Below are 144,179 nucleotides of genomic sequence, written 5' to 3' on the forward strand. Positions count from 1 at the left end.
GAAGAATTGCCTATCAGGCAGCACACAACCACCACGCCCTTCTAAAGAACCAGGGAGGACAACAGAAACCACAGAACAAAACACCCACCAAGACCAGATATCAGCACCTAGAATTACAGTCGCTCAAATCCAGAAGCCTAGACACCAGAATTAAAAACACAATCACTGACAACCATGATGATATGCCTGCACTAGAGCCCATAAACGCTACTATAATGGGCCCTGAGAATTGTGACAGCTGAAACACAGGACAAAGTCCTTAAAATAGCCTTTATGAATATGATTGATGTCCTTAAAGAGGAAATAAATAAATCCCACAAGAAATCTGTGAAAATAAAAGTGATGGAAGGGAAAGGATGAAACAATTTCATGAGCTGAAAGTAAAACTAGAATCAATAAAGAAAATCAAACTAAGGGAACTCTGGAAATGAAAAAGTTAGAAACCAGAACAGGATCCTCAGAGGCAAGCATCACTGATAGACACTGAAGACACTGTAGAAGAAACGAATACCTTTGTCAAAGAAAATGTAAATCTAAAAACTAAACAAACAAAAAGCTCCTGGCACAAAACAATAATAGGAATAGGAATAGAATAATAGGAATAAATGAAGGAGAAGAACCCCAGGTTAAGGGTACAGAAGCTATTTTCACAAATTGTAGAAGAAAGTTTTCCTAACCTAAGGAAGGAGATGTCTATCAAGGCACAAGAAACATACAAGAGAATGATGGCTATCGTGTACTAGACGAGAGATTCCCTCAACACTGAATAGTCAAAATGCTAAATATACAGAAGAAAGAATATTAAAAGCTACCAGGGGAAAAGACCAAGTGCTATATAAAGACAGACCTGTTAGAATAATACTCCACTTGTCAGTGGCAATTAGTCTCCAGCCACACTGAGGATGATTCGTGGAGCCAAGATCCACCCTTTCAGTCTGAGGTAGAGGTAAGAGCTAGTGGCTGGCTGCTTTGCTTTTATGATCTTAACTTGAATCACAATATCTATCTCTGGGTTTTTATTATTTGTGCTACAACTACCACCACAGCAGCAGCAGCAACAACAACAACAAAAGCAGAAATGAACAGACACTGTTTGTTGATATTCCTCAATATCAATGGTCTCAAGTTCCCAATAAAAATGAAAATACAAATAGAACAAATGTGAAAAGAGGGTCAATCCTTGCTTCATCCAAGAGACACATATTAGTATCAAAGGTAGACATCACCACTGGGCAAAAACCGATGGAAAAGGCATTCCATGCAAATAAACATAAGAAGCATGCCAGTGTAGCCATTTTATTATCCGACAAGAGATTTCAAACCAAATGAATCAGAGGAGACAGGAAAGGACATTATAAAGGAAAAACCAGGAGAACATTGCAATTCTTAACATATATGCACCAAGCATAAGGACACCCAAGTTTGCAAAGGAAACATTATTACAGCTTTGATCACATATTGACCCTCACACACTATAATCAGAGATTCCAGTACCCTACATCTATCAATAAACATGTCATCTAGACAAAAACTAAACAAAAATCCTGGTACTGACTGCAGTTATAAACCAAATGAACCCCTCAAATTACTCCATAAAATAGAAATAGGAATATTTCTCTGTTGGGGAAGTCCTGTTATTTGTCAATAAAGTACTGTTGAGCCAATAAGAATCTAGATAGGTGGGACTAGGAGTCCAGGAGGATTCTGGAAAGGAGAAACACAGGAATTCAAGATGTAACCGCCATGGGGTAGGAAGCCCGGAATGTCTCCGGTAAGAGAAATACATAGATTAACAATTATGGGGTAAATACTTTAGTCAGAGCTAGCCAGTAAGAAACAAGCAAGGCAAACAGCTTCATAATTAGCACAGAGTCTTGTGTGTTTATTTGGGGACTACAATGCAGCAGAGCCCAGGCGGCTGGCGGGGGATAAACCAAAGCGGCTAGCAAGGAAAAAGCTTCTCTTAACATTTCTCAATTCATTTTATGAGACTTCACTTACCCTGATATCCAAACCACATAAAGACCAAAAATGTTAGAAGAATTTAAGATCAATTTCCCATATGAACATAGATGCAAATTTTTCATAAAATACTTGCAAACCAAATCTGAGAACATATCAAAAAGCTCATCCACCGTGACCATGATCAAGTAGGTTTCATCCTAGAGATGCAGGAATGGTTCAATATACATAAATCAGTAAATGTAATTCATCATATGAACAGAATGAAAGTCAGAAACCATGTAATAATCTCATTACATGCAGAAAATGCCTTTGAAAAGTCACATAATAAGGGTAGTTTACAGCAAGCCCATAGCCAATAGCCAATATCAGCTTAAATGGAGAGAAACCAAAACCAATGCTACTAAAATCAGGAACAAGACAAGGTTGTCTAGTCTCTCCATACACCTATTCAATACAGAACTTGAGGTCTTAGCTAGAGCTACAAGGCAACTGAAGGAGATCAAGGGTATATATATTTAAAAGGAAGAAGTAAAAGTATCTTTATTTACAGATGATATGACAGTATGCATAAGTAATCCTAAAAATTGCACAGGCATCTCCTACAGTTGATAAACACTTTCAGGGGAGTGACTGAATACAAAATACAAAATAAACTTTAAAAAATCAGTAGCCCTGCTATATACAAAGAACAAAGGAACTGAAAAAGAAAGTATGGAAACATCTTTTACAATAGTCTCAAATAATATAAAATATCTTTTGATAGCTATAACTGGGCAAGTGAAAGACTTACATGATAAACATTTTAAAACATTTAAGAAAGAAATTGAAGAAGATATCAGAAGATAGAAAGATCTCCCATACTCACTGATAGGCACAATTAATATAACAAAAATGGCCATCCTACCAAAAGTAATCTATAGATTCAACACAATCTCCATTAAAATTCCAACATGATTATTCACAGGTCTTGAAAGGACAGATTTAATCTTTATAGAGAAACATAAAAAAACTCAGGATAGCTAAACCAATCCTGAATAATAAAAGAAATACTGGAGGTATCACCATCCCCAATTTCAAGTTGTACTACACAGCTATAATAATAAAACCAGCAGGGTATTCAGGGTATACCAACACATTGATAAATGGAATTGAAAAGAAGATCAAGACATAAATTCACACACCTATGAATACCTGACTTTTATAAACAAGTCAGAAATACATACTGGAAAAAGACAGCATCATCAAAAGTAGGCTTGGTTAAACTGGATGTCTACATGTAGAAGGATTCAAATAGATCCATAAAACTATTTGCACAAAACTCAATTTCAAATGGATCGAAGACCACAAATCAAAACAGATACACTGATCCTGATTGGCCAGAAGGTAAATAATGATTTTTTTTACTCAATGGTACAAGAAAAGATGTTCTGTAGAGACCACTGTTAGCAAAGACACTAAAATCAAGAATTCATAAATGGGACCTCAAGAAATTGAGAAGGTTCTATACAGCAAAGGACACTATCACTCCAGCAAAGTGTCAGCTTACAGAACAGGAAATTTTTTTTACCAACAACACATCTGATAGAGGGTTAATATCTAATGCATATTAAGAGCTCAACAAACTATATATCAAGAAAACAATTCAATTTTAAGAAATGGGGTATAGGTCTATACAGAGAATTCTCAAAGGGGAAAGTCAAATGGCTGAGAAACACTTAAAGGAATGTTCAACATCCTAAGCAATTGGTGAAATGCAAATCAAAACTATTTTGAGACTTCATCTTGCACCTCTCAGAATGACTACGATCAATAAAACAAATAACAGCTCATGCTGGTGAGGCTGTGGAGTAAAGGGAACACTTATCCATCGCTAGTGGAAGTACAGACTCATATAACCACTATGGAAATCAGTGTAGCAGTTCCTCAGGAAGCTGGGAATCAATCTATCTCAAGATAAAGCTATACTACTCCTAAGAATAAACCCAAAGGACACTATTACAGAGACAGGCTCAACCAAGTTCACTGCTACTTTATTCAAAATAGCCAGGGATTAGAAACAACCTAGACACCCTTCAACAGATGAATAGATATACAAAATGTGGTACATTCACACAGTAGAATATTGTTCAACCATTAAAAAACAAAATTCACTTTAAGTGGATGGAACTAAAGATAAAATCTTCTTGAGTGAGATAATCCATACCCAAAAGGAAAATATGGTATGTATTCACTTAGATGTGGATATTAGCTGTTAAGTCACTGATAACCAAGCTATAATCAACAGAACCACAGAATCACAGATTAGGTACAGAGTAAGGGACAGGGGATTAGATAGATCTCCCCAAGAAAGAGAAATAGAATATCTAGTTATGATGACTGGTGACTAAAATGGGAGGATCAAGTAGGGAGGGGGAAAAGATAGGGACATGAAGGAGAAAATGTGAGGAGAGACAGATAAAATTAAGGACCATTAGAGTGGTAGTATAGAAACCTAATAGAGTAGAAACTTCCTAAATATATGTACACATACGAAGGCACTCTAAATGAAATTACCAAATAATGGGGACGTCTCTTGTCACCAAATGAAGCTTCCAATACCAGGATTGGGATACATCTAATTGAGTAGCTGGGTAAAGGGATCCAATGGGAACCCTCACATGACCCAAGCTGTTGCCAAGACTATCGTTGCACTCCAGAAACTGATGGCAAGTTTGTTGAAGACAACACCAACACAACTCACTGAATATGGGAAGTCAATGTGTTGCCTACATTAAGACTTCATCCCTCTGTTGTAGAATTTTTGGTACAGGAAGTTACTGTGCACACTATTAAAAGAGAAATGTAAGAACTAACCTAGCTACAAACTCCTTGTTCTACCTGTAAGATATGCTAGTGCAATGGTGACAGAAAACTTGTAGGAGTAATTAACCAACACCTGATTTTACCTTAAGACCCACTCCATGAGGTGGAACCCACACATGACACTGCCTAACTGGATAACCTAAGCAACTGAATACATAGAATACATAGAAATAAAATGACTAGTAAAGATATTCTGCTATACTCATACATCAGTGATTTGCTCAGCCATCATCAGAGAAGCTTCCTCCTGCAGCCAATCTGAACAAATACAGAGACCCACAACCAGACATTATGCAGAGAATGAGTGACACTGCAACATTCAGTCTTAAATGGTATGTCTCCATCAAATTCCTCATCTCAGGGGTCAGGGTACCTCATGGAAGTAGAGACAGAGTTTTAAGAGCCAGGGGCGATAAAGGATACCAAGAATCCAAAGCCTTCTACATCAACATGATCAATACACATATGGACTCACACAGTGGGGGCAGTATGTAACCCTATGCATGGGTTTTTTCCACCACATGTTTTGGCTTCCAGTATAGGTTTCTATGCAATTCATGAGAGTTTCATGGGTTTCTGTGTTGGTATCTATTTCTTGTGCCTTTTCTTGAGTTCATTTCCTTCTGTTTTGTCTTATTCTAGTGTGTTATTTTTTTGTCTTCGATATTTTTATTTCTTCAGGAGTGACTGAAATACAAAATATAATTGAGTCCCATCATTATTGTCATTATGTAAATGGCTTTAAGAGAAAACTGGTCAGATGAATATTATTGTTTCTCACTTTTTAATTGGTAAATAGTTGCCATTGATAAAACAGACAAGCCCAGAGAATCTGTCCAGAATGTTCAAGATATGGTGTATTATACAGCAGGCCTGCTCTTGGGGAGACACCTAAGACATAATTATGTGTACTTCTTGATCTCATCGTACAAGACAAGCACAAAGGCACCACCCATGCCCCTGAGAATGTTGGACCATGCACCCTTGAAAAAAGCCTTGCTTCCTTCATCACAAGCAATCTTCCTCCAGCAGTCAATTGTGCCTGAATACATGATATCAGTTCCTTTGCGTTCAGACTGCATCATCATACAACGAACCGTGTCAAAGGGATAGGAAGTCAGGCCCCAACAGCAGTGACGGACTGTGCAATCATCCAGCTGATGAAGATATGGGTATTCTTGGGATCTGGAAGCATCCCCTTTGCAGTGTCATAGATACCAAAGTAGGAAGCTAGGTAGATGATAATGCCCTGTAATGACACATTAAAGCCTTGGTACGGGCCCCTAATCCCATATGATTTGTAGATCTTAAAACCAGGCAGTCACCAAGTCCTTTGATTTCCCTTTCAGCTCCAGCTTTGCCCACATCAGCTGCTAGACGGGTATGGGCAAAATCAAGAGGATACACAAAGCACAAGGATGTGGCCCCAGCGGCACCATCTGATGCCAGGTTCCCCGTAAAGTAGCGCCAAAACTGGGTCCTCTTGTCCACACCACCCAAAAAGATCTGCTTGTATTTATCTTTGAAGGCAAAGTTGAGAGCCTGGGTGGGGAAGTATCTGATGACATTGGCCAGGTTACCACGCCAGAAGGACAGGACTCCCTGTTCCTTGGGGATACGAACCACGCAGTCTATAATGCCCTCGTGGCTTATCTGCCGTGATTTGCTTGCTGGCATGCTGCACCTGCAGCGGCAGCTTGACCCGCTCGATGGGCGCTACCGCTGTTTTGGAGATGGCCGCAGCCACTCCACCTGCCAAGAAGTCCTTGGCAAAGGACACAGCGGCATGTGTCATGTTGAAAGAAAGAGAAAAGGCAGAGGAGCGCGGGACAGGACTGGGCTGACAACCAGCTTTGACTCCTGGACTCTGGGGTAGTGTGTTATTTTTAATTCACGTTATATTATTACATTTCTATCCATTAGAAGCCTGTTTGCTTTTTAATGAGAGACATAAAGGGACAGGAACAAATGAGAGGGAAGATAAGGAGAACCTGAGAAAAAGAGGGAGGGGAAACCATAATCAAGAAATATTATGTGAGAAAAAAATCTATTTTCAGTCAAGGGGGGAGAGAAGGAAGCACAATGAAACTGTGGGTTGATTGCACTTTCCAGAAAAAATTTTAAAATGCTTTTACATGTATAGAAATTAGAGAAATTTTAGGAAGGCTTCAGTTTAGCCTACATACCCCAGCATGAATTCAATTTTGCTTTTTAGCTGATAAATCCTCAGACGAAAGGTAGTTCTAAATTTGCACTTGCGTATTCATGCCAGACTTGTAAAGTGTTCTGACAGTTTGGAAGTTAGCTTCTGGTTTCCTTTCTGTTTGTGTTTGAGACAGGTTCTCACTCTGTAGGTCATGCTGTTCTGGAACTCTCTATGAAGCCCGATGAGGATGATTTGATTGAGTTAATGTTTTTGCTGCATCTATAGCCAAGAATCACACGTGCTACACTCTACTTCTGTAAGCCAACTTACTCCTTGTGTCTACGAAAACCCCTTCTATTTGTACAAACAAACACTTGCAAAACAGACATTTTAACCTTATCTCCTCCATTCTGTAAACATACATACTCCAGAAATTTCCTTCTGTGTTCCTCAGTTTTGCAAGCTAGAATGCAAACTCACAAAATAACAGAGATGACTAAAGTTTCAGCCTGAAAGTGATGTAAGAAACCGCAGATCCAAGCACAGTTCCTGAAGTATTCACGGCTAGGTCCACGGGCATAACGAACCTGCATTCTCCAACTCTCTGAGTGGTGCTTAATTTCTCAAAGGCCTGATTTCTGCAACAAGCCCAGATGGGGCATTGAACTCACAGTAATCCTCCTGCCTCACTTGCTCCAGAGCTGGAATGACAGGCATGAGCTGCTATGCCTACCTTGGAGGTAAACTTCTAAAACTCATCATTTATCTCTAAGACCCTTCCCATTTGTTGCACTGGTGACAGGAGGAAAAAGACTCATGTTGGTTGTTGCTTTTAATTATAAAAGAGAGAATACCACTATAAAATATGTAAAATAAAAACTATAAAACATGTAAAATAAAAGTTATGGGTTGAGGCAATAGCTCGGTTAGCAAATTGCTTTTCCGCAAGCATGAGGGGCTGAGTTTGACCCTGAGAGTCCACGTTAAAAAACAGGAGGACACACTTGTGATCCCATGCTGGGAAAGCAGAGACAGGCAGGTCCCTGGAGACTGTCTGGCCAGCCAGCCTAGCTAATGTGTGAGACGAGGACCTACAGGGAGAGACTCTGTCTCAAAATCCGCGGATGGCATTAAAAGAATGACACTTGAAGCTGTCCTCTGCCCTCTACTGCATGCATGTGCACCCCCACACAGCACATGCACAAACCCAGACACAGAAGACTTCTCTCCTTCTGCTTCTATTTCTTGATCACAGCCTCCCTTTGATAGTTTTGTGTATCTTTTGATATGTCTTTACACATACACACACACACACACACACACTTTTTTAAACGAAGGGATCACATCATACAAGATGCTCTTTAGCCTTTTTTTTTCACCTAAGTTCTCTCCATTGACATCTGCCCATCGGAAGTTTACTATGATATTTTTGTTTATACAGTCAATACTGAAATCTACTGTTTTATATGTATGTATCTCAACTTTTTGCCCCTAAATGGATGAGCATTTATATAAAACACAAAATGAAACTCTGGGTGAAAACAGTCTAATGAACACTTTCTCTCTTTTCCTCTCTCCATCCCATTTTTCCGTCTCCTTCCTTGCCCCCTTCCTCCCTTGTCTTTTCTTTCTTTCCTTCCTCTTTCTTTCTCAGTGCTAGATATCAAACCCAGGATTTTCATCCTGTTAGGCAGCCATACCCCTGCTTCGGGTCTAAGTAGCAGATGTGGAATGATTGAAAAGGCAATTCATTTCTCTGTTCACTGAATACCAAACCTGAAACTGTAAACAAAAGGATAGCCCTCTGCAAGGCTGTGTGTCAGGCAACCCCACAGGATTATAACAGAGCCAGCAATTCCTACCCACCTAGTGACCCCATAGATGAAGGACAGACAAAATAAATGGAAGGGGCTGCAGAGGAAAAAGAAGAGATCCCAAGAAACCCCACAGTAAATGGCTTAGCTGAAACTTGTATGGAATTCAACAAGTTCTTTACAAAGTCTGACAATGTCTGAGCTGATGAAGTGGCTCAGAAGGAAGAAGTTTGCTGTGATGACCTGTATTGGATCCACAGAATTCTCAATGGAAGGAGACAAGCAACTCCTTCAAGTTGTCCTCTGCCCCCCACACTCGTGTTGTGGTGTGCGTGCTTGCACCTGCGCGTACGAGCACACAAACACACGCGCATAGAGGCACAGTAATTACAAATTGAGAGGAGCGACTGTGAACCTTGACATTGAAAGAGTTGCATTAATAAAGGTAAAAAATACCTGCTTACAGGGAAAGGTGTAATGAAGAGAGGCAAGCACACCAACATGGACCTGCTCCTGAAAAGTAGGTCCTGCAGGGAGGGACCCTCGGCGTTAGCTCCCTGTGCCTCTGCCCCAGAAGACCTTCCAGGGAGGCAGACTGTGGGATGGAGGACATCATTAGGATCCTCCAGACACATGGAAGTCTAGACAATGTGTGTGTTCGTGTCTTGGTTTTTAACCAAAAAGTTCAAAAATAAAAATAAACCTTAAAAAAATCAGCATGAATAAAGACTTAAGGAAGGCATCTTCATGCACCTAGCAATGCACCTGTATTTCAAGCTGTTACAGAAGAGTCCAAAAGTTAGAAATGTCAGTTTCACAGAGGAGCTGCCATAAACCACAGCTCATGTACTAGTGAAAGGAGAACTTACTTTAGTACGTTTGGTGTGGTCTGGATGTGTGGTGACAGCCTCTACAACATCCAGCTAGCCCTGTACCTCCACCTTTGCTCTGCTCACCGGCTGGCTTACCCAGAGCCACTCTGCTCCTGAAAGACTCACTCATGTGACGTGCCCTAGAAAAAAAGAGTCATAATAATACCTTTTATACTGTACCTTTATTGTGCTTTCCCCAACGTTTAGATAGTTTTAGATGCACAAATGTTTGTCACTGTCTTTTCATGGCCTAGAGTACCCATCACAGTAGCACTTCTGTAGAGGTAGGCAGCCTAGGAAGAGCCCAGGAGCCCACATAACGAAGGTGTGTGCTGTAACCAAACCATCTAGGTTTGTTCAGGGACACTTAATAATTACCACACAATAAAACTGCCTAGACAATGCCTCTTTAGAGAACATGTGCCCGTTGCTAAACATCATGACTCTACTTTTTCCTAAATGTCTATGTTTTAGCATACCTCACTCTATTAACCCCCTATTGATTCATATTGCTGCAATTAAAAGTTTTGAAATTAAAATGTAATTGCTTCACTCCCTCCCCTCCCTACTGTCCCTCCAACCCTTCCCATATCCCCTCCTTCCAGCCCCACCTAGATTCCTCCACACTCTCTTTAAAATTGATCAGTCTGGGAATCCAGCATGGGACTGATCAAGACCCCGTGAATGGGGGTGTCAGTGAGGAGGCCTAGGCAATCTATTGAGCCTTGGGCAGTAGATCAGTACTCATCCTGAGTATACACATGGATTTTGGACTCCCATCCAACAATGTGAGATGCACTCTCACCCTGAACTCTTGGGGGAGGGTCTAGGCCCTGCCCTGGATGAAATGACAGACTATGGACACCCCCATGGAGGGCCTCACCCTCCCTGGGGAAATGGGGGATAATGGGGGGGGGTTGGGAGGAGGGCATGGGAGGAGGGGAGGGAAAGGGAGAGGGACCTGGAACTGATTTGTGAAGCAACCTTGCTTCTAATCTAAATTTAAACTTAAAAATAAATAATAAAAAAAGAAAAAACAAACAAACAAAAATGTCGACTACCTGGTGTGTGACACTTCCACTAGAGTTGTTGGTAAAAAAAAATTGATGGCATATTTTTGATTATTATTTCTAGATATATGCAAATGTATAAATAATATAAGTAATAACCTGCTGAGTCTATTTAAGGTGTTTTGTGTATATATGATTTCAAGGCAGACCACTTGGTCCTGATAACTAATTAGAGGACTCATCTCTGAAAGAGACTAATTGTCTCTTTACCAGCAGTCATTGCTTGCTTGAAGTTCTTTGTCTGGAGTGAAAACCTATGACATGTCCTTCTTCCACATTAGTATATCTATTGAGATTTTTGTTTAGGTATCAGGATGAATATCATAGCAGACTTTCTAGTCTTATAATCTTTTTCCCCCTCTTCAAAACTGCACCTGAGCCTCAGTTGCAGGAATCATGTTGTAGATGTAACCAGGGTGGTTGGACTTCACATGGTCTGTTGGTCACTAACTTAGGACCTACTGTTGTTTTCTGTATTGGTCTCCATTGGCTGTAAAGAAGCTTCTTTGATGAGGTCTTGAGTCACAATTATTTGTGGGTGTAAGGATAATTTAAAGAATTCAGTTAGGAACTATACTTTTTAGTAGGTTCTTGTCTAAGATCCATGACCGCACTAGCCCCAGGTAGTTAGGCTTCTAGTACCACACAAGATTTACCATTTGTTGAGTTGGCCTTAAGTCCAATTAGAAAGCTGTTAGTTGCTGTCAAAATATGAGTCCCACTATTTAGGAACATCCTTTCATACTGGCCATTGTCACAGTTTAAACCAGATAGGATTATCGACTGCTTTCCTCACGTGGCAGCTTACATATTAATTACTCTCGGGTATGAAAACTAGACCTCAACAAAGAGGTTTGCAGATTCATCCATATTATTAAGGTCAGGCTTTTTAAAAGTTATATAAAGTTTTTATATATAAATTAACTATAAAAGTCTGGGAAATTTTTCTCAGGTCATCTCCAAGTAAATCATAGGAGTTAATTGAGCAACCACCTAACCACTTAGTGAGTTTTAAAATCCTGACTTGTCCAAATTAAATATTTGTTTGGAGTAGACAAGCAAGGAAAAGCACATTTTGCTTAGAATAAGCAGTAATTTTGTGCATCCCACTCTTTTTTTTTGGGAGAGGGCTTTTTTTCTTTCGACACAGGGTTTCTCTGTATAACTGTCCTGGCTGTCCTGGAACTCACTTTGTAGATCAAGCTTGTCTTGAACTCATAGAGATCCTCCTGCTTCTGCCTTCTGCATGCTTGGATTAAAGGCATGTAGCACCACTGTGCTGCATTTACTTTCTGTCTCTGTCTCTCTGTCTCTCTGTCTCTCTCTCTCTCTCACACACACACACACACACCTTTTTATACAATTCAAACATGACACTTATTTCCTTAATTTCTCCTCCCCAAAGTGACTTTCCAAGGTGAGATCATACCTTCATAATATACCAAGTGTTACTTTTAGCTCTGGCAGAAGTAGAAGAGGTGGTGATTACCTCCCAATAGAAAATAATGGAAGGACGCTGAAAGTCACAATTAAATGTGATAGCAGCTTGCACACAGAGAGAGACAACAAAGTTGGTGCAAAGTTCTTCAGCGACAGTGATGATGCATCTTGGCAGGAGGTCAATGCTGGGACGTGGATGAGCAAAGAGCATCATCAGTCTTGGGAACCATGATTGCAGGTTTTAAGCCATCAATTATGTATGTTTCAGTTGAACATAAAGATAAGCACAGTGCCTGTGGAACTACTGTACAGGGAGCAACATGATTTACAATGCAATGATTCTCCTGACATTTTGTAGAGTTTGTTTAGGAAGAGAAATAAATAAATAGATAAATAAATAAATAAATATCAAGAGATTGACCTGAAACTTGGGCATTTTCTCACCCTCTTCTTAATTAGTGAAAGCTCACTATTCCTCATTTGTATCGTTCCTCTTCATTCCTGTTTCCAAAGCTCCAAGTCAAGTTGTCGTCTTTCTTTACAAAAATATTCTAGTGGTATTTTTTTCTGTCTGCTTCTGAGTTCCTCACCCCTTCCATCCATCTTCTTCACTGTTATCAGAGCTCTTTGTGACAATTCCCTGATTATTCCGAGAAAAATCCCACACTCCTCAAAATGTAAGGTGAAGCTTTCTCTGAGCAAGTTCCCACCTTCCTTTCCAGTGTCCTTTCCATGCAGCCACTCCAGGCTGGAGTACGCACTCCAACCATTACTGTCACGCCTTTGGACTTACCACACTGCTTTCTCTTCTGGAGTTGTACACACATTTCTTCTTTTTGGATTCAGTTAACTTCCCACTTTTTTTTTACTTGATTTTATCCCAAAGTCAATCTTGTGTGCCTTTGACATGCGATCTTATGCCTTTGACTATAACTCCTTTCTTTCACCATTGTTATCCAGTATCTTACAAGAAGTAACCTAAGGGAGAAAGAGTCTATTATGGATCATGGTTTAAGGGCATATGGTCCATCGTGGCAGGGAAGTCACAGTGATTGGAGGAGGAGGCAGCTTGTTACCTGTGGTGTTACATCCATAGTCAGGAAGCAGAGGTATTGGAATTCTGGCACTTAGCTGATTTTTTCCTTGTTGCTTTTACATTCAGCTTAGGTTACCAGACCATGGAATTATGCTGCCCATATTCATCAAGAGTTTTTACACCTCTATTAATCCTCTCTGGAAACACCTCACTCTAAACACACAAAGGTGTTCTTTACTAATTTCTTAATCCAATCAAATTGACAATGAAGACTGATCATTGTGCCCTTAAAGAACATAGTGACCCTTACCTTATATCAGCATTATGTGTACTTATTAAGGCATACTTCATAATGTACTTGTATATGTAAATGATTTGCTTTATGAAAATGTCCAAATCATTATACCACAGCATGTATGAGGGAAAATCCAGATATTTGATGTAAATACACTCTAGATTAATGAACGAAACTGATTTTTGTTTTGCTACAAGGTGGTTTCCTTTGGAATGGGGATGTGGTTAGACTTGAGGAATGATTATACTTATATACTAACCTTTTTTTACTATTAGGCTTTAAAGCAATCCATATTTTATGAGTGTCAAGTAAGCATTGAGCACTAAGTAAGTAGACTTGTGTTCAAGCCATGGTGCAGCATTGTTATGTGATGTTGAACAGGCAATTAGCTTCATTCATAAATTAAGTATTGAGGGGATAAGGAAGACCTTACATAGACATTCTGCAAGCATTTGCCAATAGCCTTAAAAGCTAAATAAAGTGTCCAAAATGATATCTGGTCTGCTCAAATCCACATTAACTCTATTTATCATACCAGTATTTGTTTCTAGACCAGCAGTCACAGAGTGAGCAGTGATCTCTAGTCTCGAAGTCTATGAAAAGGCTATTGTAAGAGAACATATCATTGGATTTAAAGTTTGTTTTGAAAAATGAGTGTGTCAATATTTTCTCATGTTCCAAAAGAGATGTGTAAAAGGGTATTCCTAGAGATCCTTAATGGTATAATTTAAACTGTACTCTATTTTACCAACATTGTGGCCTAATTAGGATCTACACATCAGTATAAATGATTGCTTGTTTACAAAGTCAGCTGTATGTGTGCACCGAATTAAGACAGCCAGATATTTATAAGCATTTGGGAATTTAAACCACCAAATCATCTTATTATTTAATAAAACAGATATAATGCAATTATCAACAATGACCACATCTTTCTTACTCTAAATCGTAATCACAAGCAGAAAAAAACCCTGTTGAAAGAAAGTTGAGTGAAAGAAGTTGAGTTTTGTTGTATAAACTAATGGAAAGTGGCTGTATTTAATCCCGTAGAAACTGAAGACTAAGTTATTTTCACAGTAAGTTGAAGGATATATCTTGCCTGTGTTTCCTGTTATGAGCTTGTTCTTCCTTGCTCCAATAATTGGTGCTAACATGTGATCAAGAGATTTGGTGAATATCGAATATATGCAAGACTAGGGAAGCTACCACTGCTATTTTTATTAGTATGAAATACTCAAAGCCAGGTTACAAAAACATATGACAACAATTAGAACTTTAAGAATGAGGTCAGTAGATGTTGGGATTTAACTCAAGATGGATACTCTCAGTGGACCGGCACACAATGCTAATGTACCAAATACAATGTAGCTAAAAGTGGTAGCATTTGGTCTGTATGTCTGGAAATGAAGGATGACATATGCAAGTAAACTGCAAGGAAAATGGATTGAATCCTAACCCAACACTTTCCAAATTCTTATGTGCAAGCCAAACCAACAACTTTTGAATGTTGTTGGCTTGCAGAATGAAGTTTAGCAGGCTTCTGCTACACATCCCGAGGTCTCAGCTATTCTATATCCAATGATGTCAAGGACAGATCAGATTGAGTGGTCAGGCGCCAACCAAGGCCTGACTCAGGACCATGGACAGCGGAAAACAGTTTGCTACAGCTGTGTTACCCAGTTAGTTCTCTATTTTCTGTGAACAGAATCTCATCACAAAATACATTATCAGGATTTCTTTTAGCTACTTGGGTTGTTGCTGGCCATCTGGAGGTTGTCTAGTTCATACAGGTACATATCTGTCTAGAAGAAAGAACTGGAAAATTCTTACTATTGGGCTTTAAAGCAATCCATATTTTGTGAGTGAAGGGTGTTTTTGCGTCCTCAGACCAAAAGAATGTATAAAATGTCTAACTACCAGCATGGTGTTGACATTATAAAGCATATACCTGAAAGGAAGTAGCCCTCTCAATTGCATGTTTGTTGAATGCTAGTCACATTTGCTGCTGCTAATCCCTCTGAATGAGAGTCAATGAGACATGGTGAAAAACAACAACAACAACCAAAAGAAGAAGAAGAAGGAAGAAGAAGAAGAAGAAGAAGAAGAAGAAGAAGAAGAAGAAGAAGAAGAAGAAGAAGAAGAAGAAGAAGAAGAAGAAGAAGAAGAAGAAGAAGAAGAAGAAGAAGAAGTATCAAGGGATCAAGGGAAATGGAACAAACGCAATCTATTAAGGTGTATATCCCCACTACCGTTTTCTTTCTCCTGTGTTCCCTCTACTTACATCTTTATTTTAAAGATAAAATCAGAAAGGTCATTTTCTCATTTGACTTTATTTTTCTGTGCCCTGCTTTGAAATGTAACCATGGCTGCCAGTGGTATAGACCAGGGGCGTTTAGGCCTATTAAACAGTTTGATCAAGGCAGTTCAGTCAAAAGCCTAGAAAATAATTTTCTCTCCATTGGTGCTTTCATTTTCATTTTCTCCTCTTAGGTCTGAGGATAGTATGGTTGGCATTTGTGGCAAAAACAGTTAATTTCATCCAGTCTGCCTAATGATTTTTCTCTTAGCCTTGTACCTGATCTACTTAGAACTACCCTTGAATAGTTGGAGAGATAGCTCAGTGGTTAAGAGCACTTGGTGCTTTTCCACAGGACCCATTTTGGGCATCTTATAAAATACTTTGTAATTCTAGCTCCAACAATCTGGCCTCCTCTTTTGGCTTCCATGGGCACCTGTACACAATGGCATAAACACATACAGGCTCACACATACACATAAATATTTTTATCTTAAAATTCCAGTGGTCATGCTTTTCCATTCTAATATTTGTTTCCAATTAAATATTTAATATTTCCATTAAAAATTTCTTCTCATTCATCAGGCTGTATGCTTATAATGTACTGAGTAAAACTGCTGACCTTTATAGATAGACATTTTTTTCTAGTTACTTCTTGGTATCAGAGAAAGTTCTCTTTTCTTTTGTTACCATACCATTAAACACCTTTGGTGAGTGGGTGTGTATTCAATTAAATATACTGAGCATTTAACAAGTCAGAAGAATCTAAATCTAATACATATTAACCTATCTCATAACAGCATCAGGTATTTTTTCTATTTGAGGAACAAGGGAAATGATATTCAAAAGTCCTTCAGGTAGTCAAACTTCAATTAGAGAAAGCACTGCTTTCTCTCTACTCTGGACCATGTGATCTTTTAGGATGGACTTGTTCTAATGGAAACTCATACATCTCAGAACACCACACTCACAAAAATAATTATGTGAAACACCAGCAGCAGCTTTTACACCAAGAAGTGGGGAGTAGTTGATTCCCATCCATTATAACAAAGTGGATATAAAGCTGCTTAGTACAAAATCCATTACTGACATGGTATGCTCACTGGGCCCTTTTCAGATGGAAAATATTGGCCATTAGCAAAGATTAAATAATTTACCTGAGCTTGCCTGGAGCACTAAGTGCCAGGGAGGAGTTGATGATTATGTCTTGGGGGTTGCTTAGACTTCTGAACTTCAGATAATCCTAATTTTACAGGGCAATTTATTACTGAATTTTCCTAATAGTAATTATTTAAAAGATGCATTTAGAACATTTAATGTTGATGACCTCACTTAGTCTTTCCTATTCTTTTTATTCTTTGACTGAATAATTGGAAAATAAATTCAGATAGATAATTATGATCAGTGGTGAATGGGATTTGATCTTCTTCCATGGTCTTTCTTTATCGATCTCTGAGTCATTTGGTGTCTAAAATGTCTGGATTGCCATTTGAAAGGTTTCATTGTACGTTTTAGATAGTGTGTCACATTAAATGTGCTCCCTGGATGGGCATGAACCTGTTACTCATTCCCAGGGAAGTCAGGAAGGATTACGGGGAAGTGGCCACTCTTGGGAGCTTTAAGGAGAAGGAAAGATTCAGGGCACTCTTTTACAACAGGTAGAAGCTTAGTAGGCTCACACTCTTAACAGGGTTCCTTGACAAATAAATGTATTAGAAGGGACTGTGGCTTTGGGCCACAAACTACTAGTCGAAGGTGGGAGAAAAAGAAAATCACAGATGGTTTGCAAGGTGACTCATTTCTCCAACCCCCATTCCATCTTCTTTAATTTTTAAAAAGCATTTTGGTCATAAACTTTCACAAAACGTATTTAACCACCAGATTGTTTAGTTGACGCAAGAAGATTTTTACTTCATTGCCCATTTTTACAGCCTCTCTTCATTGCCATAGGAAGTCGCCTTAATGACCTGTCCGGGATCTTAGAGGCTGCATTACATTCATTTGTCTTTGAATGCAGATTTTTTTTTTTTGGTCGTGGAATCCTCTCTGAGAAAGACCAGTAGATGACTCATGGCAATAACAACATGCCACAGCAGAATATTTGCCTCTTGCCTATGAGTTTAAAATATCCAAAGAACTCATAGCCCAGCTAAGGTTGGTGCGCTCCAGTGCGGTAGTTGGACTATGAAGCCTTATTTACTGAATTGACCTTCAGCCAGAGTCTTCGCTTTGGTCTCTTGCAGAATTGCAGGTAACTATTATTTTCACCCTATGGATAAGACACGGTTTCCACTCACTGATAATTTTGGGTAACTTGAATCTTTTATTGGATTTGCTATCTGGAGCTGAATCTCAGACTCTCTAATTCTTAGGATATAATTCCGTCCTGTTCCCCCAGATCTCACGCCCAGAACCTTCCCCAACTAATCCGGCTCTACTGGATCTAACTTTCTGGATCCTAAAGTAGTTTAATCCCGGGGGAGCTCAAGGCAAACAATATCCCTGCGTGGGGCAGGGGGTGCGGTGGGGGGGGGTATGATTCTGTTAGCACAGCACCCGAACAGCCACCAGGGGGACCCCGACCCGCCTAGGATGCTTCTGATAAGAAAGCATCCGAGGGGCGTGGAGCCGAGGGTCCTGTGGCTTCTGCTTCCAGAAAACACCGAGTGGGCCCGGGACCCCCCAGTTCTTATTGGGACAGGAGAGGCGGGGATCTCTCGTTCTAAAACCCGGGTTCGGCGGTGGTGAGAAGCGAGTGGGTGTGTCCGCTTCCGCCCGCTGGCCGTCAGCCGGAGCAAGAGCAGAGCGCCTGGAAGCGATACTTTGTTCCCGAGATGGGTTTTGTGTGCGCGCCCTCCTGGCTCTAGAAGTACAACTTTGCAGCCAGGGCGGGGGGCAGCCGGGTTGAGGTCCTGGCGGAGAGGGGCGGATCCTGCAGGCAGCTCCAGGCACAGCGGGGCGGCAGGGCCGGCGGAGTTCCCACGGGTCGTGGGCGGCGGTGAGATTCGCACCGTCTGGGTCCCTGGCTGGCGGCGACGCTCCGGGAAGCCCGTCCCCGCCCTCGCCCCGGATCCTCCTCTTGAGGGTGGGGGGGGAGCATTCGGGGGCTGGAATCCGTCGGGAACCGAGCCCCAAACTTTCCGAGCCCCGCGTTCCTTTTGTCCTTCTTGGCAGCGGCGGGGACGCCTTAGTTGCGATCCCCTCGTCCCGGCCTCGTTCGCCGCGTCCCACCGGTACCCTGGGAGGGCAAGGGCGCTAGGACTCCACGCGTGCGATGGCCACGGCCGCGTCCCCCAGATGCGCGAGTCAGGGAGCCGGCACCCCGGCCTGACTCATCCTTCTCCCGCGGTGACCGCGCGGCGTCCTCAGCCTGAGCCCCGCGGGGATGGGGAGTGAGACCGAGGCTGTCCGCTGTTGCCCGGATTCCGCCTGACGCCCCCGACCCCGCCGCCTCCCACGCTGGTCCCGGGAGGCGCACGCCGTCGCAACAGCTGCGGGAGCGAAGAACCCCGAGAGGCCACCGAAGCCCCGAGACACGGCGCTCAGGACAGGTGAGGGGATCACCAGGGCGCCGAGGGACTTGCAGAGGTGGGTGGGCGAACCCCGCAGCGGTATTCCCGGCTTCTGAAGCCTCCTCTCCTCCCTTCCGCTTTAGCCTGCAGAGTTAGGGGAAACGCTGACTCCCAAAGTTTGGGGAATGAACCAAGTCCGCCATCAGTTCCAGACTTCTTGGTCGCTAGAGCACAGGAGAGGTGGTGCGGGCAGCCTAGGAGCGCCTGGCTCCGTGTGTCTTCTTCGAGCTACACCCTCCTTTGTCTAGGTTCCAGAGTCAGCATTCTTTGTGAGCATGTCTATGGCGTTAATCTACGGTAGAACAAAGTGTGGGCAGGGGTTCTTAGAACAGTATTTCGGTGTGTGGTCTTGCCTACATAAGAAAAACGAAGAGCAGAAGCAGTTATCCCTGGGATTCAGCAAGACTCCTCCCCAGAGTCTGCCTTAAGTGAAAGGACTCTCCAAGGTTCGCTTAATTGATTGTTTTGCAATAATTAATTATTCAGGCCTGCACTGTGCGTTATGAAGGCTCCGGCATTCTGTATTTGCTGCTTAACAAAAAAATTTTTGAGGTGTGTGTGCGTGCGTGAGTGTGCATGTGTGATAACAAAACGATTCATTGTTCACTACTAGGCAATGAGAATGTCAGAGAGAAAGGCAGATACGTAGATACAATTAAGTAACTTGAATAGGTAGATTTAATTGAGTAATAAGGTTCAGTCACTGTACACCTTAGTCTGGCGTGTTTCCAAACTAAATATGCCTGGCTTACCTTTGCCTTCTTACCGTCTTTTTTTCTGAAGACCTTCCGTGGTTGACAGCAGAAACCATTTCAGGAATCGGTAAATGTAATTTGTATCGAACTATTTCCTTTTTGCTGTTAAACCAAGTTTCACAGTTTTGTGCATAGATGTTATCAGTGGGAGCCAAAGCTGTTTCTTTTAATGGTGTGTCATTTGATGCATGATGAAAACACATAAAATGACCTTTTGTTTCCGACTTGATCATTGATACTGGGGCATCCTACCAGTTTACTGAAGGGCAGAATGTTACCTTGAAACTTTTAAAGGCTCACTTTATTTCCACGCTGCTGGTTGCCCATGTTGAAGCATATGCTGGTACCTCCCTGCCTGTCAAACAGCTCAGGTGAGGAACAGGCACTCTTCTAAAAGAAATACCAGTGCTTCCATTAAGTGGAAACTGTCCCTCAATACTTTAGCAATTTAATGTTGCACTTTGAATTTTAAAAGTGGATACTGGGGTGTTCATAACTTTTCTTTAACAGCCCTACCAGATATCTCATAATTATGAGATAATTTGTAACCAGGGCTATAATTATCTTTGTATCCAGGCTGGGGAAGCCTTTGGTAGGGAGAGAGCTGGTGCGTAGGAAGGCTCTGAATGTTAGTTCCAGAGGCTGGCACAGAGTAACTTAACCTGTTGCTTCTGAGGCTGGCCTAGGCAAATACAAAGTATTCATGGACACTTGGAACCAAAAGGAGCTGGAATCTCGGGAGCCCTTGGTGAGAAGGGATTGTTGTCCTTGTCGTTTTCAGGTAGTGCAATATGTAGACATGCCTTTGAATGTGCCAAGAATCGAATTGCTACATTTAGACTTCCGTAGTTTCCAGATTTTGACAATGGTTCATTAAATGTAGAAAGAAAACTTCCAACATCAGGAGGAATGAATCTGAAATGATAACTAATTCTTGCCAGAATCCAATAAAAAAAGAAGCTCATGTCTTGCCTGTGAAAATAAGAACAAAAAACAAGCAAATGTACACTTTTTGCATTTCTTTTAAAAATGAGATGAATGAAAGAAGTGTTCATAGGAAGTCAAAAGTTCTCACACTGTTTATCAACCAGAATGTAGAATTCCAAAGATGAGGCAATTAAAAAATATATTCCATGTAGTGTTTCTCTCACTAAATAGGAGATAGCATAGGCAGCAGTTATCAAGCAAAGTGTATTTGGAAAAAGAACTTGTATAAGGGGAAGAAAAACAAAGCTAAAATGAGATGAACCATTGATGTTATCCAGGAACGTGAGACTTGCAGTCTTATGAGGTTTGTCCTCTTGGCCCCGCACTGAAGGTAGGCTTTGTCTGCTAGTGTCTGAGCACTCGTGAGAGGTCGTGCAGCAGAGAATACCCTGCTGGAGAGGAGTCCAGTAAACATAGCCCAGACTTTGAAGCTTTGTGGAGTGTCAGAGTGTCTGTGGACACCAGGAGACTGGTGCAGACTTGAGAGCAGTTACGGCAGATCCCAATCGGCACTTCTTGGGAAGTTGTCATCTTGACTTAGATACTTGATTGTGCAGCCTTGGATAAGTTGTTTGGCCTTTCTGCTCTGTGATGTCCTCATCTGCAGAGTGACCTCGGATTGAAGACCTGTATATTGTCTTATGAAATAATGTTACATGATGAGTTCTGCTGGAATTAAGGATACAGAAAAAATCTGAATGTGAGGGATGTGTGGCTGTAGTGTTAGGGCTGGAGAGGGGCAGGATGTAAGATGCCTGGGGGTGGGGAGAGGATAATGCCTGACAGCTGGAAATGAAAGCAGTCTAGCTTGGGGCATGTGGTCCATCATGGTGATCCCAGCTGACAGCAAAATCAAATAGCAAATACCAGCTTCCACTCAGTGTTTGATGGTTTTCCACGAGTTTTCACAAATAATAGCAATTGATTTTCCTAACAACCTCCAGAGGTAATTAGAGCAGAAAGGTGATGGAGGCCAGGCTGGTGCTACAAAACATGTTGGCAAAGTGCACTCGCTTGCCTCTCTGCAGAACTGACAGAGACAGAAGAGAAGCTGAGCATGCCTTGGAAACCCTAAAGGGGGAGAGGGAGGTAAGCCTGATGTCTGACGTTAGTGGAGGGTTGAATTTTTTAGTGAAAACAAAAGTAAGACAAAATGTGTAATTATGAGTTTGAGAACATCTGGAATTCCTTGGATTTGACTATTAGTGTTTAGTCTGGTTGTTCCTATTTCATGCTTTCTCCTCAGCTTCACCCCATTTTCCCATTCCCCTTTCCCGAATGGGGATTTGCTTATCACTGGGTCCTTGATAAGACTATTCCAAGAGCTCTGAGTGCACTGTAAAAAAGGAAATACCTACAAACTATACAAAGGTGAGGATCTTTGAACCAAGGCACTGTTGGTAGGATATGCAGGAACAAGTCATTCTTTAGAAACTTTATCACCAGAGGGAAAATTATACAGAAAAACAAAACAGACAACAACAAAATTAGGAATGTAGCAGAGTAAGAAGATGGGGAAACTGTAGATCCCTTCCTGCTGTATCTGCTCCCCTCTTCTGAACATCCTGTTGCAGAGGATGACCCAGTCCCTCTGCCATCACTCCTCTCAGGAGTTCTGTGAGTTGGTCAAGCATTCATTTGATTATATGTGCATGCCACTACACTAGGACAAAAAGGATTTTCTGGTCAATGTGGATGGAAAGTCTAAACGTGGATCTTGTTTCAGCTGCTGGTGGAACCCAAGGTGCACATGACTTTGGATTCTTTCTCTCCTCTTTTCTTAGCTCCATTTTTACTTTTGAGTTGAGATCCGAAAGAAAGAGAGATCCTGTCTCTTCCTGGTCCCATTTGTATGTGTTTGGAAGGATTCTGAGATGCTGGGCTTCAACAGCCACAGCATTAGTCCCTGCGTATGGTAGAGGGTTTTCAGTGGTAGCCTGGGATAGGATCTGTGCTAGGCTCTTTCTGTGTGTGGCTTTTGGTAGCAGTGGGATGGGAAGGAGAAGGCTGCTTCTTGATTGACAATTCCATGATGGTCACAGAGAAGTGGTACATAAAGCAAATGATGCTTCAGACAAAAACAATGCATTTTTCACTATGTGAAATTGTTCTTGCCTACACAGTGGTGAGTACGCTGCACATAGGCAAGTCTGGTGTGCAAGTCTGCAAAGTGTGTGGAGGCCAGACGTGGACACTGGGTTTTCTTCAGTTACTTTCTCCAGCTTAATTTTAGACAGAGTCTCCCACTGAATCTGTGTTTCACCAATTGTCTAGACTGACTGGTGAGGGAACTTCAAGATCTGCCTGTCTCTGCCCCTCTTCTGACTCCAGCATAGACCCCCAGATCCATGTTACTACATCCAACTTTTTACAGAGGTGCTGGAGAACCAAATCCTAGTCCTCATAAATGCACAGCAAACATTTATTTAACAAACCCATCTCTTTAGGTCCTAAAATACTGGCATCGCAAGTCCCATGGGCATTTTTAAGTCGTTATTTTATTGAAGCTTCTCAAGAGCCTTCTAAAGTGAGACAACCAAAAGCTGGGGAAGGCAAATTACCAAGTTAAGATTTTGTGAGCACCAATAGCCACAGTCTGTGCTGTAACCAAGGTGGCAATATCATTTCTCAAGACCACTGTCAAGATACATTGTAAAGGGCCAGAATGAATGGCAGGGTCAGTAGACTTTCTAACACGCAATTGAAGCACCAGACATCAGTGCACTTCAGAGAGCACAGAACAGGGATTGTTTATGCAAACTTGCAGAGCATGCATGCTTGCAGACATGTCAGACAAGATGGATGCCGAGGGGAAGCCCCACCAAAGTATTCACGTGCATAGATTCTTGGTATGGGACTTGGCCTAACACCAAGAGTCAGGTATGGGGGCAGGACCAGAAGAATGAACAGGTGGGCAGATCAATAGAACAGGTACAGTTTGATTGTTGATCTGAGAACAGGAATTGACCATATGGCTCCGCTTTAAACATCTTCCTGAGGTGAATCAATAGAATATGGAATGGATATCGCCTCAGACGGAGGGGGATTCTACTAGATGTCAGCCATCACGTGCAAAGAGAAACTGACATTTGTAGTGTACCTGCCATGCACCTTAGATACAGGTCATCTCAGTAAATCTTCACTACAGTCCTGGAAAGATAGGTAGAATCTACATCCCACTTTTGGAGCCAAGGCACGAGGCTCAGAGAGGTTAATCCTATTCGCCTGAATTCCTGGAGCCAGACAACTATCCAAAGGAGCTGACTCAGAATCCCAGATCTGTCAGGATCTGGAATTCATCCTGGCTCTTCAGGGAGTCACTCTGGTCCTAGCAGGGCAAGGTCAACTTCAAGTCTGAATGAGAAGCTGGGTGTCCTGCAGACATCTGGTTGGGAAAGAAGACAGTGAGGTGACTTTCGGGCTCGTGAGTATGAGGTCACAGCAGACCATGTGAAGACTGGATCAGCAGGGTTGTTTAGCTTTGTCAAAACACAGTTATGTAGTAGGGCCTTCCCTCCAGGACAGACTTCCTATTGCCATGCAGGGTGAATACAGCAGCAGGTTAGATGCTTGAGAGGGTAGTTTTAGTCACTGCTTTCAGTAACAGAGAAGAAAACCTCTGCCAATGGCCATGGCAAGTAAGAAATACACACACAGGAAAGAGACTGAGAGGGAAAATCGACCAAGACATGCTGAGTATTATAGATACATAGGATATTCCAGTTATATGTCTTAAGGTCCTGATTGAAAGACCGCGCTATGAAAAATGAATGGCATAATGCCATTCTGCAACAAATGTAGAGAAAGTTTTTATCGATTTAGATGCATGACTAGATGTGTGTGCATCACTCTGTGTGTGTGCATGCATGCATAAGGGTAACGAGATATAAGTAAAGTTATTTGTGAAAATCTCATAGTCTATTTCAGAAAGTAAGGCTCAAGTTATTTTTCAGAGTAACAGAGAGCACAGAGCTAGCTAGTGTTATGAAACATACAGTCACAACAGCTGAGCACAAATGCTATGATGACAGAAAGGACTAGGATCTCTGAAATGCAGGCCAGACACTAGAGGCTTCCAGCAGGAGGGAAGCACCAGACTGGGCATGAGCAGAGAAGAAAAAAGAGCAGCAGGAGAAGAAAGAGGGCATTCAGTGCTCTGCAGGCAGAAATCACCAGGAACTTCCCTGGGGTTGAACCAATTATTTATTGCTCATTAAAAAGAGGGAGAATGTGTACAGGAGAATGAGAGGTCTCGGTGTGAGAGAGTTGGGTATTGCTGATATGATTTTGGCCAGCGTTCAGTGATTCGGGAATGGGGATTTCAGTGGGGCAATCCTGCGACTCTGTATCTCCATAAAGCTTATCCAGAAGGAGGCAGGGCTAGAGAAGGGAACACTGGAGTTGTTAAAGAAGCAGTGGTTGGGGCTGGGGCGGTGACTCAGTCAGTGAAGACTGATTCATAAGCATGGGGACCTTAGCTTGGGTCACCATCATGCCTGCAATGCCAGCATGGGGCCAGAAGGATCCCAAGGTTTGCTATGGCCAACCAGGTACACCGAATTGGTGATCTCTGGTTCAGTGACAGATCTTGTTTCAAAAAAAAAGTAATGTGGGGCCGGGTGGTGGTGGTGCATGCCTTTAGTGCATCCCACTACCTCGGGAGGCAGAGGCAGACGGATCTCTGTATCCGACAGCCTCCAAAACAATACAGAGAAACCCTGTCTCGTAAAACCAAAAATAAATAAATAAATAAATAAATAAATAAATAAATAAATAATGTGTAAGGAAATTGAGGACACTTGACATCAACCTGTGCCCTAGATACACACACACACACACACACACATACACACACACACACACACACACACACAGAGAGAGAGAGAGAGAGAGAGAGAGAGAGAGAGAGAGAAAGAATCATTACAGTCATTCAATAATGTTCATGTTTTTCTCCCATTGGATTAAAAGGTCTTTGAGGTAAGGCACTGAGTCCCATAACATAGTAAGAGAGTCACATATAAATAATGATTGCAGCACATTGAACTAAAGCTGTGAGTGAGAAGAATATTGGAATTTTATGAAACCAAAATAATACAAGGTTTTGGTTTGGGCTTTGTTTTTACTAAGAGTGAACTAATTCCAGAGGTGCTGAGAAGAAAACATTTCCTTTTTTAAAATCAACATCTTTAGGCTGAGATGTGGCATGAATTACACAACCCTCACTATTCCATCTAGGCAGACATTAGTGTCAAAGAGACACATTTTGCTTTTCCTAGTAATGGGAGTCAGATGGGCCAGAGAACATATACATGTGCACATATTTATACCACAGTGGTTATTCAGTACTTCTGAGGAATTATTTTTGTTTCTAATTGCAAAGCAAAGCATACTCTCAATTAAAATTTTGGAAAATGCTTTTAGGATTAAAAATCTAGGGAGAAATCTTAACTATAATCCTATAACCCACAGGCACCCATAACATTTGGCATTTCCTTCTCCTCATTTTAATGAGTTTTTTTCATACTTAATATTACAACCTGTTCTGTTTGCGTAACCTTATGCATTAAATACTTTCCAAATTCTAGGCAACTTTAATAATGTCTGTGTAATATTGGGTTACATGGTGTGTGTCATGGTTTATTAATCATACCCTTAAACTTGGACCTCAAGGCTATTTCCAAACATTTGGCATTATAAATAGTTCTTTGATGAAAACTTTGTTCAAACAAGAGAATTTTTTTCTCTTTGAGACAGTGTCTAAACTGTGTAACCCTGGCTGGTCTGGAACTCACTATGTAGACAAGATGTCCACCGGCCTTTGCCTCCCAAGTTTAGGGATTAAAGGCATGAGTCATCAGACTTCGCTATTTCCTTAGTTAAAGAAATGTTACACATTAGTTTGCATTCCAATAGATATAGATTCTGTGTGTGCAAGTGTGTTTGAACATGAATGCCATGGTTTTTACATGGAGGTCAGGGGACAAATTTAGAGTCAATTCTCTCATGCCACCTTAGGATAGCCAGGGATCAAACTCAGGCCCTGAGGTTTAAGTACAAACACTCACTGAGCCATCTTATTGGTACAAACATGCACAAACACACACACACACACACACACACACAGGCATGCGCATACCTATGCACACTAATAAATCTAAAACTATTTTAACAGTTTATTTCTTTAATAAAATATGTGGAGAGACAGATAATACCAAGGAAGGCTATAAATTTATGACTCTTGATAGTCATAGAAAGTATAGTTGTGAATCATGTAACAGGGACATGCCCTCCACCATGCCTTCCTTACATTGACTTTTGTTTGTGTTTTAATGATATATATGTGTGTGCTAGTGTGTATATAATATATATGTGTATATATTATATATGAATATAATATAAACATGTTGATATTTTGCCTGGTGTATGTCTGTGCACCACACATGTGTGGTACCTGAGGAGGATAGGAGAGGGCATCGGATTGGATCCCCTAAAAATGGAGTTACAGATGGTTGTGAGCCACCATGTAGGTGCTGGAAACTGAACCTGAGTCCTCTGGAAGAGCATTAAGTGCTCATCACCACCAAGCCACCTCTCCAGCCCCTTGTTCGTTGCTTTTTAAACAAAAGAACCCTTGACTTAAAGGTGGCTGACAGCTTGTGTCAATTGCAGATTTCTTTCTTTTATTACCAAGCACACTCTTCTGGAATATAGATTGATAAAATACTATGGTGAGACACTCATTGTACTAAAAATGCTACAAGTAATCCTGACCAAGAAGGCAGGGACACATTACTGAGAAATAAACGAGTGGGAGAACAAATCTTTGAACCTGAATAATATCACCATCTTTGTGATAAGGGTATGGAGGGTGAGGGTTCCACTTCTAGAACCTGCTCTCTGTAGCATTGGTGTTGAGGTCCAGGACAATGGGTTATTCTGACCATGCCCTGTGTGCTGGTGTCCTTTCTGTTGCTGCAATAAAACACCCTGACTAAAAGTAACTTATAGGAGGAAAGCGTTTATTTCAGCTTAGAGGCTGTGGTCCATCCCTGAGGGACATCAGGGTAGGAACACAAGCAGGAACTTGAAGCCAGACCAACTTCCTATTCCACACAGCATTACCTCTAACTGAGGACCCCACAGCCAAGGAAGCACAGCAGAAATCATGATGGACGCTGCCTAAGGAATGGTGATAACCACATTGGGCTTGGTCCAGTGGTGACGACCAGTGAGCTTAACTCTTCTACCTCATTAACTATCAAAATACCCTCCCACAGACATAGAGTTCCTCAACTGAGGCTCTCGGATGACTCTAGGATGTGTCATGTTGCCACAGTTAAAGCTAACCAGGAGATCCTGCATTGTGCTCATGACCACACAATTTCATAAAGCTGATGCAAAAGAGTTCTTTATTCCCAACCAAGTGTCCTGCAAATCACTGGGGCAAGACTGTCCGGGAAAGCAGGATGTGAAACCACCCAGGATTTCCTAGAAGACTGTTTCTGCTCACTGATTTCCCCCAAGAAAAAGTAAATGATGAATCTGAGTTTTGAAGATTCTGATTCTGTACAGTAACCAAGAAAAACTATGATATAGTTTTGAATTTTCAGACATGAATTTTGGGTTTATCATAAGAAGGGGTGATTTGGAATATACTTATACCTCCATAGATGTTTTTGTTCTCTTGATACATTGCATAAGATTACACATAGCAACTACTAAGCTTCCTGCGCCCACCATTCTGAGGTGGAATTTAAATGCCAATCTCATCTTGACAACAGCTACAATTTCTCCATTAAAAATAATCTGCAACTGAAATGAAAATTATTTTAGTTTTCTTACAAAGGAAAATATCATAACTTTTTATAGGCTTCAATCAACTGTTTTTTTGTTTCTTTCTTTGGGAGGGGGAGGAGGTTCAAGATGGGATTTCTCTGTGGCTTTGGAGGTTATCCTGGAACAAGGCTGGTCTCGAACTCACAGAGATCTGCCTGCCTCTGCCTCCTGAGTGCTGGGATTAAAGGCATGTGCCATTACCACACAGCCAGCTTCAATCAACTTTAGACAAAATCATTTATGTTTATTTGAGAAATAAGTACCTAAAGAACAGTATTCAACCGATGCCATTTTGTCGAATGTGAGTCGTCTTACTGTGCCTGTGTGTGTTGTTCATGTGTTCACGTGTTTCATGAGTGTACCCCTAAAGCCAGAAATCAACCTTGGGTGTCTTTCTCAATCATTATCCATCTAGTATTTTGATGGAAGGCTTCTCACTGAACCCTGAGCTTACGGATACCAGTCTCGTGGTCAGTCAGCACGAGGCATCTTGCTGCCTCTACCTCTGCACGATTACAATTGCAGCAGGTACCACTGTGCCCAGTTTTGTTTTGTTTTGTTTGTTTTAGTGTGGGTTCTGGGACTCATGCTCAGCCCCTCATCCTTGAATAGCAATTTCTTTACCAAGTAATTCATCTCCCAGTTTGAGATATCTTCTTATACACTGTTGACACAGGAGACTGTGTAGAAAGGCATGTCCTATATATTTTTCTCTTAGTGACAAGACCTGACGGTTCGATAGCATACAAAAAACATTATATATGAACTCAAGACAAAGTTCATTAACTAGAAAGTGAGTCAATAAATGATGTATGTTGCCAACTGCAGATGGGGAAGGGAGCTAAATAAAAGTGGTGACTGAACTTCTCTTCGACATGGAGGAAGCAGTGGCCACAAATAGGCAAAGTCGTTTCAGGTAGCAGGGAGGGCTTGAGGAAGGATCTACTGTCACTGAGTCGGGGTCAGGACAGACAGCTGGATCACCTAAGCTGAGACCTATGAGACAATGAGGGGCCAGTCCCCCGCATCTGAGAAGAGGGCACATATCTTATAGAAGACCATTTCGAAGCCAGGATAAGGCTGTGCTTTGAGACATGATGTGGAGCAATGAATTGAGGAAAAGAAGACAAAACTGTACCTCACTGTGATCATGGCTATTGGGATAGGAACAAAAGCAACATTTATTTAGGAGGTCTTTCTATAATTGCTAGTTATGCTTAGGATGTTCTGGCATCACTCTGTGGTGGAGACATTACATATGCAATGTTCACCTTCCAAGTTAAGTACAGACAGAATATACAAATTAGCATAAGTGAATAGGTATGCATATTTAATATATATATAAATGAAGTTTCAGTATACTGTACATAAACAGTTTATTTTTTATTCATCTATTTATTTTACATCCTGGCTGCAGCCGCCTTCTCCCCATCATCCCCTCCCAGTCTCTCTCCCCCATTGACACTCCATCCCCAACCCTCTCCTCTTCTGTCTCCATCCAGGAAAGGGCAGTTCTCCTATGAGTATCAATAAAATATGACATATCAAGTTGCAGTAAGACTAAGCACCTACCATGTACTAAGGCTGGGCAGGGTAACCCAGTATGAGAAGTGGGGTCCCAAAAGCCAGTAAAAGAGTTGGAGACAGTCCCTGTCCCTACTGTTAGGAGTCCCATAAGAGGACCAAGCTACACGACTGTAACATATATGCAGACTGCCTAGGTCAGTCTCAAACAGAATACCTCGTTGTCAGTTCAATCTCTACGAGGTGATGTCTTTGACCCCTGTGGCTCCTACACTCCTTTCTCCTCCTATGCTGGATTCCTAGACTCTGCCTAATATTTGCCTGTGGGTCTGCATCTGTTCTATCAGTTGCTGGATGATGTCTCTCTGATGACAATTGGGCCAGGCACCAATATGGTCATAGGAGGAGGCCAGTTCGGCTATTTTTTTTTGAGACAGGGCTTCTCTGTATTGTTTTGGAGGCTGTCCTGGAACTTGCTCTGTAGACCAGGCTGGCCTCAAACTCATAGAGGTCTGCCTGCCTCTGCCTCCCAAGTGCTGGGGTTAAAGGCGTGTGCTACCAACGCCTGCCTTGCGCCACCAAAGCCCAGCTCAGTTCGGCTATTTATCCACTATTTCTAGGGGTCTAAGTTGGGGTCCTTCCCATGGACTCCTGGGAGATCCCCCGTGCCAGGCTTCTGCCTGACCCCAAAGTGTCCCCCACTATTGAAGTCCCTCTCAGCACTCTTCCACCTCTATGCCCCCCCCATTCCTACCTGTCACTCACAAAATCTATTTCCCCTTCCCAGGGAGATCTGGGTGTCCCCCCATGAACTCTCCTAGTCTCTCTGGGCCTGTGGATTGTAGCATAGTTATCCTTTATTTTACAGCTAATATCCACTTATGAATGAGTATATACGTTTGTCTTTATCGGTCTGTGTTACCTACCTCATTCAGGATGGCTTTTTCCTAGTTCCATCCATTTGCCTTCAAATTTCCCGGTGCCTTTGTTTTTAACAGCTGAGTAATACTCCATTGTGTAAATATACCACATTGTTTTTATCCATTCTTTGGTTGAGGGATGTTTGGTCTAGGTTGTTTCCAGGTTCTGGCTACTATAAATAAAGCTACTGTGAACACAGTTGAGCAAGTGTCCTTGTGGTATGATTGACAACCTCTGGGTATATGCCCAAGAGTGATATAGCTGAGGCTTGTGGTAGATTGATTTCCAGTTTTCTGAGGAACAGCCACACTGAATTCCAAAGTGGCTGTACAAGTTTGCACTCCCACCAGCAATGGAGAAGTGTTTCCCTTGCCTGTATTCCACAAAATCGGAAAATCTAAAAGAAATGGATAAATTTCTTGATAGATACCACTTACCTAAGTTAAGTCAAGATCAGATAAATAATTTAAATAGACTGATAACCCTTAAGGAAATAATTCAGTCATTAAAAGTTTTCCAACCATTGGGTGTTGGTGGCATATGCCTTTAATCCCAGCACTCAGGAGGCAGAGGCAGGTGGATCTCTGTGAGTTTGGGGCCAGCCTGGTCTACAAAGCAAGTTCCAGGACAGCATCCAAAACAATACAGAGAAACACTGTCTCAAAAAAAAAACCCAAAAACGAAACAAAACAAAACAAAAAAAAAGTTTTCCAACCAAGAAAAAGCCCAGGGCCAGACAGTTTCAGTGCAGAATTCTACCAAAATTTCCAAGAAGAGCTAACATCAATATTCTTCAGATTATTCCACAAAATAGAAACAGAGGAACATTGCCAAATTTTTTCTATGAGGCCACAGTCACCTTGATACCCAAACTACACAAAGACCCAATTAAGAAAGAGAATTACAGACCAGTTCCACTCATGAACATTGATACAGAAACACCAATAAAATACTAGCAAATTGAATACATGAACATATCAGAAATATCATCCACCACGACCAAGTAGGTTCTACATAATGAGTTCCAGGACAACCATGGATATACAGAGAAACCATATCTCAAGAAACAGACAACAACAAAAAACCCGAAGACAAACAAAAATAAAACACAAAAAAGTTTTCATTTGCATCATGTATGTCATATCTTTCCCAACATGTAGAAATTACTCACCTCTGAGTCTCCCAATCCTACAACTGACCTTTAGTAAAAATGTCGCTGCTAACACCTGCATAGCTTAATGGTAAAGGATAGTACTGTATAATCAGTGATGTTTGTTAATGAATCTTTAGTTCAATGTCTTTCAGGAGATGTTTTAAAATAGACTTATGCTGTACCCACTATTTGTTGAGAAAACACTAAGTGTCTCCCACTGTGCTTGTACTGGAAGATTAAGAGGTTTCTATCAAAGGAACTCAGAGTCTCAAGAACCATCAGGTGAGACTGTGTCTTCAGCAAGTCTGAGGCTTAAAACAAGATGCTACGCAGGACTCCTCAAGTGTAAGTCTGAAAAGGAGGCGTGGTGGACAGAAGTGGTGGCTTAATTCACAGCTGCTGCAATTTGGAATCGGCTAACTGATCTCAGAATAGGCATCTAACAGAAGACATGTGAAAAGGGCGGTGCACGGCAACCTTGTCTGCCTAGCAACGCCACCTGTGTCCAGATCCTCTGTTCTGAAGGTATTACCCTGGGGAATCCCCTACTGCAGCTGCCAGAGGTTGGGCTGCTCCTTTGACAGGAGAGGCAGCGGCTGGCATGCTTGGCAGGCCCAGGGACTCATGCTATTCACAAGCCTGCGAGCCTAGCCCCTTTTCATCTTCCTTGTTCAGGCTCTACCTTGGATCCCTGTATGGGGACAGCAGCATAACAGCTCCTGAGGGCTCCCCAACCCGCTGCTCTTCATACCCTCTTTAACTTTAGAATCGAGGTTTCAACTCTGCTTGGTTGTCAGTTTCTGTCAGAGGGTCACTCATTCATTCTTTTACTCGTTCATTGGGGGTGTTTACCATTTACTCTCCTATGCCCTGGAAATGGTATAGGAAACAAAGTTCTCTGTATCTCTTCTCTTCTAGCTGGGGGATACAGCACAGATGTATTTCATTATGATAGCAGGGGAGGGATAAAGCAGGGTCTAGGGACAGAAAGCTCTGTGATGGGAATAGTGTAGCCCATGAAGGGAGAAAGCCGTGAGGTCTGACATGCAACAGAGACCTGAAGAAGCGAGGAAGAAATCGTTAGCATATATTGGGGAGGAATATTCCAGATAGTGGGGCAGGGAGTGCAGAAGCCCTGGGTATGCGATGTCAGAGGGCAGCTGGCTTAGAATGCTGAAGTCCTTGGTGGCCAGGGCAACTGAAAGGTGTAGGAGTTCACAGAGGCTGCTGTAGCACTTAGGAAACAACAGGTTTTCTCCTGAGGAACACACCTGGAATCTTCACCTAGAGCAGAAGTCCTTCTGGTCTCCATCCTCACAGTTCGTACCAGTCTCAGAAGGAACCAAGCATCAAGAGGAAGCCTGTGTCTTCTGTCTTCCCCCTCACCGGTGGCACTAGCCTCAGAAGGAACCACACATGCTGAGGAAGCCTGTGTCTTCTGTCTTCCCCCTCACCGGTGGCACTAGCCTCAGAAGGAACCACACATGCTGAGGAAGCCTGTGTCTTCTGTCTTCACCCTCACCGTTGGCACTAGCCTCAGAAGGAACCGCACATGCTGAGGAAGCCTGTGTCTGCCTATAGCTTTGTTGTCCTTCCACATAGACCTCATCTCTAAACCAAGGTTCTTAGACAAAATGTCACTGAGCAACATACTGGTAAAGACTGGAAGCAAGAATTGATGACATTTTCATTTTTTTGTGAGCAAAATTTCATTGGAGATTGTAGAGAGTGTACCTTCACACGCTGAGACCGTGAGAGCTGTGCAGAGAATAAAAGCCGGAGTTTGGGGCTGCTGCTGGCTTTTCCAAAGGCCATTATCCCAACTTAAGTGTGGAGACATGCTCTGAGCACAGGCCTTTCTCCTTCTAATCATGGTTATTCAGTGAAGTGGGTGACAGGCGTGGATTAAGAAAGGAAAAAAATCCTGACATTTAGACTAAGGCCAATGAACCTTCAGAATCAAGGGATAGAAACCTTGGGGAATGCCCAGGACAACTGCTTTTGTTCAGTATTCATTTGACCAACAGACCCAGGCAGAGCTCCTGGGTCTCAGTCATGACTGTGTGTGGTGTTTGGTAAATCTGGTGGGTAGGGGGTTTATATAGTTCAGGAGTAGAGGCAAGAAAAACAAGCATCAAGTGATGTGACAAGTATCATTGCTGCCATGAGGTTGTTAGAGACTAGCTCCCTGGAAACACTTCTGAGATGGGGATGGAGACTGCGGCCTTGTCTAGAGAAGATAAGAACCAGGGCGGCTGGTGCTGGGATCTGTACAGGAAGGCTGAGGAAGGAAGGAGGTCAGTGTGTTTTAGGGAGAGAGTCCTAGATCAGAATGAGCGGAAGAGAGGGGTATAAAGGACTCATCTGGAGTCTTGACAAGGCAGTGGTGATATTTAATACTTGGTCCTAAGACCAGCATCAGGCTTTTAAAAAGGAGAAATGATGTGCATTGATATAAGGTGCATGTAATGTTTAATCTTGATCGACAGCTTGATAGTATAAAAATTAATCTGGCAAACCAACCTCTGTGCCTATCTGTGATAGTATAAAAAAATCACCTGGCAAACCAACCTCTTGTCCTATCTGTGTTAGTATAAAAAAAAAATCACCTGGCAAGCCAACCTCTGGGCTTCTCTGGGAGAGAGTTGCTGAGGTAGGAGACTTACCCTCAATGTGGGCCGCACCATTCTGTGATTTGTGTTCCTGGACTTTACAACAGGAGAAATTCATTGTTCTCTGCTTCCTGGTTGCAAATGCAGTGTTAGCAGCTCCCAGGTGATCCCTCCTCTGTGGCTTCCCTTCCTTCATCTATGCCCTCCAACCATGTGCTAAAGCAAACCCAGGATGCTTTGGTCAGGAATTGTCACGGCTATGAGAAAAGTAATTAATGCTCACCCTGGGAGTTTTGTGGTGAAAGAGCAGAGGAAAAGAATGCATGAGGGAGCTGGGCTGTGGTGGCACATGCCTTTAATCCCAGCACCCAGGAGGCAGAGGTAGTCAGATCTCTGTGGGTTCTAGGCCAGCTAGCCTACCTACAGAGTTAGTTCCAGGACAGTCAACCAGGGCTATTATACTGAGAAAACCTGTCTTGAAAAAGAAAAAAGAAATACCCGAGGGGGTCGCAACTCCTCACACTGATGGTGGTGGCAGTGTTGGAGAGAAGTGGATAGAAGGGAGAGACTTGGGAGACAGTTGACAGACACCAGTAATGGATGGCGCAGTGGTCCAGGAGACTCCAAGGTCCTGATGTAAGTAGATGGAAGGTGGGGCATGCCAGCGATGAGGAAGTCATCTAACTCTGTTTGTGGGTTCATTCTGGGACACACTACAATTAAGATGCCGATGAAGTAGCATGGAGGGAAGAGAAGATAGGTGTTTGAACAGATGAGTCTGGAGCACAAATGAGAAATTCATCATGGAGACATAAAAGTGAGTCATCAGTAGGGTGTAGTTAACAATAAAGCTGCAGAATGAGACTAGCCTGGGAGTATGTTTTAGAGCATATTTCAGGGTGGGTAGGTAGGAGAAAAGCTGGGTGTGATATCATCAGTAAAAGATACATGATAACAGTAATAAAGCTTTGTTTATACATGTTTTTTATGATTATAGGGTTCTGTTTCCCTCTCTGACTAAGTCTACATCTATAACCTACAGTGTAGTCTTCAATAGTTTGAATGAAATGGGAGAAGAAATTATTGAAAAATCTTGATTTGTTTGCTTTGTTTTAGTCCATGTGGTAGTTGTGACACCGTTAGAATGGAATAGGCGCATGGATCACACCTCCACAATGACAGAATAACACATCTGAAGGCCAGTGCCACACTTACGTGATTACTAATTCATTCCTATTGTCAACCCCATCACTTTTTTCAAAGTAGTAGAGCTGTAGTTCCTAAGCCATTTGAATACTTATTTTTAGCTCATGTATTGTTTTTGTAGTACATGCATTTTAAACCAATAACATCTTAAGTATTCCTAAGTAGAATATTGATTTTCTAAGACACTGCAAGGGGGTTGTATGATGTCAAAGAGAAAGGCTTGTATAGCTAGCAGAAGAATTATTGTGAATGCACTTGAGCTCATTAAACTAGAAAGAGAACCTGTTGTTGAAGCTTGGGCTTAGCTCTCCATTTGAGAGCTTTGCTTGGTCAACTCAGTGTGATGGTGAGCCCTAAGGGAACATCACATCCTTGTTCTCATTTTCCTGCAGGAAAAGACACAGTGAAGACCTATCAGAAGTATATGAAACTAATGTGCATAAATTGAAAGCCAGCCATGTGTGAGCACTGTCAATTAGAGGTGATTAGCTACACTTATTTTACATTTGCTCTAATGGTCTAATATAGTCTGTTCATTTTTCAAAAAGTTGAAATATTAAAATATTGAAATTCTCAAGTTAACCTAATTTATACAATGAAGTTTCAGAGCACTTAATAGGGCTTATTATATTCCTAGTACTCTCTGAAGTTATGATTTCAAAGCATAAAGTGAGACTAGGAAGATGGTTAAGTTGGTAAAGTCTGCTGTTGCAAATATGATCACTGAGTTTGGATCCCTATAAATGCTGAGCTTGGCTATTTGTGTTTGTAACCTAGCTTCTGGGGTCAGCTGTGTGAAAACAAATAGATTCCTAGAGCTTATTGGCCTGCCAGCCTAGCTGATTCCATGAGCTCCAGGTTCAGCGAGAGACTGCCTTAAAAAGGTGGAAAGCTATTGCAGAAGATACCCAATGTTGACCTGTGACCTCTACACAAGCGTTCATGCATGAGTGTGTGCGCACGCTTGAGTCTGTGAAAGTTAACTGCTCCAACTCTCCTGTTGGTCAGTTAGCCTCCGGTAGAACCATTAGCATCTTTCTTATGTGGGCACTTGGGAAAGAAACTGACTTGTGGTCTTGTATGTCTGGGCACAAATATCCACAGTTATGAAAGATCCATATGTGTGAGGCAGAAGTAGACACTGTGTGCTGTACTGGCAATCTCTATCCTTTGACTCTAACCTCCCCATATATTGCTTTTCCTCTGAAGTCTGTCCCTGTCTGTTAACCCTCCTGGAAGATGAGCCTTGAGGCAGGGAACAGAACTCTTCTAGAGCTGTGTCTGTGAAGATTAATTTCCTCTTAGAAATGTATACGAATTGCTAAAGTTAGCAATGTGTACCCATTGCTAAAGCTAGAAATGTATACCCTTTGCTAAAGTTAGGTGGAAGGTGGCCATCAGCCAGCCTTGAGCTATTCTGATTCTGCCAGAGGTGACTTTCTCCAAATATTGTGGTCTCAAGAATATGAGCCTATCTTCTGGTGCAACATTCAGAGACAATCCTTGAGTAGCCTTTCCCTATGCCAGACAATTATTTGATATTATACCTGGAAAATAGGAGCAACCTTTTTTCTTTCTGTGAAAAAGAATTATCATTTAAGTTTTTAAGTCTAAGGACCACACAGGCTTCTTTGGGTTTCATCACCGAGCTCTACTGATACCATAGTAGGATTTGGGGAATGGCTATTTGCAGCTTAATATGGAAAGGCCGCTTAGTCATTCTTCTCGACTGTCTCTGATGGGACCCCACCTCCAGTCTCCCCTCTTCCCAAACCCGCCCCCACCTGCTGCCTTACCCAGGTGACACTCCTTCAAAGATAGCTTTAAAAATACAGAGTCCACTCTTGTCTGGTTGCTTGTTTCTCAAGATCTTTGTTTACAACTAGAGTTCATTGCCAGGGACAATATGAAAGTCACCAGGGAACTTTGAGCACGATCACCTAAGAAGAAGCAAATGGCTTTACCTCACTGAACGGTTTAGCTAGTGACCTCTGGTGGCCTCTTTGGATGGACTGATGGGGAGGAGTTATAAAAGGTCATGTAAGTCAAGGGTTGCAGTGGAAGGCTTGGAGTGGATGGTTCCCTGCTCCTGGCTCTAACTGCATGTCTTCATTCACTCTGCTCTGCACACAGGCACTATGTATGGCAGCTGTTATCTCCCCTGATGGGAAATCCTCACTGAGTTAGTACTTCCTGTTCCTCTGGACCCATCTTCAATTGCAGCATTTCTCCTATGGAGTCTTTACCTACCTCTTTTGGGAGAATTGGTACTGTTCCGTGCTCTCCAGGAAGTATGCTCACATCAGTAGGACTATCTATATACGGTGACAGGGCCTTGTGTGTCTACCACAGACTTGGGAGTGTAATGAATAAAAGTAGATCCAGTTCCTTCTTTAGGACATTAGGAAGAGATGAAAGAAGTGTGCAAAAGGAAGGATTTTACTTTAATGATATCATTGGCAGTGTAGTTACTAAGTAGAGACCACTTTCACTCTATTAGCATTGAAACCAGTGATTGATTTTTGGGACAAGTGAGGGTCCCTATCCATACCTCCAGGAACTTCTTTCTCTGTCTTCTTGCTTGGCATAATTAAGTCATGCCTTTATGACTAGGCTTTCCAGACCCCCACTCTGCCTCCCTAGGGACTAGATCAGGAGGTCAGTCCCCAGAGGAATTGCCATGCTCTTCAAAGGTGGGTGTGGCATGCCTTTGTGCGCTTGCCTTCTTGTGGCCCCAAGACATTGCCTTAGGGATTACTGTATTTGTCAGATTGCTTTGCTTTAGCACAAGCTCCACAGGGTTCATGAGGTATCTGCAGCTACAGCAAAGGTAGTGCCATTTCAAGATGCAGGTCCTGTCAACCAAGAGCATTAAGTAGTTCAGAGAAAGAACAGGGAACACTGGAAATTCCCTCTTGGTGATTGTTCAGAAGTCAGCAGTACCATCCCACCTGGATGGGGATGGAGCTCTGTGAGGCAGCAAGAGCAAGGATGTGGTCTAAGTGAAAGGAGAGCCAGCAACGGTGGATAGCGAGCCCTCCAGGAGAGCCAGCAACGGTGGATAGCCAGCCCCTTTCTTGGCCTCATTGTGGGAATCTGAAGCATTCTTGAATCCACCATGGCATAACTGCAGGTGTAACACCAGGATGCCTGTGACAGCAGATCTGGCTTCCTGAGCTCAGCTGTTGGCTAGACACTGCTTCCTAAGGCCCTGTGAAAATGTTGTTCAATAAACTAGAAGCTGTTGTACTTGCAACTCCATGCTGCTTTTTTCCAGCTTTCTAATTTTTAGTTTGTGTGTGTGTGTGTGTGTGTGTGTGTGTGTGTGTGTGTTAGCACAGATGTGAATAAAATGAATATCCAGAAGTGGCGGGTACTGTCTACAAGTAGAGAAGATTATTTTTTCTTTGTAATTTTTTGATGACTCTGAAAACGATTGAAAAGAAATCCATGGGAACAATGTACCCCAACAATATGAGAAAAGAAGAAACACGTAAGTGCTTTTTTTCATATAAATTGGCTTGAGTCAGCCTTTATAAGGAATAAATTTATCCTTTATGAATACTTTTTTAGTGAATTTTAAGCACTTGTCACATTAAGGAGTTTTTTTTCATTGTGGGAGTTTTTAAAGCATGCCGCTCTAAAGCCTATATGATATTCCCCCACCTGCTGTTTTAATTAATGAAAAGGAACATTAATTCTTGTGACAACTAAAAGTTTTCATTATAAATTTCTTTGCTCCAGAAAGAAGCAACATGCTTCCTAGAAGTATTAATTATTAATTATTAAATGTATGTAATCCCTAAAATCAAGCATAACCATTGAAGTGACGATCACGTTATATTCAGTGAGTTTGACCTTCAGTGAGTTTGACTGTAGACGTGTAACTATCCTGTAAATCTTTCTGATGGAATATTTTTCTTTCCTTTCTTTTTTGGAGGGTGTATGCTTTTATGCTTCTTTTCAAAAGCTTGAAAGTGTCCATTTCTTGTTGAGTTTTGTTTCTCTTCTGACAGTGCAGCTTGCATTTGGAGTACCTTTGTGAATTACCGTTTTCTGAGAGGCTTTTTATCTGCCACCACATCTTGTCCACTTGTAAAAACTCCTGAAGATCATTCAGGGATGTTGGCTACACAGATGGAAGAAAGCCGTATGAAAACAAAGCATTGCTCCTTTAAGGAGGGAGTCGCTTTGTAACAATGTGCTTCCCACCTGTGCATTTGGGACACTGTCATTTACAAGACCATATAATAAACACTCTCAGTGGGTTAGCTCATGAGACACTGTAACCTCTGTGTTGCAGGCAAAGGTGTCAGGGATACGTACTGGGACACTGTGTTCCACAGTTGAGTGACAGCCAGGCTTCATGTCAGGGCTGCAGAGACTCAAAACCAGATAGTGGCTTTTTATAAATGTATTCTTTAGCCCGAATCTTTTTCTTCCTTTTCCTTTATTATATACATATATATATGTAATATATATATAGTATGCACACACATATAAAAACATATATATATATATATATATATATATATATATATATATATATAACATGGAACACAACCTGCTTGGTTCATCATTTAGGGTTACTCATATGTGTATGTTTTTACAGCTGAACATTGGGATTGGACAACCAGTTGAGGGGCTCAACCCCCCTGGAGAAGACTGAGTTTCCCTCTCTTGGCAATCATTAATTGTCTGTGGTTCTTCATCTAAGAGTGGGGTTTTCTGGTATCCCCCCCACACGCACTGGAATGCCAACTGGTGTCACTGTTCAGGTCTTGTTTAGTCAGCCACATTTTGTGGATACAGCTTCCCTGATCTATACAGAAGACAGAGTATCACAGCAAGTGTCCCCCGTTCTCTGGCTTTCATGTGAAGTGGTGCCAGGTCACCTGAGCTACAGAATGGCAGGATAAAGTCCCCTTGGCAGGGCAGTGTGCAGAAAGAACTGTCAGAACGTTTGAGCACTGTGCCTCTAGTCCTTCCTCCTCCATCTACCACCCCAAAGCCAAGGCCCTTACGGAAAAGCTCACTGTGTAAAGGAAAAAAATCTCCCTTGCTGCTCTGCAATCTTAAAATCACATTGTGTTCAGTTTGAAATAGAAATGGTTTTCTGACCTTGTAACCTTCGGTCCCTCATTTCATTTTCTCTTACAAACATATTCTGAGAGTCTGAGCATTGGCCACCACATAATACTATACAGTTTCTCACATCACTGTAAGTAAACGGGAAGCATTTTCCGGTGAGATTTTAAGGTCTGCCATTGGGCTTTTGGCTATGCTTTGAAATTCAAATCGGGCAGTTGAGAAATTATCCCCCTGTTGAGAAAGAAAAATCCTATTTTTCTGAAACCATGTTGTTATTCTGAAGGTGATTATTTTTGCATTTATAAAGGCATGCTTAAACTTGAAGTGTCTAGAATTTTCTGTTCTTTATTTCTCCTGTGTCTTTGTATCTGGGCATATATTAAGTTAGAAAACAACCAACATATCTTTCAAGAGGAAATGAAAGTGCCTGTGCTACTGAAAAAGATTTTTGGACTTTGCATTCAGAGGGAATAACAGACTTCTATATGAAAGATAAATGATTTCTAAACCAGAACAGCACAGGGACTTAGCATCATTGCTGACAATACAGGGAGAAGATGGGGCCACTAGGAGAGCCACTAGGTGATACCTGAATGCTTTAGCATCTTCTCTGCCAAAATGGGAGGCTGTAGAGTTGACTGGAGGCAGGATAAGAGCTGCTGTGGCCCAGCTGCTGCAGTCAAAGTGAGAGATGATGGCCCTAAAGATGTACCTTTAGAAGCTAATGGTAGAGTCACTAAAGGCAACTGTGTTATGTCAGCCATAAAGATGGGCACATGAGAATTAGGAATGTTTTAGACCAGGGGTAAGCCTCAAGAAGTCTCCCACTCACTGCACCTTCACTTTCTGTTTTTCTTTAGAAGAATGGAAAATGGCCCCAATGCTTATCTTATGCCTTCCCAACATCTCCCCTAAATTTCAGCCCAGAGCATGTTCCCCTGCAACACTTGACCAGGATCCCATTGTTGTCCATAGTACAGCAAATGCTGTGACGACATTTGTTGGGATTAATGAAGCGATACATCATACTGCTGGTTGCATTGGGTGAGCAGGAGAAGCTGGCCACAACACTGCAGAGAAATACAGAGCAATGAATACAGTTCAGTGAGTCAGTTATACTGTACACTAATAGCCTCTATGAGAGATGACCTTCCCAATATGATAGCCTGTGTTGTATAGTATGTATTAGTTTAGAACTCAAGTTGCATCTCTCAGTAAAGGAAGATGACTCACATTTGTCAATGTGTAGTCCTCATATGTTGCTAAGTACTTTGTATGTCTCCTAGTGATCCTCAGTGTATCATATGAAGTAACATTTCCTGTGAGTGTTCTGGAAGAAGGTGACTGCTTCCCAGGTAAAGTGTGTACTCCCAGAGCTTTGGCTCATTGGACACTGTGCAGCTCCTTCACCCAAACCATGATTGTATTACCCCATACAAGAAGAAACAGTTTGAGAGCAAAGGGTGACATAAACCTGAAGTGATTTATAAAGTCAAAATGAATTCCAGAACACAGTGTCCCTCCCCCAAAAAATGGCTAAGAGAAAGAATGATAGAATACTCTATAATTTTGAGATGCTATTTATTGCTTTTAGATGAAGACTTCACAGGCTAGCTTTAAAATATGCCAGCAGCCGAGTCTGACAGATTCATTCAGTTAAAAACCTCCTCAGAGCTCTGAGCAACTCTTGGAACATAAGATTTTCTCAGAAACTTCAAAACACCTCAGTTATATTTCCAGGTAAGTTACACTAAATACAGGGCTTAGTTCAAGACTCCATGAGCTCATTTCATGAAATGAATGTCTGATGTTACAGCAAGGCCTAGAATTTTTGTATAGTTCCTTGCTAATATACTTAGAAGATTGAGTGTCAATCATTTCAAAAGGTGTTACTTTCTTACACGAGGACCTGAGTCCATCCTCAGGACCCATATTTTTTAAAAAGCTGGACTACTTTCTTCACGTTTGTAATCTGAGTGCTGGAGAAGGTGAGACAGGAGGATCCCAAGGCTCACTGGCTAACCTGTCTAGTCCACTTGGTAAGTCACAGACTAATGAGGAACACTGTCTCAAAAATAAATAGATACAAACATACATATGTAGGTACATTGATAGATACACAAATTTTTGATACCTGAAGAATGACACCCTGTGTAGCATCCATATGCATGCACATATATGTCCACACAAACACATACAGTCACAAACATACAGTTAAGAAGATTGAACCGTGTCAAACGGCTTTCTTGACACTCAGGAATTACTAATAAAAGTTATTTTTGCTTACATGTTTATTAAGTACAAGATTAGCTAGACGCATGGCTTTGTTTCTGGGATATTCTGGTTAAGTGAGGATTACCATCAATGTTTATTAGCTTTCAAAAGGGCATAAAAAGTAAAATGGGCCACCCTCCCAGAAACTGAGTGCAATGGGAACTTTCCTTGATTATGATCCTACAGTCTGACAGGCCTGTTAGTCATGTGTTTTCGTTTATCTCTGTGGCTTAGATTCTGGAGACAATCTCATCACTGCCCACCCCCCCCCCCAGCTGTTGAGTTTTAGCCAAGCCTTCTGCAAGTTCTAACTTTACTTACAGACAATTGGAATGTGTCACACTTTGGTCTAATGGCCACTGCCTTTTCCTTTGTCACAGTGCTGTGACATGCAGTACGCAGGATGCTGTTATGCAGAGAGCAGAATTGTGAAAGTGACATGAGTTCAGGGTCACTCTGTGGGGTCTGAAAATAATGTCACTTAGTCTCAAGGAGACATTTCCAAATTTACAGAGCACACTCCATACTGCCTGCTTCCTAGGACTGCTGCAGTTCTAATAATGAAGGAGGGGAAAAGGCTTGGCAAGCTGTGTTGTTCTTGATACTCTTTAGGGGCAAATCCTGTCCTTTTCATGAAGATTTCTCTTCTGTAGCAAGGAGGGGAGTGCATTGCATACAGTGGTATTTATATTTAATAAACCCCGATAATAGGTTCAGACTATAAATGATACTGCCCAGGAAGGAGCAAAAGTCCACTAAAACCAGGTATCCACTCAATAGTGTCTGTTCCATTGTTTGTGAGCCTGCTCTGATCTCCCAAGGCAGCCTTAACTTTTTGTTCCCTGCTGTGGTCTCTGTCAGCTTGCCTTCACTAAGGGTTTCCCAGCCACCACACTATTGATAGTTGGCTCCCAGTAAGTCTTTGTTGTAGGGTCCTGTCCTCTGCATCATAGCATGCTTAGCTGCACTTGTGAGCTTTCCCTCCTAGATACCAACTGTACCTCACCCCAGGTTGTACAAGTCTTCTGACTTTGCCTAGTATCCTCTGGGAGCGAAATCCCAGAGACCATATATGCTGCAGGCAGTCATGGCTTTGTGATGGCAGTCTGGGTCTTCCTAGGTCCCCTTCCTACCCAACTGCCAGCCTGCAACAGATCACGGGGTATTTCTGGAATTGAATTCACAGCTCCTGCATAGTGAAATTCAAAGAATATGGAAGGAAGCCAGGCATAGTGGGCCAAAACTGTTTTCCCAGGCTTGAAGAGACAGAAGCAAGAGGATCATAAGTTCAAGGCCAGGTGGGCTAAATGGTGGGACTCAAAAATCTCACATACTGGCCTAGAGAGGTAACTAGGCAGGTGAGGTGCTTTCTTGAAAAGCTGAGACATGGGTTTGATATCCAGAACCCATATTTAAAACATGAAAGAAAAATTCAGGTGTGGTGGTGTGTACTTGTAATCCCAGAGCTAGTGAGACAGTCAGGCAGATCCCTGGAGCTACTTGACAAGCTACTCTAGCTTAATGGGAGAGCTCTAGACCAATGAGAGACTATCTCACAAAAACAAGATTGTCATCTCCTGTGAAGGAACTGCCTGCGTTGACTTTTGGCCCCCATATGTGTACATCCATGCATGCATAGTCAGCTGGGTTAAAATAAATACACATATGTATGGAGAGAGGGAAAGGATGAAATACCCCAGAAGTAATTGATTATGGAAAAAAAGTGTAATGGTCCAATTCATGCAGGGGATTTTTGTTTCCTTCTGAATTAGGTATTAATCAAAACCCCTGGTGTCCTTCCGGAAGCCATGGATGCCATATCTTGTCATATCAGATCATCTGTCCCCCTGTGTACCATTGTCAAACAGAGTTAACGCCCTGTGTTTTCTCAAAGTGGAAGGTAATCCAGGTCCGAATGCCTAAGACTTTAGTCTTCAAGGCTGAAGCTATTAGCCCAGAGTACCTTCCACATAGAACCCCAAGACTCCCTGGTATGTCTCTCTGACTTAGACGCTCCTGTGACTGCCAGAGTTATGTTTGCAGCCCATTAGAGAGCTCTTGGGTACTTCATAAGCTCAGTGCACATAAATAAACATCACCCTACCTTCTCCAGGGTTCCTTCTTCATGAGCAATTGTTGTCTAAACATAAGCTTTGATAAATTACCCACAAGCCATTTCTTAACCATATCCTCACTAGTTCTCTCTTCTGTATAAAGAATCCCTACTTTAAAACATTCTACCTGTGACTTTAACCCAAAGTGGCCAATCCTTATTCATCTCAGGTGCCATGGCTTCATGTAGGCTGAGGTTATCACAGTAGCCGTTTAGCCTGTCTTTTGTCTCTTGGTGTCTATTCTGCCTGTATTTTGTCTTGGCTGGCTAGAGGTAGTCTTTATTATGTCCTATTGATTTCACATGAACCTGAATGTATCCTTCTTTCTTCACCTGCTTCTTTCTTCACTTTTTGGTTCCACCTTCAGTAATATCCCAGGATGCCTTAGCAACTCAAATCCCACAGTGCTCGGTCCAATCATGGTTTCCTCCTTTGTATCAGTAATTCCTTCTTACTTTTTTCTTCCCTTGACATTGACTCACGTTTACTCATCTTTAAGACAGAGCACCATCATCACCTCACCCTAGAAGTAGCACCTGCCCACCCTTCACCGATCTCATCATTCGACATTGGGCCAACCCTCTCACGACATTGGCACTCACTGCCAAGTCTTTTCCATCACTCGCCATACATAACTCATGTTTTTTGAGTGTGCTTGTCTCACTAAGCTGTGTATTTCTGGCACATCATTCACTTTGGTTTCTACAATAACTAATCATAGTTGAATAAAGCCTGCATTCTATGAGACTGAACCTGGTGATATAACCTGACAAAAAGTAGAAACGAAAGAGAATTAGAATAGGTGGATTGAGTTAGACAGCAGAATTACACATTGCGATAACAATATAAACATTTGTATTGGAAAGAACAGGGGATCAGTAGGTTTATAAATAGAAGTGTGGGGCTGGGACCCAGTGAGATCAGCTATACTAGTGAATGAACTGCTGTAGAGGTAGTAGGGGGAGGAACAAGGGGATTGGGTATTAAGTCACACAGCTCCCTTTTATTAACCCCCAGTTAAAAAATTAATCTTGAGAAACAAACATCAAAAGAGGAGAAAAATAAATCCCAGCACTAGAGTGCCATTTTTTAAAGGTGTGTACCTAGTGTCAGTGGAATTGAGATTAAATAATTTTTCAACAATGGAATGACGCCATTGTTTGTAAGACAGAAATGACCAGGTAAGCATAGAACCTGTGTGCTGTGGGCAGCTGCTGTTTTATATCAGGCTTTAGGGCAACAGTGCGCCTGCATGTAAGGATGCAGGGATTGTGTTCAGCAAATGGCACTGTCTTGGATCCCATTGCCCCAGAAGTCCATGCTTTGTCATTCTCTACATATACACAGTGTTTCGACAGAGTTGCTATTTAGAACATGGCCTCAGGAGGTCTCCTCTCAGGCGGGTCATTTTTCACACTTGTCATGTAAAGCGGGGAAACAGTTTGCAGGTTTTTTGTTTTGTTTTGTTTTTTGAACACTGAGGAGATGACTGAAACATCATCTAGCTGTGCTTCTAACTTTCTGTTACGACTTCTTCAAAGAGCTATGTGGGTTTTGGTCCTGGGAACAGGTTCCACTTTGTCCACATATGTGAATATACTTGATATCCTGGGGATGCTCTTGGTGGCTAGAGCTTGCCTAGCAAGCTTGTCTAGGACACATAAAGCCAAGCATTCCATCCCTAGCAACGCACACCTGTGATCCCAGCACTCCGGAGGTGGACATTCAAGGTCGCCTATGCCATACATATTTAAGCCATCCTGGGCTACTTGAGATCCTGTCTCAAAAACCAAGTAAAATCAATGTTAAATTAAAATCTTCATGTGCGATTTATCTAGGAGATTCTCATCTGGCTTTCTGAATGAGGACTCTTCTCTCTGTCTTGATCTCCCAGGCTACTACTGCACATGGCTCTTCATTAGGTCAGAATAACAAGTGAGTTTCCCTTCCCACTGTCTGTACACTGCTTTGCTGTTGGTGTGAAATAGCAGCCACACAGAACCCTGTTTATAGTCAGTGATTCGATTAACTCTTCTTGAATCAGCCTTCTCATGAATATCATTAGGGTTTGAAATGGATGCCTGTCCATTTCTCATAAGTCTTTTGACAGTCTGAAGGATCCAGATACCCCCTCCCCAACCCCACATCCTGGCCTTGACACTGAAGCCTGGAGATGACTGTAGGAATAGATATGCAAGAAGCAGCCTTGTTCAGGACTGATAGAAGTTGCTCTTTCACAAGTGTCATATTGAAATTCCCTTCTGCTTCTTCAGAAGGGAATACTAACTTCTGCCAGCAGAATCCTGCCTGCCGGGACCTGGAAGGCAGCCCTGAAAATACTCAGCACATCAAGGTTGAGGACGCTTTCTCCTCTCCTCACTCCACTTCTGCTCTGGCAAAGGCTTGGGTAATGGCAGGGGCGCCCGCCTCCACACAGCCTGCTCCAGGAGGTGGGGGGATTCCTCTAACTTCCAATTACCAGCTTTTTTCTATGTGGGAGGACATTTTTTGGCAAAAGATTCTCCTCTTCTCTCCATGGCTGGCTGACAGCACCCTTGCTAATTTACTTTTTTGGCATCCTATTTGCATTTGTTAAGATGGCAAAGGGTACGCCACGCAAAGCATTGAAGATTGGATTCACATCTCCAGCTTGCAGGAGTCCCAAGATGTTGGAAGCTCTCTTTTGGGAATAGAGGTTACTATACAAGGTGAAGAAAGGATGGCAGCCATGCTGTACCAGCTTTCTTTCAAACGTCTCAAGGCCCTGTAGTGGTACATAGAATCCTAAGCTGGTATGATATGAGGATAAAGTTTCAGAGATCACATGATGCATTGCCTTTTTTTCCCAGCTGTGGAAATTGAGGAGCAATGGTTGAATGATTTGCCCAAGAATACACAGCTAGTCAAAGTCAGGATCCTGGTCCATTCTTCTGTGAAACTTTCCCATATCTAAAAACTTTCACAGCAGTAGGTACTATATATATATAATATATATATATATATATATATATATATATATATATATATATTACACCGAACATCTTCTCCTTTATCATACCAAAAGAGTCAGGTAAGCTACAGAGCCATGCTGTCAGACTCATTCTAATGACAACAGCCCAGAAAAGGGGGTGACTTGAGTATCTTTCTCCTTTCCCAAGTGGATAGAACCCTTAGTTGAAATGTCAGCCAGCTGAAACGTGTTAAAATCAATTTGCAATTTCTAAGGCTGTGGAAAAGCAGTTCTAATCGCCTGCCGTGGACAGTCTGTTCCATTATACAATCTGAAACATTAATAGCAGATTTGCAAAGGCAAGCTCAGGAAGAACGGATCTCACTATGGTTTCTTCAGAGGGAATGATTATGCAAACAACCAGTTTGCATGCAGGAGGTACTAAAAATATTCCATGTCCTGCTTGAGAACCTTAAGTATTCAAGTAACTTTTAAAAAGTTCTTATTAAAACTGCTATTATGAAGTAATTTTTAAAAAACAAGTAAAATGTAAAAACACAACATTGAAATTTCTACTGATAGCAATTGCTTGTATATTGGCTGACCAGATGGTGGGAGGCTTGACTGGTGATGAGTCCAGACTAGGCTCAGTCTGACTCGATTGTATTATATACCCAGGAAGGGAACCAAGCAGGATGGAAACCTCATCAAACCATAATGCAGGCATTACATTTAATGGCAGTTTGAAACACCAAGACAGTAGCGTTTTGGCCATTTGGGACAATCATGTCATGACAGTGATTTCAAAAGAGGGCCTAGCTAGACAGCCTCCTTGTCAAGGAGATGATAATAGCCAAGTCTCAGCACTCACAATTCCAGCTTTCTGTCTGGAGTAAATATGAAAATAATGAGAAAGGATATCTGGTGTTGAAATCATTTTAAAGAAAGATTAGTTGTGAATCTCTCTTTATCTAAAAGTGCCAACTAAAACTTAAATGTTTTCTTACTGACTTTTCATTTATTAAATCAGTGCTTCCTGTGTTTATGGATATGAGCTAAGTTGTATCCTGCAGGTAGTGGAGTTTCTGAAATGTTGGTAGTGACTCTAGAGATAAGACAATTTAAAAAGTCCCGCTTACAACAGTTTATATGTTTTTGTCTACTGATACTTTTACTAGAGATTTGAAAATCTTATGTTTATTTTGGATTCCAGTTAGGTTGTAAACTAAGAATATTCCAGGTTGATGAGATAAAGAGTCTGGAAGAAACAAATCAATTTTGGGTTTTTATTTCTATGAAAATAGCACCTATACTTTAAAAGTTGTGTCAGCTAATCCAGAAACATTGAAATAAATAAAAGCCAGCAGTATTTTCTGGATGCTGGTTACTTATATAGTGAGCACAGCTTTTTTCTCCTTTATTTAATTTATTTTACCACTAGTGAGGATTGAACACAGGACCTCATGCATGCCAGGCAAGTGCTTTGCCACTGAGCTATGGTCAGCATAGCTTTTTTCATATTAAAAATACAAATCTAGACATATAAAACATGTATACAAATTTACTTACAAATTAAGGATTATTATTGTCTAATGAGACATAATTCCTTTTATAGCATTTAACAAAAGGTGGGTTGATAGAGGAAAAATTCAAATGTACAAAACTACACAGGCCAAGAAGCATTCAGAATTAATTTAATGATTTCCTATATAAAATATTGTTTCTTTTAAGAAAAGAAAACAGACATGTACTGAACGTACATTACTAGGTCCTTCCTCTCATCCCATGAGTCATTTCCCTCCTCAAAAGTAACAGGTATTTTTACTTGATATGTCTGAGATATGATTATGAAGAGGACTGTCTTGCATAATTTAAATTTTACATGTGTTCCTATTCCATATACTGCTGTCTGTTTTATCACAAAATATTATTTCTTGTAAATTTGTCTGACAGATTCCTGTGTCTCTGGGTGCTAGATTGATGGAAGGTACTAGGCAATTATATCCCCTAACCTTATTGTTATAGTAAGCATCAACTGTCAGCAAACAACTAACAATTACCTGCAAGGGGAACTTCATTTGAAGGATTGTCTAGATAAGTCGGTCTATGGGCATGTTCATTGGAAGTTGACTTGATGTTAATTGATGTAGGAGGGTCCATCCCACCATATGAAGAAATATCCATAGGCAAGTGGTCCTGGGTTGTATAAGAAAGCTGAGTGAGCCTGAATGAACCAGCAAGCAGCATCCTCCTACATACACACTTCAGTCCCTTCCTGAATTTCTATCCTAACTTGCTTCAGTGATGGACTATGACCTGAAAGTATAAGCCAAGTAAACCCTTTCTTTCTTTAAGGTAATTTTGATCTGTGTGTTTTATTACAGCAGAAAGGTAACTGGAACACTAAAGACAAATAATTTGTTTCAAATTTTCTGCCTTAAATAGTAGAGCAGTGGACTTCATGCCTCCTTGCACACACATATAGAAATTCTCTCTGGCATTTACACTTCCAAGTAGAATGGTAATTTGTGGATAGAAGTTTCTGTCTCGCCCAGTCCTACAGTGATTTAGACCCAAATGAACACACAGAGGCTTATATTAATTATAAACTATTTAACCGATGGCTCAGGCTTCCTATTGGCTAGCTCTCTCTTAATTAATAACCCATTTCTATTAATCTGTGTATTTTCTCATTGTCTTTGCTTACCAGTGATGCCTGGCCTTCTTGCTCCCTTGGCATCTATATGGCATCTCCCTTGAGACTCACCCTCTGCTTCCTCTTCCCAGAATTCTCCAAGTCTAGTAGATCTGCTTATGCTTCCTACCTGACTACATCCTGCCTGCCCATTGGCCGAAACAACTTTACTCATCAATCAATAAGAGAAACATAAATTCACAGCATACCCCATCAGGAATTATTTCACATTTAGTAATTACTGTATATACAGAATTTATGCTCCCAGTATAGTCTATTTTTGCTTTTTGTTTTTGGAACCTTTCTTATTGGTTGAACACATATTTATTTCACTGTGTTATATTATAATGGGAAATTGTTTCTGTTAAGTAATTACCCTGAATAATGTCTTTTCTCGAGTTTATTTTGTATAAAGTTAGTACTAAAACTGTTATTCTTTCTCCACCTCTTAATTTTGTGTTATTCATGTTTTAAGTTTGTGCTTTTGGAAAATATGAATCTTATTTCTTTTTTTTCTTTTTTATATTTAAATTAGAAACAGCGTTGCTTCCCATGTCAGTCCCAGCTCCCTCTCCCTCCCCTCCACGCCTGCTCCCCACCCCCCCAATCCCTACTCTGTTCCCCAGGGAGGGTATGACCCTCCGTGGGGGAATCTCTAGAGTCTGTCATTTCGTTTCGGGGAGGGATGAGAGACCATCCTTCATTGTGGGATGGGCGACATGGGCTTATTTCTACCTTCATTTCATTTTCTTTTTTACTGGGCCTCTTGTATTCTGACATCATATTAGCTGCCTCTTCATAGGTTTTCATTTTTCTTTCCTTCTGGTGCTTTGAAATGTATATATATATTTTTTTAATTAATAAATAAGTAAAACTATTATTGTACTTCTATTTGAGTGGGTGTCTTTAAACATACATTTTAAACCAAGCATCCTAAGCCTGAAATCAACTGATGGGGCCATTAACTAATATTACATTTAAGTGATACACAATGATGTTATAGCAATTTAATCCTGCCTAGGCCCTCCATCTTTTCACTAGTGTTATCTAGCACTTTCCCCTTCTCTTGGTTTCATTTTCTTCAGTAATTCACCGTCCAATCACATCACCTACTTTCATAGACAATTCCTATTGCTATTTAGTGATTTGTTATCATATCAGCTTCTTGCTTCAAATAGCTCTCTAGTTAATTCTTTCTTGACGCAGTTCCCTTTTTACTGAAGTGTATCTTTCAATAGTTATTGAGGACGTGTGAGGCAAACACAGTCTGTCATTTGGCAATGTGACTTCCTCTGTCCTCTTGTCTTTCTTCTCCCTTCTTCTCTTTCTTATTTGTACTTGGGACTTCGTTTATTTTATCAGCTTGATGATGTATTTTTTTATCAGCTGTGGAAGTTTCCAGGTATAATCTCTCTGAATTCTTTCTCTCTAATTCTGCCTGTAATTCCCTCTTCTAGAACTCTCAAGAGGCTAGTTGGGGCCTTTAACTCTGTGCAATATGCTTTTTCTTACTCCCAGTGCCTTATTCTTCACATTTGACTGAGAAACATCTTCCAGTTACTCTTCCATCTCTACCAGTGAAGACAGAAGCTCCATCATGCCACTTTCATAATTTAGCACTTTCATTTCCTTCTGCAACATCTCTTTTCCAACTATCACATCACATGCTCTCTCTAGCTTTTCTTTTACTTCTTTTTAATTCAAAATTTCTTTTTAAAGTTGCCTTCCTGCTGTTCTATTATCCTTGGTCCTTGGGTTGTGAGTCCTACTATTCGGGGACTTTCCTGATTGTAGTGATCATTTAGCATCGATGCTTACTTTTCTTAGTAACCATGAGCTCATCTTTGACAGATCGTGTCCTCTAAGAGCCCTGAGTTGCAGCTATTTTGACAGGTGTTTGTGTGTATTCTACTGTGCGTTTACAGGTTTCACTAGTCCCAGAGAAGTGTTTCATTATAAGTTCCTATGACTTTTAGACCCATAAAAGACTTAATATGGTTTTTCTCTACACTGAATCTTGGAACTCTGTACAAAGATAAGCTTCTTTGTCATGGCACTGAGACAATGTTTGAAGGTTTTCTTTGGCTTTGTGTTTTGCTGCCTCTCAGCGAAGATTAACCTTTCCTTTTGTGCATGTGTGATATTTTGGGTTGTACCCAAAGTTTCGTGCATACTAAGGAAGCCCTCTTCCGCCGAGCCCGTCTCCTAGCCATCTGCACTGACGATCCCTTGGAGTCTATTTTCATTGTGTAGATTCCAAGCCCAGATCTCTGCCCAGTGTGTTTGTGTGGCTTTCCCATAATATCATCTAACCTCACAAAGATATCATAGAAAACAAAGCACAATAAATAATAAATAGTTGAATGTGGTGGTTTATACCTGTAATCTCAACACTCTGGTTCCTGAGATAGGAGGCTCACTCACCATTTCAGGCCACATTCAGCTACATAATTATTTTTGGGCCCGCCTACAAAATGAAACCAGGTCTCAACAAACAAAACCCAGTCATGAAGCAAGGTAACCTGCATACAGCTCTAAAATTCCCCTTCCACCTGCTGAAAATTTCCCTCTTGCTCTGATGCCTCTCCTTTTCTGGAGTCAGGTAGAGAGTGAGGACCTCTTTCTTCCATGAGCACTAGGCTCTATGTTATCCTCTTCTTGTTATCACTATGTATTCCCAGCAAAGAGTGTGGAGGTCCATCTTAACTCAATACTACCTCTGTATCACCTTCTTCAGTGACTTATCTAATGGACCTCTCTGTCTCTCTCTCTCTCTCTCTCTCTCTCTCTCTCTCTCTCTCTCTCTCTCTCTCTCTGTGTGTGTGTGTGTGTGTGTGTATGTGTATGTGTTTGCTAGAGACCAATAACAAAAGTCTTCCTTGATTATTGTCCACTTCTTTTGAGACAGGTCCTCAGTGAACCAGGAGTTCATTAATTGGAGCTAAACTGGCAGGCCAGTGAACTGTAGTGATCCCCTTGTCTCTGCAGGCCAGCATTGGGTTATAGCTGTGTGCTTCTGTGCCCATCTTTTACATGGGTGCTGGGGACCTGAACTCATGCCTTCACACTTGCACGATAAGCACTTTACTGCTGAACCACCTTCCAAGTCACTAGGCTCTTTTTTTGTTAATAATTATTACTTTTATTAGACTCATGGTATTCCATTATTCAACTGAACCATAATGTGCTTAATCCCAATTATAGTTCATTTATATCACTCCTAGTTTTGATTGTATTAATCAATGCTGAAAATAAGTATACTGGCACAATTTTCTTTGTATACCCTTCAAACAAATTTGTATGTTAAATGTAAAATTTGATCCAGTGGAAATAGGGGTGTATACATTTCAGAAGATCTGATGAATATGCTAAGTGTTGCAAAGTCATTCTGAAAGGCTTTCCCATTGTGTCTCCAGCCCATGGACTTCCAGCACAGTCTTGTCAGTGTCTTTCAATGCATGAATTTGGGAGGTTAAAAAATGATCTCTATAGCTTCTCTTTATTCACAAGGTATTTTGTATGTTTGCAAGCTTTAAAAATTTTCCTCTTTTGTAAAATGCCTGTTTATGAATTGATTTTTAAAAGAAACCTCCAAATAGTAGAAACAGTGTCCCTTTGCTTGCCACATGATTGTGATTTATCCCTGTTGGCTGTCTGTGTTTTAACTCTGACAGCAGTTGGTTTACTTCAGAGCAGTTTTACATTTTATGTGTTGACGGCTACATTTAAAAACATGCTTAATGGGTTTTTGTTACTATGACTAAACAAACAGACAAACAAAAAACCCAAGGTATGGAAATTATGAAGTGTCGTGATACAGGGGAAAAACAATGTCCCATCAGAATAATTCATATTTGCAATTATAATATTTTACGAAAATAATGTTTCCCAGGAAAAATCAATTAAAAAGTTTATGTACCTAGATTGATTGAAATTATGAAAACATTAAAGTGAAAGAAACAGCAACTTTCAAGGAGCAAAATTTGAACACTGTATCCAGGAGAGAGACTACAATACTATGCTTGGACATGGAGGATTAGTTGAGTATGAAATGGAAAAGAAGTGAGATTCAGCGTGTTTAAGTGTAAAAGGCATACAAACCCACAATCAAATAGTCTATCTCAGTATTTCTCAGAATTTTTCTTAACTAAATAAACCTACACATGAACGTTTTAAAGATTATACCTAGAAGAGAAAAAAATTGGATGAATTTTTTCAACCCTTTGGGACCCTAACTGTTGAGTTCACTGTTCAGTAACCTTGCACTATTTATTGTGTTTCAATAACTTGGGGTTGATAATTTTTACCTATTAGATTGATCCATGTTAAATATCTGATGTTTGACCACTTCCAACCTAAAATTTCAGCAACTTAATCTAGTTTAATCTGTGAGCATCATCGTTTATTCCTTCTCTCTCTTTGCCTCTGTCCACACCAGTAGGGGTCAAGGCTCATTTCTCAACATTCCATAATTAGAAATGATTGCTGATATAATCAGAGTATTACTGAAGGGAACAAGTGAACTGTTTAAAGCTACAGAATTCAGATGAAATGATATCAACTGATAACATGTATTTTTAAGTGGAAAAGCACAGACCCATGTGTGGGATTTTAGTAGACCCTTAGTTCAGAAACATGGGGGATTGCTCTTCTTATGTCTCCTGCAGAAGGTCTGTTTTGCTCTCTCCTTGAGTTCATTTTTGATTTGTGTTAAAGTACAACAGCCATTCTAACAGAGAGTGGCAAATTATATATATTCATACTCACAATTATTGTCATTTAACTTTCCCAAGGAACCTGTTTGCTTGGGCTGCTAAAGTAAACAGTGTGATATCACAGACTGGTGCCATAACAAGTAGTTTGCAACCAGGGCAGGGTGTGCTTTCAGTTGTAGCCTCCTCTTTGTCTTGGGTCCTATGTTGTCCCTAGATGTCCTGCTTACTTCCATTCTCAACCCAGATTACGGCTTTACAAGAGGTTACTCCTCAATGGGCAGTGACTTCCCCACATGTAATCCTTTATGATTATTCTTGGTTGGCTTTGCCTGGAAACTCCAGAAACATCATCTGCATTAACCAACATGAATTCATCTTCATCTTGGCTCATTCAGTAACTTCTGGGAAAGGATGGCCTTTTTCTTCAAAATTAGTTCATCAGGGGAGGATTCCATTAATAGTTTCTGTTCCAGGACAGGCTTCCTCAGAACCTCTGGCTTTCAGATCTTTTGTCTAGCTTTTCCTCTTAGCCATAGCTAAGCCTTTCTGTCTCATTTACATTTGGTTTAAAAAATACATAGAATGTACCAAAATACACAGAAGTAATGTAGAATATATGAACAGTCTAGAATGATCATCAAGGTTATGAAGCCCCTGTGTGCATCTCCTCTTCGCCTCCAATTTATGCCTTGACTTTTTGCTTCTCCTCCTTGCTTCTCTTTGCGGTTCGACACACATGTCCAGAAGAAGCAACCATTCGTTCATCTTACGTGCTTTTTGAGTTTAAGTGTGCTCTAGCTGCAGAGTCTTGAAAAGTAGGTTTTCACTCATCATGTGTATGTATTGTTGCTGTTGTTTTTATTTTCTGAACTTTAGATTAAACCCAGGGCCATGAACATGCTAGGCAAGCGGTCTACCACTACACTACATCCCAAACCATATGTTTTACCCTTAATTTGAGACTGCCATGTCCTCAAACTTGAGATCATCCTGTATATGACCCCAATACCACCTTACCTTCAATCTTGTTCCCCTTCCAGGTACACACTTGTGGTCTCTAGAGTTGTGTATAATGTCTTGAATTACAAAAGCAACAAACAAACAAACCCCTCTTCAGAACTGAGCAACTATCTCAACTAAAGAGCTCTCTTCTTTCTCTTAAGATTAAAATCTTAGAAATAGAGTTCTCTGTGACTGTCCCTATGTCTTAGCCACCGATAGGCCTTCTTTGATATCTCAATGACCGTATGCTTTTTAAGCTTTAGCAAAGCTCATGATGGGATATTTTCCTTATTTGGTTTTCTATTAAATCTTATAATAAGCCACAGAGTTGGGAGTCTGGTGCTCTTAATTTTGAGTACAGCATCACTTATTTTACTGTAGCACACACACACACACACACACACACACACACAAGCGTCTTTTTTTTTCTTTCCAAAAAGAGTAAAAATTCTATTGCGTACTGCAGATGATTCTTGGAATTATTATGCTCTGCAAGTCTCCAAACTCTGTGTAAATTTCTGGGGATGATGGGATAGGGAAAGGAGGAAAACTTGACTTTGCATCTAAAAACACCTGAAAGTGTTTTTAGTAACTTCTGAAACATATCAATAGAAGCAACATCAGAGGAAAGAAATCCAACTCAGTATTTCCTTTCATCTAGACATTTGGTTCAGCAATGTAGTCAAGGATCACACTTGCTAGCCAGTGGGACTAGTAAACAGCTTCTTCTTGGGGCAAGGATCTTGCTACAGCAAGATGGCTGATGGTCAGGAGCTGTATTTCATCTGCATTTTCACAACTTTAGAAGCAGGAATTAAAATAACCAAGTGATTCAGAGACCTACCTTTGTTGCCCCAGTTAACTCTCTTCATACTAATTATCTTAGCAATGTACCAGTATTTACTTGTCCCTTCACTCCTGTGCTCATATGAAGGAGCTTGCTTGTCAGTTCCATAAAGCCTCCCATGCTTAAACCATTGACAGATGCCCCAGTGAATTCACGTGCAAACAGTAAGACATGGCCTTCACGTTTTCCTCAATCTAAAGGGAGATCGACCAAGTAGAAAACCAATTTAGTCTGCAAACGAGAGGACAAGTAACATTTATGAAACAGAAAGGAAATAGGAAGGGTCATGTGTGGGGAGCTCAACTCAGCAGCTTGGAAATCTACCCTCCTCTGAAGCGGGTATAAGAGGCTGCATCTAACCTGACCTCTGGATTTCCCACCCTCAGCCCCGTTTGTGTTGATATAACTATTACATTGTTAGTGCATTGTGTTCTTTGCTGGGGACACAGCTCAGCACATGCTATAGCAGTTGCTGGTCATCAGCCTGCAGGTGCCACACCACCTGATCCACCAGCACATTCTCATGGGCCACACTGTCCCTGGAATGCCATTAGCTGGTGACAGAGCATGGTAGTAGGGTCCAACAGTTGTTCCTCAGCTGACTTTCCTAGTTGGCCAGTTGCTCACCGGTGTCTCCCTCTGTAATAATCCTCTATTTCTAATTCTGTCCTGACATCTGCTTCCCATAAGCCATAAGCTGACAGGCTCCAAAGTTTATTTTTGAATTTTAGTTAGTTCTTAGTTTTAAGCGATTGTTTCTATTTCACCCTGTAAACTAGCATGCTTCTTTTCCACACAATAAACATTTGTTTTGTTTTGTTTTTATGAAGTCAGGCATATTTTCAATATGTGACTTCCGGATATATTGGACTCCTTGGCCCTGCCAGACTTTGTGAAGATTTCTCCCTCCGTGGGATTTGTCAGGCCTCTGGGGGACAGTATGGAGGTGCCTGCTTCACTCAGTTTTCCTCAGTAATGGGTTTCTCTCTTCTGCATGGCAAAGTTGGCTGAAGTTCAAAGAGTTGATGAGCAAGTTCTTCAGACAGATTGGATTTTTCTGCCTGCCATTCTTTTAATACAAAGTATTTTTATATCTCATGACTAGCAGGTGGTTAAGCCAGTGGTCTAGCATTTCAGAGGCTGGATTTAATTACAGTGAATCTGTGTCATCTATCAGACAGTTTTCTCTATGGAAACTTTGCCTCCTCTCTCCTCCTTTCCCTCTCCCCTTTCCCTCCACATAACAACTATTAGGATAATTCTTTCCGCGTGTGTATCATATTATAGAAGTGGGATGTAAGTCTCACATACCAGGAATATATAGAAGTTAAATTTCAGTTGTTAGAAGTTCTGCCCCATTGGTTGCAGGGCATATAATAACTGTAACAGCAAATTTTGCACATCAATTTTTTTAAAACACTAGGGTGAAAACCATGTGTTTTGAAATGAAAGTAGTTATGCTTGCATGAAGTTATGGGGTCGAACTTCTGTCTTGTCTCCTGGGAAGACACTTGGGTGTTTCTGTCTTCAGAGTCTCAGTAATCTGTGTGGTCCAGATGGTAGAAAGAAGGGTGGGGAGACAGGGATGGGGAGACAGGGGCAGGAGGCCAAACTGGTTTTGGCTTCACAGCTTACTCGTCATCTTAGACATGTGAAACTCTTCAGGAAGACCAAGCTAAAAGGCCAACAAAAGCTCAAACAGATTTTAAAAATCTGTGGGATATGATGATATTACATTAATTTTTCCATTTTACATGTGTGTGTTTATGCTTTCATGTGGTATACTCATATATGTGTAGTCATGTGTAAACATGCATATGGGAACAAGTATGCAGAGGTTCATATGTGTGTATGATGTACATGAGTGTCGAGAGTCCAGGCCAATATTAGGTGGCTTCAGTGACTCTCTACCTTATTTTATTTGTGTGTGTGTGTGTGTGTGTGTGTGCATGTGTGTGTGTGTGCATGTGTGTGTGTGTGTGTGCATGTGTGTGTGTGTGTGTGTGTGTGTGTGTGTGTTGGCACGAACCAGAAAAGGGAATTCTGGAGCTGGAGTTATAGTAGTTATCAGATACCAAACATGGGTGCTGAGAGTGGAACTTGGGTCCTCTCGAAAAGCTTCAAGCTTTCTTAACCACCGAGCCATTCATTTCTCCAGCCCTAGAAATACTTTGCTCTTTGTATGTTGAGTTGGATTTATGTGGTAACAGTGATTGGACACAGGGCCTCTTGTAGAATAGGCCAGGACTCTACCACTGAGTGGCCTGTCCAGCCCAGCCCTCCACTTTATTGTTTGATATAGGATTTCTCACTAATGATGGAGTTTGCTGATTCAGGTAAACTGGCTGGCCAAGGGGCTCCTGGGATATCCTGTCTCTGCATCGCCAATGCTGGAATGATAGACACTCAGCCCTGCAGAGTCTACGTGGGCACTAGGGACTCTCAGCTCAGTGCTCAGGCTTGTCTGCTTCACTTAGTCCTTGCAACCTCACCTTTTTTAGCATAGGGGACTGTTTCACGGTGAGCATGAGCATTTGCTATTAAATTTTTGTTCAAAGAGAATACATTGCAGGTGCTTAATTACAGAGAAAAACCTCTTTTTCTGTGACACTAAGAGTCACAATAAATCTGGTTGGTGAAAGAATTTCACCAAAATGTCGCAATTTTGTAATACATAACATTTTTTACTTTCATTTGCTTTGTGTGCATGTGTATGTGGGCATTTGCATGCCAAGGTGCATGTGGGGGCATCAGAGGACAACTTTTAAAGGTTAGGCTCTTCTACCAGGTGGAGACCAGGGATCAAACTCAGCTCATTGGGCTTGGCAGCAAACGATTTTACCAACTCATCCACCTCACTGGCCCAGAATTCTGTAATGCTTAGAGTTCACACACAATCAACGCTTTACTCCTGTTGAGTAGGAAGTTCTCCCATTTAATCACAGCTAACTGGCAATCAGCCAATATGACAAGAATGATTACTTCAAAGCCCAAGAGAAGTGCTAATGAGCTTACATCCTAATTGTGATAAGATTGAATTGGGGGGTCGTGACCCTATTATTTAGTTAGAGTAAGCTATCAGTGTTTTTACAGCACAACAGACACTACAGAGCACTGTAGACAGCTGACTGCTTCAAGGGGAAGTTTTAGAAGACCAAGCTGACATCTGGCATCGACACTTGAGGTTGGTTCCGAATCAGTGGTTAGTGTGTAGGAATGAATGGATGGGCGTGCAGTGAAACCCTTACCATTTATTTAAAATGGTGTATTTATGTCATATTCCTAGGAACTTTGCAAATATGGTGAAAAAATATTTTCACTAACAGAGGAGGGTGATTTGAAAGCAATTTGCCCTTACCACTAAGGACTTTATTCTGTGTCTCTTGTGGAGACATTTTCTACTCAACTACAGCATAAGCTCCAGATTCAAGGTGTTTGCACTGGGCCTCTGCTATCAGGTAATCCTCAAATTCTGTTGGGAGTTTTTCTCTTGTCCCACTCATCGTTTATAATGAAAGCATCCAGCTTTGAGCCATTTAATAGTCATGTATTTTAACTCTCCCTAAATGTTTTCTTTATGTAGACTTCTCAAACCAAAATATCCACTTTATAGATGTCTTTTGGAGTGAGTTTCTGATGCCTTCTTGTTCTCAGATTCAGGCTGTCAATCAGGACCCTCATCGGTGTGGTGCTATGTCCTCAAGTTATTCGGTGAATAATACAATCCATGGCAGAATAACAATGCTCACTGTGATCACTTGGTTAAGAAGAGCCTGCTCCAGAAAATGTTCCTATTGGCTTCCATTTTTAATCACCACATGGTACACTGAATTTATGTAAATATCTCTTTCTTCCACATCTTCCTTCTCCTCCATTTAAAGTTATTATTGTATTGAGGGAGACAGCGCAAGTGCCACAGTGTATACGTCTAAGTCAAAGGACTATCTTGTGGTGGCAGGGTTCCTCTTCCACCTCCATACGGGGTCAGAGACTCAAACCCGGCTACCCAGACTTGCATGGCCTTTACCTCTGTGCCATCCCGGCAGCCCTTGACTTCTTTCTCCTTCTCCTCCTGTCTTCCATTTTCCCTTTATTCTTGATCTGGGCCTTTCTATTTTATACATGGAATATACACTGTGGTCTGGAATTTATATTCTTGTCCAGATCTTGTCCATGGAAGCGACTGAAAGTCATACATCTAGTATTGGTTCTTTCTTCGTCTCAGTTGTGTTAAGAAAGAGTGCTGTTGCGGAGCCTGTGAGCCATGAAGCCACAGATGTCAAACGGTACGCTCCCAGCTTCATGCTTTGTCACCAGCATCCACGTGGCATCTCCAGGTTGACATTTGAACAGCTTCTTAAACTCAGCAAGCTTACACCTGAATTTTTGTCTCCCTGCCACGGCTTTTCTTCATTGCCCCCCCAACACAAATATTCCCCCTCTATCTTCCACAATAAATGTCACAACTGCCCCTAGCCAAGCTTCCAGAAATATCCTTGATTCGCCTCTCGTCTCCTCTTTCTACTTTGTACGTGTGTGGTATGCATGTGTGTATGTGTGCTTGTAGGTGAGAAGGCACATCTGTGTGTGCACATATGTGAGCGTGTATATGTGTAAGCCTGATGTCAACGTTAAATCATCCTCCATCCCTTGTCCCCAAGACTCACCTTGTATCTCTCTGTAGACTATTTCACTGCAACATGTAACCACACCCCCTGACACAATCCTGTATCGATCATGGTTCCTTGCCTGATCTATGTCTTTCTTCCATCCACGCCACTTTGGGATCCATTATCCTCAAAGATACTAGAGAAATGCCTGCGTAGCAGATCAAATCATTGATGTGCTTCAACACACTTAACCAGCCTCAGGATTCCTACACTGTATGCAGGCAAAAGCAACCAGCCCTCTACATTACTTCAGCCTCATCTTGTGACTGCCTCGATACCAGCCACTTTGACTTTGTTTTTGAAACTGCAATAATTCAAACTTTTACAAACTAAAGCTTTTGAACATTGTCTGCTTAGGCTGTGGTTGTTATATTCTGTCTCCCAAATAGAAGCCTTGAATTTTCACATGCAGACCTACTGCTACCCAAGAAATACTATTTGGTAACTAAATTCTGTTCTCTCATAGTATGATTTGTTTTCTACTGCAGGACACTATCTGTGGAAATCAATGGGAAAACTGTTAAAGTTCATTTACTGTTAAGAAAACAACAAGGATGACCTTCTAAATAAAAGTCTCGATATAGTCAGTGTAATTATGATGCTACAATGTACAAAAGAAAAGTTGCAATATCTAGGAAGGATTTGCTATATGAAGCTCTCTGAAACTCTGGGAAGAAGGGAAATGCAGATATTACTATTACCAAGTCATTAGCAGTCTAATTTTCAAATGATTTTCTTCAATTAACTTCCACTAATAGGGTCTATAAGGCCCTGCTAGTTCCTCTTACCATAAGACTCACATCAGTTTATACATAAATGGTTGCTGTTGAATTCCTAATCTCTGGAGCTCAGAGGAGCTGAGCTTTAAGTGTAAAGTCCCCAGGTTGAGATCACATCCCTGGATTCCACTTTTACTCTGTTAATATCATTTGAATGCATACAGTGTCAGCCACTGTGCCAGGAAATTGTGAACAGCAAAAGTGTTCCTGGCATTTCTAATCTAATGAAGGAGACATGAAGTAAGTCAATAAGCCAGAAAACACATATGTGTTTTTGGAGGGATTTTTTTCTTATATGTACACGTTGTTTTTCAGAGACCTAGGACATATTGATTTTTTTGAAGTTTTCAGTGCATATGTTTAGGTATGTGCTCTTGTAGATGGATGCACATGTTCATGTTTCTCTCTTCTCTCTCTCTCTCTGTGTGTGTGTGTGTGTGTGTGTGTGTGTGACGTGTGCACATGTATCTAATGTAGAAGATGGCTTCTCAATGGCTCTCGCTCCACATTAGTTTTTGAGACAGGGCCTCTCACTGAATGTGGAGTTCACCAACTATCTAGAGCCAAAGGCCAATGAGCTGCAGACCATGTGTCCCCACCTCCGCTAGCACTGAGATTAAAAGTGAATGCCTCAGTGCCTGGCCTTTACGTGCCTACTGGGATCCAAACCCAGCTTCTCATACTTCCGTGGCAGGTCCTTTACCAAGGAACCCATCTCCCAAGCATGTATACTGGACTTCTAAACTAACACCTGGACATGAGATAGAAAATATTCTGAGATGAGCGAATCCACTCATTAATTAAAGTCATAATGAAAGCTTTTATTATTTCATAGAAAATCTGACAGAACTGAGAACCCATGCCTAACACACATTCCAAGTACATTTGAATGGAGCTAAGTGTTTGCAAGGTAGCTTGAGGAAGGTGGGGGGAATAGAGCCAGGGAGGTAGGCATGGCAGGGGAAAGTAGAAAGAAGAAAGGTTTGCCCTTATGGGGCAAGTCTGTTCCTCTACTAAGCCTATAATGATGACAAAGGCGATGAACAGAGGCAGATGGCATGGCCACTTTTCTTTGTGACCTGTCAAGACAAAAAGATCTAATTTAAACCTGAAGGAATGAGCCATCCGGCAAGTGCTCCTTAGCCTAGTGTGTTTGACCTGTCAGCAGCTGGCTTTCTTCTTCATAAACGACATCACCATTGGTGGAGAATGCTCTCTATGATGAAATGGACTGTGTATCGGCAGTGAGGTGTTGAGGGGTAGAGGAGGGATAGAGTCTCCATAACAAGATAACTCTTAAATCTTGAAAGGCCATGGAGACCTCCTTTCAACTTCACTTTTATACTTTATGAGAAAATTCCCCACCTCCTTCCTTTTTTCTACTCAGGTGTCTCAAAAACCTTTTTTAACCGGCTGCCTATAAGACAAGTCCTGGAGGGTTTCTGAGGTTGTGCACATATTTAGTACAAATATTATGATCTAAGTGTGGCTGATTAAGTGTGCTGCGGAAATATAACACCTATGTGAATCACTATTGGACATTCCTCATTTTCACAGGGGCGAGTCACTTGAAAACTAAATGAGAAAGAATTGGTAGCACAGAGGGGCTAACATTTTGATTATGTGTTTGCTTGTTTCATCTTTTGACACAAGGTCTTGTCATGTAGCGCAGGCTAGCTTCCAACTTGAGATCCTCCTGTTTAGACTCCCAAGGGCCAGGATAACAAGTATGTGTCACCAAGGCCAACCAAAATGCTTCTTATACTGCTTTTACAGATAGTGCTGTCTTCTTTTTGTATTTTAAATGTCATACATGATCACATTGATATTTACTTAAGACTTTTGTTTTGGAAGCAGTCTTATTGTTGTCTTTGCTTTGCTTTGCTTGAGGAAGATCTCACTATGTTATCTTGACTGGACTGGAGATTGACTGGACTGACTGACCTTGAACTCTTAGTTCATGGAGATTCTCCTCCTGTCTCTCCCTCCTGAGACCAGAGATATGTGCCCAACTGGAAGTAGACTTTTTGTTACTGATATTTTCTTAATAGGATAACGATTATTACATACTACACAATGCATGTTAGTGCATGCCTCTAATCCCAGCTCAAGTGAAGAAGAGAAAGCAGAATGCCTGCAAGTTTGAGACTAGCAAGTTCCAGGTCAGCCAAGGCTACATAGTGAGATCCTGTGTCAGAAACGTCTAAGCAAAGAAGGATTCCACACTAATTACCATAGCAGTGCTCCTTAAGTTACAAAGTAAACGATACTATAAGAGAACATACATTAGCTCTCAAATCATATTCATCAGTCAGCTTTTAACCTGGATAAGCAGAATCAAAGATCTTTTTTTTTTTTTTTTTTTTTTTTTTGGTATTTACGAGACAGGGTTTCTCTGTATTGTTTTGGAGGCTGTCGGTCCAGCCTGGCCTCGAACTCACAGAGATCCGCCTACCTCTGCCTCCCGAGTGCTGGGATTAAAGGCGTGTGCCACCACCACCCGGCGAATCAAAGATCTTTAAAGATTGCATTTCACTAAGAAAATCAACATGATTTTGGTTTGAAATCATCAGGGAACAAGTTTTCTTATCAGTAGCTCAGATGTTTACCCTTTGATCACAAGTTTGCTCTGAGTGTGTGTCCATGCAAACAGTCAGTTTACAGAAAGTCTCAAATAATGTGAAGACCAAAAGCATTCAAAGCCAAGCTTCCCTCATTGCTTAATTTTGTTCATATTTCAACAAACAGGCCCTTATCCATTCAGTTATTAAAGCCTTGGCATCATCATGACTACTTCCCCTATCTGACCACTCATATTTAATGTCAAGGTCTTTTTACTTTGCCTTCTAAATAGCTCCATGTTCTTTCCACCACTCTCCTTCCCCTCATGACTACCGGCCTATCTCATCCCTCATGCCTGCATTACTGCAGGGGTTTGGGAATCCTCCTTTTTAGAAGACCTTGCTCGTGTCATCCTGTCCCATACAAGAAATCTCCTCCTCCTCCTCCTCCTCCTCCTCCTCCTCCTCCTCCTCCTCCTCCTCCTCCTCCTCCTCCTCCTCCTCTTCCTTTTCCTCCTGGTTGTCTTCCTTCTCCTCCTCCATTGTTTTTCCGGACAGGGTTCTCTGTGTAGCCTTGACTGTCCTGGAACTAGCTCTATAGCACAGGCTAGCCTCAAACCCAGAGGTCTGCCCACCTCTGCCTCCTGAGTAGTGCTGGGATTAAGGAATGCACCACAACACCAGGCAAGAGCAGGATTCTTAGAAAAATGCAAATATCATGCTTCTCCAGCTATATGTAGAGCCTACTTGTGATGTTTCTGAAACAGAGTTCAAAACCCATGTTATGATCTTCGGGATCATCTCCTTACTTCCCCCCTCTCGAATCACCCAAGTCCTTGGGTTTTTCCTCACTTCTTTAGATCCAGCACTCCACCAGCTGAGTCCTGGCATGTGCTATTTGTTCCTTCTCTTCACTGTGATAGCTCATTTTAAAAGTTGACTTCCAAAGTTTCTCAGACTAACATGTCACCATGACATTTACTTTCATGTTAATACATAACACACACACACACACACAATTTTGTGATTATTTTCTCAATCTGTTTTCTCTGTTCAGTACTATGATTGGTGTAGACAGATAAAGATCTTGTCATTTTTGTCCCCAATCTTCTGGCAGATTCCTTAACCCACAGTAGGCATTCAGTAAATATTCACCACACAGATGAAAATACATAAGTGAAAGACTGATTTGAATCTCACTCAGATACTGCTGGTGTTGAATTATCCTAAAGACTGAATTAAAAAATAAAATTATGAAAGTTTGAGCCCAGATAGGTGGTGGTGTTATCAATAGTTTGTCTACATAGATTGAAGTTGATGTGTCAGTGTATTAATGCAAGAAGAATGCTTCAGCTGAAAAATTTAGTTATATCTATAGCTCTAAATCAGCAGGAAGGTACATTTAAGTGCATGTATAGAAAATGCAAACATGTAGAACAGATTCATTTATTGTATCCTTGCTACAATGTACCTCTGTTTCTGAGGTCTCTAATCACTTAAACGATAATCTTGCTCATAACTGCAGTTTCAAGTTTTATTTACTAGATGAAGCAATAGCCAGAAGTAGACATTCTAGTGCACACACACAGACATAACACACACACACATACACCTAAAATAGATGTATTTCCAAAGTGTACACCTCTACTTTGCATGCTCTTAATTTTCACATTTGCCTGATCTGACAAATACGACTTAGGGGAAAAGGTCTATTCTTGCTCACATGTCAAGCATATAACTGTATATTGTCGCAGAGGAGTCAAGACAGGAAGAGCTTGAAGTAGTTGGTCATGTTCCATCTATGATGAGGGACACAGACAGGTGAATGTATATGACTTCTCAGATCCCTTTCTCCACTTATGTGGTCCAGGATGCCCATCAGGAAACAGCCCTACCCATATAGGCAGATCTTTACACCTCAATTAACACAATTACGATAATCCCCTAGAGTAGCATCTCATAGGGACTTCTAGATTCTAGGTTTAGTAATTAACACTAACAATTGCAGAATCATTATTTGGTTATTGCCTTTCCAGGTCATGGCAAATTAGTACCTTCAAAAGAGAACTTAATAGTTAAAGGCAGCTGCATTTAATACCAGTGGTGATGTTGACCTGGTGAATTCATTATTGCTTTCTCCTGACACCTGTGACCTTTAATTGCATGAATAAACAGAACACATTAGACTGGTGGTAGAATAATAGCACTGCCTGTTCCTGTGTGTGCGCGCGCATGTGCGTGCGCGCGCGCGCACACACACACACACACACACACACACACACACTCAAGAGTGTGTGGTATGTGCATGCATGCTTGTGTGCCCACACATGCTGGGGCTGCAGACTGAACCCAGGGCCTCACTTGTGCTTAGCCCATTCTATACTTCTAAGCTCCCCCCCCAATCCCACTTCCTCTTCTTGATCACACGCTCCTTCAGAAATCTTGGAGTTGCATAAACTCTTAGGGCACTGAAGAAATTCATGTCATAGCTGATATTCAGAATCAAAGCAAGGGAAAACAACTCTGAGTCATGAAGAGAAAATTAAATTATTGTTTAATACTGTTTGAGGAGTCTGGAACAATGGATTTCATTACAAGTATTATATTTAGAAACATCTCCATTTATCCCAAAATAACCGAAGTAGAAAGGTTTTCTCCTTAGAAAGGTGAATATAAATTCATTATACCCTGACCCCCTCTCTTATCCCCACCCTTGCTAGATCCTCTCATAGTCCACCAAGTAGCACAGAGCTGAAGTTAGTAATTCTACTGGTGGGCTGTTACAAATCATTTAAACTCAACATAACTCAAGCAACCTGTGAGGAGCAGAGGTCCAAGATCCCCAGTTTACACATCAATTCCTGAAGTTATAGGCCACTTATTTCCTTGGAATCACAACTACCAAGGGTTGTGACCTACCCCTCTGGTCAATGCAGAGTATTAGTGGTATTGTGACAATTCACAGCCATTGGCACAGATTCAGGCTTACCCATTCCTTTTGGTCATGTATTGAGCCACAATGTATTTAATCTCTTAAAGTGAGGACAGTCTGTCATCGGGTGATTTAGTCACATGGCAGTATGGAAAAAAAGTGTAGAGTAGAGCCGCAAAGGGGAATCTTTGTGCATTCTTTTTGTTTTAGTTTGGTTTTGTTTTTTGCGAGACAGGGTTTCTCTGTATTGTTTTGGAGGCTGTCCTGGAACTTTCTCTGTAGACCAGGCTGGCCTCAAACTCAGAGATCCGCCTGCCTCTGCCTCCCGAGTGCTGGGATTAAAGGCAGGTGCCTCCAATGCCCGGCCTCTTTGTGCATTCTTAAAATAAATTTCCTTCATATCTTCAAGCCATGGGATCACACATTTAGCCCAGTGGCACCACTTGTCTTAGTCAAATCTTGCTGCTATATAACAAAATATCACAGACTAGGTAATTCATAAGTCATCAAAATGTATTTCTCACATTATAGAGGCTATGGAGGGCAAGATGAAGATGCTGGGAGATTTTGTGTGCAGTAAAAAATCAGTCCCTAAATCTCAGTGATCTTAAATAACCAAAACTTTTTCTCACTTCTTCATGATCATTATAGTTTAGCTAATAGCTTGTCTGTACTTTCCTAACACAAGAACTAGGGGTGGGTGGATTTTGGCCATTCACTGTGTTGTTGGTCACCATGGCAGCAGGAAAGGATAGTGAGAAATCATATACTTATTCTTAGAAGTTTTTCCAAGAAAGGTGACATCTTTCCCACACAATCACTGCCTAAAGCAAACCAACCCTCTTAGACTGATTCCACAGGTCTAGGAGGCTATAATCAAATGACAGACCTATGGGCTAGAGCAGACAGGGCTGAAACAAGACAGAAGTAGCATTGTCACTGACTGGTTAATAATTGATTCGTTATATTTTGCCACAAGGTCTTTGAATATGTTAGTTTCAGTTAGTTGCGGTTAGAGGATAACTTACAGGAGTCAGTTTTCTCCACTGTGGGGGCCTGGAGATAGAATTTAGGTAATCAGAACTGGCAGAAAGCCCCTTTATCTATTAGGATCCCTTATCGGCTCTTATTTTTCATTTAAAATTTCTTTATTGTTTCCTTTTAGGGGGAGGTATATACATATATGTATGCATACATATATATCCAATACATACATAGGAGAAAATATAAATGTACACTGGGTATATACACAATACATGTGTATAATTATATATGTTCATCTCCCCAAATGTGTGTGTGTGTGTGTGTGTGTGTGTGTGAGAGAGAGAGAGAGAGAGAGAGAGAGAGAGAGAGAGAGAGAGAGAGAGAGAGAGAGAGAGAGAGAAACCATGACCTCCTGAAACAGGGCTGTTGGTCAGAATGCCACTAAGAGTACACAAATTCTTTTTATTCTTTTAATAGCTTACAGGTATTTACTGTGTGTTAAACATTCTCTATTCTCTATTCTGTTCTTAAGTCTTGTCCCCAGTGCCCAGCAATGTCTGGAACTTAGTTTCCAAGTAAAAAAGTCACAGTAGGTAGAAGCACTGTGCTCAGGCCAAGGCAAGCACCGTGGCTCTTGGTACTGGGCCTCCAGAAGTAATAGCTTACAGGTATTTACTGTGTGTTAAACATTCTCTATTCTGTTCTTAAGTCTTGTCCCCAGTGCCCAGCAATGTCTGGAACTTAGTTTCCAAGTAAGAAAGTCACAGTAGGTAGAAGCACTGTGCTCAGGCCAAGGCAAGCACCGTGGCTCTTGGTACTGGGCCTCCAGAAGTTCTCTGCTTGCTGTGTTTTCTTCTTACTTACTTCTTCCTCCAGTCTTTGTGGTCAGAATGGTCATTCAGGGAGGCTAAGGGGTGTTACCAGTTGGCTACACCTGCTAGATGGGCATGTACCTGTGAGCTTCCATTTCTGAAGAGCTCTTAAGGCATATGTTTTGGGGCAGCATTATTCCTTTGAGTTCTTCTCTGTTCCCTTCCTCTTATGTCTCGAGGCTTCCTGGTGATTGTTTCTTTTTCAGATCCCAGTTTTGTTTAGCTTTGTTTTATACCTAAAATGATGTACATAGCCATGCACCAAGAAATGACATTTTAGTCAGCTGTGGGCCACATACATGGCAGTGGTCTCATAGCAATGCAATGGAATGAAATTTCCTGTTAACTAGTGGCATTGAGTGACACTGTAGCCCCATGTCATGTCACAGTGCATCAGATCACTTGCACTGTTAGTGGTGATGTTGGTGTACACAAAGCTAACACACTGCCAGTTATAGAAAAGTACGTGCATTTATGGGCTCCGTACAAAGCTAGATGATGATGATGATGATGAAGTGTGACTATATTATTGTTGCATGGATTCATTATGCTGTGCTTTGTGTCATTTCAGAGTGTACCCCATGTACTTGCAGTTAAAGACAGTCTATGGTATGTTGTGTTGACAGTTGCATTACACATCTCGGTGTAAAGGCTCTTAGTTACATTATTTTCAGTTATATTTGTTTAGTCTCCTGCAGTTGTTCATTGGATCCCCAGGATCAGTAGAATAATATATATGCATCTTATATATACATGCATACATACATACATACACATACATATATATATATATATAATGCATGATGTTATACCTCCTTTATGTATCAGATACATACTTACTGCACTGCAGGTATGTTGTAGGAAGTGCCCACTACGTTTTGAGAACTATCCTTTTGACTCACATCTCCTTCTACTTTATGACTCGCGTCCTCCACCATTGCAATAAAGTCAGCTCTTTTAGACTAGATATATGCGAGATCATGCAATATCCTCTTTCTGTGTTATTTCACCTAGCATAATGCTCCTCAGGCTCAACCATATGTTCACGAATGGAAGGATTTCTTTTTGTATTTCGCTGTGTGTTTGTGGATGTTAATGCTGAATTTTTTTTCATTCTTCATCATTAGTAGTTCAGTGGGTATTTAAGATGATTCCATACTTTGGCTGTTGTGGGTAATGGTACTGGGAACACAGGAGTGACCTACTGACTTTGTTTCCCTTGGATATATTTTCAAGAGGTGCCACTGGGTTCTCATCCTCCTCTTCATTCTAGATGTTTTTTATATGTTGTCTTTGATAGCTGTATCAATTTACACTTTTGCCAGCAGTGTATAGGGCTTCTCTTTACGTCACGTCTTTGCTAACACTTGTCTTTTTATCTTTTCATAATAGCCACTCTGGCAGCTGGGATGTGACATGTCATTGCAGTTGTCAGTGTGGCTTTGGATGGTTGGAATGACCTGAGATCTCCATCTGGTATTGCAAGGCCATTGTTTCTGCATCTGAATGAATGCTGTTCTAGGTCTTGAGAAGAGAGAATTCCTAAATAGGAATTGCCCTACTCCAGCAGAATGGATACAGGAAGCCAATGGGGTCACTGACACATCCTTTACAGTCTGTGTTTGGAAAAATGGTGAATAACTTGATTCCTTTGTTGCAAAGACACTTGGATTCATTCAGCCAACTATTTGAAAACTGTACAAGACTGTGTTTTTATGCTCATGGTATCTAAGTAGTCAGTTTGCCTCTTGGAAATAGTGGAACAAGAATTGCTTCAGCTGTAAAGTATCTAATTAATACAAGAAACTGTGTCATTTAGTTGGTTGGTCCAAGCTGTAAATTCATTTTACATTTAAGCTGCAGCTTTTAAATTGATTTTGATCTAACAACAAAGTGATTTGGCTCTTAGGGGAAAGACATACATGAACTGAAAAGACTACATTCTACGTGACCTACTTGGGACTTTAAAAAAGTGGACCATTAAGATTAAAATCATATTTAGTTAGATGATAAAGGAAACACTTTTCCAATTGACTTATCTGGATATTTTCTCTATAAAGATACCCTTGGATGTCAGTAGTTGCAGTAGGGGTACTTGTGTTGCTGATCAACTTTAGAATATAAACAGCTGGGCACATCTGGTTTCTGTTCTTCAGACATACGTGTGTGTGTGTGTGTGTGTGTGTTTGTGTTTGTGTTTGTGTGTGTGTGTAAATTTCAAATAAACAAAATAGCTAACCACACTGGGTTTTTTCTGTGCCCAAATGTGTATTTATTGAACATTTTTTCCTGTCTTCAAATGATTTCCTACTTGTTAAAATAATCAAAATTAGAGAGAACTTTTATATAAACATTGCTAACAAGTGATACAGTATGTTCTTGTGTTGTACTTGTCATATGATAACAAATGATTGGGAAATAATGACAAAGTCTTGGGCTGCAGAAATGGTTCAGCAGAGAAAGACACTTGCTGGCAAGCCTGACTGCAGGAGTTCAGTTCCCAGGACCTACTTGGTAGAAAGAGTGAACTGATCTCTTGCAAGTCATCCTCCAATGTCTGTGCATATGCCATGGTTTGTGCATGCCCCTGTGTGGGTCTGAGTGTGTATGTGTGGTTTGCTAAATAAGTAAATAAATTTTTAAAGAAAATATAAAATCTCTAAGTTGATTGGGTGTGAACATGTTATCAGTGAGTTTGAGGTAATATCCATATTTTTTAATGCCCTCAGCTTTGGAGACAGATGATCCAAAACCATAGCAATAAAGAGATCAGCTCTCAGAAACTGTGCCTCAACACACAAAGATGTATAAGACACTGAAGAGGTCCCACGGTGCCACCATCGCTTGGCTTTCTACAGTACCGTTCTCCAGCTGCACCTTGGCCATGTGTGTGTTTGTTGTGTGGGATGTTTACAATCTCTCACATGCAGATATGCTAAGTATATAGACATGAAATAGGAGTTAGAAGCTGAACTCATTCTGTCCTCAGCAACTGTTCCAGCTCTTTGAGGGCAAGACACTGAGAGAGGCAGCTCAGAGACACCTAGGACTGCTTTCTTTAAATAACCTTTTTACTTCTCTCCTTAAATAGCTGACTTTTCCTCACTGAATTCTAAATTCATAATCATATTCTTCCTTCCCTTCATCTGTTTTCCTTAAGTGTTTCCTTTGAACTGTGCCTCCCTTTCCCTAATTCGGCTCCTGTCAATGTGCTATACGATAAAAGAGAAATTGTACATCTTTTAAGAAAGTTGGATCTGGATTTAAAACCTTACTCTTTACTATATGTCTGTGTGACATTGAATAAGTAGTGGAACACCTCTGAGCCTTGATGAAATGGGACAGGCTTTCCTTCCTCATTTTCCTGAAGCCTCCACACAATAATGCATATTGAGTTCCTAAAATTAATCAGGGATCCTGTCTCATTTCTCATTTTTAACTCTTCTTTCTAAATTTCATGCTTTCACCAAAGTCTCCAGGTGAATAATTTTGAACCTTTGGGTTGATGGACTCCAGTCAGAAAGGATATCCCAGATACATCCAGACACCTTTCTTTATGTTGCCTAACATTTTTTAGAAAGTGACTATTTAAAAATTCCTTGCTTTGATCTTGTTTAGCCAAATTTACTTTACCTTTATCTAAATAACTCCTAAAATGACGCTTTCAGAGCCTGGAGAGATGGCTTAGCAGTTAAGAACACTCACTGCGATTCCAGAGGACCTGATGTGGGTTTCCACCACCCACGTGGCATCTCACAGCCATTCCTAACTTCATTTCCAGGGAATCTGGCTTATTCCACCTCCATACACATCAAGCATGCATGCAGTGCACATACACTAGGCAAAACACTCATACACACAGATAAAATAAAATAAAAAGTTAATGACCTTTTAAGCAATGGCTAGTCTTCAACTCATTTGAAGGGAAGGAGTTGCTATCACAGTTCACTGAAAGGGCAGGTAGGGAGGGCTGAGTGAGGAGCCATGAAGGAAAGAGACATCCTTATCAAGCAAAACAAAGAGATTTTACCAGTGAGTCCTGTGTTCTGCTTGGAGATCATCGATACTCTGTTGTGATTCTGAGGGCTAAGCTCCGACCATTCTTTATTCAGATTAGCCAATTAGGGCTGTGTTCCTGGCTCATCTTCTCTATGCTCCATGCTTGGGAAACTCTCACCTTCCCTCCTGATTTTCTTTTCTTCTTCTTATTAATTTATTTTTTACATTTCAATCCCAGTCCCCCCCCCTTTCCTCCCACTCCCTCCACTCCCCTCTCCTCCCATACCTCCTGTTTTTCTTCCTCCTTGTTATGAAAACAAAAGCCTTTTCCATCCTCAGAGGCCACCGCCATCTCCTGGCACTTTCTGTGCTGCACAATTTCTTCCATCATTGTACCGAGAACACCCTGGGTGCTTTGCCCAACAGAATTTCAGTGGATGTCAGATTCCACTGTGGTACATAGTTAGCTGTCAGCAAATATACTGAAGTATATGTTAAACACAAAAGTTAAGTTGCTCTGCCAGAGTTAGTAATACTATTTGTTTTATTTAACTGTGTTATTACATTACATTACACAGATTTCAGAAAGAAGATAGTTCTCCTCATCACTAAGAAAATACAAAGAATAGTCCAGGATTGTGTGTGTGTGTGTGTGTGTGTGTGTGTGTGTGTGTGTGTGTGTGTGTGTGTGTGTGTACGTGTGTGTATAAAATTGGATTTTTGCTAGACATTTTATCACAAAAGCATATAAGTATATTTCAATGCAAAAGACATAGAAGCCAGGCCAATTAGCTTCATTTCAACACCAATTCACTTTGAAGGCACAGCCAACTTGAGAGTGATATTGTGAATGCAAACCTTGGAGACTTGTGCCAATATACTAAAATAAAATTATATGTCCCCTTGGCTTGTAGCACTTTGGTATAGAGGGATGTCAATGACTACTTTTCTAGGTTCTTGAGAGGAATTCATGAGCCTATGTGTGAATTAATCAAAATTTTGATTAATCAATGACTACAAATAGAAACTGTGGGTTAATGTATGACTGCTGCCAATCTGAAAAATTCTTAGAGCATTGTAAGTTCTGCTGTCTATGAGTTGTATATCACTGAAGATCAACAATGTTAAAACTGATACATATTTATTCAAGCAGCATATGCATATCAAAATCTTACCATTATAATGTGACTAGTGTTTGATTTTGATAGAAAAATCAAGATTGAAAGTATGTTTAAAACATGGGTTGAAACGACTTGCATTTGTAGGTTTGCTTTCTGTTGGAGTAAACCCATTGTAATAAACTGTAGGGATTTTTAACCATTCGTCTATCCAGGTAAAATTAGGCAGAGAAAAGTTCGAAATGGGATTGTGAGTTCTGGCCATCTTGTCACTCCACCTGGTGATTAGGTCTTTATAGAGAAGTCTCATTCATAGCAGTGACTCATCTGTGGGTCCCTGTAGGAAAAAGCTCTGAAGTACAGCAAGGAAGAAGCAAGAGGGCATAGAACAGATTTGCTTTCAATACATGAAATTAAATAAGAATTATACGTGACTCCATCTTCTCTAATGAAGTGAATACAAACAAGTAGAATAGAGGGGCCCTGTCTGCAGCCTCAGATCAGACTCCCCACTTAAGGAAGCTGCTTCATGCTCTATGAGAGAACGATTCCAAAGCTGAGGATAGTCTCTGAAAGCAGCCTGTCTGTCTCTGTCACAGAGTATGTGGATCTGATGAACTGTTTTGAAGGTGGACATAAAGCCAGGACTGAGTTGGGGAGGCCAACATAAAACCACGAAATGAGTCATGTGACAGAGAGCAGAAGCCATTTGGCCTGTCTAACGGTTGCTTACTCCTTGCTTCACAATGAACACACTTAGACTTGGGCACAGTCTCCATTGTTGTCTTCTTAGGAGCAGAAGCTGTTTGGTTTCCCCTCCCCCTGGGATCAAACCCAGGCCTTGTATATGCTAGGCAAGTGCTCTATCACTAAGCCACACTGAGCTCCTCTTACTTTTCTTTCTGAGGAGGGGCCTAAGTTTCCTAGTCTGGCCTTGAACTGTTCCAGCAGGCCTTAAACTGGTGATTCAGCTGTCTCAGCCTTCCTAGTAGCTGGGATCACAGATCTGTACCATAAGCGTCATCCGGGCAAGAAACCAGTCCTTAAGGAAGCCTTTGCTGCTTTACTCCCACAAATACAGGCATTGCCCAATGCCCAATGGGCAGACTTGTTTCTGTAAACTCCTGCTTACTCTGTTTGCTTAGTGATTTTTCACCCTTTGGATATTTTCTCTGGTCTTAGATCTCTGCCTCAACCCTGAACTGTGTTTGCTATTAAATTAGCAGACATACCTGATGCTGCAAGTGGATGCAAGGTTGATTCATTTAGCGTCCAGGTTTCGGCATTCTTTGTTCCTCTGAAAAGGAAAGAAAGAAAAGCCATCCATGTTCCTTGCAAATGTGTTCATGGCACAGTTATAAACTCTGAAACATGTTTACTTGACTGACATTCCCATCTGTAAACATCAGCACTGGTAATGCCTTCCACATCATGTCAGCACATACCTAGACATGCTATGTAGCTCTCAGACACAGGATCTTACCCTTAAAATATGTTCCAGTACCTTAAGCAATGAACTATCAGTATTTTCCCTCATTAACATACATTACTCCTTTTAGATGCTATAGTTGTCCACCCTTCAGGGACAGCAGGACAGATTTGACCACTCTTCTGTTGCTGGCTCCCTTCTTTGTCTCAAGATTTTACTACAGAACCACAGTGAATGTTCTCATGTGTCCCTTTACATACATTTATTCTGGTCTTTCCTTTTTACATGTGTTTATTTTGTGTGCATATGTGTTGGTGTGGGGTGCACACATACCTTGGTACGTGTGTGAAAGTCACATCAGAGGACAATTTGCAGTAGTTATTTGATGGGGGGAGTCCTTCTGTGTATATGTCTCTCTTTGGTTAATGAATAAAGAACTGTTGGCCAATAGGGAAGCAAGATAGGTGGGACTAGGAGTCGAGGAGGGTTCTGGGAAACAGAGGCACAATCAGTCATGATGTAGGACACCAGAGGAGTCAGAGAACACCACGTGGAAATACTCAAATTAACAGTTATGGGAAGTCAAAGCTAGCCAGTAAGAAACCAAGCAAACAGCCAACAGCTTCATAATTAATATAGTGTCTTGTGTGTTATTTGGGGGCTGAGACAACAGCGGGACCCAAGCAGCTGGAGGGAAGACTACACGTTACGGTTATTGTACTCCTTCCAGTGATGGAACTCAAGTTGCCAGTTTTGAAAACAAGTTGCTTTACCTACTGATCCATCCTACCAACTCAAGTGTTCCCCTTGAATAATAATTATTAGCACATGTCAATCATGGCATTGTTTTCATCCATGCACATCCAGAATCTGGATTACATCTTCTCTCCCTAACACACTCTTGCACACTCCCCTCTTTCCTCTAATCCCTTCCCTATTGGCCTCCTACTGCCAGGTTATCCTTGTTTGTTTCCACATAGGAGATACTTCTTCCATGTCTGGTTTATTTCCCATGACACAATGACTTCCAGGATCATTGTTTTTCCTGAAAATGATACAGTGACATTCTTTTTATAGCTGAGTAGTAAGTAGTGTATATTCACTACTCTTTAATGCATTCACCTGTTGGCAGTTAAGCCCGTCTTTCTAAAGAAGACATATGGAAGTGAAATTGTCAAGGGAGTAAAGAGAATGGATATATTAACTTCTACAGGTCCATTCACAAATTAACCAAAAATATCTACCAATTCCTTTTCTCACTGTATCTTGTAAAAGCGTGTTTCCTTAAACTTCACCAGCAGTGGACACAGCTTAATTGGCTAGTAAGTTGTTTTTGTGCTGCTGAAGTGGTCTTAGTTTGCATCATCTTGTATCATTCTTTTCAGTTGCGTTGGACATTGCTATTTTTCTGCCATGGATGCCCATATCTGTCTTTCTCTTTGATTGCTACCTCTTTAGCAATGAAATAAGCCATTCTAAAGTATCTCCCCCCTACACTTGTAGAAGGGTAATGGCCCCATGAGATCGTTTTTAGTAATGTAGTATTATTAGTGTTATTGCAGTGTGAAGCGTCTCTTGAAAATGTTTTTACTGCTAAACTTTTTTTTTCATTTTTTCCATATTCCTGACAGTTTATGCAATTTATGACTCTTCTCATTTTCTCCTTTTCAGCTAATATACCTGGCAGACGGTTCCCAACAACCCCAGGGGAAAAATGTCTGTCTGTAGCAAATGCTATTAAAAAAAAAGAGAAACAGGGCCTGGATGTAGCTCAATTAAGAGAGTGCTTGCTTAGCATGTACAACATACTAGGCTCCATTCCCAGTAACTGCATAAATGGACACTTGCAATCCCAGAACTTGAGTGGTTGAGCCAGGGAGAACCAGAATTCAGGATCATTCTCAATTACATAGCAAATCTGGAGCCAACCTAGAAAAACTACGGGGCATCCTGTTTCAAAAGAACAAAACAAACAAACCAACAAAAACAACCCAAAACAAAGCACAAACCCTGAAAGAAGAGGTGGAAAGGAAGAGAGACATTTGGGAGGACACCCTGGAGCTGTTGCTCTTTCTTTCAGATAGTTACTGTTGTCATTGATTACCTGTGAGTTTTCTCCTCAGCAACTTTCTCCTCTTCCTATGCTTCTTTCTCCACCCTTCTTTCCTGACTCCTCTTCTCTCAGCGAGCCTCCTCCCCCACTTGACTTCCTCTTTTTTCTTCCCAGGGTAACTCTAGGTCATTTAATTCTGTCTCCTGGAATGCTACATAGAAACGTTTTCTTCCTTTCTTTCTTTTTTCCTTCCTTCCTTCTCTTCCCCTCCCCCCTCTCTCTCTCTGTGTATGTGTGTGTGCACGCACATGCACACTTGTATGTATGCTCAAGGAGGCTAGAGGTCAACCATGGGCATCTTCCACCTGATTTTTTGGGAGGGGGGCTAGGCTTTCCCACTGAACATGGGTCTTGCTGGACACTTAGATCCCTGAAATCCCACTGTCTTGGTATTAAAACATTGAAATTACAAGTGATCCCCGCCAAGCCAGCATTTTGCCTGTTTGTTTGTTCTTCAATTGTGAGTACTTAGGCTTTAAAACCAGGTTCCCACGCTTGTACAACCAATACTTTGCTCACTGAGTCATCTCTCCAGCACCTAAGAACTCGTCATAAGACAGTCACAAACTGACAAGTCTTTCAAAGTCAAGTAGTGGATGCTCCAGCAAGCCAAGGAGTTCCCATTCAACCCTCTCACTTGTTTCCCTTCCTGCAGAAAGCACTAAGTAAGACACTTGGAAATTGCACCCCATAGACATGAAATTGAGAAACGGGGACAAAAACATCAGAATTACTTGTGTTTCTAGACAAGCTAAGAAAATGAACTAAAATAGTAAGCAAGTTTAGTGCAGTAGCTTAGTTCAAAATTAACACCAATAGACTCCTGTGTCTAAACAACCCCTTGGTGATGGACAGAACCACAGTAAAGAAAACACATTGTGTTACAGAAAATGGGAACTAGAAGGCAAGGAAAAAGAAAGGTCTGTGTTAAGTAACTATGATATAAAATAAAATTTATTTTAAGATAAAATGCTGTAGTGATGCAATAATGTCATGTCTACCTATAATTAGGTACGGATTTAGCAAGATTCAACAAAAATTAGCAAACGAGCCGGTTAGTGGTGGTGCACACCTTTAATCCCAGCAATCAGAAGGCAGAGAGAGACAGATCTCTGTCTACAAAGAAAGTTCCAGGACAGCTACACAGAGAAACGATGTTAAAATAAAGGGAGGAAAGAAGGAAAATTAGTAATCTGATCATTAAAGCTCATTTGCCACATGAATAATAAAAACAGGCAAGACCTCTGTCTTATAAAAATAAGAATAGACTGGTTTTTACAAGGACCTCAGATATATGTTATGACACTGATAATGGTGTCAATTTAAATCTGGCAGAAAGAAATTTAATAGAACAGAATAGGTAATCTTGACCCAGACATGTAGGGTTTATCACATACGACAAAGTCAAGAAATTATCATGTAATTTCAAATCAATGGTAGTATAGATGATTTCCTGCAAAATAAAATTATACTGTAGTTTGCATACATCTTTCAAATTTTTAGATATATTTTCTGTTTTTATGTTTGCCTATACATATGCATGTGTACGTTGTGTGTTTGAGCCTGAGCCCAGTGCCCCGTGGAGGTCACAAGAAGAAATCAGATGTTCTAGATGTTGGTTGTGAGTGATGGATGTGGATGCTGGGAATTGAACCGGGGTCCTCTACAAGAATAGCCAGAGCCCTTAGCCACTGAGTCATCTTTCCAACCCATCGATTTAGAGTCTCAGACAAAAATAAATTCTAGATGCATCAAAAAGAAAGGAAAGCATCAAGCCACAAAATCATTAAAGGAAACCCTGGAGAAATAAGCAGCTGTAGTCTTAGACTGAAGTTCTTTCTGATGATGGCTTGAAGCCACCAATAAATAAAATGAGACGGAAAGCTTTCATTGAAAACTATAAGTTTCCTTATGGTAAAGGATATCATTTTAAAATATATAGACATACATGACATTATTGCCAAGCATGGTCACCAGCAGACAGCTAGATTTCTCAATACATAAAGAGTTGCATGAATCCATTTAAAAGTCAGTTGAAGAGAACCCTTCTCCTTCCTTAGAAAAAGCTACAGTAGTCAGGAGCACCGGGAAAACAAAGGCCACGGAGACTGTCTCTTCACTCAGTAATGCTGAGTTTTTAGCATCAGTTACCATGGCAATGCCTTAGTTCACTGGGACCATTGTAAGAACATTATAGATAAAGTGACATATGCAGCAGAAGCTTTTCTCATGATTCTGGAGGCTGGGAAGTCCAATACGGGGGCATGAACAGATTCTATAGCCAGTAAAGTTCTATTGCCCTGTTCACACATGGTCTCACAGGCTCTTCACATGGCAGGAGGTGTGAGTCCTCAGGGGTCTCTTTTATAAAATGCTGTGGTTTGAATATGCCCCCGCAAAGCTCATATGTTGGGAACTTATTCCCCAAATGGCAATGCTAATGGCATTTTGAGGTGAGGATTTGAGGAGGTGAATGGGGTTAAATGCAGTCTTGAGGGTTGGAAGAGAGGATTAATTGTCTTGGTCAGTGTTCTATTGTTGTGAAGGAACACCATGACCATGGCAACTCTTATAAAAGAAGGCGTTTAATTGGGACTTACGGTTTCAGAGATTTAGTCCATTATCATCATGACAGGAAGCGTGGCAGCACACAGGCAGACACAGTGCTAGATAAATAGCTGAAACCAGATCTGTAGGCAGCAGGAAAACAAAAGGCCATTAGGCCTGGCTAGGGCTTTGGAAACCCCGAAGCCCACCCCAATGGCCCACTCCAACAAGATACCTCTTAATCTCATTCAAGTAGTGCTACTCACTAATGACCAAGCATTCTAATATTTGGGTCTATGGGTGCCATTCTTATACAAGCCACCACAAGGACTGAGCTGGCATGACCTTGATTTTTTGCCACAAACATTTGCCAAGCTATGAGGCTTTACCAGATATAACCACTTGACCTTAAACATCCCAGCCTGGAAATGTAAGCAACTCATTTTCTGTATAAATTATCTAGACTCTTTACTGGATAACACAAAAGGCTTAGACAAAGCAGCAAACTCCCGGTTGTGATTGATCCACACTAATGGCCCAATATCCTCCTTAAGACTCTCCCTCCTGAAACTATTGCCTTAGGAGTTGGAGGCTGATATATGAATTTGATAGTCATACAAATATCTAGTTGATAGCTAGTAGGTGAGAAAAACTGAGGGAGATCTATTGTGAAAGCTGGAAGTTAAAAAATCTGTCTTCTGTTCATATTGCTGCCACCAAACCCACAATAGAAAAAGAGAGAAAAGATGATGAAAATATACATAACTGTATGTATGTATTTATGTATGTATGTATGTATGTATTATGTATGTATGTATGTATATGTCCCCACAGCATCCTCATTTTTTTCAGTATGCTTTCTATTCAGGCATCACCTGGGTGGTTTCTCTGAAAAAGTCAAGAAATAGGTTCTTCAGTGCTAAAGGAATTTGTGCACGCAAGGTTAGAGAATTTTCTTTTTACAAGTGTTGAGGAGTTCCGTCTTGTCATTCCTCCACAGGGCCTCCCTCACACCTTTTCATTCCTTCCTTTCAGAGCAACCCTGATTGGATTTTACTCATGGGTGGTGAGAGTGAAATTCTCCAGCCAAAATGATGCTTTAAAAATGCCAGGGGTTAGGAAAGGTGCATGAGAGGCTTAGTGCACAGAAGCCTGTAGGTTACAAGATGGCACATCTCAGTGCTACTGTGGGTGGGGAATTCACTCTGGTCAAAGTGGCCTTATTTGCTTCAATGACCTAGGTAGGATGGATGTGTCGATGTTGCTTGTCGATCTGGCTTCTTCTCTGAGCTGTGTGTTAGTAAGTGGAGCAACTCATGCTGGAATGACCATTTCTCTCCAGACTTTGCTTCAGGCCTGTAGAACTGTCACCAGGGTGGCCTGGATTTCTCAGGTCTAATATCAGTGGAAGGTAATACTTATTCGTGTCTCTCTTTACGTGTCTCTCTTTACAATGCTGCTCCACAAGTCATGGTGACCATACTGCTGAGGGCAGACACCATATCTGTTCTGCAATGAGGGGTGAAAAGTCTAGTTTGTGATCATTAGAACTTCAGCTGGGACATCTTTGCTGGCACCCTGCATGCTGGTAAGTTGGTGACGTCCTCAGTAGTGACGTCCTCAGTAGTGGCTTCCTTTTAACAGTTCAAGTCACCTTCCTGTACAGAAATGGAGTGAGTGGAGAAGGTGCCAGTTTATTATTGAGAGTGTCTAGATAGGAAGAGCTGGGGTGTGGGGTGGGACCATATTTCTACTTTGGGGGAAAGAGGCTTCTAATGTCTTCTGTTCCTGCAGAATAAGTCTCCCACTGGGTCCCCTGCCGGGTGTTTTTTGGGCTTATTATGAATCTGCTACTTGGTGTCCTGGAGATTTCTATGTTCCAGAATTTCGTGGCTTTTAGTCCTTGGAGAGTATTTGTTCCATGCCATTGTTACACGGCTCATAATTGGTTCCGGCCTGTATTTTGTAGTATGTCAGGCTGGCCAGTTTTGTAGAAGGCATTGCTGACAAAGAACACACAGGGGTTTTCAAGGGCTTTTTCTCTGTGCTGCATTGTCTGCGAGCTCAAGATGTACTTGGTCACAATGTGTCACATTTTACATTTAGTGACTTGAGTGTCAGTCTGCCAGTCCTCTAAACAGCATGTACTTTGTTTTCATTCCAGTGTTCATATGACTATAGAACGATATCTTCTATGAATAATAGGAACACCATCAAAGATCTCCAGAATATGCAAAACTTGTTGGCACAGAACTGACATTTTGCAGATTATCATAGTACATCACCCTATGGCATCTTCTCTAATTCTGATGCCCCCAGCTCCCTCTTCCTCATTGTTCTCTGTCCTTTTTATACCCTAGTATCCCAAATGCAACCTGCAGAACTGATCTAATTCCTTATGCATTTGATCCATCTGCAAATACTAGTTGAATAGGCTGAACTCTCCTGCTTGCCATTCCTCGTATTGTATTTTAAAGATAATTCTGTAAATCTGGAGAAACAAAATTAATTAAAAAGAAAAGCAAGCTCTCATATAAACTCATCTCTTCTTTACAACCAATGGATTGCTTCTGGAGCCAGAAGACCCCAGGTTTCTTGAATCCCTCTATACACACATGCACACACACACACACACACACACACACACACACACACACATGCCACATGCACATACAACACACACATACCACACACACACATATCACATGCACACATACCATACACACACACACACACACACACGGGACCAGTTAATAACCACACTTGAATTATTAATCAAACAATTTTTACATTGTTTTACTCACTCTGTGTGTGTTCACCACATATATAGGCATCAGAGGACAATTTGCAGGACTTAGTTCTCTCCTTCCCCTATGTGGGTTCTGAGGATGCTCATGGCTATCCAGTGATGTAGGAAGGACACTCAGTCTCTTATTCCAGCATCCACATGCAAAACCACTAATGCAAACATGAAAAGAGGATTTCTATTTCATTCTATTATGTTTTGAACTCAGTCTGATTGAACTGCTGGTCACCCGTAGGAACTTTCCCTTCCAACTCAGGTAAGGATGTAAGTTTAAAAAAAGAGAAAGAATCTCGAAGTTTGAAAGGTCTCTACTGGGAAGAAAGTCCTAAAAACCATTGTAGCTTGAACAAAAAAATATTTCCATCTGTCACATTTGTGGATACCACATTGAGTTTTATGTAATGTTGTGTTTGGTCATGAAGGCATAGATTGATTTTTATTTCCCTTGGGCAGAGAGTCTTCCATCATGGCAGAGAAGAATCCAAATATGAGTAGAGCAGTGTCAATTATACTGGAAATAATAGGCAAACTTCAGGTGAGAAGATGAAGCAAATCTTTGGGTAAGGCCCATGTGTAAGGGAGAATCTGATTCTGTCTGCATAGAAAGCTCTTGCTGAGGTGCAAAGCCTCCATTTACTGCCGTTGCACCTTACAAGCCTCCTCTGATTCCTCCATAGGCTGTGGGCAAGTACTCTACTCTGCCATGTTGCCATCTCAGAAGACAGTTCACTCCATTTAAAATATTTACTTTGACTCCTTTTCCACAAGACTTCCTATTCCTTAGTGGGGGGTTGGGGTTTATTTACTTTGTGTCCCTGTTGCTACCCACATTTCAGTCATACCTGAGAGTTGCTGAGTGACTTCCTGCCACTTGGTGAGGCACTCAGCTACCATGGAAAACCACAAAAAGACACACAGAAAGGCAAGGAACAACATGGGACCATGGGTCTGAGAGTTTGCATTTAAACCCTATTCTCACTGCTAATCTGTGTTTGACATAGGCAACACTTCTTGTCCTTAGTTCACTAAAAAGGATATTTGGATTGGAAAACTTCTAAACTCCCTCAATTCTCCAGGACTCTTTAATTGTGACTGTCTGAATCCAGTGTGTGTACATGGCTGTAGAACCACATGTGCAGTATAGTATCATGGTGTGCTCAGAATGGTAGATCAATGTGGTCATAAAAGAACCAAAGTAGGAAGAAACAGATATCCAAAAGTAGGAGAATACTGAACACTGATGTGGATTAGTGTTGTGAAAGGATATTCCAGAAAGTGCTTAGCCTGTGGGGAAAAATGAGAGTGGAGGGGGACAACAATGAGGCTTTCAAATTATTAGACAAGACCAAAAAGGATAAGCACAAAGATTATAATGGTTTCTGTGTGCTAACAGTGTTGTACATGGTGCACAACACAGAAATCTCAATGAAGACAAAAGGAGCTTCTGCCTGGGAACAGGAGAATGAACCTGGTGCAGAGGAAGTCAAGCTCAAGTAAGACACTGGAAAATCTAAGGGCTTGAAGGGAAGTGAGAGTTCATCTGTCTGCTTGGTGAGAGAAGTAACAAATGAGATAGTATTTCAGTGAGTAAATCCCGCTGTCTGTGATGACTGTTAGACCCTCGTAAGATGGTAAAGGTGTGCAGATAACCCATCACTGCCTTGGTTGTAGGATGAGGATGAAGCCATATTTTGTAAAGCTTACACTGATAATCTAAAATGTGACTGGCTTATGAGCACTGGGGATGGAAAAAAATAAATGATCTGTAAGTTGACATAACTTCATACTGCTTTGTAAATTTTGGATATCATCATAATAATATATGCATGCCAAGTTTCCAGGCAGTCTCTTTTGAATGCTCTTACAAGTCAGTACCAGGTGTACATTTCTGTGACTGCATCAATGAGTAGCTAAACTGAACAACAATACCCAACAGATAAGATGTCCCCAGTAGGACAGCAGGTGACTTTTCCAGTAGAATAGCACACGACTTTGCTCTGCGCTCCCTTCAGCCTCCCTGTGTTTCTAGCTGTCAGGAGTTGGATGCATGGTATTTGCAGGTACATATAAACTGGGTAGAGTTTTGGGAGATACACTCAGTGTCCAAAGGAATTACATATAAACTCTATGCTCCAGGTAAAATGAAAGTCAATGTCCTAACATTCTCCATGTGGAACTTTGGAGATGGATTGCCTTTTTTGTCACTTTAACAAAATACCAAAGAAGATAAACCTAAGATCAAGGTGCCTCAAAGTTCAAGGGTGCAGTCTATCGTGGTGGCAGGAGATGTCGACAACTGGTCACGACACAGCTGCTGTCAGGAAGCAGAGGACAATGAATACTGATTCTCAGCTTGCTTTTTCCTCTTTATTCAGTTCTTGACTCCAGACCATGGAACAAGTCGTCATTTGGGGTGGGCTCTTTTACCTCAGCTAACTCTCTCACAAATATAGCTGGAGGTTTGTCTTCTAGGTGATTCTAGAATAGATCCTGTCAATACTAATAATATCAATAATAAAATCATAGATCCTGACAATATTAATTTCACAGAGGAAATAAGGCCCAGTGTGGCTCTCACAAGAATAGTGGAAAATAAAAAGAGTGGTCTCTTGAGGCTGTATCTCAATGCTGAAGATGCTGAAGGGAATCTTTGCAAGTGCAAGAGGCTGTCTTGAGGCTGCATCTCATTTCAGAAGATGCTGAAGGGAGTCTGGACAGGTACAAGAGGCTGTTGCTCAGCCACAGTCACACCGTCAACCTTATGAATCCTCTATAGCTTTTCTCAGGTTGTGATATGAGAAGTACAGAGACTTGCTCCACAATCATCGTTATGAGAAAATAACACTCCTTAAATATTATGGAAAACCAAAATTGGTGTATGAAAAAAAACATAGGGGTAAATATTCTCAGATGAAAACAAGCCTGGAAGGCTGATCCCCAGTGATTAAAATATCAACTCTGCATGACCCTAGGCAAGCTACCTAAAGTCTCTGTGATGTAATTTTTCAAGTATTTATTTAAAGTTGGGTATGGTGGTACACACCATTAATCCTAGCACTCGGAAGCCAGAGGCTGGTTAATCTCTGAGTTCTTGGCTAGCTGAGTCTACAAAGCTAGTTTCAGGATAGCCAGGGTTATAGAGAGAAATCCTTTCACAAAAAACAAAAACAAATAAGTGTAGGACAGAGAAACTGCAGGTTTTCATCGTGAGCATGAAAAGATTTAAGCTTTTTTTAAAACATTTGCTGAACCCCAAATGCCAGTTGGCATTGAAGTTTAAAGATGGGGACACCTATCGATCCTATTCTGGGTTTCAGTTTCCCTAGTGGAACAGCCTCTAGCATTCTCTTGTAGTCTGCCCCTCTCCACCACCAACTACATCCATCTATCTACTGGTTGACATTGATTTTCCTAAAGTAATAATAACACTGGTATTCACATCTTAGAGCACCTTCTGTATAGATGCCCGAGTGAGTGAAGCACTAGGAAAGGCCTTTGCCATTTGCCAGGTCCCAAGGGCCAGCTCTCCTTTCTCCTCTGGTCTTCATATTGGCTGCCATGGCAGCAGGAAGCTGTGAGCCAAAGGGAGGGCCCTACTCCTGTTCTCCAGCTGCTGGCTTTCTTCCATCCCACCTGAAAGGATGCTAACCTGATTTCTCCCCCTGATGGATGTGGAAACACTGTCTCCCGTGTGCAGCCTGACGCAAAGCACTCCCTAATTGAAGCTTTCATTCCAGAGTGACCTCCAGCTGCTTGCTGCTGGTCTATTAACTCTTCCCTTAGGTTTCAAGCTCCATGAAGCAGTGACTAAATTTGCTTCTTTGCTTTTCCCTTGGGGTCTAGTTTGGATCTCTGAGTGGTGAGGCAGGATCATGCAGTATGGGAATACTTGGAGTCCAGTTAAGTGGGGGTGGGGTGGGGGCTGTCACCAAATGTTGATTTGCTGGTTCTTGGGATCTTTGTATCCCTGTCTAGGGATACAAAGGCAGATTGGCTTAGGATACAATATGATCCCCTACTAAAACCACCAAGTTTTTCTGTTTCTGAACTGCTCTAGAAGTTTTGCTTTGACCTCCTAGCCTAGCATGCTCACCTTGCTTGGTCACATGGAAATCTAGTCCTTCTTCCTTTCCCCCATCTTTCTATCATCATATCTCCTTCTTTGAATATTTTCTCTCTTCCAACCCCCTTTTCCAGCCATCCTCAGGAAGGTGAACACAGTATTGCTAGTAAACTATTTTCACAAGTGGCAAAGGCCAGGACACTTCTTGAGACTGCAGTTCCCTATGGCTGCTGCATAGTCATCCATTCTCATTTCTGTTTCTTTCTTAAATCCATCTATTCAAACAGATTTCCCACTGTTGCCTCAGTTTGCCATATGGAAGTAGATAGGCTCGATGTCTGCAAGCTAAACTAATCATTTCCTTCAAACGTTTGGAACTGGCCTTGATTCCAGAAAACAGAGGCTGGCACTATGTTATTATAGCCAAAGTATGGGAGCGGTTCTAAGCTTAGTAGGGACACCTTGATAAATCTCATAGACTAGAGTCATGAGTTACATTCTTGTTTATTCTCTCAACATTAAACTATCTTAATCCTAGATATAATTTCACAGCAAGCTGGGTCTCCTTGTCAGCTCATTAAAGTGGTACACACTGTCCACAACTCTGCTATTTAAGAACAACTCAGAAATCATAAGCAGGAATTCAAACGGACACCTCTTTCCTGGAAGATGAAATTGGGTGCCTTGCAGAAGCTTCTCAAGTTCCAGAGGATCTTAAAATACCCTTTGTCTCTCTACCAGCTAAAGTTGGCTGTTCCAGGACTGTTTATTATCAAACAAGAGGGAAATTTTACCAACTTACAAAGTGTTGCTTTTTGTTTGTGTATTGTTTCACTTTTATACATTTTAACTATGAAAGTTGAGGTAGTAATAAAGTCAGTTAAGCAGCAAATCCTGGGGAATGGCTCCCTCTTTGTTCATCATTTTAGCAACTACTTCTTGAACAGGGACTGTGTGTAAGGTACTATCGTGAATAATAAAAGTGTCAGTTAAAACTGAATTTGACCATGCGGTGTGGAGAATTCAGACACTGGACATGTATATCAAGTGCCTAGAAAGCTTGTTCAGATACTCTGACTAATTAAACTTGTGTGAGATAAGGGAGCTGTGTCAGGTGAAGGACTTCACAAAGCAGGTAGAATGTGAGCTTAGACGATTACCCAGGAGTCAGTGTTTGAAGGCAGGAGCTGGTGGCAGTCAGAGGTGGATGGTCCTGCTGAAAGACTCCTGTTGTCGTTTTCAAGACAGGGTCTCTCTCTCTCTCTGTGTCCCTGGCTCTCCTGGAACTCATTCTATAGACAAGGCTGATCCTTGAACTCAGAGTTTTGCCTGCCTCTGCCTTCCAAGTGCTGGGATCAAAGATATGTGTTACCCCACTCAGCTGGCAAAAAACATTAGCATTCTCAGACATAACATGGGATAGGCTATAAACGAGAAACAGGAAATATTGACCAGGTTTCAATTGTGTGCATGCTGAAGGGAACCGAGAGACTAAACCCATAGTGTCTGAAATCCCAGGCAGCAAGGTCTGTTTCTTCCACTATGGTACTCTTTCAGAGGTGTATCATGGGATAACCTGCCACCTCCCCCTACCTCCCCCCATCTGCCCCTACCTCCCCCCACCTCTCCCACCTCCCCCTACCTCCTCTCACCTCCCTCTACCTCCCCCTACCTCCCCTCACCTCCCTACAAACTAGTTGATACAGGAAGAGGAGCCCAAGTCCTGGAGAGCAGCTGAAAGTTTGTTCAATTGTAGTTAGTAGGTGTGGTCCATATCTGGAAAGAATGGGATTGTAACACAAATGTGGAGCTGAGATGCCGTGAGTCATGAAATTTCTATGATTTAGAACCTTGTTGAAAGGGGAGGTAGGAAGGGAGAAAATGAATCACTATATAGGGCCAAACCTAAGGAATAGTTCCACTTAAAAGCTAGGTGTGACCATGGGACCACAGGTGCATGGTAGAGGTGAATTCAGCTTTGCCAGCAGCATGTAGATAGGTGTGTGCTCCCCAAGAGGTAGGTGGGAACATGAGGCTGATATTCAGGCTATGATCTGAAATACAGACTGGGGGCTCATCAGCATAAAGGCCATTGTGGAAGATGTGGGGATAGGTATGCTTGTCAAGGGAGAGTAAAAACAAGTGGCCAAGGGCAGGACTGTAGGGGGTAATGATTTACTTTGTGGTGAAAGAAGAGTCAAAGTTGAAGATAGCGAGGTCAGCATAGAGACGGGAGATGCAGGAAGAGAGGGGTTGCATAGAAAAGAGGCCAGAGCTATATCCAGGGGAGCAGGGAGATAAGAAGATGAGAACTCAAGGGAAACTAAATGAGTTTTGGGGGGCGGTTTTTTGTTGATGCTGTTGTTGTGGTTTTGCTTTTTGTTTGTTTGTTTGTTTGTTTGTTTGTCAGAAAGGGTTCATGGGTGACTTTTCACCATGGATGCTTGGAATGTGTTCTTTTGGTATGTCTGAGACTTGCCTTCAGCCAGTTCAGTGATCTTTATTTTTTTGTGTGGTTTTGTGTGTGTGTGTGTGGTGTGTGTGTGTGTGTGTGTGTGTGTGTGTGTGTGTGTGTGTGTGTGTGTGTGTGTATGTGGCCAGAGGTCAAATTCTAGTGCCATTGTTCAGGAAGCCATCCACCTTACAGTAAGACAGCTTCTCACTAGCCTGGAACTGGTGGGTTCCACTAGGCTGGGAGGCCTGGGGCCCGACTGCTCCTCCTGTCTCCTCCCCCAGTGCCAGGCTCATGTGAGCATGCCAGAGCATCCGGAACTGGGGGAGAAATGACTTTAGTTCCTCGTGTTTGAAAGGCAGATGCTACCAACCGACCAATCGTTCTACCCAAGTCCCCATTTCATTGAAATGACATAAATAATGATGGAAAGTTGTGTGCCTGGGGTGGGAGGACTTGTGACCGAGGGACGGCTTAACATGTTAGTTGACAAAAATTATTTAAACAAAATATTTCTTGAGCTCATATGGCATCATTATGAGAAGAAAGATAAAAATCCCCAGAAATTCCCATTAGTCAATCAACATAACCTTTTCCCCAACTGTGAGGATTTAAAAGTTATTCTTCTATCTTTATGATGTGGACCAATAGCAACCAAAGTCCCGGAGTAAGCGGCTCTCAAACTGAATTGCAAAGTCTCCCCAGGAACACCCGTGCATGACTGTTTCCTTTCTTTTCAGAGCACAAGAGGAAGCTATGATTGCCACTGGGGGAGTTATCACTGGTCTAGCAGCCCTGAAGCGGCAGGACTCGGCCAGGTCCCAGCAACATGTCAACCTCAGCCCAACGCCTGCTGCTCAGGACCAGAAGCCAGTCCGAAGGCGCCCGCGTGCTGATGTTGTGGTGGTTCGTGGGAAAATCCGGCTTTATTCTCCATCTGGGTTTTTCCTCATTCTGGGAGTGCTGGTGTCCATCATAGGGATCGCCATGGCAGTGCTTGGATACTGGCCCCAGAAGGAGCATTTCATTGACGCAGAGACCACCCTGTCCACCAATGAGACACAGGTGGTTCGGAACCAGGGCGGCGTGGTGGTGCGCTTCTTTGAGCAGCATCTGCACTCTGACAAGATGAAGATGCTTGGCCCATTCACTATGGGCATCGGCATCTTCATTTTCATCTGTGCCAACGCCATCCTTCATGAGAACCGCGACAAAGAAACCAAAATCATCCACATGAGGGATATCTACTCCACGGTCATCGACATCCACACACTGAGACTCAAGGAGCAGAAGCAGATGAATGGCTTGTATGCGGGCTTGCTGGGAGATGCGGAGGTGAAGCAGAATGGCAGTCCCTGCGCATCCAGACTGGCCGCCACCACCTTGGCGTCTTTCTCAGGGATGCGCAACAGCTTCCGTGTGGACAGCTCGGTGGAGGAGGATGAGCTGATGCTGAGTGAAAGTAAGAGCCTGGGGCATCTCATGCCCCCTTTGCTATCTGACAGCGCAGTCTCTGTCTTTGGCCTTTATCCACCTCCATCCAAGACCACCGATGACAAGACCAGCAGTTCCAAGAAGTGTGACACCAAATCGATCGTGTCGTCATCCATCAGTGCTTTCACACTGCCTGTGATCAAACTTAATAACTGTGTCATTGATGAGCCCAGCATAGACAGCATCACCGAGGTCGCAGACAACCTCAAAAGCAGGTCCAGGAATCTTTCGATGGATTCACTTATGGTCCCACTGCCCAGCTCTAGTGAGTCCTTCCAGCCCTCCAGCACATTACTCCCAAGGAACAATTCGGTTGGTGAATCCCTATCAAGTCAATACAAGTCTTCTGTGGCCCTGGGACCCGGGACTGGGCAGCTGTTGTCTCCTGGAGCTGCCAGAAGACAGTTTGGATCCAATACATCCTTACATTTCCTCTCCTCTCACTCCAAATCCCTAGACTTAGAGCGGGGTCCCTCCACGCTCACAGTGCAGGCAGAACAAAGGAAACACCCGAGTTGGCCTCGGCTGGATCGAAGTAACAGCAAAGGGTATATGAAACTGGAGAACAAAGAGGACCCCATGGATCGGTTGCTGGTTCCTCAAACAGCGATCAAAAAAGACTTCACTAATAAAGAGAAACTTCTTATGATATCAAGATCCCATAACAACTTGAGCTTTGAACACGATGAGTTTTTGAGTAACAACTTGAAGCGGGGAACTTCTGAAACCAGGTTTTAGTGTTTAAAAATAGATGTTTTTCGAAGGAGATATATATAGATATACTATTTTCACCAGTGTTTTCCTTCCTAAAACATTGGTTTTAAGCCTTTTAAATCAAATGGTAGTGTGTTAGAAATGGTTGGTTTATTCTGTAATGAAGACGGCTGTATGTATGGATTCCTTTACCTGCGGTACTGTAGGTTACCATGGGGGATTTTGTTTTCTCGCTCTTTGAAAGCATGGTTTCTTTTGTTGACGTGAAGACAAAATACCTGCATTCATATTAAGAACTTGGCTTTCCTTTTAAATCCTATTGCGATTATCATCTCCATGGAATGAAGTGGCCAGTGCAGAAAGTGTAGAGTACCAAAGTGTGGGCAAGAAGTGTTCAGTTCAGGTCCAATACTCAACAGATGCATTTGTAAATGAGGGTGAGTGCAATCTTAAGATGGATTTTTTCTGAATTATTGTTTTATATGGGATTGCTTGTGTCACTCAAAAAGAGAACCAATTTCTGTTACATCTGCTGTAAATCTTACTCTTAGCTCTTTGTAGGCAGTAGCTCCTTTTCAATACCAGTTCTGATGGGATGATATTTTAATAAAAGAAACGATGGCTGAGAAGGTCATGGTTTGGGGATAGATATCAAAAAGCTGTTAGCCTCAGAAGCAAAACTTCTCCACAAACTGATTTGAAAATTGTGTGAACCAATGGAGTATGTAGAATTTCTGTGTTGACACATGCAAAGAAAATGCTGCCTAAGGGATGGAGATAATATTTGCTAGTATCTAACTTTTTCTAGCCATCTGCTATTGTCTATAGTCCAGTATCCACTCATTCCCATATCCTTATTTCCCTCCAATATTTTTTTATTATTTGAAAAATAGTCAGCTAACTGTGGCATTCCTTTATATTTCCACATACCACTAGGTTGGTTGTTAAAGAACCTAATAAACTGCCTTGTAATTTAGTTTGTGATAGAAAACCTCCTGCTCATTCCAAAGACCTTCCAATGATTGAAGAAATTTTTAGGGTTGTGGTTCTCAACGATATTAAATGGTCAAATTTACTGAATATATTAAATACTTCAGTATTTAGTAATACTGGGTGTTTCCATCATACGTTTTTCATGTTTTCCATGGAAGTAAGATGGTTTTCAGAATTGTTTGCTGGGGTCCTAGAAGGGCGACTCAGCAGTTAAGAACATTTGCTGCTCTTAAAGAGAACCCTGATCCTATGCCTAGCATCCACATGGGTGGCTCACGATCATTGCAACTCCAGTTTCAGGGGATCTAACACTCTCCTCTGGCCTCCGTGGGCACCAGGCATGCATATGGCATACATGTATACATGCAGGCATTTATACATATAAAAATATCTTTTGAAAAATGTCAAATGGAATACTCAGGAAATTTTACTGGTTTTCCCCAAAGCATAAACATCTCTGAATATTGCCATTGCTAGGAAGAGCAGAAAGAGTACATCGGTAAGAGTGACTGCCCAAAATCCCACCCTGTGTTTACAGAGATAACTTCTTTCTTGAAAGGTACTCTGCTTCGTAGAACCTCAAGCCTGTGTGTTACAATATAATAAGCTCAATATTTTACTATAAAAACATTTAATAAACTGCTGTTATTCATAGAAGTGTGTGGTCTTCATACCTTTGCTATTATTTTTAAATAAAATGTACATTTCTGCTTAAAATAATGGTTTGCAAACGTTCTGCTATACTCTATTGATGGTGTTTAATATTGTGGTTTATGTGTGCTCTGACTTTTTTAAAATGTTGCTTCTGTTGGGTTAAAGAGATGCCCAGCTGTTTTCTATTCTTCTTATTTTTTTTCTGAGACAGTGTTTCTCTGTACCTTTGGGACCTGTCCTGGCGCTCACTCTGTAGACCACACTGGTCTTGAACTCACAGAGATCAGCCCGTCTCTGCTTCCCAAGTGCTGCCAGCTGCTTTTTTATTAGGTTACTTTCATACTTTGTTATCTTGAGATGGTTTTAATCTAATTTCCATTGACTTCCCAGGAAAATAATCAACCCCCCCCCCACAGCACACAAATGTTAGTGGTACTCCCAAATCTCAGCACAGTGGTTCCCAGCATGCCTAATGTGACCCATGACATCATTTGCAAGTCTCTCCCCACAAAGTGGTCCAGAAATATGGAGAGGATCAGGCAGCATGTCTCTTGGAAGATCTAAATAAAACAACTCAGAGCAGAAAGCAACGGTTCATGCCTAATGGTCTCATCATCAAAAAGCCTCAGGTTTTTATTTACCAAACAAATTAACTTTATTAAATGATAAACAGTCTTCACATTTAAATTAATCAGACTCATATGTCACTATTAGCATGAGACAGCTCAGCTACTGTATTAATTTGGCATCTTTCCAACCAGGAAGACTGCTTCTTTCATAGTTTGTATATGACTTCCATGCTCTTACAAATGTTGAAAATTATTTAGAACTTTGATTTCTCACTATGAGAAGACCCAGGAACTTGGACATGGTTAGCTGCTTCCAAGGCTTGTAGCCTAACTGCAATGTACACGTTTTCTAGTGCTTCAATAAGAAAACACCACACATTGAATTGTTCAAACACTAAAAATTGATTTTTTTTCAGAGTTACTAGTCCAACATCAAGGTTAGGTTAGGGAAAGTTCCCTTTACTTGTGTTATTGGGTTATTGTCATATTTTCTTATCTCCAGATCATTTTTCATGTTAAATTTCATTGACTCATCAGGGTTTGTTTCTCCTGGGGCCTCTGTCAGCCAAGGCTCACAGATGGTGGCCTTATCACCACGTCCTTATGTGTCCTTTTCTCTGTGTATACGTATCCCTGTTGACTCTTTTTATAGGACACCAGCTAAATTGGATGAGAGCTCTACCCCATAGGCCTCATTTAACCTCAATTCTTTCTTCACATGATCTCCCTACAAATATGGTTATCATCTGAGCTGCAAGGTATTAGGGACATGATTCAGTCATCACATGGTCTGTAGAATGTTGAGTGAAAAATCCTTAGCCTAAAGTAGAAAAAAAACCCCAGATGTATAACCTCAGTAAGACACTTAATCTCTCAATGTCAGCTTATTTCTTAATTTGCAGTGAGACCTGGAATTCCTCCACTATGATGTAAGGTGAGTCAGAATATAAACCTTCAAGTCTTTCTAATTCTAAGGATTCTGGCACTCTCAGAGAGGGTCTACTGCTTCTCATTGTGCTTATAAAATGCGTTGATTATAGAGTCACTGGGAAGGTGTATAGCAGGTCACTTGGAAGGACAGACATTGCCTTAGAGCCATGTGGCTCTGGGTGCAGCCAGACTGTAAGAGCATAAAAGCTGGCACTGCTGCATTCTCTCTGTGAGTGGGCAGTGGTCTCCCAGGCATGCCTATGTGAACCCATTAGTGTCTGCTGAATGCTAGGCCCTCCCCCACGGATTTTACAGATTATATGAGATGACCTTTCTGGAGGGTTCAGAATTGCCATGGCAAATGCGTGGTGAGGAGAAATATCTAATGTTGTCACCACATGGAAGTGTTGTCTGAAAGCTTTTCCAGCCTTCCTTCCCTTCCTGCCCCACTCTAAGATGAATAGGCATGCCCTAAGGCATGTCCATGACACAACCCCAAGAATGTATGAATGTTAACTTGACAAAATGGACTGGAGCAGAGATGAGGAGACAGATCTTGCAATGTGGAGAGGGGTGTATCTTGGATCATTCAGAGGAGCTTCCTGCAATAACAAAGTCCTGGTAGAAAAATCCCAAAGAAGGTGGTGATGTGACCAAAGCCGTTAGGATCCCAGCTTTGAGTGTGGAAAGGGGGTCCTTGTGCTAAGAACTGTGTGTTCTAAGGACTGGAGAAAGCAAAACTAACACAAAACAGATTCCCTCTTCAGTTGCCAAAGGAACAAGCATGATTGTTTTGACTTTGACCAATGCAAAGGATGTGGACCTTAGACTTCTAGAGCTGAAAAAGAGTGTGATATTTGAATCTGTTCCATTTATTGTAATTTGTTACAGCAGCCAGATAACATAAATCCATCTTTCCCAACTGCATGCATTTCTTCAGCAACTTTTTAAGAACATTTATAATGAGGTCTGAGGTATGACACTGTATTGGGAGAGAAGTAAACAAATGTCTACACATCCCAGATTGGAAGGAGACAACAGACTTGTGAGGATACCACCAAAACCCAATTTAGTGAATCAGTGAGTGTTGTTTTGGATACTTTTAAGAATATGGGTGAGGGGTTACTTACAGAGGCAGAAATGACTCGAAGACAGCTGCATCACCACAGTTCATCATAGCTTGAGTGACAGACCACAAAAGCTGGAAACCTGTAGCACACTATACAGCCTGCACACAGCTCAACTGGCTGTCCTTTCCAGATAGCTCACTTGGTCTGAGTCTCTTCCAGGCAGCTCTGCTTTTTCCAGACAGTTTGGCTGATGTCACTTTGAGGCAGGTCAGCTGGTCTGAGAGTCCCTTATGAGACCTTGCAGCTTATGTAGACTTGGGGAGGGAGGAGCCTAATGTATCTGGTTTCAGAGACTTCCTGAACCTTTGCAGTCCTTATTTCCTGAGATTAAAGATGGAGTATTTCTTCTCCCCTTAGAGCATTCTGTCATCTAACATTTCCAACATCCTGTGTTTTAAGGGGCTTCTCTCCAAAATGGATGATTTTAATCTTGGAGGAAATGGCTGTAGACCAAGGTCCCAAGTAGAATATTTGACCAGAATTACATTTATTTTTTGCACTGATAATCTCTCTTTCTTTCTCTTTTAGTTTTATACTGATAATTTTAATGTAACTAAAACAATTTCTATAAGGAGGCATAGCTTCTCTGAGGCAGGCATTATTACTTTTTTGAGATCATAAATCATACAATACAGTACAGCCATCAACTGTAAAAGCTTTTCACTGCAAATATTTAAATTATTTGGAGAAATAAGGGTACCTTTAAATGAGAAGGATTTTTGTACAAATTTACATAGTAAATATAAATTTTATGTTACTTGCTTTAACAATTCAAATTGAAAATTTAAATATACCCCAGAAACATACCATGAACAAGAAAAAAAAGAGGCTTTAAAAAGAAAATACTTATAGTTTCCCTATAACATTTTAAGTGTCAGTGTCCCTGCCACCCAGAGCTGTACATCCACTGACTGTAGCATTTAAGTTGCTCAGGGAACTGAGGCTTCTCTTCTCTAGGGGCTGGGAGAACAACAAGGTTACCATGTCTCTTACAATGAGTCACCTGTCATTCCTCCCTTCCTCACACTCAACTGTGATATTTAATTATTGAAGAACCTTGCCTCTAATCTCCCATTAGGAGATTAAAAGTCTTTGTGATCTGCATTCAAATTGAGGTAAATCATTGATTTTCCTCCCTCTACTACCTTTCCCTGCAATATGCATAAGACTAAAACGCTTCTTCACAAAAAAGATTGCAGTCGTTACTGTGGTCTTAAGATAGGGCATGAGTTTTCTAGAGCTGTTATAACAAAATAGTCCTCTATCAGCTACCTAGAGGCCTGAGTGCTGACAGCTCTAGAGGTTGGAAGTCCAAGGTCACATGTCAATCATTTAATTTCTCCTCCAGAGTATCACCTTCTAGTGATAACTCATTTTGTTCTCATAGGTCTCATACAGTCTTAAGTGTCACCATATACATCTAAATTCCCTCCTTTTCTAAGAACAAAAGTCAGGCTGCTTAAGAGTCCACCATAACAGCCCCATCCACGTCATTAGCTAACATAACTATCGCCAAATACGGTTCTATTCTGAGTTCCTGGGGATACTGAATTGGAGGTAGGAGCACAATTCAGCCCATAATGATGGTGATTTACATACAGGTGTGTTCCACAACAGTTCTTAAAGCGACAGAACTAGGTCAATCAAGAGGAGGCCAGTTCCTCTTCCTGAAGTGCTTCTTAGGTAAGCTAATTTACATTTGTATATAAATGTTCACTCAGTATATGAGGGAAAAATAATAAAATGGCTATAGGAAGCCTCTACAGTCGGGGTCTTACTGTTCTTATACCATTTAGGTCATTTTCAGGAAGCTGCAGACTGGCCCATCACATCTTGGAATATTTTTTCTCTTCTCATTGCTTCCCTTTGGGACTGGTTGGCCCTTTTTTTTTGGTATATGAAGTTACTTTTATTTTTTTAATCTCTTGCCTTATGAATTGTTTAATAGTTTTGAAATGTGTAATCTTTTAGTTCCTTGTCATTATCAGTATATTTTTATCCATAGGCACAAGGGACATGTGTAGTATACAAATTCATAAATTTTGTTTGCAGTGCAATTGTTCATTGTATCCTGTTGTAGTCAAAGCTACAGTATTTCCAGTACACTATACAGAATAATTTGCTGATAGCAGCATCTGGAATTCAGAAGCAATAGGATGCCTGAGCCAACACTAAGGAATATACTAGGTAATAGGAATATCAGGATGTGCACCCATGACCTTGGATTCTTAGCACTTGAGACTTGTTTGATTTTTGTAGAGCTCAGGACTGAATGTAGAGCCCTGCACATGCTAGGAAGCACTCCATAACTGAGACTTACTTCCAGTCTTTGATTCTTCATGCTAACATCAATGAAAGTAATTCTGTCTCCAAAGTACAGTAATGATTAGATTTGGAGTTCCATAATAAGGACAAAGAAAAATATCAAGAATTTTGGGAAGAAAATAACACATCTCAGATGGTAATGAGTTTGAAGGAATATAGTAGAGACTGATCTTAGAGAACTTGCAATGGAAAACTCTATCGCTTGTATTATCTGTTGACTTCTCGTGTTTTAATATATTAGCATCCCAATATTACTATGAAAATTATGCTTGTAAGCTCTCAGTCATTATGATGCTCTTTCAATGTGAACTATAGAACTAAAAGACATTTCTATCCATATTCAATAAATCACTTGTATAGAGGGAGGCAGGAACAAGAAGGAGTGTGCAATCTGGGAGATGGGAGAGGAGAGAACACCATATGTTTGTCTTGCTTATTGAAAATCTATGCATGGCAAAAAGGCGTTCCATTTTTACTTCATTTTGGAGTAAAACCAAGCTCATAATTTTTAATTACTGAGGTGTGATAAAATATTCTTAGTTGGTTTAAAAGCACATTTTAGCAGTGTTTATTAGCAAGCTCATTGAGTCAGTCAACCTAAGGGCTAGAGACTTGATCCTTCATTTGAAGTTGTCAACCAACAAATCGTCAGTAAGTGAAAGCTGTTTGGAGAATTTTACAGCAATAATAAAATCGCTTCTTTTTCTGAACTTGGACATTTTCTGTGGTCATTAGGTGTATCTTCCCTACAGCTTTTCCAAATTCTAAATGTGCTGCCGTGTGTTGTCATTTACATTGTTAACAATCTGAGAAGGCAAGTTGACTTTCCATCAGTTCTTGAAGAGTCAAGGAAATCTCTTTCAAAGACACTTGTATTATTTTTAGTTTGTTATAGAATATCAAGAGGGTCAAATAAAACACACAGGAGCAAAGGTATGAAGGATATTAAAATCTATGATCATGTTAAATATAGATTGTGTTCAATATAGGATATAGTTTTTCCTTGCTGTGTAGCATGTCCATTATCACCTTAAAACCATGCACTAATGTAAGTAAATCATATGCTCTTTTGCAAGTGATTACTGCATGTTTTTTATATTTGCCAGAAAGATGTTTAGCAACTTACAAAGTGAATTTAATATAAGCCATTCTTCTCTTACTGTACACTTCTTTTGGCAAAGATATACACTCAAAAATTATGACACAAAGTGGTTGCATACTTACAAAATTCTGTCAAAATGGTCTGGTCTCGTTCTAAAAACACAGTCTACTTTCAAACACTCCATAGTTAGCACTTCATCTGTGAGTCATCAGGACTCTCCTCTGCCAACTCTTATTTAAATACTTGCTTCTCTCAAGCCAGTCTAATGCCTAGGCTTCCTGACTGGGTAGTGGGAGGAGAGGTGAAATTCTGTACTGATCATTCTACAACGAAACGGTAACATTACAAAAGAGGGCAAGAAAGGATGGGCGAAAGAAAAGGAGTGCATCTCACTACATCCATGACATATGCCGTCTTTGTCCTCTCACTTCTGTTCCCACAGACAGCCAAGAGCTTGTTCAAAGGTCAGAATGAGGGTTACTGTCAAGCCATCAATGTCACTGAATTATTTAAATACTGAGAAATTCCAAAAATTCTGAATTAATTAACACAGTAGTGTCTTACACAGTTCTGGCATATGCTGGGTTTCAGTGAGTAATGATAGAACTTTAGTCTATAGTGGAAAACACTAGCTAAATTTAATTATCACATACTAATGGGCCAGTTTGGCACAGACTATCTGACAACAAACGGAGGCCATGTATGGCTGGTTATGAAATTTCCGGTATAGCTGGGCTATCAGCCACTCACTGGGGTGTAAACCAGCTATAGGGATTTAGGGAAGGCATCGATTGGTGGGTGCAGTGGTATTATTGTTCATTTCAGTCTGCAACCAAAGAGGGAAGGAATTTCAGAAGCTATGAAAATCATTGTTGAAAGAAATATAAAAGTTCTTTCTGAAGTGAAAAGGGAATTTAATATGTAAAGAATGGGCAAGAATATTTGAAATTTTATATTACCTTATAGCCCCATATATTTTTTCTTTAATCTTAGGGCCTCCACTCTCTGGGAAAAAAACAACAGTTTTGCATTTCATTGGTTAGTGCTTAGAGATTTTCAGGTTAAATTTACCAAGGTCCTACGATGAGTTAGGGGACATTTCCCCATTCTCTAGTCTGACAGGAATGCCAGTATTACCTGTGAATGCAAATTACCTTCATTTCTTGCTGGAGGAAATGTGTCACTGTGGAGGCGGGTTTTGAGGTCTCATCTATGCTCAAGCCATCTCCCGTGAGACAGACCACTTCCTGATGCCTGTGAGTAAAGATGTAAGAACTCTCAGCTATCTCTCCAGCACCACGTCTTCCTGCATGCTGCCATGCTCCTCCCCTTGATGACCATGGATTAAACCTCTGAAACTGTATGCTGCCACCTCAATTAAATGTTTTCCTTTGTAAGAGTTTCTGTGGTTATGATGTCTTCACAGCAATAGAAACTCTAAGACACTGCCTTAGAATTCTATGGCAATCTGAACATCTTATTAGCACTGTAGACAAGCTGTAAATAGTAGATGAAGCAGTTTGCTGTATAAGCTCAATAAGTTCAAATTTCCCGAAACACATGTGCTCCTCTCATATTTTGCATTGCAGTGCTACTTAAGGCAGACATGATAACAAATAAACTATTGTTTCCAAATTTTTAGCTCCAGGGACTTCTTATATTCTTAATAAACGCATTGAAGACTGAAAAGACATATATTTATGTTCTCTGTCTATAGGCATTTAATGCATTGGAAAATAAAGTCAAGAACTTAAAGAAGAAAGCAAACAGGTTTCCCATCCACTGATCTCCAGCAGCCAGAGGAATAGTGTTTTCACATTTCATTATATGTCTGTAAACCCCCTCGGTTTGCTCATGGCAGAAAGAGATAGCAGAGAAACATAGAACCTTAGTATCATGGAGAAAGTGAGTTTAAACTCCTCCCTGTAGGGCCTATGATGCCTCTGGCTCATCCTTGGAGAATGACTAATCTGTAGTCAGGACTCAATTATTTGAACAAGAGACCAGGGCATCAGGATCCTTGAAGCCAATATCTGAGAGCTCAGAATGAAACCTCAGGTACTGTTTTTTGGAGTGAAAGATAAACTTGAAAGAGCCCTTGCAGGCTGTTCATGCAAAAGGAGAATGCAAGGCTTGGATGTCCACTTCTCTTGAATGCCAGGGTTCCAGCACATGTCTTCCATGTCCGGCTCACCATTAGAAAAAGGTAAGTTTTTAATTTTAAATATTGAAACTCATTTCTAATGTCGGTTTTGCTAACTAACAAAGTCTCTTCTGCTGATTATTTTATGAAGCAAAGGCCTCCTTCACTGCTGTTGTACAATGAAGTATTTTGAAACTAATCCAAAGCACATCATTTCATTTGTAAATAATCTCATCATTTGTCCTTCAGGGAGACTCCTTTCATTTTCATTATTGTTTTATTTGCATGTTTTTAAATTATATTCATTTATTTAGAGAACATGTGCCATGATATGTGAGAGGAGTCAGATGAGACTTTTAAGTTCTCTCTTTCTACCATATGATCCCAGGTATTGAACTCAGATCATTAGGCTTTGTATCAATACCTTTGTCCAGTGAGCCATCTCATAGGCTCTTTCGCTTATTTTAATTTTATCATAATACTTTCACACCAAAAATTTAATGTCAGTTCTTTAATGTTATCAAATATCACTTAGCATGTCCCAGGTGATTTATTCATATCAAATTCAAATAAGGCTCACTTTTTACAGTTAGTCAATGTGTCTTCTAAATCTCTTTTGGACTCTTCCTCCTCCCTTTTCTTCCCCCTCTTCAATTTCTTTGTTGGAGAAACTGGATCGTTTGTCCCATATCACTTTTCATATTCTGCGTACAGCTGATTTCATTCCCATGGTGATATTGCACACATCCTCTGCTTCTGTGCATCCTGCATGTGGTCATGTGATCTTCTAAGCTGTTCTGCAAGAACACTGTATGGATGGTATTATGAACTTCATTTGATCTCCTTCGGATACATGATAGCCATGGTATCTTGCTGTGGTGTAAAACCTGATAAACTGGATCTCAAATTGGAAGATGGTGAAAGTGAAAACAAAATCTCCTTATTAAATGATACAGAGATGTTCAAGGTCTTCTGTTACAGCATCCAAATTACTCATCATAAATGATTGGCCTGTAATCTCATCATTTTTTTCAGCTGGGAGTCTTGAAAACCAAATTGTATGCACTGAAATAATCTTTGACATTATTTAACTTGAGTAGCATTTTTGTAATGTAGCCCTCTTTATGTGAAAAATTATAACTACTTCCATTTTCATCTCTCCCTCAAAAACTAAAATTTGAGATAGGCATATCATTGGAACAGCCTCTTTGTTGATAATGACTGTCTTGTCCTTTGGAGCCAGGACAACCTGATCTCCACAAGGCATGCTATGTAGCAACAACCAAAAAATACTATCCTCCTTACACTCAAAAGTGAAGTATTTTGTTGTTGTTGTTTTGGGGGTTTGTTGTTTTGTTTTTTACAACTAACAATGCTTCCCTAACCAATAACAAACTTTCTTGTTGACAGTATGCTGTCTTTGATGCTTTGACAAAGTTCTCTCAAGTTAGACCATTTTTGTAAAACCCACAAACATTTAAAACTTCAAAGATGATAATTCAGTCAAATGAGTCTCAAAGACAAGGACTCAACACAGGAGAAAAATAAGACACTAACCCAAGGTGTTTGCAAATTGACAAGCTACTTTCATTTGGTACCTTCTCTACCATATCTAAAAGAAACTTTCAGCCCTTGAAATGATTGATCTAACAAAAAGTTGTTTGGTGGTTAGAAATGTCACCATTTTCTAGAGCAGTCCCACATTCACAGAGAAACACATTGCTATGAGTCTAAACGGTCTTAGAAAGAAAACTGTGTCTCATATGCCTTATAAAAATGTTTGCCGCACTGTGTTTGGTCATGATTGATTGCAGCCTTCACCGTTAGTCCTAATGGTGTTAATCATCTCCAAGGTGATTTCTGTTTCCTTGGCAACCGCAATGTTTATTTTTGTGCAACAGCACTGGCCTGGTCTATGATGGTTAACATGGTAAAGTCACCTTGTAATGTTAAGGTGTAGATATAAGTCTTTTATATCACTGATTTTAGAATCACATTTAGTCAGCTCTAAGCATGATGACTATCTTGTCTTCTGATGTTTGGATTACAGGGTATTCTCAGCTAACACTTCTCTCTGATTCCAAGAAACCATGCTTTAACTCCAAAAGTCTCTCACTGGCTAAAGAAACTCTTGGTGTTTTGTCAAATTTTCATAACCTCAAACATGCATAATGTATCACTATCATATTTATATGGAAATACCAGAGGAGATCAAGGTGCAACTGCTCCAAGAAAAAGAAATAAATACTAAATGAAAACTCACACATTCTTCAAGCCAAGGGTATCAATCAAGTGCAACTGACATTAAGTTAAAGTTCCTGAATTTCATTAAAATTAATAAAACTCAAGAGTGAATTGCAAATGAGAAAAGTCTCTAATCTTTCCTGTTTTCACTGGAAGTAATAAATATCTCAGTTAATATAAAATCTTTCCTAGAAAATCGCTAAAACAATGGAAGAGGGCATACAGTATCACACTACAGTGAATAGAGGTTAAAGTCATTTACGAAAGATGGGCTCTGAAAAATTCAAGGTTGTTGTCTTCTAACATGACCTTTTTCTATCCCTGCTAGGTTTCTCCAAAATCTTTTTATCCTGTGAATCTTAAACTATTTGATTAAGTCATTTAATTAAGTCATTAATAGTAATAATAACAACAACAATAATAATAAAAGTCAATAAGCCCAGCAGAGATAAAGATATTCTAAGGAGACAATTGTGTTTCAATCTGATTATCTAACTATTAGAATCTCATGCTGGGGAAGAAGAAAAGACACAAGCCAAGAAAGAGATTTCATATAGCTCTAATAACTTGTCAGATGATCTCACAGGATGAGACTGATGGCCAGATAATGAGTCAGCAGTAGGTGGGACCACAACTTGACCAGGACTGGTTAGGTCTCATATTAAGTCTCACTTCAGGACCCTGAGGGTGGAGTTGAGACAGAGTTTTCTTTTCTTTCAATGTGGCCATGTTCAATAAGTCTTCATTCTCTTCTTTCTCCTATTAATTTGTCCCTTTTAAATGGCTTATGGAGGGTGGGTAGCCAAACATAACTTGGGCACAGACTGTGACTCCCATTTGGACTAACGGGATTTTTTTTAATTCTAGCTCTCTTCATGTTTTAAACAACCATGTGATGTAGAATCTTTCAATTTGCCTGTGGGCACATTTTCTCTCAATTTTCCCTCTAGCCAACAGTTAGACTTATATTATACAACAACATATGACTCCCTTGGAAACATGCTCTTAGAACCCCTACAGTAGTCCATAGAGAGAGGGAAAGGGAGAGGGAGAGAGGGAAAGAAGGAGAGGGAGGGAGGGAGAAGGGGGAGAGAGGGGGTGAGGTCATCAGTGCTGAGCTGGACTGGTCACTTTGTAGGATCACGAGCTGTGGATACTGAAGGACTGTGGATACTGTAGGAATAATACCCAGGTCCTTGGGATAATTATCCACTCTGAACTTCTAAGTATTCATAGGTACAAAGATACTTGTCAGAGGATTAGAAGTTTGCAGAAACTGAGTATACAGAAGGATTTTTTTTGTAATTTTTAAGAACACTCTTATTTACATATCCATCCCCCCATTCTCCCATGCTTCCCACCAACCCCACCCACCCACCACCCACTACTCAGGGATAGTGAGACCCTCCATGGGGGATCATCAAAGTCCATCACATCATTTGGGGGAGGACCCAGGCCCTCCTTTCCATATCTGGGTTGCAATAGTAACCTCCATAGGGAATGGGTTCCCAAAGTCCACTTGTGCTCTAGGGATAAACACTAACTCCAGTGTTAGAGGTTCCATAGACTGTCTTGGCCTCCTAGCTGGCACCCACATTCATAGGGCTTGGTTCGGTCCAATGCTGTTTCCCCCACTTTACGACTAGTGTCTGCGTGCTCTCATTAGGTCAGGTCAACTATTTCTGCAGGTATCTCCAGTTCTGTCTTGATTCATTTACTCATCTCTCCTCCTCGGCAACTGGATTCCAGGAGTGTAGCTCAGTGTTCAGCTGTGGGTGTCTGTTTCTGCTTTGATCAGCTACTGGGTCAAAGCTCTAGGAATGGTAACCAAGGTAATCATCAATCTCATTATAAGGGAATGCCATCAAAGGCAGCCTCTCCACCACACCTAAATTCTTAATTGTGGTCATCTCTGTGGATCCTCTGCCATTTCCTCTGTGCCAGACCTCTCTCCAAAGCTGTACTGGCTCCGTTTATCAAGGCATCTCCCTTCTTGCCCTCTTCTATTCCTCCTGTCTCAGTTCTCCTGTTCTCCTCCCTCCTTCTCCCCTTCTCCCTTTTCCATCTTCCTCCTCTCTCCCTCTATGCTCCCAATTTGCTCAGGGGTTCTTGTCACCCTCCCCTTCTTTGGGAGACCATGAGTGTTTCTCTTGGGGACCCCCTTGTTTCCTAATTCTGCTGGTGATGTGGCTTGTAGGCTGGTAATCCTTTTCTCTATATCTAAAAACCCTATATGAGTGAGTACATGCCATGTTTGTCTTTTTGTGACTGGGTTACCACCTCAGGTTGGTTTCTTCTAGTTCCATCCATTTGCCTATGAATTTCAAGATTCCATTGTTTTTTTTTATCCACTTAGTACTCCATTGTGTAAATGTACCACATTTTTTCTATTCATTCTTCAGTTGAAGGGTATCTAGGTTGCTTCCAGGTTCTGGCTATTACAAACAATGCTGCTATGAACACAGTTGAACATATGTTCTTGTTGTATGAATGTTCATTCTTTGAGTATAAGCCCAGGAGAGGAATTGCTGGATTCTGAGGTCGTTTTCCCATCCCTTCTTCGAGTGGGTACAAGTGGGGTCTCTGTTTCCACTAGTCTCACGGTAGCATATGTGGGCCAAGACTTCAGTGTTTGCAACTCTAGATGGTCTGGCTTCTTCTGGTATTCTCCACACTCAAGCAGAGCTCGGTGGGCAAAGGGGGAGCCAAGAGTATGGTGTAGAAGGACTCTCCTCCTCCTTCCTTTTAGGTGAGTCCATTCAATTACAGGGACAGGCCCGGAAGATTGAGGGAGGGGATGACGAGCGGGAGTGGGGGCCGTGCTCCGCTTCAGATGAGTGTGGGCCCTTCTTGGGGCCCAACTCCAACCCATCACCCCCTCCCTCGATCTTTCTGGGACTGTTCCTCCAATCAAGTAGACCGGCCCAGACAGGAAGGTTATGAATGCTGCCACACCCCACTCTTGACTCCCCCCACATCCGCCGTGCTCCCCTTCAGGTGAGTGTGGGTTTGTTTTAAGATTTTAGTTTTAATTAAGTATATGTGTCAAGGAGTTATGACATATGCGTGCAGGTGCCCACCGAAGCTAGAAGGGAGTTGGATCCCCTGAGGCTAGAATTATAGACTATTGTGAGCCACGATATAGATTAGATTCTGGGAACCAAACTTGAGTCCTCAATGAGAACAGTACACACTCATAACTCTTGTGCCACCTCTCAGGGCTCCAAAGGATGATTACCTATGAGGCTGTCAGAGTACACACTGCAAGAAGATGGGGGGGGCGATTGAAATAAGGAATATACTACTATATTTCCACCAAGGTACAGCAACATTTAAAACAGCAATCTCTTAGATTTCATGTATAGATTATCTGAATTTGTTTTTACAATATCCCTTAATTCAGTGGCAACAGATAGCACTAGATTTGAAAATATTACTCAATAGAATGACTCCTATTGAGACCGGTGTATGCCCTACTTTAAGTTTCTCTCTATTATATAAAAGCTTGGTTTTCCGGACTATACATGGCTCCAGGAAACTCCTCTGACAAGAAGCCTTCGATTCCATGTTGAGGAAGATGGATGACTGCAATCCCTGGGTGACCTGGAACCTTCATCATTCATCAGGTGTCACACTGCAGCACAGACCCATAAGTAACTTATTCCTGAGGGTGGGAAAGGAGCCACTTCATCCGTTTATTGGGGAGAAGTGAAACTTTGAGGTCGTGTGGACATATTAAAGGATTATCATAAAAATCAGGCCCAAGAACTGATTGGGCATACCACATCTAGTAAAGAGTGCTGCTTCATTGCCTGGACCCGAGAAATTGACAGACACCAATCTATCTTGTGTGTGTGTCAAGAACCAAGGACCTCCCCAGCTTGGATCTGTCCCCTTCTGTTAATACAGCCAAGTAGACCACCTGTCAACTACCTGCCACCTACCAGGTCTCCTGTCTGGGCCTGGACCACTTATGAAACCTATTGAACTTTGTTGCAATGTCTCTAACTTGTACTCATTTTGCAAACTGTGTATACGCATAGAGATACCCAGAGCTTCTTACTGTGTGCTTTGTATAAGAGATAATATTTTTAATTAAGTAATAACTTTCACTCACCTCCACCAAGCTTCCATGGTAGGAAGATTTTCATGAAAAATTGCTGTCACTGAACCCATTAAACCTTGTGAATTTATTGTTTTTCAATAAATTCTGACATTGTGGAAAGACACAGCACATCTGTTTTTGCTTCTGGCCAGTGCTCAGGACAATTCTCTGCTACTTCCTCCACCATGGAGAATGCTAAAGAGAAGTTATTCTGGTAGGTTTGTTTGTTTTCCAGGAAAATATCGAGAGAGGGAGACACAGAATTTAGACATGGGAATTAGGTTAGCTTCCCTGCAATGGTCTCAGGCTCCTATCTAAGAAAATTCCCATAGTCCCATAGTAGGATCACAGACTGATTTCAAAGTCCACTGTCACCATGATAAAAGGAATCGCTTGAATAAGACATGAATGTAATTAGCTCCATTCTCTGGAAGAGAGTGCTTTATCTTGGATGTGGCAGTTCACAGAGTAGACACTCCCGCAGGGAAGCCTTTAAAATAGACAAGAAGGATGTGATGCTTTAAGACCAAATTATTTTGTGCAAGTAAGTAACAGAGTTCTTCCTGGTGGGAACTGTTCTCCGGGTTTCCTTCCTTTCAATGTTTTGGGGATTTTTCAGGGAGTCCCTCTGGGTGGAAACAAAGGGCTGTTCTGTTTTGCTTGCTCTCCTTTCAACTTTGAGTTTTTCTCTTACTGTGTAATAGTTATCTCCTGTGCAAACACAGGCAGTCACCACAAAGACACTTAACTGTTGTTGGAATGGAGTGCTTACAAAGCCTGTGCTTACAAAGTGTGGCCTTGAGATGGATGAAGGCCTCCCTGCTGAGCTGACTGACCAAGCCCCATGCAAGGTGTTAAGTGTTAAGTGGCTCACTTAGGGCTCTACATTCCACACTAGGACATGTGTAAGTGCTTCAACCTAAATAGCAGGAGATGTGGAGACAAACACTGGAAGTGCCCCACAGGGTACTTAGCTTTGCAGGTGTATTAGGTATGACCTTATTCAGATACATACAAGTAAGAGCCCTCCGTGAGTTCCCAGTTTTCTGTTATTCTGACACAGTCAGTGTGAGGCCCTTTGGCTCTCTGGGGAAAATGTTCCAGCTAAAGGCCACAGTGCTTTTTGAAAACTAGCTGCAGTGTATTTTTATGTCCAGATAAATATTTTCTGTCCATTATAGAACTTAACCTCTGAGGGACAGTAAGCAATCAGGGTGCCTATGACATGGCTTGGGATGCTGGCAACCATAAATCATCTTGCTGTGCGCTTGGAGCTCGCCTCCCCCAGGTGCTGTGTTCTCTGGGCTAAATGAGACAGGGAAACAGAAATAAAGCAAACAAAAATCAAACATGAGAGAGTAAATCATGTAAGACAATTCTAATTTAATGTAACTTTGGGGCATTAAAATCATGTGGTCCAATCAGAGTACCCTGTGTTCCTTCTTTGCTGGATCCTCTCCCTTCCTCCTCCCCAACCTCCATCTCTATCTTCCACTCCCTCAATACCACCTTCCTCTCAGCCCAGACAACTCTCTCTTGGTGACTGACAAACTCCCAGGAGGACTCAGGGGCCCTGGAACTTAGAACTGCTCTGACTGGTCCCTAAGTAAGAAGAATCTCTTTGAATGGTCTTCATGTTCCCTTTTATTTTTATATGAATGAATTCAGATGAAAGCGATGTCTTTGGGGAGGAAAAGGAGGCAGAGAAGGCAATTTGCATGCAAAAGACAGTATACAGAGAGAAACCAAGGTGACTAAGAAATGTTTAAAGAGCTCCAGTTGCTTTTAGCAGTTAAGCTCTTGGTTTCCTCTTCCTGGACTCTGGGGGTTCAGACCCAAGCTCTCCTGCTGGACTTCGGTGTGGGAGGGTGCAGACTCCACTCATATTTCTGCTGTATTCAGGACCACCCTGCTAAATCACAGCACACAGATTGCTGCTCTGGGAGAAGCCTGAATAATGAACTAACGGAATTAAACTCCGCTTTCACAGACTAGATTGACCGCTGTATCTTTAGAAGCCTACTGGAAGCTTCATCCCACCTCTGCTCAGACAGGGCTTTTCCTGGTGAATCAGAACAAGATCACCAGTGCTTTGCAAGTAGAATTGCATGGAAGCCAGGCATTTCATAATGCCCTTGTTAAGAGCCTGGGTCTGAGGGAAAAGAACTGCATGCTGTCTCTCTGGCAACTTGACTTTCCCAGCACCACAGAGACTTCTAAGAAGAGTGCCTTTCTCCTAACCTACTGAGAAGATTAAGACAACAGGGAGTACATACATCATAAATTTGAACTCTTGGTATTAGCAGAAGCAACCTTAAGACAAAATTTAAAACTTTAGGGTCATTTTGTTCTTTCAGTTCTCCACTTCTCAAGACAGTGCTTCCTGTCCTCCAACCCACAGAGATCCATACACATCCACTCCTTGCAGCCACCACCACACAGCACTTTGATAACATCTGTATTCATTCACTAAGCACATAGTGCCACGCCCGCTGCGAAGCCTATATCCGAGAATGTGCGGAGGGTGTCGGGGATTGACAACACAGAGACCCGAAGGCTCCTCAAGAAGCTCTCCTTTATTCCTACTCTGGCTGGTTATTATATACCCTGACACCAGAGGTGAAGGTGGGTGGGTCTGAAGAGGCAGTTAGTCTTTGGAAAAGGTAGAGGTCAGGGCGGGTCCTGTGGGCCAGCCCTTTTCAGGAACTTATTGCCCCGGGCATTGTATTGTTTTTAGTAAACATGTTTTTAGTAAACATTGTCTTACAGCTACCTACTTCCAGGCTGTTGGGGAAGTGGGTCTCTGCCCAAGGTCTGTTGTCCCCACACATAGCATCCATGAATCACGTGCTCCACACATCAAAGAATGCTAAGATGATAAGTGAAGCCGTTTCCATAGGAGCATCTTATGAGGGTGTCTATCTAAGACCAGCAATTGAAAATAAATACGTGTTCTATCGAAAACTCAAAATTCATTTTGCACTTCTTCTAAATTGAGGTCTCTACCTAACATTCTTCCATGCACTGTGCTAAGATTTGACTTAAAGCTAAGAGGTTCCCAGTTGCAAAGGGTTTCCTCTACAAGGCAAATCAGTTGCACAATAATAATGACTTCCCTTAACTAAAATTAGAGAAATGACAAGTTTTAGGACAAGTAAGTTGTGCTGGCTGGCCATAGAGGGTGGAGGGAGTTTTGATAAGTGCAGCAAAGCTGGCTTCTTTCCACCAGTGGCGTGTTGATCACATATTATTGGACTAGCAAACACTAAATTCTCTAATCCAACTATTAGGGAAGATGGTGGGTTGTGTATGTGAATTTCTTAAGTGGATGAGGTTACCACTCCCACTCAATGGCAAAGTGTATGCCTGATATGTGTGAAGCCCAGAATTCTATCCCAGAACTGTAAAAAATTACCTTAGGACATTCATTAAAACATAAATGCTGGGAGCCCTGTAATTCTGGGCTGGCCCCCAGGACTCTTCATTTTATCAGTAGAGTTCCTGCTTGTCACAGATAGTTTAAGAATAACATTTTGAGGAAACCCGCTATTGACACACTCTCTAAAGAGCTACTTCCCAGTCACAGTCAGCTATTCATTATAATATAATAACAGATGATAGCAGTTATTCATTAAGGATGAATCTGCCAGAAGGGGATCAGTCAATGTGTGCATACGTTTTTCGTTGTCCTGAGTTGAGTAGGCAGAGGACTTCTCCTGGCATCTAATAGGAAGAGGCCAGAGAGGCAGCAAGGCACACTATGGTGCACTGCTCCCCACTACACAGCTGATTCAAACGTCAGTGGTGCTGAGGTGCAGAAGGGCTCAGGTGGACACACTGCTCTAGTTGAATGTGGTTCTGTAACTTAGCATACTTTGTCTTCGACCTGTTACTTCTCCATCATGTAGGTTTGGAGGTGGTACCTATTGACCACTATCCCAACTCCTCTTGCTTAGAGTCCCAATAGTTCTACAGAGCATTTGACAACCTTGGTTGGACTTAGGCTGGACATTGTTGGCTCACCCCTGAGCTTTTGGAGGCTTCTAGGGGAATAACCCGGAGGGGGAAGAGTACTACTAAGTCACCCTTTTGGCAAACAGCCAGAGACTGGAGAGGATTCTCTGGTGGCTTTACATTGTGCTAGTAATCCTGAAGGAGTGCTGTTGGAATCATGGATGGCAGGAAAGCATCAGTAGTCTGGAGAGTCCTGGAGGGCTGGCTGACCAGCTATGTCTGTCCGACTTCAACTCAAGTCAACAGACACTTTGGTACCAGTAAAGGGCTTGACATTGGCCAAGATAGGTCACTTCTCAAGGAAGTGAACCTTGGCACTCCTGCTTTCTCTGTCGCTACCTACTCCTGTCAGGTCGTCTTTCTGAATTACTTCTAGTGATTAGTTCCTTAGGACCTGCAGAGCTAAAAAGACCCAAAGAGACCAATCAAGGGGCTCCATAAAATGCAGCAAGTGGAACAGTGTCTTCTGCACAGGAAGATTCTGGTAACTTTACCATTTACAAATTAACAGACAGACTTTAGCAGGACCACTGAATTCTGCTTCTCCCTGCAAGAATGGTCTCTGTTAATGAGTCTAATTTTACAGAATGTGCCCACTGGCAGAGAAAGTCACTCTGCTAGTTCAGGCATAAAAGCACAGGACTCAGTTATTCAAATTGCAAGACAATAAATTATCACCTCAGAAGTAACAGCCAGTCCTGCTGGCCCACTCTGTAGGAGGTCCCCCCACCCTCAGAGACCACACAAGTAGCCTCTGCAGCCTGAAGCCGCTGGAATATGCTCAGATTTTATAGAATCTTTTGAAAGTTTTTCATGAGGATGAGAAATTGTTCAATAAAACTAAATTCACCCCATTTCACTCACACCATTATGACTTACCATTTTGTCTCCTTTATATTCCTTGAAGAAAAAAGAAGTCACAGTTTCATATGTTTTGGCTCTGCATTCAGGGTAAGATCGTATTAAACAGGGGTGAAGAGAGGGACAAGCTGAGAGGGCACCCAGGGGGCTTCAGAATGGATGTTGTCAAATTTTTAAAGTCCTATGGTGGGACTATGGGTTTTGATGTACTGTAATCCGTTAACCTTTGAGTATGTGCTACACAGATTCTGTGAGTTGTATATAATTGTTTAGCAAAGGGACATGGAGAGGGAGTGTGGTACAGAAGCATCTTCACAGCCCTCAGGAGGCCAAGACAGACCTGTCAAAAGTTCAAGGCCATGCAGGGTTACATAGCAAGGCCCTTTTGCAAACCAAATAAAAATCAACACACAAAAAGAATGGGGAGATCCCCCCCCCCTCCTGGAAGTTCATCTGCTCAGGAGAATTGTATGCACAGTGTCTCTTCATTGTTTCTTCTTGCCAATTCCAAATGCCCATTTCTCTGTATTTTCATTCTCATTCATCTTCTCTGTGGCTCTCTCTGTCTCTGTCTGTCTCTCTGTCTCTCTCTCATTCTCTCCCCACCTGCCCCTTGCTCCCACTGCCTCCCCTTGCCTTCTGGCTCAGTGTCCCATTTCTGTAAAGCTTCCCTCTTCTCCCTCCCACAGCCTAGGCATCTGTGTGGAGGGAGGGGCTGGTGTGGACAGGCAGTCAGGTTAACTCTAGACCATACTTTCGCTTTAAGATTGTCTGCATGGCCCCGGAATGCTCAGCTGTATTCAAACCCATGCTTTAAAAGGATCTGTCATTCAACTGACTACACCAAGGATTTAAGCTATTTGCAAGGGGGAAGAGATATCAGAAAGACTGAGTGAGATATGGGTACAATTATGCATGCCGTGTGTGGGCTCACATGTGTTATGAAGTGAGAGAACAGCCTTAGGTGTTAGTTGTTGCCTTCCACCATGTTTGAACCAGGATTGCTTGTTCACTGGGCATGCGCCACATCTTACCCTCACCCCCTATCTCACTACAGAGCACTGGGATTGCAGATGAACACTATCTTGTCCAGGTTAACTTAGGTTTGGGGGATACAAACTCAGGTCCCAACAGTGCTTTATCCACCGAGTCATCTCGCCAGCACCAACTTAATTAAACTGGAATGCTATGTCTTGGAATAAGTATCATTGAATGGTTCCAATTAAGAAATAGGCATATTTCTTAATAAACCCTTCGGTGCAAGGGTTTAGAGGCAGGATTCATCTGCAGTCTGTTTCTCTGAAGGTCAGGTGGCCAGAGGCACCAGATGCGCCAGAAGCTTCCAGCTCTAACTTCTGCTGCTTTCTGATTCTTCTCTACTTCACACTCTGCCAACCAACAAGTGCCTCAAACCCATCCTGAGCTCCTTAGCTGTGGATCTACAGCCTTCACCCACACATACCCTCCACAACTCACGCTGGACGCTTGGCTTCTCTAATTGACCAGCCATTGACTCCCTTCATCCTTTAGCTATTCTGTCATTCCCCAACACCTTCATCCCCCCAGCACTGGGAGAGGTCCCACTTTTGTAAGAAATCCATTCACTCAAGCTCCCAGTGGTTCAGAATTCTGGGCTAAGGGATTGATCATGGTGTTCAGTCGTAACCAGACAGCATAAGGAAGACTTTCTCTTTGAAGTCTTCACTGGAAGCCCTGTAAGGACAACTCTACTCACCATGTTCTACAGACGATGAGACTTGATCCAGGTGCTAAATGTGTTGGCTACCCTAAAGTCACTTAGTGACACTAGCAGGCCTGGAGACTGGATCCAACTTACAGACTTGCATGATGTTCACCGTTTCAATTAACCATGACTGCAGCCATATGTTATTTTTCTTTCTTTCTTTTTCTCTCATATATTACATCCTGGCCACAGTTTCTCCTCCCTCCTCTCCTCCCAGTCCCTTCCTACTACCCCCCCACCCTCATCATCATCATCCTCTATTTCCCTTCAGAAGACAACAAGCCTCCCAGGGATATCAACCAAACATCAGTAATATTTTAAATCACTGAGTTAATAAAAAAAGATTATGTCAAAGCAGTAATTAGTGCTTTGACCTTTCTTGGAGCTAGTCTTAAAAGACAGAAAACTCTTTTGCTTATTTTGTTTAATGTCTGATGGAAAGTGAGCTGTGATATCAAGTAGGGTCTGAGTCTTACTTTCTAAAAAAAATCAATAGTGAATGTTATTGGAATTAAAAATTCTTAAAGCATAAAGGACCTTGAAGTCAATTCTGGATCTGAAGTTACTATGGCAACATTACTACCAAAGTCGTGTTATTAATCATGAGGCTCACTGAAAGTATCAGCATCTCTGATATTTAAAAATAAACACTAGTTTCAAGATGTTTCTATTTATATTTTTAACAAGTAGATATGTAGACGACAGAGTATATTTCAGTTGTCATTAAGACGGCATGCAAACACTGGAGTTTCCACACTTCCAGCTTAAAAGTTTTCCTTCTTAGCTCAAATTTGCATTTATGAAAATATAAATAGAATCTGTGTTGATCCAAACAGCAGTAGTTGCCTGAAATTATTTTCTGGGTGTGAAAGAAAAGAAAGATTGAGGTTGTGCAGAGTCCTGTTGTCTTAGCTACTGAGCCGGGCCTGGGCACCATCTGGAGCCTGGTGGGCTTGCAAGTCCTTGGGACTGGCCTCAGGTGACTCATGGTGTGGAGATGCACTCTGGATACCAACCTCTTTGTTATGTCTTACTGCCACCCTGAGTAAATCATGTCACCCTTTCTCAAGTCTACTCCCTCATCTATGAGTAAGACTATCTGGACAGTCTCTGAAATATATTTCTGTTCTTAAGTCTCATTACTCCTTGTAGGGATACAATATAAAAATAAACATGCCTATACACACAGTACTTGAGAGGCTGAGGCCGGAGGATCCCCAGGATCCCAAGCTTGAGGCTATCCTGGGCTACATCTCTTTGTTTTAAAATTTTTTTGAGATTTCTTTGTTTGTATTTTATGTGTATGTTTTCTCTCTGTGTGCCATATGTTTGGCTGTGCCCACAGAGGTCAGAACAGGATGTTGGATCCCCTTGGATCTGAAGTTATAGACAGTTGGAATCAAACCCAGGTCCTTTGTAAAAACTCACATTGTATCCATAGAAGGGAGCACAGGGCATTGGTTGGATTCCCCTGGAGCTGGAGTTACAGATAGCAGTTATCCTCTGAGTGGGTGATGGGAATAGAGCCTAGCTCCTCTGGATGAACAGTCAATGCTTTTAACTGCTGAGCTGTCTCTCAAGCCCCTATGTCCTTCTCGTAAAAGAAAAAAATTTGCTAAGGATATTTTGCTGGAACACATATACTCCATTTTCTCCATCTCAGTAGGTTTATACTCAGGAAAAAAATTCTAGATAGTGTGCCAATCTTTAGAAAGTTTAACTGTGGATGAGCCTGTGATATAGGTACAATTCACCTTGAGAGAATCTTTTCCCACAAGGTAGCTTGGATCCTCAGATAAGGAAGTATTTTATCAGTTCACATGTGAGGTGCAGGTACCATGGCTGGGTTATTTAGAGGATTCACAGCCCCTTTTCACAGAGAAAGGCTTCTTTGGAAAAGAACAGCACACAGGCTGCCTTGTCACTTGGTCTTTGGCTCACCTGCCCTCCCTTGGAGTCACTCACTCAAAGATGGAACCTACAATGGTGCCTAACAACAGAAGACCAGTGCCATACACCGAGGAAAGGGAGAATTTGGAAGGATCTGGGCCCCGACGGCGTGCCTGATTCCCCTATCCAGTTCAGCCTAACTTAACTTCTCCTGGGAAGACAAAGCCCTGACTGGTTCAGGCTTTGGGGTTTCTAGTGTTGTTAGCAGAATTCAGTGTAAACTCATACAATATGGGTCTGTGAGCAGTATTACAACAGAGATCTCACTTGCATAGCTTGAAGTAGGAATGAAGACAAATAAAGTGAATGGCTGTGCCTCTGTGTAGGAATGTTTGTGTATATGCAGAAAGCAGAGTCCAGAGCCGCGGGGAGAAGGTGGTGAGATGCAGAGAAGGTGGTGGGGCAGCAATTAGAACCCCCACTTCCCTCCACATGTATAAAGAGACGCTTTTTCCTTGAGAGAACCTTCCCGCCAGCCTGGTTCTAGAGCCGCATTAGTCCCAAATAAACACACAGGAGGCTATATTAATTATGAAGCTGTTGGCCTTGCTTGTTCCTTCCTGGCTAGCTCTGACTTAAGTAATTACCCCATAATTGTTAATCTAAGTATGTCTCTTACCGGAGACGTTTCCGGGCTTCCTACCCCATGGCGTTACTTCTCAACTCTCCTGTGTTTCTCCTTCCCAGAGTCCTCCTGTACTCCTAGTCCCTCCTATCTTGGTTCCCTATTGGCTCAACAGTGCTTTATTGACATAAGACTTGCCCAACACACATGACTGTACTAAAAAGCACAGGGCAATGAGAAGAGGTGTGTGGTATTTAAATAGCTGGCTAAAATAAATACAAGGGCCCAGAGGAATGGCTCAGTGGTTAAGTTCCCAGACTGTTCTGCAGAGGACCTGAGTTCATTCCTTCATTCCCAGCCTGCATGTTGGGTAATTCACAACTGCCTTTAACTCCAGTTACATGGGGGTCTGATAGCCTCGTCTGAACCCCATGGGTGTGGACACTCACTTATCCCCTCCTCTTTCTCTCATTTTAAATCTTTTTCAAAAGCAAATGCGAGGCTTTGAAGCTCAGATCACGTACATGCTCTGCATCCACTCTACTGTGTCCCACTCATTAGTGGTTTGGACAATTCTCACTTCACCACATTCTGAACAGCACAGGGTCCCAATTTTGTGATCACTGCCAATCTCATTACTGTTGAGTTGAGTGATGGCCCCTGGAGACTTCCACAGCGTAATCCTCAGAACTAGTGAGTATGGTCCTTTGCATATTTAAAAGGGATGTTACAGCAGAAGAGGTGGAGACCACGTAAGATGGTAAGACCAAGCTCTGCTCAGTGATAACCCCAAATCGCTTCAAAGGAAGCACCCGGTGGACACAAAGCCCTTCCTTCTCCCTGGCCCAGGTGCCCAGACCTCCTGTCCATTCTCTCACTAACTCCTGCCCAGACCTCTCATTCTACCATGGTAACATTCTCTGTCCTATTTTCTGTGAGGTACATGCTGCTTCCTGTATACTCTAGTTTCTAAATGAACTTGCCATATGAAGAAATCTTCACAAGTGCAGGATCTGGAGCTGGCCTGACAAGACTCAGCTATTTAATGTCCTTGTGGCCTTCTGCAAACCAACTTAGTTTCCTCTTTCCAAAAATAGGGATGGTAGCAAATGCCTCCTAGGGAAAGGATTGAGTTTTGGTTGTTTTCAAAGTGTTTCCTGTGGGTACAGTAGCACGTCGCTGTGTCATCCAGTCATCTATAGCTTAAAAGGAACTTTCTCACAATTGCATTTTAACATATATATTAGTTTGAGGACACTGGGTAAGGAAGTCCTTCCTTGGTCCATCATATCACAAAGCCAGGCATGGGGCAAGGGAGGCAATGGGGTGGTGGTATGTGTTCTGGGAGTGTTAATGAAAGAATGTGTGTGTGTGTGTGTGTGTGTGTGTGTGTGTGTGTAATAGAGACAGTGACAGACAGAGAGAGAGGGAGGGAGGAGGGGGGAGGAGAGAAGTATATGGGTAGGTGATGCCAGGGGTAGGAGGCAACAGATAAGGAATAGTTTCTTCCCTGTAGGATTTTACTGTGTCACAGGCCATCTCTAGTCTTCCTTGAGAGTTAGCCTGCCAGATATTCACATAGCACCTGGGGTGGGGTTGAACATTTACAAGAAGGGTTGTGGGCAAGCTCTTTGAACTGCAATGAGTCCTGTGAGCACAAACGCTTTTACTTGGGGGACAAGAAAATAGGAACACACAACTGACTATGTGTTGTGTCAAATGAACTCTATCTTCTACCATTTGTATAGCCAGACAAATCTATATGCTCAGAAGTGGCCACTGGCCCCAGAAGGAAATGGATTTCTGAAGTCCATGTTATAATTAGCTATACTCCTAGTCTGTGACACTCTTCCCAAGATTAAGATAATTTTCTACTACCAAATGCCCTAAATTTAGTCCAGACAATTTAACTGGCCATAGGGGGTAAGGAGAGAGCCCAACTTAGGAGTAAGAGAATTAAAAATAGGACCAATCTCACTGACAGCAAACGAGAGTGACAAGCAGGTAATTAAGACTTGCATGTTTCCAATTAAAACTCTAATGGCATCAAGCTATTCTGACCCAAATAGCAAGCCACAATTCCTACTGCTTAATGAACACTAAAATCTTCCCAATCCATGTTCACCTGTAATGCTCATTCATTTATATAAAGGTCAATTGCCCCATCATACCCACTGCTGATTGCCACCCACAGAAAATGTTGTGGGAGGGAAAGAATGTGGTACTGTGAGTTCCTGGCTTCTAACAGTGGCTCCTCTCAGACGATGAGTACTCCATGAGGTCTTGATTGCAGCTTGCTTGTCTATAATGGGTTGGAAAACCTGTCTTTTCAAATGTATTGGCTTGTGTCTACAGCACACCTAGTCCTGTTTGTTGTCATTATCATTATAGTGAGTCATGGGATAAGGAAGCTCATGGCCCGCTCAGTTTCTTAAAAATGCCCCATTACTCATTGGAAAAGCACCATCAGACACAATCCGTGTCCCCACCTGTTAAATACGCAGTCCTGTTTTCAAACAGCGATGACACAAGATAACATACCATATACCAAAATGAGAGAAAAAAATTATCTCCAAGGAACCCACAGCCAAATCACAGGGCAAATGCTCCTTCCAAATGCTAATCTGATTTGCATGCTTAGAACTGTGTCTGCTCTGCTTGTTAGACGGCTGTGGAATCAGAAACCTACCCAGAGAGGGTCGGGCAATCTTGCGGCACAAAATGGAAGGAACTGTATTTTTGTTGTTGTTAATCAATGAAACTAAAATTGGTGTGACAAGTTTAGTCAAGAGCTCGAATATTTATTTTCTGAGATGAGTTCCAAACATCAGGAGAAAGGGAGTTTGGAATCAGAGGGATGGCTGGGCAGGTGAGGATGTGGGAGTCTGCAGAAAACCATGGATCATTGCTTGGTGCATATGGATGGCTTCAGAAGCTCTTCTAAGTCATGGCAGTTGTGATGTGGGCTGGTACTGTCATACTGGAACACCAACTAGTTGGTCATACAACAGTAAACTGACTGAATGTAATTCTCACCTGACTCTCTAGGACCCCAGCTTCCTCTCCTTGCTAGGGCCCATTATAAATGTTCAGAGTCTCACACGTATTCAGGCCTGCCTCTTTTCATCCTAACCTGTCTCAGTTTCACAATACAGATCACTCAGCCCTTCTTTACCTAAGACTGACTTACATTTCATTTCTATCAGTAGATGGTCTTACACCCTAACCTGAACCTACCATGTCCAAAGCACACAAGGCTCCTACGATATAGCTCTATGTTGTGACTCCCCAACCCTGACCCCTATGACCTCAACTCATCTCATGACCTCATCCTTCACCCCAGTGACACAACCTTCACCCCCATGATAAAATCCCTCATGCATGTGACAAAACTCTCACCCCCATGACAAAATCTTGGCCTCCATCATTCTAACCTTCACCCTATGATGCAGAAGATTACCATACACAGGGCAGGGATTCGTATGTAATTTTATTAGGGAGAAATCACTTACGTGAGAAGCTGAGAATTGAGGTCACTGCTCAGCTGGTCTCTGACCTCAACCAGAATACCAAGGGAGACACTGACCCTTTCTGCCTTTCTCTTTATTCCTGTCTTCTCCCACATACCTGTGACCATGTCCAAATGGGCATGGTCAGTGCTGTGGGTACATGAGATCTCTACCTACAACCCTACGTACCTAACCTTCACCTCCATTGTCACAACCCTTAAATCCACATAACTACAATACTCACCCTCATAATTCTACTCTCAGGACCCTTGTGAAATTAAGGAGCTTTCTTGAGATAATATTCTTTTTCTTTAGCATATAATATTTTTTGAGAATAAGAGGTTTCATAATAATAATTTTCATACATGTGTATAACATAAATCACACCCATTACCTTCTCTAATTCCTACCCCCTCTTCTGTGTGTTTCCTTCCTGTCACTAATAGTCTTTTAATTCTATTACTCCTCCCCAATAGCCTCCCTTCTTCTTTTCATATATGTGTATATATATATATATATTAATCTAGATTCCACATATGAAAGAAACATGTGATTTTTTACTTCCTAAGTCTGGTTTATTTCACTTAACACAGAGATCTTTGGTTTCTTCTCCTTTCCTACAAAGAACATGATTTTGTCCTCTAAGGCTGAATAAAACTGTGATAGTTTCAATGTAATTGGCACCCATAAATGCCTAGGGAGTGACACTATTAGGAGGAGTGGCTTTGTTGGAGTGGGTATCACCTTGCCTTGTTGGAAGAAGTATGTCACTGTGGGTATGGGCTTTGAAGTCTCATATATGCTCAAGCCATGTCCAGTGTCTCAGTTTACTTCCTGTTGCCTGTGGATCAAAGGTGTAGAACTCTCAGCTCCTTCTCCAGCACCATGTCTGCCTGCACATTGTCATTTCCACCATGATGATAATGGACTGAACCTCTGAACTGTAAGTCACCCAATTAAATGTCTTCTTTTATAAGAGTTGCCATTCTCTTCACAGTAATAGAAACCCTTACTAAGACATCACCTACCAGAGGCTAAGGCATAAATTTCTCAGTAACCAGACACAGTTGCCCTGTAAACAGACAGTGATCTCAAGTGGAATTGTTTGGATGACTTACACATACTGCCACCCATACCCATACCCATACCCATACCCATACCCATACCCATACCCATACCCATACCCGCTCTCCACCCACATTAATCAGGAGGCCTCTGTAGCTGAGGTTAAGGATCTTGGACTGTAGGAACACTCACAGCTAACTGTGGCTAGACTAAGGTTCCAAATCCACTCAGATCCTCACCCTCTTGGTGCAGATTAGTATGTTTAAGTGAGCTCAATTTTCTTTCATGTCCCTTTACATAATGTAAAGAATTTTAAAGACAGTTTTGCTCCTTGTAAAGGACAGAATGATCTTTCAAAAATGCAAATCTGATCAGATGACTTAAAACACTTCAATGCTTTTCCTTTCTCTTTTAACAGAGGTCTGAATCTTTGATGTGATGTTGGAGCCTCGGCCTGATCTGGCCCCATCTGTCTCCTGGTCTCCTCCTTCTGCTTTCAGCTCCTGCTCATCTTCTCCCTGCCTTGGCTTTTGTTAGAACCACCGACACAGCATTCAGGGTTCTTGCACTAGATGCAGGACTACCACACCAGTGGGATGATGGAGCTCCACCCTCAATACTTCAAAGACAAATGAGGACTTACAGCCAGCAAGCAAAGTGGGGGTGCTGGGTAGGAAACACTAAGGTTCATGGTAGGCCAGGGTGGTCAGACATCAAGCTTGGGTTCTTTCAAAAGAGACCTAGTAGGATGCTTGCTAAAACTAGGGCAGGTAGGCCAACGAGAAGAGGGGGCCAGTGGAGTTGCCTCATCAAAAGGCTCATTAGAATTTGCTCAGGAAACAACCTTTGCCACTCCCTAACCTCCAAGCCATCTTCCTTTCAGGTGCCCTGATCCTGGCTCTGCTGCTCAGAGGGGACATTCTTCACCACCCACTGTCACAGCATCTCTTATCACCTGGCTGTCAGCTCACAGGAAGGTGTCTTGTCATCCGTCTGTCTGTTCCCCCCCCCATACGTACACACATATACACATATCCCACGGAAGCCTTCCTCAACCTCGCAGACCTCAGGCAGAATTCCCCCAAACTGTCTCCTCCACCAGCATACCACAGGACAGGAGCACTTTGTCACACACTCAGCCAGTTTTCACAAAATATCATCTACTGCTAGACACTGAAAGACAGAACACATATGCAAAAAACACTGTAAGACTTGTGGAAGCCTACTCAGGCGTTTGTTTTAAAATCCAAGTCATTTAATGAAAAATATTTGTTGTAACTTTTATAATTTGGGAGTAAATTTTGATACAGAGTGAAAGTTTTTTTTTTTTTTGGTGTGGCAAAAGTGTTTTATAACTCAATGAATGGGAGCCAAGGAATACCATAGAAGTCACACCAGGCAACAGACCTCTTGCAAGAGATTTATTAGGAAGGGACACAAAACGACTACTTCTAAACAGGGATGGAGACAGTGACAGGAAAGGCCTTGATGACAAGCTTTAGAAGGGGTATGGATCATGAACATATGGAAAATACAGTGATAGTGGAATATGTCAGATCAGCTCTAAGTAGTTTCCAGATCATTGGTGCTAAGTCACTGAAGTTGGTGTTGGGGGTGGGAAACCAAGGAATTTGCTCCTAGAATGTGGGCAAAGGACTTTTGGAGTTACAGCTCTGAGGGAAAGGTATCCTGGTAGTTGGAAACCAAGGAATACCTTTAAGTGTTAGAGTTTTAAAGGGAAAGACTTCCTGGCAGTCAGAAGCCAAGGAATACCTGCAGCTCAGAAAGGAAAGGTATCCCAACAGAAGTGTTACAGCTCTGTTCCAGTGGGGGATGGTTTCCCCAGCAAAGTAGTATAATCCTCCAGGAAAGGTTTCTCCAATGCAAGTGTAACAACTTTGCTCCAGCAAGAGAAGATTGTTACAGCTCTGCTCAGCTCTACTCCTACTCCCGAGAAGTGTTATAGCTCTACTCAGTTTTTCAAAGACATTGTAACCTCTTCTAGAAATTTGAGAGTGTCTCCATCAACATTTGGTGATTTCTGTATAGTGTGACCATGAATTGTTGTTTTTCATTCCTTAAGGCACACCATAAGGAAATGCTCACAGCTGTTTCTAAAGCACAGGGAGTCCAGTTTAATCTCCACCTTTATTTTTTTTTGTAGTGCCCCAATTTCTGAGCTTATGAAGATCTCAGAAAAGTTTGGGAGTATTTTAAGATCATAAACCTTTTACCATAGATCTTTTTTAAATGTACATTTGGCATCATCAACGAACTACCTGTAAAATCGTCTACTTTAGAAACATTGAACTGTGCTCTCTTGTGTAGGTTCAGTGGGTCCTTTGAATCGTATGAAATTGTTCACTTGGATGTGGGTTGGCCCATTGCTGATTATGGCTAAGCAGCTTCAAGTGATGAAATAGCTACTTATCTCATTTTCAAACAGATGTTAAAGGGTCTTGTCTCTCTCCTTCAGTGTGATAGTTCAGCCACCATAGTGTCCAGAAATGCTCAGGGTAAGCTGAGTTGATAATCCTTTGCTATTCATTGCTAGATAACAATATCCCAAACTTGCAGGTTTTTTTTTTTAGTCAGGGAAGTAAGGCATGTTCCATGTGATTGCATTAAAAGGAACTAGACTATCTTGGAAATTTCCTCAGAACCAAGACATTTCTAACCTCAGTTCCCTTCCTCCCACCCAAGTTCAGGGAGGCTCTCTAAGAGTGCCGCTCAGTAGCAGAGTATTTAAGAAGCAGACGGGAGGAGTGAGAGACCCAGTCTAGTGTTACGACAAAAAAAAAAGGAAAAGCAATTGTCTCAAATCTCCTTTTCACACCAGGAGGAACTTCCTTCAATTTCCAGGAAGGGGTAACATCCAGGAAAGAGAAGACATGACATTAGTGCTTTCTTCTGAGGGCAGCTCTGAGAGATTACCTATGCAAGGGCAGCCTTGCCTCCTGCCTTCCCATAGTCTTTCACAGATTATCATATGTCTATGTCAACCTGTTTGCCAAGAAAATCACTTAGAAACTATTGTTTGAGCTTTGGGCCTATCCAATTTCCTCTAAAGCTCATTACAACTGCTCCAGATCACCCAGGTGCTCCTCACCTCCTTCAGTAGGAGGCAGGGCGCCACAGCATCTGCCCTCAGAGAGTTAATTGGTATTCACCTTTTTATGATGCCCAGTGAATTTCCATAAAATCATATTCCCTCCTCCTGTTGGGCTGTTGACGGTCTGTTCACTTCATTTGTCCTCCAGATTGTGAAGGGGAAATTTCCTAACTGTCCCTCTACCACACAACGCTTGCTACCTTACCCTGTTTCTCTTGGCTACTTCCTAGTTTAAGCTCATAAACTGTGTTATTAAAACAGTGAAGTGTGCTGTTGGTGTGAGCTATCATTACTGAGATCCCACAGTTGTAAATTTGCCACATGATAAAATTATGTCATCTATTGACCTAACCCTGTGGATATTGTAACCAGTGGCTGACAGTTCTACTATGGAGAGCTAACATTTAGTGAGCACTTCCTGTGGCAGGTGCTGTGCTAAACATCTAACATATTTTTTTTTCAGTGCAGCCAGCAGGGTGGTAACTATCAGTGAGTGGGGGAGATTCTTCTAGAAACGTTACAGTTTTTAAAGCCATAATTAATACCATAATTACCTTGAGTTTTTATTAGTCATGATAACTGACTTCTTTTGGAATAGATATTGGACCCTCCCTCAAAAGCACATTTTAAAGGATTGAAAAAGCAGCGTTTTCGAGGGAAAGAAAAAAACAAACAAAACCAAATACATACATAATTATAATACAAAGACTAATAAAGATAAATACCATAGAAGATGTCTGATCAAAAGGGCTCAGCTGACTTGAGACAGGCAGGGTCATAGCTAGGAAAAACATCTTAATAAGGGAGACAGCAGTGGTTCCTGTGGTTGGTAGTCTTTTTCTGATGGGAAAAATCCACACGGGAGCACAGTGACACAGGAGGAAACGGCACAGATGAAGACAGGGAAGAAATGGGATTGGTTTGGAATGTGGGGGACAGGCTGGTGATATGGAGGAAAGGTGAAGGAGAAGGACCCTGGAGGTTTAGACTGAGGTCCTCACAACGGCACATGGAACAGCTGAGAAGTGATTTGATGAACAGCATGAGCACCCAAGCTTCTGAATGGCAGGGTGAAGACAGTTGCAAAGGAAGGAGAACTTGCAGGGGTGTTTAGGAGGCCCAAATGCATCATGAGACCAATTGGGATAAAAGCAGTTAGGCTACTAGCATGGTCCAGATGAGATCCAATGAGGACCAGAGTGAGGTTGTGACCTTGGTAACCGGAAGCTGAGAGAGCATAAGATGCCCACACTGAAGAGCTTCCAGTAATGGGTGCATGCCATGGAAAAATCTGGAAAGCTGTGAAAACTCCTCAAATCTGTCTTTAATTCATTCCAGGGAAACACTTTTCCTTCTTGTTTCCTTGTAATGGAAGCCAGGGCAGTTTTCCTCAGAAGAATGTAATAGGAATTTGGCTTTGGAAAAAAAAATCACAAAGATGATTTTAGTTTATTTCTCTGGGGATTATGAGAATGGACCAAGTGTGTGAAGTCCACTTTTAATTGAATGCCATGGCTACAAAAGGCTTTTATGAGGTGCATGTGTGTGGCATATATACCAGAGAGCTGAGCTGTATTTAACTTTCTAAAGAAAACCATATGTAAGAGGCAGCAATCCTGGCAAGATGGCTCCTTTGTTGACATATTACAGTTGTCTTTCAGCTTCCAGAATGCACAGAGGCAGAATCCAAAGCTTCTGATGATACCTGCGACACAATTAACCCATTGCAATTATGTTTTTAATTAAGTTATAGTGGCTTTCCCTTCTGATCTCTCCAATGCATTAAACATCCCAGGTTTTGTGGAATGTGCACACCTGAACTCCTCTGCTTCTTCATCTTATACACACGGAGGTAGGGGAGGGAGAGAGAGACCGAGAGAGAAAGGGAGGGAAAGAGAGACAGACAGACTGACAAGAGATTCTAAACAAGTCTCATGGCCCATGTCAGCGTGGCCCTATTCCAACAGAGGATTACGGAAATACTGTCCTTAGCTAAACGGAAAACAAGACCCTGAGACAAATCTCAGGATACATGAAGTTTACATTTCAAGAACTGTCTGCTGCATGCTTTGCTAACCACCCGCTCCATTCTGAGACTGGAGCAGGCTCCAGGAAAGTGACAGCCAGCCTGTGATGAGCTTGAGGCGGCAGGGGTAGGCTGCGTTCCATCTTTTCTCGTATGTTTCAAATACCTTTTCTGTCCTACAGATAGTCCGTGAAGTATACAGTTGTCTTGGCTATTTTTAGAACCATTGTTGCTGGCAGTAGAAGCCCATATTAAATAAGCCAACGCCTACTGCCTGTGGTAAAAACTGTTGAACGGAGTGGGCTGCATTCAGAACACAGCTTAGGGGTGTGATTGGATCGGGGCCAGATGGCTTTGCATGTAAAGATGGCCCATGAGATACGATCTGTTTCTTGTTCAAAGATTTACATTTGGTTCTCTTGGAGGACTTTTCTCCCTTGTTTTATTTTCAAATGGAATGTGTTTGTAAACTGACCCTTTGGAATTCACTTTTCTTCTTCCTTTTTTTTTTTAAAGCTGGTATCAGTAAAAGGATAAAAGTGCTGTCTCTTTAAGGGGCATCCATGCCCATCTCAGGATACAATTAGAAGCTGAGGCTTTCAGTGTGTAGAGAACATGCTCAAAAGCTGTCTGCTTTGTTCATTACTGAGCACCCTTGCTCTCAAACCTCCTTTGAATCATCATGGCCATGTGGCTGACATGAATTATCCTCCTCCCCTGTACTGTGGAGCATGTGTATCTTAGCTGAGATTGATGGGACCTGGGGGTGGAGTCAGTTGAGCTTGTAGAGCAGATATCAAGTGCCCTTGTTTATTCTCACTGGCTGGTCTTACATATTTCACCCCAGGGGTGTGTGTGTGTGTGAGAGAGAGAGAGAAAGAGAGAGAGACAGAGAGAGAGAGAGACAGAGAGAAAGAGAGACAGAGACAGAGACAGAGAGAACATTGACCAAAAGAGACCAGAATCTGCAGGGGAACAGGGGGAGAGCTTAGTGACAGCATCAGGGAACAGAGGAAGAATGAAAGGATCGACACCCACGTCATCAGTCATCAGACTTCACAGTTCAGGAGGTTAAGAGACTCAAACCTTCTCGGGCCACTTCCTATAGCAAGGAAGGACCACAGCTCGGAAGAGCTGTCCCTACTCCTCACTCCTTGTAGTAAGGGAGCAGAGGCTCCCAGTTAATCAAAGATGAGCTAGAAGAGAAAGCTGTGTCACATCATTGGTACAACACAGTCTTCGTGGAAACAGCCAGTCAGGCCTCGTAATAATTTTGCTCTTTGCTTGATTGCTTTGCTTGCTTGTTTATTTTGAGGCAGGGTTTCACTACATAGCGCTGGCTGACCTGGAACTCTCTTTGTAGAATAGACTGGTCTGAAACTCCTAGAGGCCCACCCATCTTTTCTCCAAGCTCTGTAATTAGAGGTATGAGGCACTAGGCCTGACCCCCCATTCAGAAATAATTTTATGAACATAGCTCTTTTTCTCAGAACAATTTATTTACACTTATTCAAATGAATGCTAATGGTGAAAAATTTTATGGCCAAGGTCACAGATATCATCAAAATGGGGCTTACAAAATAAAACCCAAACCCCTTATGTTTAGCCAAACAGGGTTAGCTTATTCCAGAAATCCCAGCATTTGGTAAGCTGAGGCTGGAGGAAGGTTGTGAATCTGAGGCCAGTCTGTGTTACATAGTTAGTTCCATGCCAGCCTAAGCTTAAAAATCCAAACCAAAATAAAATAGAAACAATAAAAGATTAGGTATTCCGACTATACATAGGTTAAGTTTAAACTAAATAGGTGACATTTACAATACTAAAGAATCTTGGAGATCATCCTCTCTGACCTTGAGAAGGCAAACCTCATACAACGCAGTATGCTATACGACAATCAGGGAGTACCACCCAAGGACAGCAAGTGTCAAGGAGAAGAGAAATTAGGGGAGTGAGAGGCCGCAGATCCCCATCAGAGAGCAAGGGAATGTGTGTTGAATCTTCTTGGCTGAGCACTGTCTGGGACTGTATATGCGATCAGTCTTCTTAACCCTCATACAGTCACTGTAATAAATGTGCTTCAATTATCTCAGTTTATAAAATAGAGACTGAAATGCAGAGGTTAAGCGTCTGCTTACGATCACTCAGCCAGGAGGAGCCACGATGGGCTTAGAGATGCCATATGCTTCTAGGCGCTACGTCTTCCCCTCTGTTCCTCTGCTGGTAGCCATAGATCCAGCCATAAATGGTTAACAGAAGACACAGGATTTGGCCCATCCCCTCTAGAAGTCTGAAACTTTGGTGAGCACATATATAAACTACATACCAATCAACTTTGAATAAAATCTGCTTTTAGGCAGAAATCCTTCCCTGAAAGTCATTTAATCACTGGTAGATACAGAGAACTTCTCTTCCTTAAAACAAAGTTGAAAATTGGATTCACCGGACATGGGATGCTTCTCTGTTTAGGAGAAATGCGTGTGGGGGGGCACTGGGGGTTAAACTGGAGATATTATACAAATTAGGCATGTGTTACATCACTAACTACATCCTCACCCCAGAATAAATTCTTATACAGGTAGCATTTGATCAAACTTCTTAGATAATCTTGTCATCTTCTTACAGGGATTTGATGGACTCTGATAATAGATACTATAACAATTGTCACCTGCCAGCAGTGAGGAAGGCAAACTTAATGGCTCTTTGTAGAGTTTCATTATATGAGGGGTCACTCTGGTCTTTTGTTGTTTCCGGTTTACATCCACTAAGGGGTACCATAAATGTCATGTTGCTTTCTAAATATCTCTTGTTTTTGGTGAGAGAATGCCAGTTCATGCTCTATAGTCCTCCTTGTCAATTTGATTTCTCACTGAGTATTTATAAATTAGAACTTAATGACTCAGCCTCCGGTGAATTTCAACAATGTCAACCTGTCTGTAAAGGTCTTTCCAATTCTTGAAGTACTGGCGGAAATGACCTTCTGGTTCTGCAAAGATGGGAAAGGACACTGTTGGGGGAGACCTATGTGAGTTTACTGAAATGTGAGCAGTATGGAGATCAGGTGAAAGCTCAGAAGCAAGGAGCCTGAGGGCCAAAACAAGTGTGGTAAGTATTCAGCTCTTTCCTATCAGCAAGGGGGATAGGATACATACTTAGAAATCACGCTGCCTGCCCACAGGCTGCCAGACACACCTGTGGGTATTCCGGAAGAATGTCTCAAAGTGAAATGAGTTAGACATCATAGCGGAGTTTGTAGGTTTCAGGTATCAACCCTGGCTTGATCTTGTTAGGGTATTAAAGAGCCTGGAGTCAGGCTCCATGGCATCTGTCAGTTCTGTTCCCACATACAGTGGAAATCTGGATGCCATCTATTTATGGTAGACTACAGGGCATTTCAAGTCTACCAGTGTACCACATCCAAATTTGCCCAACTCTGAGGAACTCTCCTACTTATCCACAGCTGTAACCCCATCCTTTTCTTACCTGTTACCCTTTCTTGGACTTGCAATTCCAGAATATATTAAAGTTGGTGCCACAAGAGTTATATTATTTACTTTATGAACAGACATATTTAAGTTTACTTTTTGATACAACTAATAGCCAGGAAAGACTTACTATCATTGTAGGTGGAAGTTTCTATTCCTCCAGCCACTCCCAGGTAACCACACAGAGGCTTAATATTAATTATAAGTGCTCTACCAATAGCTCAGGCTTGTTACTTGCTAACTCTTACAACTTTTTGGTTTTTCGGGACAGGGTTTTTCTGTATTGTTTTGGAGGCTGTCCTGGAACTTTCTCTGTAGACCAAGCTGGCCTCAAACTCACAGAGATATGCCTGCCTCTTCCTCCTGAGTGCTGGGATTAAAGGCATGGGCCACCAATGCCTGGCTAACTCTTACAACTTAAATAAGCTCATTTATCTATCTATGCAATTTCCATGTTGCTTCTTTCGTGTCTGGCTCGAGACCCCTCAGACTCCACCCTTTTTTCCCCTTAGTATCCTCTCTGCCCCAAAATTCCTGCCTAGCTATTGGCCAATCACCTTTTTATTAACAAATGAGGGCAATGCATATTTACAGTGTAAAAAGATTGTTCAACAGCAATTCATACTATAGAAACCTAGATTTCTCAGACTGATTTCAGTAGCAGAGAAAATGGACTGGCTGTTACATACAGAAAGACACAAATGTGAAGAACAACTTAAACCCTACATTATTTGATAATGGTATGTCAAGTTACAAATTATAAAGTATTTAGAAGGTTAAATACAAATTGAATATAGGTTTAAAAAAACCTTTTAATTAGAGTTATTTTCCTACCCCAGGGAAAGGGTACATGTCATTGATCATAATTCTATTCAAAGCAAACTTCAATCTACAACAGATTTAGGCTGTTATTTGTAGTTCTGATCTTAAACACAACTATATAATTCTCTAAACTTGGTTTTGCATGAAATATATGCTACTAACATAGGCAAATCCTCTATCAAAAGCCATGCCAAACAATTTTCACCTAAAAGATAAATACTTTTTAGTAATATATAATTAAAAAGCAGGTTCATTTCTGGTTCCATTGTCTCAGCCAACCAACTCTTAAAGTATTTAGCAGTTACCAAAATAAACTTTTAAAAATGAAATGAACTGAAACAATTCTATGAAATATAATGCATGTATTTTAAGTATACAGTGTTTAAATTTACAATGTGTACATTGTGAAAACAACGCCACAATCCAAATGTGCATACAGTATTTGTGCTCTTCCCACCGCCTGTCTCTCCTGCTATTTGTGCTACAAAACATCCCAGCTCTCCACCTTTTGACACTTGTCCATCCATCATCCATCCATCCATCATCCATCCACCCAACCACTCACTGACCTGTCTATCTCTCTCTGTCTCTATCCACCTACCTATGTATCTAGTGTGCATTTTTTGTGTGGGTCCATGCATCTCACAGTGCACATGTAGAAGTCAGAGAACAACTTATGAGCAGATTTAGGCTTGCTGGCAGACCCCTTTAGCCCATGAGCCATCTTGCTGGGCCTCTTCACCTACGTACCCTCCATGATCCACTCCTTTAATTTCCATAATTGCATATTTGATCTGTGGATTTTCATACAGATGAAATCATGTAATATGCAACTTTTGGTGCTTGGCTTTTTGCCAGTCACCAAGCATGATGCTTTAGAGGCCAGTTTATGCATAATGGCACTGGTTATGATCTCTCTTCTTGCTGAGTGTCCACATTTCATCATATGCAGATATCAATATTTGTTTCTTCATTTACCATGCTGGATAACTACTCCTTCACAATACCTATCTTTATGTCCTTATAAATTTGAATTTCTTTAGGCAATTATGGGATCATATGGTGAATATATATTTAACTGCACCTACAGTGCTAGATAGTTTTCCAAAGTGCTTACTTATGTCCTTTAATGCTCCATATTTATGAGATTTCTAGTTGCACTACATCCTTGGAAAAACTTGATTTCAGACATCCTCCTGAGGTTTGCAGTTATCTCATGATAGTTTTTTTTCTGACAAGCAATGTGCTGCACATCTTTTCCTGGGACATTTAATTACTTATCTTTTGAGAAGTGCCTGGTCACTTCACTTTTTCCCCTTAATTTAGTCAGAAATAGGTATTTGGGACACATACACACAAAAAAATCTATAAAGTATGTTTATTTTCTTGTTGTTACTTTTAGCTAACCAGTGGTTTTGATTTGGGTGAGGTCCAATTTATTACATTATTTAACTTATTTATTATTTTACATTGTCATTTTTGTGTCCTGCTTTAGACAGAGCTGCCTAGCTTGAAGTGGTAAAGATTTTCTCTAATTTCCCTCTGGAGGTTTTATAGTTTTTGTTTCTTTCAGTGTTTAAGGCTACAATACATTTGAAGTAATTTGCATATGGTACATAATTTGCTTCCATATAGACATCCAGTTGTAATGACATCATTTGTTGAAAAATTACTTTCCCCTTTGAGCTATCTTTTCACTTGTATAGAAAAGTAATTGACTACACATGTGTAGTTCCACTTCTTGTCATTGTTTTTCAGTCTATGAATCCAACTGTCTACCTTTCTAGCTATATTACATTGTATTAATTACTATAGCTTACAAAAATTTGAAATCAGATAGCATGTCTCCTGAAACTTTGCTCTTCATTTTCAAAATTATCACAGCCAATTTTGGCTTTTTGATTTCCTATACACATTTTTAAATCACTTGCCAGTTTATAAAAAAATTTAAAAGCCTGATGTAAATTCTTGTTAAGATGATATTGAACAAAGAGATAGATTTGTAGACAACCAACATCTCAGATAAATATTGAGTCATTTAGTCCATGGCCACTGTGTCTGTCTCAATTAATCTGAGTCTGGTCTGGTCTTCCTTAGCAACATTTTGTTGTTTGAAGTGTACATTTGAAACATTTTGTCCAATTTACTTCCAATAATTTCATAGCTTTATGCTATTAAAGGAATATGAATACTTTTAGAGGCCAGAGCCCTATGTCAGGTGGTAGAATGTTTGCCAGGTTTGTATGCACAGTTCAGTTCCCAGCACCATATATACTAAGTGTGGTATTGCATTCCTGCCATCCGAGAGCTCAAAAGGTAGAGACGGGAGGAGTAGGAGCTCAAGGCTTGTCTTGGCTACATGAAAACCTGTCTCAAGAAAACAATACTTTATCATCCAAAGTTTTTTGTATTGATTGTACATAGAAATATGGTCAGTTTTTACCACATATCTCATGATGGTACTGATTCATTTCTGGGTTTATTTTCATAGATTCATTAGGATTTCCTGCAACATGACCATGTAGTCATTTAGGACTCATTGCCCTTTGCTTCTCTTCCTTTCCATAATGAAGTCACTCAGATTACAATATCAAAGGGAACTGGTAAGAGCTGATCTTATACCCAATATTACAGGAAAAAAAACTACTGAGGTTTTTCATTATGAAGTTCAATGTTAGTTGTAAGTTTTCACAGTAATTATCAAACTAGACAATTCTCTTCTGTTCCCAGCTGATCAAAGAAAGTTTCATCTTAAATGAGTGTTCAATTTTGTCAAGCGCTTTTTAGAGTCTAAGCCAGCATGCTTTCTTCCATGATGTCAATAAGTTGACAGTGATTGATTACAATGCTAAGCTAACCTTGTATCTTAGAGTTTTAAAACCTATTGGTTCCATTGTGTCATCTTGATATTTTTCTAATTCAAATTGTTAACAATTTGTTATGGGTTTTGAACAAGGTTAACAAGGAATTTTGATCTCCTATTTTCTCTTCTTGAAACAACTTTATCTTACCTAGGTGTTAGGATGAGCTGCCCTCATTCTTAATTTTCATATGTATATATTATTGTTTCCTCCTCAAGATCCTCACCACAGAAACCATGTGTCTTGGAGATTTCTTTTGGGAAATATTCTAAATTTTGAATCCAAATTTCTGTTTCTTCTTGGGTCAATGTCGGCAACTTGCATATTTAAAGAAAAGTGTCTAGCTTGTTTTATTTTTTAATTTAAATTAGAAACATGCATGCTTCACATGTCAATCCCAGCTCCCTCTCCCACCCTTCCTTCCTTGTCCCTCCATCAGCCCCCCCCAGATCCCCACCCAATCCCCACATCATTCCCCAGGGAGGGTGAGGCCCTCCTTGGGGGAGGGTCTCCAAAGTCTGTCATTTCATCCAGGGCAGGACCTAGGCCCTTCCCCTTGTGTGCAGGCTGAGAGAGCATCCCTCTATTTGGAATGGGCTCCGAAAGACCATGATAAACACTTATCTACTACCCAAGGCCCCAGTGATTTCTGTGGCCTCCTCACTGACACTACATTCATGGAGTCTGGATCAGTCCCCTGTTGGCCTCTCAGCCATCAGTCTGGGATTCAAGAGCTCCCCCTTATCTGGTCAGCTGTCTTTGTGGATTTCACTCTCATGGTCTTGACCCCTTTGCTCATCACAACTCCATCTCTGTCACTAGGTGCCAGGAGTTCAGTTCAGTGTTTAGCTGTGGGTATCTCTTTCTGCTTCCATCAGTCACTGGATGAAGGTTCTGGGATGGCATATAAGGTAGTCATAAACCTTACCATCAAGGAGGGGCAATTAATGTAGTCTCTCCACTATTGCTTAGTTTGCCAGTTGGTGTTATCCTTGTAGATCCCTGGAGATCTCACTAGTGTCAGCTCTCTCCTCAAGCCTATAATGACTCAATCTATTATGGTATCTCTCATCCTGGTTTCTTCTATTCTTACCTCGACTCAACATTCCTGCTGTGATCCCCCATACCTTCTTCTCACCTCCTCTTATCCCCCCTTTTTTTTCCTGGCTCCCTCTCCCCTTCCCTGATGTTCCCAATCTGCTCAGGAAATCTTGCCTCATTCCACTTCTCTGGGGTATCATGCATCTCTCTTGGGAACCTTTCTGTTTCCCCGGCTCATTGGCACTGGGATTGGAGGCTGACACTCCCCTTATGCATGTCTAAAACACATATATGAGTGAGTACATACCAAGTTTGTCTTTTTGTGTCTGGGTTACCTCACTCAGGATGGTTTCCTCTAGTGCCGTCCATTTGCCTGAAAATTTCAAGATTCCATTGTTTTTTTTTCCTCTGAGTAGTACTCCATTGTGTAAATGTACCACAATTTATCTAGCCACTCTTCAGTTGTGGGGCATCTAGGTTGCCTCCAGGATCTAGCTATTACATATAATGCTTCAATGAACATAGTGGAACAGACATCCTTGTTGTGTGAATGGGTGTCTTTTGGGTATATGCCTAAGAGTAGAATTGCTGGGTCTTGTGGTAGACTGAGTTCCATTTTCCTGAGGAATCTCCACACTGATTTCCATAGTGGCTGTACGAGTTGGCACTCCCACCAGCAGTGGAGGAGTGTTCCCCTTTCTCCACATCCTCTCCAGCACAAACTGTCATTGATGTTTTTGATTTTAGCCATTCTGACAGGAGTAAGATGATATCTCAGAGTTGCTTTGATTTGCATTTCCCTAATGGCTAATGATGTTGAGCACTTTCTCAAGTGCGTCTCTGCCATTTTATACTCCTCTATTGAGAATTCTCTATTTAGTTCTGTCCTCCATTTTTTAATTAGATCCTTTGGTGTTTTTGAGACTTGCTTCTTGAGTTCTTTGTAAATTTTGGATATCAGCCCTCTGTCAGATGTGGGGTTAGTGAATATCTTTTCCCAGTCTGTGGGGTGTCCTTTTGTCTTGCTGACTATGTCCTTTGCCTTACAAAAGCTTCTCAGTTTCAGGAGATCCCATTTATTGATTGTCGATCTCAGTGTTTGTGCTACTGGTGTTATGTTCATGAAGCAGTCTCCTGTACCAATTTGTTCAAGGGTACCACCTACCTTCTCTTCTAAGAGGTTCAGTGTGGCTGGATTTATGTTGAGGTCTTTGATCCATTTAGACTTAAGTTTTGTGCATGGTGATAGACATGGATCTATCTGCAGTCTTCTACATGCCAATATCCAGTTATGCCAGCACCATTTGTTGAAGATGCTTTGTTTTTTCCTTTGTATAATTTTAGCTTCTTTGTTGAAAACCAGGTGTTCATAGGTTTGTGAATTAATCTCAGGGCTTTCAATTCGATTCCATTGGTCTACCTGTCTATTTTTGTGCCAATACTAAGCTGTATTCATGACTATAGCTCTATAATAGAGCTTGAAGTCAGGGATGGTGATGCCTCCTGATGTTGCTTTGTTGAGCAGGGTTGTCTTGGCTATTCTGGTTTTTTTGTTTTTCCATATAAAGTTGAGAATTTTTCTTTCAATGTCTGTGAAGAATTGTGCTGGGATTTTGATGGGGATTGCATTGAGTCTGTAGATTGCTTTTGGCAGGATTGCCATTTTTACTACATTGATCCTACCTATCCAAGAGCATGGGAAATCTTTCCATTTCCTGGTGTCTTCTTTAATTTCTGTCTTTAAAGACTCAAAGTTCTTTAGATACAGGTCTTTCACTTGTTTGGTTAGCGTTACCCCCAGGTACTTTATGTTGTTTGTGGCTATTGTAAAGGGTGATGTTTCTCTGATTTCTTTCTCGGCCCTTTTATCATCTGTATATAGTAGGACTACTGATTTTCTTGAGATGATCTTGTAGCCTGCCACTTTGCTGAAGGTGTTTATCAGCTGTAGGTTTTCCCTGCTAGAGTGTTTTGGGTCACTTATGTAAACTATCATATCATCTGCAAATAGTGGAAGTTTTACTTCTTCCTTTCCAATTTGTATCCCCTTGATCTCCTTTTGTTGTCTTATTGCTCTGGCTAGAACTTCCAATACAATGTTGAAGACTATGGGGAGAGGGGACACCCTTGCCTTGTTCCTGATCTTAGAGGAATTGCCTTGAGTTTCAATCTATTCAGTTTGATGTTGGCTGTTGGTTTGCTGTATATAGCTTTTATGATACTTAGGTATGTTCCTGTTATCCCGGATCTCTCCAAGGCCTTTATTATGAAGGGGTGTTGGATTTTATCAAAGGCTTTTTCAGCATCTAGTGAGATGATCATGTGATTTTTGTTTCTCAATTTGTTTATATGGTGGATTGCATTGATGGATTTTCGTATGTTGAACCATCCCTGCATCCCTGGAATGAAGCCTACTTGATCATAGTAGATGAGTTTTCTGATGTGTTCTTGGATCCTATTTGCCAATATTTTACTGAATATTTTTTGCATTAATGTTCATAAGGGATATTGGCCTGAAATTCTTTCTTAGTTGTGTCTTTGTGTGGCTTGGGTATCAATGTTATTGAGGTCTCATAAAAAGAGTTTGGCAAAGACCCTTCTGCTTCTATTGCATGGAATACTTTGAGGAGAATTGGTATAAGCTGTTCTTTGAATTTCTGGTAAAATTCTGTGCTGAAGCCATCTGGGCCTGGGCTTTTTTTGGTTGGGAGGCTTTTGATGACTGTTTTTATTTCCTTAGGTGTTATAGGACTATTTAAATTGCTTATCTGTTCTTGATTTAATTTTGGCAAATGATATTTATCCAGAAAATTGTCCATTTCCTTTAAATTTTCAAATTTTGTGGAGTACAGCTTTTCAAAATATGACCTGATGATTCTCTGGATTTCCTCACTGCCTGTTGTTATGTCTCCCTTTTCATTTCTGATTTTGTTAATTTGCATGTTCATACTCTGCGGTTTGGTAAGTTTGGACAAAGGTTTGTCTGTCTTGTTGATTTTCTCAAAGAACTAACTCTTTGTTACATTGATTCTTTGTATCATTTTCCTAGTTTGTACTTTATTGATTTCAGCCCTCAATTTAATTATTTGTTGGTGTCTGCTCTTCTGGGATGAGTTTGCTTCCTTTTGTTCTAGAGGTTTCATTTGTGTTGCTAGTTTTCTAGTGTGACTATTCTCCAGTTTCTTCATGTGGGCACTTAGTGCTATGAACTTTCCTCTTAGCACTGCTTTCAAAGTGTCCCATAAGTTTGGGTATGCTGTGTCTTCATTCTCATTGAATTTTAGGATGTATTTAATTTCTTTTTTATTTCTACTTTAACCCAGGAGTGGTGCAATTGTGTATTTTTCAATTTCCATGAGTTAGCAGGGTTTCTGCAATTTGTGTTGTTGTTGAATTCTAACTTTAAGGCATGATGGTCTGATAAGATACATGGAGTTATTCCATTTTTTTTGCACCTGTTGAGGTTTGCTATGTTGCCAAGTATGTGGTCGATTTTTGAGAAGGTTCCATGTAGAGCTGAGAAGAAGGTAAATTCTTTTGTCTTTGGATGGAGTGTTCTATAGATGTCTGTTAAACCCAATTGGGTCATAACTTCTATTAGGTCCTTCATATCCTTGTTACGTTTCTGTCTTGTAGTTCTGTCTAGTGGTGAGAGTGGGGTGTTGAAGTCTCCCGCTACAATTGTGTGAGGTTTTACGTGTGCTTTGAGTTTTAGTAATGTTTCTTTTACGAACGTAGATGGCTTTGTATTTGGGGCATAGATGTTCAGAATTGAGACTTCATTTTGGTTGATTTCTCCTGTGATGAGTATGAAGTGGCTTCTTTCATCTCTTTTGAATGATTTTAGTTTAAAGTTAACAACAACCAGAAAATTATAGGCAATAGATGATTCCACTTTACCAACAGGCAAAAGAAAAAGTGGTGAAAATCCACATACAATTCCACCAACAATCACTCCAAAACAAGTAAGAAGGAACTATCAATGGTCATTAATTTCCCTCAATATTAATGGTCTTAACTCGCCAATAAAAAGACATAGGTTAACAGAATGGATTCGAAGACAGAATCCATCCTTCCACTGCATACAGAAAACACACCTCAGCTTCAAAGACAGATGTTATTTAGGAGTTAAGGGTTGGGAAAAGATTTTCCAATCAAATGGACCCAAGAAACAAGCGGGGGTAGCAATCCTAATGTCTAGCTTATTTTAATGTAGTTAAATATTGCTATACATTTCTTTACAATATTCTTTTACCATTTTTAGTGTGAATAAAATCAACATCTGTCCTTACAGTTATGATGTTAGTATCATGTGTTATGTGCTTAATGAACTAAATTCATGTTACTTAACTAGTATTGAAGTTTATTGTCAATTTTTATGTAAATTCTGCCTTTTCTGGTTTTGAGCAGCCTGGGAGCTAATGATAGTTGTTAAGAGAAGCTTTTTCTTTGAGAGTAGCCTTCCCGCCAGCCTGGTTCTAGAGCCCCATCAGTCCCAAATAAACACACAGGAGGCTATATTAATTATGAAGCTGTTGGCCTTGCTTGTCTCTTACTGGCTAGCTCTGCTTTAGTAATTACCCCATAATTGTTAATCTAAGTATGTCTCTTACCGGAGAAGTTTCCGGGCTTCCTACCCCAATGGTGTTACATCTCGAACTCTCTTTGTGTTTCTCCTACCCAGAGTCCTCCTGGACTCCTAGTCCCTCCTATCTAGATTCCCCATTGGCCAGACAGTACTTTATTGACAAATGCACAGGACTTCCCCAACAGATAGTTTTGATGTTTTTACAATCTTAAAATGAAAAATAAGAGAAGAAGTATAGGACACTGGAAATTTATCATGTATATCCTGATATCACCACAGCCAGACTCCAAATATTACCCCCTGTCAGCCACACTTTGTGATCTTACTGTCACAGGTGTCATAAGACATCCTAATTTTAATTTCCCATGCTAAATTATTTTGGGAAGAGAGTTTTCCTAGGCGAACAAATATGTTTCTCTAACATTTCTCCACATACACACCGTTTAAAGTCTTCATTCCATTCCTGTGTGTGTCCAGACTTCCATCTGGGTCATTTTCTTGAATAATTTCCTTAAACCCCACTTGTAGCTTGAGTCTGCTACCAGACAAAAGTGTCTGTGTCTGTGGTTTTATAAAGCCAAATCTCTTTCCAGTCTCTATTTATCTACTTGCTATATAAATGCCAACTATGTCTAAATATAAATATCTCTATACATTTAACTATAATTGTTTATCTTTTTAACAAACTCTGCCTCATTTTATCTAACAGACATACAACTTCAGGGCCCCACTGCTTGCTTCTGGAATCAGGTCCCAGAAGCCAAAATACTCCAGCCCCATTTGATATGTTTGTCCCTGGTTGGTAAAGATACCTCTCTAACTTTTCAAATCCGGTCATACTTTTAATTTTTTAATTTTCTATTTTACCTTTCACTGCTTTGAATTTGAAACAGAAGCTAGGTGCAGAATCTCAGTTGGTATCTTCCACAAGAGCATAGCCATGTAAACATATTTTATCTACAGTAGCATCCACATGAATTGATCTTATTAGACAGAAAAATACCCACTAAATAAATGAAAGAGGGCGCAATTCATATCATAACTTGCAAATGACACTGTGCCAAATTTTTGTAGTTTTAATATTTCAGTTAATAATAAAATTTTCTAGCAATTAGGAATATAACTTTAGCATGCGTATGAAAGTTTCCTGTATAACTGTGCTTTCTAGCAAAAAGATTTTTAGAGGCATCCCATTTTAAAAACATGTTAAATATGTTATAAGTCACACAATTCATGTACTCTACCTCACCAAAATTACTCACAACCATTCGCCAAGCTTACAAAGCATTTCATTTCTCTTCCCTACAGTAAAGTTGTAAATTAAGGCCAGATAATGCCAATAAATACTCAAAGCGAAGGCAGCAGTGGAAACAAGCCCACCCTCATTCATGGCAGCAGGGGAAACAAACCCACCCTCATTCATGGGAACAAGCAGCACTGGCCATCAGGGTGCAATAGCAAGACATTCATTCAGTAGCTCCACACTTGTTCTATCCCTGTCCCATATTTTAAGAAGAATTATGCCAGAATTGCACAGGATGAAATTATGTGCCAGAGTTGAAGGACATCACTGTCTACGAGCCCATAAAGTGACAGATAGAGCATCCAGCCATGATTCCCTCATCTTCTTATTTTCTTTATTTGAGGTTGTATTCTGAGCTCAGAACAATAATGGCCTTAGTAATTATCTTTCCTTCTTACACTCTGATGTATTGCAGTATCCAGTTCGTGGCTGTGTAGCATGAAGATATTTGGCTCTCTTTCAATTTCCATAATAAGAGTGGACAGTCAGGCAGATAATTCAGGACAAATGTTTCACTGGGGCCCTGAAGCATCTTGCTTGTTATCCCCCTTAATCACATTAACTACATAATGGCCAAATTCTGGTTTGTCCTCTGTGATATGGAGGCTATCTTTATGTTTTATTGTTATGGTTTGTCATTTATTTTTACTTAGTTAGTCTGTGGTCCACAGCACAAGCTTGGTTCTTACAGAAGTGATAACACACAAACATTTTCCTGTGAGATGGGCTCTACATCTTAGGGACCAGTAAACACGTGAAACAAATTTAACAAGATGCAATTATATTTCCCTATTGCCTAGAGTCCTACATCTTAGGAATCAGTAATCAAGTGAAATAAATCTGTTATGCTGCACTGATATTTTCATATGGCCTAAAATGAAATCAAATAGAGTTCTGTGGTTTTGTTTGTTTAACAGATGGGGACAAGTATTACATAATACCGGTTTGTAAAATTCATTCTTCCATTCAGGATTTCTTTACTACTGACATTTCAGGCCAGGTGACTCCTTGCTGTGCAGTCATACTGCTCAGTAAACTAGCTGGCTATTTATCAGTGTCATTGGTTTCTTCTCCACTACACATAGAGTCTTACATACATACATACATACATACACACACACACACACCCCACACACGCACATGAGAGAGAGAGATTAAAATAAATGAAATGAATGCTAGTGCATTTGTAATCCTAGTTTAAATCCCACAGATGTGAATAAAAAGACCACTGACCCAAATTATGTTCAAATTAAAGCAAGCTATATCCTTGTAAACATCAGTGCTGAATCAGCAACTGTCTCCTCCAAAGGAGGAGATCAGGCCCAAGCCAAATTCTCAAGCCCTTTTTTTAATAGGATAAAACCATAGAGTGAGGAATTTTGCATATAAACATGGTAACAGAAGTAGGACCAGGCAGTTAAGGAAAGGTCATGGAACAGTGGGTATAGAACATTTCTA

General features: G+C 41.3%; 1 protein-coding gene and 1 pseudogene across 2 annotated transcripts; one reads left to right on the forward strand and one right to left on the reverse strand.

Annotated features, from left to right (window-relative positions):
* Positions 1–5,661: 5,661 nt before the first annotated feature.
* On the reverse strand, positions 5,662–6,622 carry LOC121144494 (annotated as a pseudogene).
* Positions 6,623–19,048: 12,426 nt separating this feature from the next.
* On the forward strand, positions 19,049–95,230 carry Tmem200a (transmembrane protein 200A). Of its 2 annotated transcripts, none has more exons than XM_040728230.1 (2): positions 19,049–19,814; positions 92,116–95,230. In XM_040728230.1, exon 2 carries the CDS (start codon positions 92,132–92,134, stop codon positions 93,605–93,607), a length of 1,476 nt encoding a protein of 491 aa, XP_040584164.1. In that variant the 5' UTR covers positions 19,049–19,814; positions 92,116–92,131; the 3' UTR covers positions 93,608–95,230. The 2 variants fall into 2 exon arrangements, with proteins under 2 accessions (XP_040584164.1, XP_012982334.1); XM_013126880.3 differs by having other exon boundaries at positions 19,049–19,347.
* Positions 95,231–144,179: the final 48,949 nt, after the last annotated feature.

The sequence above is a fragment of the Mesocricetus auratus genome, unplaced genomic scaffold (assembly GCF_017639785.1).
Source record: "Mesocricetus auratus isolate SY011 unplaced genomic scaffold, BCM_Maur_2.0 Super-Scaffold_100018, whole genome shotgun sequence".
NCBI classification, from domain to species: domain Eukaryota; kingdom Metazoa; phylum Chordata; class Mammalia; order Rodentia; family Cricetidae; genus Mesocricetus; species Mesocricetus auratus.

What these genes read in the sequence shown, in the direction of transcription:
- Tmem200a (XM_040728230.1), top strand. Translation starts at nt 92,132, where the DNA reads ATGATTGCCACTGGGGGAGTTATCACTGGTCTAGCAGCCCTGAAGCGG.